At 38.1% G+C, this 144,179-nt stretch overlaps 2 protein-coding genes, 1 long non-coding RNA gene and 1 pseudogene across 6 annotated transcripts in view; 3 read left to right on the top strand and 1 right to left on the bottom strand.

Moving 5' to 3' along the window:
• The first annotated feature begins 10,640 nt into the window (after positions 1-10,640).
• On the top strand, positions 10,641-29,701 carry LOC308682863 (myosin-7-like; annotated as a pseudogene). The gene is made up of 38 exons (XR_014032272.1): positions 10,641-10,853; positions 10,930-11,073; positions 11,153-11,309; positions 11,387-11,414; positions 11,508-11,616; positions 11,989-12,081; positions 12,189-12,252; positions 12,342-12,440; positions 12,522-12,625; positions 13,091-13,229; positions 13,318-13,436; positions 13,581-13,730; positions 13,831-14,001; positions 14,115-14,629; positions 14,709-14,914; positions 15,024-15,147; positions 15,232-15,368; positions 15,457-15,712; positions 15,805-16,047; positions 16,129-16,305; positions 16,399-16,544; positions 16,945-17,035; positions 17,119-17,508; positions 17,617-17,743; positions 17,835-17,953; positions 18,043-18,239; positions 18,394-18,577; positions 18,697-18,862; positions 18,943-19,067; positions 19,407-19,715; positions 19,810-20,013; positions 20,127-20,423; positions 20,517-20,621; positions 20,774-20,869; positions 20,966-21,100; positions 26,531-26,659; positions 26,753-26,868; positions 29,497-29,701. The product of XR_014032272.1 is annotated as a myosin-7-like (transcript).
• Positions 29,702-32,620: 2,919 nt separating this feature from the next.
• Positions 32,621-45,529, top strand: LOC308682444 (myosin-7-like). The gene is made up of 39 exons (XM_081352164.1): positions 32,621-32,644; positions 32,719-32,751; positions 32,968-33,177; positions 33,256-33,399; positions 33,477-33,633; positions 33,721-33,748; positions 33,831-33,939; positions 34,292-34,384; positions 35,236-35,299; positions 35,389-35,487; positions 35,571-35,674; positions 36,088-36,226; positions 36,316-36,434; positions 36,592-36,741; positions 36,842-37,012; positions 37,099-37,408; positions 37,494-37,573; positions 37,653-37,858; positions 37,969-38,092; positions 38,177-38,313; positions 38,400-38,655; positions 38,745-38,987; positions 39,069-39,245; positions 39,337-39,482; positions 39,945-40,035; positions 40,129-40,518; positions 40,607-40,733; positions 40,824-40,942; positions 41,032-41,228; positions 41,384-41,567; positions 41,785-41,950; positions 42,031-42,155; positions 42,345-42,653; positions 42,752-42,955; positions 43,046-43,342; positions 43,439-43,543; positions 43,675-43,770; positions 43,867-44,004; positions 45,406-45,529. Exons 3-39 carry the CDS (start codon positions 32,980-32,982, stop codon positions 45,424-45,426), a joined length of 5,823 nt encoding a protein of 1,940 aa, XP_081208290.1. The 5' UTR covers positions 32,621-32,644; positions 32,719-32,751; positions 32,968-32,979; the 3' UTR covers positions 45,427-45,529.
• Positions 37,722-49,024, bottom strand: LOC308682453. 2 transcript variants are annotated; one of them, XR_014029144.1, is made up of 3 exons: positions 48,977-49,024; positions 48,743-48,806; positions 37,722-37,835 (listed from the first exon to the last, which is right to left on the bottom strand). It is a non-coding gene; the product is annotated as an uncharacterized lncRNA (long non-coding RNA). The 2 variants fall into 2 exon arrangements; XR_014029145.1 differs by lacking the exon at positions 37,722-37,835 and adding an exon at positions 46,762-47,246 and having other exon boundaries at positions 48,977-49,019.
• Positions 49,025-86,247: 37,223 nt separating this feature from the next.
• The window catches only part of LOC308682445 (myosin-7-like), a gene marked incomplete at its 5' end in the record, with an annotated part of 83,323 nt that continues 25,391 nt past the window's right edge, over positions 86,248-144,179 (top strand). The window contains 39 exons of one of the 2 annotated variants that reach the window (XM_081352166.1): positions 86,248-86,270; positions 86,345-86,377; positions 86,596-86,805; positions 86,885-87,028; positions 87,108-87,264; positions 87,346-87,373; positions 87,475-87,583; positions 87,931-88,023; positions 88,123-88,186; positions 88,280-88,378; positions 88,895-88,998; positions 89,413-89,551; positions 89,649-89,767; positions 89,917-90,066; positions 90,167-90,337; positions 90,427-90,736; positions 90,822-90,898; positions 90,978-91,183; positions 92,016-92,139; positions 92,222-92,358; positions 92,445-92,700; positions 92,789-93,031; positions 93,112-93,288; positions 93,381-93,526; positions 93,993-94,083; positions 94,162-94,551; positions 94,636-94,762; positions 94,854-94,972; positions 95,081-95,277; positions 95,432-95,615; positions 95,735-95,900; positions 95,981-96,105; positions 96,277-96,585; positions 96,678-96,881; positions 96,975-97,271; positions 97,366-97,470; positions 97,608-97,703; positions 97,800-97,937; positions 100,008-100,113. In XM_081352166.1, coding sequence (XP_081208292.1) covers positions 86,608-86,805; positions 86,885-87,028; positions 87,108-87,264; positions 87,346-87,373; positions 87,475-87,583; positions 87,931-88,023; positions 88,123-88,186; positions 88,280-88,378; positions 88,895-88,998; positions 89,413-89,551; positions 89,649-89,767; positions 89,917-90,066; positions 90,167-90,337; positions 90,427-90,736; positions 90,822-90,898; positions 90,978-91,183; positions 92,016-92,139; positions 92,222-92,358; positions 92,445-92,700; positions 92,789-93,031; positions 93,112-93,288; positions 93,381-93,526; positions 93,993-94,083; positions 94,162-94,551; positions 94,636-94,762; positions 94,854-94,972; positions 95,081-95,277; positions 95,432-95,615; positions 95,735-95,900; positions 95,981-96,105; positions 96,277-96,585; positions 96,678-96,881; positions 96,975-97,271; positions 97,366-97,470; positions 97,608-97,703; positions 97,800-97,937; positions 100,008-100,028 — 5,820 coding nt within the window. In that variant the 3' untranslated portion in view covers positions 100,029-100,113. Of the gene's footprint in view, positions 86,271-86,344; positions 86,378-86,595; positions 86,806-86,884; positions 87,029-87,107; positions 87,265-87,345; positions 87,374-87,474; positions 87,584-87,930; positions 88,024-88,122; positions 88,187-88,279; positions 88,379-88,894; positions 88,999-89,412; positions 89,552-89,648; positions 89,768-89,916; positions 90,067-90,166; positions 90,338-90,426; positions 90,737-90,821; positions 90,899-90,977; positions 91,184-92,015; positions 92,140-92,221; positions 92,359-92,444; positions 92,701-92,788; positions 93,032-93,111; positions 93,289-93,380; positions 93,527-93,992; positions 94,084-94,161; positions 94,552-94,635; positions 94,763-94,853; positions 94,973-95,080; positions 95,278-95,431; positions 95,616-95,734; positions 95,901-95,980; positions 96,106-96,276; positions 96,586-96,677; positions 96,882-96,974; positions 97,272-97,365; positions 97,471-97,607; positions 97,704-97,799; positions 97,938-100,007; positions 118,146-120,750; positions 120,961-121,039; positions 121,184-121,262; positions 121,420-121,500; positions 121,529-121,629; positions 121,739-122,086; positions 122,180-122,278; positions 122,343-122,431; positions 122,531-122,613; positions 122,718-123,130; positions 123,270-123,364; positions 123,484-123,640; positions 123,791-123,889; positions 124,061-124,146; positions 124,457-124,523; positions 124,604-124,682; positions 124,889-127,353; positions 127,478-127,568; positions 127,706-127,791; positions 128,048-128,135; positions 128,379-128,458; positions 128,636-128,727; positions 128,874-129,333; positions 129,425-129,502; positions 129,893-129,980; positions 130,108-130,199; positions 130,319-130,407; positions 130,605-130,683; positions 130,868-130,986; positions 131,153-131,232; positions 131,358-131,546; positions 131,856-131,947; positions 132,152-132,247; positions 132,545-132,639; positions 132,745-132,849; positions 132,946-133,041; positions 133,180-133,443 lie in introns of those variants that run through there. The other variant, XM_081352165.1, reaches the window with a different exon arrangement.

A 144,179-nucleotide genomic window follows, 5' to 3' on the forward strand; every position in this document is an offset into this window, starting at 1 on the left:
TATCCCGTTACAGTTTAGTAGTAATGATTTCATGAACTTCTTCACTGAGAAAATAGAAAACATCAGAACCACAATTGTAAACGTTCAATCTTCAATCGCGCCTTATTATTCAGCCTCAATTATCACCCCGCAAGAACAATTACAGTGCTTTACAACTATAGAACAAAAAGAGTTAAATAAACTTATCATTTCATCTAAAACAACAACATGTTTATTAGATCCTATACCAACTAAACTATTGAAAGAAGTGTTACCTGTAGTGGAAGAGCCTCTCCTCAATATTATTAACTCGTCTTTATCTTTAGGTCATGTTCCAAGAACATTTAAATTGGCAGTTATAAAACCTCTCATTAAGAAACCACAATTAGATTAAATAATCTAGCAAATTATAGACCCATTTCAAATCTTCCATTTATGTCTAAAATACTAGAAAAAGTTGTGTCCGCTCAACTTGCAAGAAAATGACATCTATGAAAAGTTTCAGACTGGATTCAGGCCGCACCATAGCACTGAAACTGCGCTCGTTAAAATCACAAATGATTTACTTTTAGCTTCTGACCAAGGCTGTATCTCAATACTAGTTTTACTTGATCTTAGTGCTGCGTTCGATACTATAGATCATAAAATACTCTTAGATCGACTACAAAATTATACTGGTGTTCAAGGACAAGCATTAAGCTGGATCAGATCATACTTATCAGACAGCTACCATTTTGTCTATTTGAATGGAGAAAAATCAATCATAACTTGAGTAAACTATGGAGTACCGCAGGGATCTGTGTTGGGCCCTCTATTATTCTCAATATATATGCTGCCACTTGGAAATATTATAAGGAAACATGGAATTAGTTTCCATTGTTATGCTGATGACACTCAAATCTATATTTCATCACGGCCGGATGAAAACGCTAAATTATCCAAATTGACAGAGTGTGTTAAAGATATAAAAGATTGGATGACGCGCAATTTTCTTTTATTAAATCCAGACAAGACAGAGGTAATACTTATCGGTTCAAAAAACCGCCCACAAAACCTCTTACAATACAACTTTAACATCGTAGGATGTCCTGTTACTTTATCCTCTACAGTAAAAGACCTGGGTGTTATACTCGACTGTAACCTGTCTTTTGAAAATCATATTTCATATGTTACAAAAACAGCCTTTTTCCACCTTAGAAACATTGCTAAGCTACGTAATATCCGATCAAGAAAATATGATCATATAACACCGATTTTATCATCACTGCATTGGTTACCTATAAAGTTCCGTATTAATTACAAGGTATTGCTACTGACTTATAAAGCCCTAAACGGCTTAGCTCCAATCTATTTAACGGATCTTCTATCGCCCTATAGTCCATCGCGCTCTTTAAGATCAATAAATTCGAGGCTTTTGGTCATACCTAGGATATCCAGATCAACCAAAGGAGGGAGATCAGTTTCACATTTAGCTCCAAAACTCTGGAATAGCCTTCCTGATACTGTTAGTTGCTCAGACTCGCTCTCCCAGTTTAAAACTAGATTAAAGACGCATCTTTTCGGCCAGGCATTCATATAATATTTTTAATCTTACAGTTCAAACTACAATCCGGCCTCTAGTTCATAAATGCCAGAGGAGAACTGGCCCCCGACTGAGCCTGGGTTCTCCCAAGGTTTTTTTTTCTCCATTAGGTCACCTGATGGAGTTTTAGGACACCATTAGGTCACTTGATGGAGTTTTTCGGTTCCTTTCCACTGTTGCCTTTGGCTTGCTCAGTTGGGAATATTTTGGGGATATTTTATTTTATTTTATCAATCAATAAATTCCACTAGAAACAAACCTGTATTATTTTAATTTAATACTGTGAAGCTGCTTTGATACAATCTGTATTGTGAAAAGCGCTATACAAATATACTTGACTTGACTTATTGACTTTCCCTAGTAAAATTTTACCCACTGATAAAATCTGTATCTAGAAAACTCAGTGTGATACACAAGAGCATTCAGCTAGACAAACTGACATTCTTATATAGTGTAGAAAACAGATGGTGTCAACTAAAAAGTAGAAAACGCATACAATTTGTCTATAACAAATCTTTTCCATGGAGAAAATACATTTAAACATTTTGACCAGTGTGGCTCACACAATGGCAAAAACACTTTTTATTTAGGTGGCATTGGCCAAAGTACTGACACATTAACTGGGTTTTAAAGCATGAATTAAATGTTTTAGGTGAGTAACTACATTTTGCAGACATGTGATAGTTTATCTGATGCTCAAGCAAACAGTTGTGGAAGTTGCACTTACAGTTTAGAATTAAAAAAAAAAAATGTGCCTAAGCAATTGAGACAAACTGTAATGGTTCTCACATATTATGATTATGTGATTGTTTTTATTATATTAAACAATATTAATTCAGTATTTATTAAATATGATATTTAAAAAAAGAATCCTGTCAATCACAACACTGAGCAACTAAAAATAAAAAATAAAATCATTGCTTTGCATTACCTCCATCTGTGCTTCAGATATGTGTTGGATGTTCTCCTGCAGGGAGCACAGTGTTTGTGTGTGGCTGAGGGGGAATAGAAAAAACAGGGAAAGAGAGTGAGGGAAAAATAAACATTTGTAAAGCAGAGGTCAAAAGTCATGCCAATTTCCCTAAAGGAAGCATAATGTATTCTAGTGCAGAACAATCAAATTCAGATAGATATATAGATAGATATAGATAGATAGACAAAGATAGGAGTACATTGTGAAAATATTAATACCTGTATTCTCTGTCTACATCATACAGCTGGCTCGAACAAGGGATAATGAAGAAATGACTAAGCAATTCAGTCAAAATCATCATGGGACCTCTAGTGGACAAATCAAACAAACAGACCCCCTCATTCTCCAATAATAGCCTGCTCAATGGTCATGATGCACAATGGGTCAAGTCATTGACCTTTTGGTGAGCTGAGGCAACAAAGGGTTGAGAATGAACTGCCTCCGTCTCAGGGAAGAGTGTGGATCGGAATGTTCCACCTCGTCATAGCAAGAGATGGACCTGGCAGCTAAAAGAAAAGAGACAGGATGTTAAGGTTCTCCAGATCTCCTGTTAATCCAGAGTGAAGGAATTATATGCTCATGCTAAACACTAAAATCCTGTAAGTAACATGGCACAAAAAAATTCAATTTTTTTGTAAACTCAAAACCTTGAAAGAACATCCATTTGACCCAACACTCTGAGACGCTAACCAGAAATGATCACAGACCCCCTGACATACCTGGTCGGACATCTCTTGAGATCCAGGCTCTGGGGCGATGGATGGCTCATTTTGCTCCTTCTAGCATTGGCTCTTCCATTGTGGCAGGCATTGGCTCTCTGTCAGAGGTGGGCCAGGCAATCATGTCCACACAGCAGGGTGGTGGTGTTGGGGTTGGGAGTGTGTCTGGTGATGTCCTCCATGGGGCCGTTGTAACAGGTGTAGAAGCCATGGGGGAATTCCCTTGGCAACAAGCAGACTGGGTGCCAACCCGGTGGCGGTGGTGTCACACCAGGGCAAGATGTTTGATGGCCTCCGTCTGCTTTTGGACTGCCGAGTACTGCCGGGCAAAGTCCTGTAAGTGTCATCTAAGACGATGCCTTGCGAGATGGGGGCGTCGAGAAAGTGCACTTTGTCGGCATCCCGCATCTCTGCAAGGTTCAGCCAGAGGTGCCATTCCTGGGCTACCAAGGTTGACATTGTCTAGCCGAGGGCCCGCGCCATGACCTTGGTTGTCTGGAGAGCGAAGTCGGTAGCTGTGCGCAGTTAATGTATCAACTCCGGCTTGGAACTACCCTTGTGAGTGCTAACCCTTTGAGTGATAACAACTGTCTCCATGGTAAGCCCCGACCATTCCATCCCGTCAGGCATGGAGGACTTTTTGGCTTACATGGGGCGCTCGGTAGGTTACGACTTAGCGAGGGCAGTTGCCAACAGGCACGCTACAGCTTGCCAGCATCTGCATTGCCAACACTCTTAACACAGTTCAGTGGTTGTGGCGCTTTCCATAGGGACCCCTGATGTCAGTCGACATAACACTGAACGTGACTGACAGAAAGGGAACGTCTTGGTTACTATAGTATCCCTCGTTATGTCCTTCCTGCCACAACCTTGAACTACCCCGGTAAATGACCAGGACACCGTCTTGGCTCTTCAGCACAAACCTAATGAGATGATGCATGCCACCATCTTTTATACCCATATGTACGGGCGAGTGGCAAGGCATGCAAGTTCCACTAGCCAATTTCATTGCCCATTTTCCTAAAACTCAGAGGTAATTTGGGTAACCATATCACCCTGTAGCCCAAGACTGGTTGTCCACTGAAGCTAAGCAGGGTTGAGCATGGTTTGTACCTGGATGGGAGACCTCCTAGAAAAACTAGGTTGCTGCTGGGAGAGGTGTTAGTGAGGCAACCAGGGGGGTCCTAACGCCCCAGTATCTTCTATGTAAAGTGATTTGAGTGCAGAGAAAAGCGCTATATAAATGTAACAAATTATTATAAAGCGAGACCACAATGTCAGTCGACATAACGTCTCCATTCTCTCCATCAGGGAGTTAGAGTTTCGACACTTGATTGCGAATTTGCAGATCAGAGTTCACCAAACTTGAACTTCGGAATGCAGCGAAATGCGAAACTTTTCAGACGAGCTTGCGCTTGCGGTCTGACGCATTCCCATGTGTATGAATGAAAGTCAATGGAACGAAAAGTTTAGTGTGACAGTCCCTTTAGTCTGAACAAAAATGAGATGCTCTGAAAATGCAATTTTCGACATTAGCAAAAACCTAATGGAACAGCAGAAATATATTGGTTTCCCCATAAACCTCTGTAAACAAAGCACCGCTGTGCTTTTAAACACTGGTTTACTAAGTGCTATTCGTTGGAACTTTGATAAACCAATTTTCATATGGCTCAATACTGAGACAAGCATCACTGAATGTGCACTTACCTGTCACTGAGCTAGTTAACCCTCTGGGGTCTGAGCTGTTTTCTGGGCCCTGGAGGTGTTCTGACATGCTCTGACATTTGTGGTTATTTCTGTTACATGTGACATTTTCATGGCTAAAGTCTAATTACACTGTATTCAGCACAAACTCTGCTACAATAATATATCAGCAGCATGTATGTAAAAGTTTGTAGTTTTGAGATAATGACATTTATGCGTGGTTTGTGAAAATACAAAAATAAATTCTCACTGAAATAAGGTCATGAAACCCCTACTGATTATTTCTTCACAAGACTTTTGAAAATTGTATCACGTAGCCTAGAATATTTGCTCTAAAACTATGTGAGAATCACCCTGACTGCTCATTCAGAGAAGACAATATATTGATTTAAAAAATTTACGAAGTGTTTTGTGTTAGAAAGCAATATGCGAAGGGACGGATCATCTCATTAATATGAAAGCTTTCCACACCTGATAAAGACAAAGAACATCCCTAATGGCCCTATTAGGAGCTTATCAGGGCCCATCATTCTGAGCACCCCTGCACAAAGAATGAGGAGATTTAAAAAAGAATGGCTTTTAAAATTGTTTGGATTTATTTACAACACAACATAATCCAAAGATACACAACAAAAAAGCACTTATTGAAGAAAGAGACTTTTGTGCCATTCCTAAAAACATTGTACATACCTTTCATTTTCTAAGGTGTTTGATTTTCACTTTACCATGTTCATGTACAGACTCAAGTCAGCAGGACTCAGTGGCATCTGGGCCCTGAAAAAAAAAAAAAAAAAAAAAAAAAAAAAAAAAAAGTGACCATACTGATATCAAGAGAAAGGCCTGCACGATTTTGGGAATACATTTTAGATTTTTCTTGTTAAAATTGCTTTTTAAAATTCACAGAATACACACACACTCACACAAATGTTTCCAACAATATATTATATAATGAACACCAGGTTTGTTGTGCCTTGTAGGTATAGGCTATGCGCAGTGCTGCATAAAATAATAACAATATAGCAGCCTATATATATTTTCAAAAAGATTTCAGTTACAACTAAGCTAGAGAAAAATATATTGATTATCAGGTAGGGATGGGAACCGAGAACCGGTTCTTCTTCAGAACCGGTGCCCAGTGAATCGATTCCTTGGAACCGTTAGCATGCCTGCTTAACGATTCCGCTTATCGGTTCCGCTCGTTCAAATGTGACACGACGTCACACACGTGCTGCGTTGTTTTGGTTCAGAACGTAGCAAACACTATGAGCAAACATGGCATCGAGGCAGAAGCGCTCTGACCGCGTCCTAACTACATATGGCGCGACACGCGATAAAAAGTATCATTTTCCATGTTAATTTCCATGTTAATGAAGTTTAACCAGCCGCGACACGCGACGATCCTATTTGAAACGGATCCTATTTTACAGCGACGTCGCGCTGGAACAACAATCTCAAAGTGTGACAATGATAATATCAGGTACTATTTAATAGTGTATAATGTGACTGAATATCATTTAGTGCTCCCAGCTTTGTAGCTGTAAAAACAACAATGGATTAGTCACATCACATCAGATCTTGAAATTAAACAAATGGAAACTAAAACGTTCAAAATGTGATGAAAACCTGTGTATTATTTGACAAAGATTGTTTTAGTAACTCAATAGCCTAATCCACATGAGCACTGTTAATATTCCAAAAGGCACAAGCTCTTCCTAAACTGTTTTCAGTCTGTGTTTTTAGTTTTTATGGCACATAAATGGCAGTTTTATTAATTTTTTTTGTCCGGACCAATGAATGTGAAAATGATCAATTTCCTAATCCTAAGGCACTCTTCTTGATAATCTTTCAAGGCACACACTAGCGTGGCATGGCATACTGGTTGAGAAACACTGCCCTAGGCTATAGGTCCCTGGACTTTACTTTGAGAAGTAGCTCACCTACTTTTAGGTTTGTTCTGAGGTTGCTACACATAATTTGTGTATACTCTGTGCTGTGTCTTCTGATCAGATATTAAAGCGAAAATTAAACAAATTTGTACTTATTCCCTCACCCAATAAGAATCGATAAGAGAATCGATAAGGAATCGGATCGATAAGCAATATCGATAATGGAATCGGAATCGTTAAATTCTTATCAATTCCCATCCCTATTATCAGGTTACTTCAAATGTTTCCATTCGTTATGATGATATGAAATGAGATAATAGTAAAAACATGAAGCCGTTTGGAGCGTTTTGCTTTTCCAAAATATGATACATTCAAACGCGATCGCGATCAAAAATATGATACATTCAAACGCGATCGTGCTCAAATATAAAACATTATGGTTAGGCCTACCATATACATATCTATGTTTGAGCAGATATCCACAAACACAGTAACAGTAAACACGGGTCTAAATATTATAATATTCACCATATATATAGCAACAGTTCAACTGCATTGTGAAATTTATGCAACAATAGCAAACTAATATGTAAGAATTTCTTACCTTATCTTTCTTGTCTTCAAATATCGTTCTTCTTCTTCTGATGTAAATCCAATCTAAGCTCAGGCACGTCTTTCAGACTCGACGAAAAGTGAAGTGAAGTGTTTTGTTGTTGAGGTAATGAGGGCGATCGCGTTCCATGTGGAGATTTGCATGTGAATATCTTTTGCGCGAGTGGGCGTGGTAAATTAAAAAATAATTAGGAAGCGTTTGAGAAGCTGGACATCTTGTTGGTTTTATACAAATTACTTAAACAGAGAATATTTGTTTTCGTTTTGAATCCGATCATTTAAAAGTACACACTTAAATGTTTATAAAGGTGTATGGCTCATAAATGTGTGACAAGTATTCGCTGAGTTTTGTTTCAGTTTATAGACGTGCTCAAGAAAAAAAAGTTCACCGCGACGGAGAGGCAGAACGCACACCCTGTTTATTTTCTTTATTTTACAAAAGCACAATGTTTTGATTTGATTGGAAGTGGACACATACAAAAGTAGAAATACCACAGATTCTTTTTTTATATTTCTTTTTTCTGTATGACCATAAATTACGGAGAAATTTAAGTTTATAATGCTACAATGTGGAGAAAATACAGCAAAACGCGCCGGCGCGTTTGTCGACCTCAGAGGGTTAAACAGCTCCATGCTTTTTAAGGGTTCATCATGCAGGGCTGACTGCATGTGATCACGATCTATATGCTCACGCTGCCTTTTTTCAGGTTTTTCCCGCTTCCTCCCGAATCAGTAGTGCTGTTTTGTTCTGGGTTTGGCATTGCATAAAGGCCAATTTTTGTGATAGCACCATGCTACTCTAACAAAATGTAGCTCATGTTTAAATCAAGCATTTTCAAGGACCTATGTTTGTTTTCACATACTTTCCAGTCCTTGAATCCATGTGTTTGAAATTCAAGAACTTAAAGTAGTGTGTTACTTAAAGTAAAGTGTTAGTTAAAGTTTTAAATAAATAAAAAATATTCATTTTTATTTTAGTACATCACTAAACTAAATGAACTAAATTTAAGAGACATGTTGCCTTGGCTGCCAACTAGCTGAAATAAAGTTAACATTTTTTTCAGTTAATGTTCATTTCAAGTAATGAAAATCTTTCATTAAGGTTTTAGTTATAATTAACTATAATAGCTTGTGTTTAACCCCACTGTGTATCTCAATTAAACTACAACAAGAATGTCACTGTTGCGTTTAATCAGTGACATTGTTTAATGCCTAAGAATAACACCTACTCCAGCTTTTAAATAAAAAATTTAGTAGCAAAATTAATAAATGATCTTAAGCAGAAGAGTAGAAAGTAGAGACACAATGGAATCCTATTTAGCCCAACAGATGCAAGACCATTCTAGTGCACCCAGTGACAAAAAAAAGCTCAAGGATTACAAAAGGATTACAAACTTTATTAGAAGTACGGTTGCTCCCATTTCTTCCATTCTTGCTCCTGAGTTTTAATAAACAAGGGTAAAAAGACAGCTGAGAATGAGGCTCTGTAAAGGATGAGGGGCCTAGAATAGATTGCCCAATTGCTAAGACTAAGTAAGGTGCTTGTTGAGAGGGTGCAGAATGACTGAGGGACGAGAGGTCATGGCAGGTTAGAAACCTCACAAAAGGTCTTGAGTGATGGCTCACACGGCTCAACAACAAATAAACGCTGTAAAGCTGTTTAGATCTGGGGCTAAGACGGTTAGTTTGACCTGCTTGCCATGTTCTATCTTAAGTAATAATTATAAGCACCATCCTGTTAACTGATGCACAGAAAAAGTAACACTGATGTAATTTATTCAGAATATATTAACTTCTCTAAACATAAAAATGATGTATCCTACAGAATACTTTTCACACATTTGTTTTGGGAATCTTTGTAAACCTGGAAAACCTTTTTCAAGAAAGAATGGGATGAACATGAATGAACATGAATGAAGCTATACATTTGATGAACATTTAATGACTGCAAATGAACTTAACACAACCTGTACAACACATATGATGGATATAGCATTAGGAAATCAAGAAAGGTCATAGGAACAAACAATAACAAGCAAGAGTTGCAGCTGTCTCTGAATTAGGCGAGAACAAAAGGTCACAATTGCAGATATTCAAAGTTGCCATTACAGCTGTCTACTGACAATTTTAATCTTCCGTGACAGCCGTCTTGCTTGTGAGGCATTGTTACCTTGTTTTCATCCTTTAACACAAAGATAAACCTGTGGAATATCCAGTGCATGCCTGTCTCTCTTTGAGGACAGAAAATGACACAGAGTTCTAGAAAAGTTGGAATCTAACTGTCAATTAAGCAATTTTTAAAAAGGATTGTGTGAATGTTCAACTATGGTTGAGATACATTATATATAGAAGAGTCTCTATGATGCTTTACATACATAAAAAAAACAGACATGTTGTGAATCTGGCCTATGAAACTAACTAAAAAATACAAAAGTGAAGGTGTAAATTTCAGTATGAAAAATTTATCTCATATCTTTAAAAAGAAGATATAAATATGGGACAAAAATAGCACCATTGTATTCTTAAATCCTTTCTGATCTTTTGCACTACCGCCACACACCACATGCTTAACTATTGTAACTCATCTAATCTTTAGCGCTACCATCACACACCACATGATAAACTACTATGACTCACACAAAAACATTTTCAGGCACCCAAAAAGAGCTACACACACACACACACACACACACACACACACACACACACACACACACACACACACACACACAAGTGATCAAATACAGATGGTCAACGTCACAGTCATTGTGCCTCTATATAAAGAGATACGTTACAGCACAATATTGCAAGCTCACATCATTGTGAAATCTAAAGGTAAGAGCATACATCATTTAGATAAAATTGTTTATGAGGACTGAACAATAGAATAAGATGACTTCTCATTAATGACGTTTCTTTTTTTATTGAAAGGACTTGGACATTTTGGGTTTGGATTTCATCTGGTAAGACATGCTTTTATAAAGGTCAACACGTGCATGTGTGTGTGTGTGTGTGTATGCATTTAGGTTTATGCAATATTTTCATTTTGAATGCAATAATTAATGAGAAATATTTTATATTTTTACAATCATAAATAATTATATTTAATTTATATTTTTTACAAATTATTTTTTAATTGTAAACTAGTTTTAAAAGTTCAGATAATTTTGTCATCTATTTCTCAGTCTGATTGAAAGATGGGGGATGCTGTGATGTCAGAGTTCGGGGCAGCTGCTCCGTTCTTACGAAAGTCAGACAGGGAGCGTCTGGAGGCCCAAACTCGCCCCTTCGACATGAAGAAAGAATGCTTTGTGACCGACCCTGAGGTTGAGTTCGTCAAAGCCACCATCACCAGTAGAGACGGTGACAAAGTCACTGTTGACACTGAATTCGGAAAGGTAAGATCTAATCTCTGCATTGTTGTTGACAGAAATACAGTGTGACTGTCAAAACATTTGTGTATGTTATCCACAGACAGTAACTGTGAAGGAGGATGATGTTCACCCCCAGAACCCGCCAAAGTTTGATAAAATTGAGGACATGGCGATGTTCACTTTCCTGCACGAGCCCGCTGTGCTGTTTAACCTCAAAGAGCGTTACGCAGCCTGGATGATCTACGTGAGTCGAGTCTTAAAACACTCACACGTTCTCTTTATCGTGGATGAGTAGATCTAAACCTTCTGTGAATCTCTTACAGACCTACTCTGGGCTCTTCTGTGTCACTGTGAATCCCTACAAGTGGCTGCCAGTGTACAACCAGGAAGTCGTCAATGCCTATAGAGGAAAGAAACGAACTGAGGCCCCTCCACACATCTTCTCCATCTCAGACAATGCCTACCAGTACATGCTGTCAGGTGATGATCTGTCTTGTAGTAATTTTTTAGAGATCTAATTTCAAATGCTAAGTTTCTTATATTTTGTTCCCTCACAGACAGAGAAAACCAGTCTGTCCTGATCACGTATGTAATACATATGATGACATAGCATGATATTCCTCCTTTCACCAATAGTTTCTTTCTATGCTGTATTTTAATAACCGTTTTTGTCCTAAGTGGAGAATCCGGTGCTGGAAAGACTGTGAACACTAAAAGAGTGATCCAGTACTTTGCGAGCATTGCAGCAGCAACAACCGGCAAGAAGGATCCATCAATGGAGAAAAAGGTGCTTAATTCCCAAAAAAGGCTCATTATGGAAGAATAAATATACCTACTATATAGCATAGAATACAAAAATAATTACTAAATTAAAGATGTCTTCAAAATTGGAGTTAAATATTATTAAATATTGGAGTCACAAATTGTCCAAAAAGTTATATTTCCTTACTTGTACCATATTGCAATGCATTTACACGTAACAAACAACATTTTTGTTTTCCCAATTATATTTCTACATAATTTGATATAGATGACTTAGATTCTCTAAGGATTATTATTATTATTACAAGGCTACATAGTGTCAGAAAATATGCATGTCTGTTAACCGAAAAGTAGGTACATCAAATTTACACACTTATTGTTAAAATGTGATTCTTAGGGTACTCTGGAGGATCAAATCATCCAGTGTAATCCTGCTCTGGAGGCTTTCGGTAACGCCAAGACCATCAGAAATGACAACTCCTCCAGATTTGTAAGTTGGATTTTTTCATTGGTGTTGTTATTCTATATTGGTTTTCATGATATGTTATATGATGTTGTATTATGTATTATACATGTTATGTATTGCTTTATTTACAGGGTAAATTTATCCGTATCCATTTTGGCCACAGTGGAAAGTTATCTTCTGCTGACATTGAGACTTGTAAGTACTGCCTAACATTATTCCAACAAATCACACACTGATGAAATGTGTAACTGTTTTGATATTTATCTATTCATCAATCAATTTAGATCTGCTGGAGAAGTCTCGTGTCACTTTTCAGCTCAAGGCTGAGAGAGACTACCACATCTTCTATCAGATTCTGTCCCAGAGAAGACCAGAACTACTTGGTAACTTACCCATCATATCAAATAACACTTCCATCTCTAATTAGAAGAGTTTTTTTCTGAAATGTTCCCATTTCTCCTTAGAGATGCTGCTCATCACCAACAACCCCTATGACTACGCCTTTATCTCCCAAGGAGAAACACAAGTGGCTTCTATTAATGACGGTGACGAGCTGATGGCCACTGATGTGGGTGTTTGCTAAAACATAGGCATACAATATACCACAATATAAAATATTATAAGAAATAGTCCACCCAGCATTTTCAATTTGGTTACCATTAGCACTTTTGACAACCTATATGAATGCATTTTTGGTGGAGAACATATATTGATAATGTATTGGCTGATTTCCGTACAATAAAAGCATATAATGATCAGGGGCTGTCAATACGTATTAAAAAGCACCATAAAAGATCCACAAAACTTGTTTTTTGGAAGCCATCTGATTTGTGTTAGGAAAAGATCATGAACATGCTCTTCTTTTGTGTTCCACAGAAGAAATTAAGTCATACAGGTATAGAAAGACTTGAAAGATAATTGATCATCTTGGCCAGTCTATTCTTTAAAAAGAAAGACGTCTAATGTACTTGCCAAAAAGAAGAATATGAAACATTTGCCATGAAATTTTACATGCTCTGTACATTTGCTGTAGGAAGCGTTCGATGTGTTGGGCTTCACCCATGAGGAGAAGAACAGCATCTACAAGCTGACTGGTTCCGTCATGCACTTTGGCAACATGAAGTTCAAACAGAAGCAAAGAGAGGAACAGGCCGAGGCTGATGGGACTGAGGGTCAGTATAACTCGGAAAATTGGAATAAGTAGAACTTGGAAAGATGTTGTATACAGACTCATAGCTCTGTATTCTTTTTAACATGTAGATGCTGACAAAATCTCATATCTGATGGGCCTAAATTCAGCTGACTTGATCAAGGGTTTGCTCCACCCAAGAGTCAAAGTAGGAAATGAGTGGGTCACCAAGGGACAGAATGTCCAGCAGGTAATGAATGAAAATAATAATCTAATGGACATTTAGAATTTTCAGTATCATAAGTTCACTTTCAAAGACATACAAACAAAATATTTCATGTCTCTGAAAAATCGCTCTCTAGTTTGCAATGTGTCAAATTGTTTTCTTTATTAGGTGTACTACTCTATTGGTGCTCTGGGAAAGTCAGTGTACGAGAAAATGTTTCTTTGGATGGTTGTGAGAATCAACCAATCCCTGGCCACCAAACAGCCTCGCCAGTACTTCATTGGTGTGCTGGACATTGCTGGATTCGAGATCTTTGATGTGAGCTGAAATCAACTGATTTTTTTTGTTCATAGAACAAATTCAACAAGAAGTGCAACCTTTTTGACCATTGTGATTATACAATATATTCCACCTGCAGTCCAACACCTTTGAGCAGCTGTGCATCAACTTCACTAATGAGAAGTTGCAGCAGTTCTTCAACCACCACATGTTTGTGCTGGAGCAAGAGGAATACAAGAAGGAGGGCATTGAGTGGGTGTTTATTGACTTCGGCATGGACTTGCAGGCTTGTATTGAGCTTATTGAGAAGGTGGGTGAATATCATGTTGATAATTATACTTTGAGGGTAAAAATCATATTTTTCAATCTTAACTCTTGTGGCAAACTAATATATGGACTTCCACGATCTACAATTCATTGTAGCCCATGGGTATCATGTCCATCCTTGAAGAGGAGTGCATGTTCCCCAAAGCCAGTGATGCAACATTTAAAGCTAAGCTTTATGACAACCATTTGGGGAAAACTCCAAACTTCCAGAAGCCTAGGATAGTGAAGGGAAAACCAGAGGCCCATTTTGCCCTTGTTCACTATGCTGGCACTGTGGACTACAACATTTCAAACTGGCTGGTGAAGAACAAGGACCCTCTCAATGAGACGGTTGTAGGGTTTTTCCAGAAGTCAACTCTTAAGCTGTTGTCCATTCTGTTTGCTAATTACGCTACTGATGACTCAGGTAAGTACATACTGAAGTGTGACATGAAAATATAATAAGCACTGCTCTTTCATTTATTTATTTATTTATTTTATTTATTTATTTATTTATTTCGGTTTAATAATAACAAAAAAATTATTTCACAGCTACAGATTCTGGAGGAAAGGCTGCCAAAGGTAGCAAAAAGAAGGGTTCTTCCTTCCAGACGGTGTCAGCCCTTCATAGGGTAAGGAATATTATAACACTATATTGTCTCACAAGGTTTTATTGAATATAAATCTGAATCCTCTGTTATCTACCAACAGGAGAACTTGAACAAGCTGATGACCAACTTGAGGTCAACTCACCCTCACTTTGTGCGCTGCATCATCCCCAATGAGACTAAGACTCCTGGGGCGATGGAGAATCCTCTGGTCATGCACCAGCTGCGCTGTAACGGTGTGCTGGAGGGCATCAGGATCTGCAGAAAGGGATTCCCCAACAGGGTCCTATATGGAGATTTCAAACAACGGTTAGTATGAAACCAAGTGGCTTTCATGTCTTACAAAATTATTTAATGTATGACTCCAAATTTCAGTTCTTAATTCTCCAATTTCTGTTAATGTGTGTGTTTTTGGTAGATACCGCATCCTAAATCCTGCTGCTATCCCCGAGGGACAGTTTATTGATAACAAGAAGGGTTCAGAAAAACTTCTGGGCTCTCTGGACATCGATCACAACCAGTACAAATTAGGACATACTAAGGTATGATTTTATTAACATTAACTTTTTCCAAAGCCACGTTTCCATTGTCCTATCCTATTTGACACAAAATTCTTTACTATCCAGGTATTTTTTAAGGCTGGTCTTCTGGGACTTCTTGAAGAGATGAGAGATGACCGTCTTGCACTTATTATAACTGGAATTCAGTCCATGTCTCGTGGTTTTCTATCAAGACAAGAGTTCCAGAAAATTGTGGAAAGAAGGTTAGATTTAAGCTCTTCGATCTTTAACATATTCTCCAAGTTACATTTTTTAATTTAAGACTTAAATTTCTTAATTTAATATCCACAGAGATGCTCTGTTGGTGATCCAGTGGAATGTACGTGCTTTCATGAGTGTCAAGAATTGGCCCTGGATGAAGCTCTACTTCAAGATCAAGCCTCTGCTGAAAAGTGCAGAGACTGAGAAAGAAATGGCCAACATGAAGGAGGAATTCACCAAGTTGAAGGAGGCTTATGCCAAATCTGAAGCCCGCAGAAAGGAGCTTGAGGAAAAGATGGTTTCTCTTCTCCAAGAGAAGAACGACCTGCAGCTTTTAGCACAGACTGTAAGTTAACGTGAATAGAAACTCTGCACTTTTCACATTTTCACAAGTCAGAAAACAAAACAAGTTTTCAATTATTTTTTTCATGTTGATAGGAGCAAGATAATCTTGCAGATGCTGAGGAGAGATGTGAGGGTCTGATCAAGAACAAGATCCAGCTTGAGGCCAAAGTCAAAGAAATGACTGAGAGACTGGAGGATGAAGATGAAATGAATTCTGAGCTGACTGCAAAGAAACGAAAGCTGGAGGATGAATGCTCTGAACTCAAGAAGGACATTGATGATCTTGAGCTCACTCTGGCCAAAGTGGAGAAAGAGAAACATGCCACTGAGAACAAGGTCAGTTTTCAACACTGAACCTGTTACTGATGTTAGACTGGTGAGATAACAGTCACTTGATACAATGACACATTTCTACAGGTTAAAAACATGATAGAAGAGATGGCAGCTTTGGATGAGATCATCGCTAAGCTGACCAAGGAGAAGAAAGCTCTTCAGGAGGCCCATCAGCAAACGCTGGATGACCTCCAGAGTGAGGAAGACAAAGTCAACACACTCACCAAAGCCAAAGCCAAGTTGGAGCAACAAGTGGATGATGTAAGAGTCAGAAAAAACAACACTATAATTAAAATAAGAAACATTTAAAGTAATTACGCAATTATTTTTATATTATTTTTACATGAAATTTAGCTTGAAGGTTCTTTGGAACAAGAAAAGAAAATTCGCATGGATCTTGAGAGAGCTAAAAGAAAGCTTGAGGGTGACTTGAAGTTAACTCAAGAGAATGTGATGGATTTGGAAAATGATAAGCAGCAGACGGAGGAGCGGCTAAAGAAGTAATATATTTTATAAAATATAAAATCCACTTTTAATATTAAACGATATTTGGTAACACTTTACAATAAGGTTCCAGTTTACTTTAGTTAACTATATTTAACATGAACTAATAATGAAAAATACTTCTGAGCATTTATTAATCCTAGTTCATGTAAATTTAAACATTCACTAACACATTATTAAGCTTCATTGTTAGCTGACACAAGCTAACAATGAAAAGTTTTCTTTCTATCAATTAATGTCAACAAAGTTTAATAAATACTGTAACAAATGTTTTTTTATTGTTAAGTTAATGTTGTTTAGTTATCTAATGTTAACTAATGGAGCCTTAATGTAAAGTGATACCAGATATTTTTAATGTGAAATTGTATGTAATCATTCATCCTGTTTACTTGACAGAAAAGACTTTGAAATAAGCCACCTCAATAGCAAGATTGAAGATGGACAAGTTTTGGAGTCCCAACTCCAGAAAAAACTGAAAGAGTTGCAGGTAAACTTTATATGTTTTAATAAGATAGACAGTTGGATCGTTAGAAATTGTAACCTTAATTTTGAATTTATCCACATTACTAGGCCAGAATTGAAGAGCTTGAGGAAGAGCTGGAGGCTGAGAGAGCAGCTCGCGCTAAAGTTGAGAAACAGAGAGCTGATCTGTCCAGAGAACTGGAGGAGATCAGTGAGAGGTTGGAGGAGGCTGGTGGAGCCACTGCTTCCCAGATTGAGATGAACAAGAAACGTGAAGCTGAGTTCCAGAAACTGCGCAGAGACCTTGAAGAGTCCACTCTGCATCATGAGGCCACTGCTGCTACACTGAGGAAGAAACATGCAGACAGTGTGGCTGATCTGGGAGAGCAGATTGACAACCTCCAGAGAGTGAAGCAGAAGCTGGAGAAAGAGAAGAGTGAACTCAGACTGGAACTGGATGATGTGGTCTCCAACATGGAGCAGCTTGCAAAGGCAAAGGTGAGTAAGGAAAATTATGCTTAGAGTCTATAACTTATGTGTTGTCAGTCAAAGAAAGCAATCAATAATCAAAGAAAGCAATCAAATATGATATAATTTATCCTCAAGACAAACCTGGAGAAAATGTGCAGAACTCTGGAAGACCAGATGAGTGAGTACAGAACCAAGTCTGAGGAAGGTCAGCGCACTATCAATGATTTCACCATGCAAAAATCCAAGCTGCAAACTGAAAATGGTAAGAACACAAAATATTGTCTTATGTTACACCAACTGTACCATAATGATACTTGGAAAAAAAGTCAATATTTTTTAATATTGCATGTTAGGTGAACTTGCCAGACAGCTTGAGGAGAAAAACTCCCTGGTGTCTCAGTTAACGAGAGGCAAACAGTCCAACACTCAGAAAATTGAAGACCTCAAGAGACAGCTCGAAGAAGAAATCAAGGTTTTCAAAATCTCCTTCTAAATCAACATTTTTTGCTAAAATACACTATTGTAATAAACAACTGGCCCCAAATATTTGTTTGTCTTTAGGCTAAGAATGCCCTGGCCCATGCAGTTCAGTCTGCTCGTCATGATGCTGATCTGCTGAGGGAGCAATATGAAGAGGAGCAAGAAGCCAAGGCTGAGCTACAGCGTAGTATGTCCAAGGCAAACTCTGAAGTGGCTCAGTGGAGAACCAAGTATGAAACTGATGCCATCCAGAGGACTGAGGAGCTGGAGGAAGCAAAGTAAGAAACAAACAATATTTACAAGTTTCGTCTTTAGTGATTAGACACTTTTCTAAGTTTTCTGCTATAGTTGTGGCCTTTTAAATACATTTAAATACCGTTTAATGAATGATGCTTCAGATGTTCAATATATTTTGTATTTTGATTATTACAGGAAGAAACTGACTCAGCGTCTGCAAGATGCAGAAGAAGCTGTGGAAGCTGTTAATGCTAAATGCTCCTCTTTGGAGAAGACCAAGCACAGGCTGCAGAATGAGATTGAAGATCTCATGGTGGATGTGGAGAGATCCAATGCTGCTGCTGCTGCTCTGGACAAGAAGCAAAGAAACTTTGATAAAGTAAGGAGAGAAAGTACATTTTGTCATTAGCTGGAAAAATTTGCCATTTATTTAAAAAACAAAATACCAGCAAACTGCACTGCTCTCATTGACCATTTGGCCTTGTTAAATTTAACCAGGTCCTGGCTGAGTGGAAGCAGAAGTATGAGGAGACCCAAACTGAACTGGAAAGTGCCCAAAAAGAAGCTAGATCTCTGAGCACTGAACTCTTTAAATTGAAAAACTCGTATGAGGAGTCATTGGACCACCTGGAGAGCATGAAGAGGGAGAACAAGAATCTCCAAGGTAAGAGTGTTTTTTACAACTCCAAATCATTACTTTAATTGCTTGTATTTGTGAGCTTATATGTTATTTCTTTTGCACAGAGGAAATTTCTGACCTCACTGAGCAACTTGGTGAGAGTGGGAAGAATATTCATGAGCTGGAGAAACTACGAAAAAACCTGGAGCAGGAGAAACAAGAGATACAAACTGCTCTTGAGGAGGCTGAGGTAAAAGAACAACCATTTCCCCCAAAGTTCTTATTCATTTGACAACTCTTTGATTTAAATCAAGCTGTTGTTTAAAGCAATTGATCATTCCAGATTATTTTAAGGGAGGTCAAATACCAAATATCAAATAGCATCGAAAATGTCTGATGTTAAATTGATAGTAAAAGTAAGTTTCTAACTTTGGATAGGGTCTTCTACTTTAGGGTCTATTCTTTACTACTAAACCATTTGACCAAAACGGCACTGTCTCATTGGCCATTTTGCCCTTGTTAAATTTGGTCCTGGCTGAGTGGAATCAACTCTTTGTTTTAAATCAAGCTATTGTTTAACTCTTTTTAGGGTTCCCTTGAACACGAGGAAGGCAAGATACTTAGAGCTCAGCTGGAGTTCAATCAGGTCAAAGCTGATATTGAACGTAAGCTGACAGAGAAAGATGAAGAGATGGAGCAGACCAAGAGGAACTTGCAGAGAATGGTGGATACCCTGCAAAGCTCACTGGAATCAGAGACACGTAGCAGGAATGAAGCTCTCAGACTGAAGAAGAAGATGGAGGGAGACCTCAATGAGATGGAGATTCAGCTCAGTCAGGCTAACAGACAGGCATCAGAAGCCCAGAAGCAACTCAAGGGTCTTCATGGACATCTCAAAGTATGAAGAATCTTTAAATCAAGATTCTATGATGCTTAGGTGAAATCCAACATAGTTCTTCAGTCTTTTCATTTGTAAAACTTGTACTTTACAGGATACCCAACTGCAACTAGACGACGCTCTTCGTTGTAATGATGATCTCAAAGAGAACTTCGCCATTGTGGAGAGACGCAACAATCTGCTGCAGGCTGAACTGGATGAGCTGAGATCCATGGTGGAACAAACTGAGAGAGGAAGGAAACTGGCTGAGCAGGAACTGCTGGATGTCAGTGAGAGAGTTCAGCTCCTGCATTCTCAGGTATCACTAATTAGGACTCTGTAATTATACTATGAAAAAACAATGCCTAAATCCCCTCTTAGTACACAATATAAACTAGAGACTACATGGTTGTCAACATTGTCTATGTTCAGAATACCAGCCTGCTGAATCAGAAGAAGAAGCTGGAGGGAGATAATACTCAGCTTCAAACTGAGGTTGAGGAGGCAGTGCAGGAGTGCAGGAATGCTGAGGAAAAAGCCAAGAAGGCCATCACTGATGCTGCCATGATGGCAGAGGAGCTGAAGAAGGAGCAGGACACCAGTGCTCATCTGGAGCGCATGAAGAAGAACATGGACCAGACCATCAAGGACCTGCAGCACCGTCTGGATGAGGCTGAGCAGATCGCCATGAAGGGAGGCAAGAAGCAGGTCCAGAAACTGGAAGCCAGAGTAAGTTTTTAGAAACAAGTATACAGTGTTTTCTGTAAAATGCTTATTCTAAAATGTAACATTTTTATACTAAAATTGTTACACATCTGTTAGGTGAGAGAGCTGGAAAGTGAGGTGGAGATAGAACAGAGAAAGTCCAGTGATTCAGTCAAGGGGATTCGTAAATATGAGAGACGCATCAAGGAGCTCACCTATCAGGTAGGAAAAATGTTGCCTACTAACAATTTTGCCCCTGGTTAATTTGATCATGTAATTTATTGGAAAAAAAAACAACAACAAAAAAACAAAGTGCTGTCTTACAGTATTTAAATGTATATTGTATATACTAAAAACATTTTTGCTGTGCATAGACTGAGGAAGACCGTAAGAATCTGGCTCGCCTGCAGGATCTGGTGGACAAACTCCAGCTGAAGGTCAAATCCTACAAGAGATCTGTTGAGGATGCGGTGAGAATTTTCCCCCACTGGTGCCATCATATTATATGACTTCTGTTGCAATTGTATCTTTTGATTTTTACAAATGCTGTTGTGTGTAATCTTTAGGAAGAACAAGCCAATTCCAATCTGGGCAAGTTCCGTAAGATACAGCATGAGCTGGATGAGGCAGAGGAGAGGGCTGATATTGCTGAATCTCAGGTCAACAAGCTGAGAGCCAAGAGCCGCGATACAGGATCCAAGGCAAGAGTAGGCACAAGTGATTTTGGTCACAAAAATAAAAATCTCAGAAAAGCCACATATAAATAGTCACAGTTAATTCAACTTGATAGTTCAACTCTATATCTGCACTTTTTAGGTTGTGTTCACATTTGGCATGTTTGGTTTGATTAAAACGAACCCTGGTGTGATTGCTCTGTTAGTGCGGTTAATTTGAATAAGTGTGAACGCTGCCTTCCGAACCCTGGTGTGCACCAAACAAGTGGACCGAGACCGCTGAAGAGATGGGTCTTGGTCCAATTCCAAACAAACTCTGGTAGGGTTCGAACAAATATGAATGCAACACAGACCAAAGACATGTAAACAAACCAAAAACAGGAACATGATACCCTAAAAGGAACAGAATACTGATGCATACCTGTTTTTTCTCGTTATAGTCTGATGCTGCCATCACAGTTCGTTTGTGAAGCAGATCTTCCGCTGTTTTGACTCCTTTTGACACACATTTTATAAGCTCCTCATGAGTTGTCAGCTGGTCAAAATACCATCATATGTAGGATACGCATATACAACGAGCGCATTTAGCCCAGCACACATCATTGTTTTGAAAGTTTGGTACGTTCCGTCACAAAATAGGCAATACGTCATAAAAGCCGACCAATCAGGTTGTGAACGTATCCCTATGCCTTTAGGTTCTGTATCTTTAGGTTTGGTGTTAAAAATGCCAATCTGAATGCTAAGCGGACCAGAACTAAATGGTTTTTTTTTTTAGGTTTTTAATGGCTGGACCAAACGAACCAAGCGAACTGAACTACAAGTGTGAACACACCCTTAGTGACTTTAAGATATGAATAGCAAGTAGTTTCAAGAACTACACTTGTTTAAATTAATTTTGCTATTTAACAAGTGTGGCTATTAAAAAAGCAAACAAACATCAATATTGATTAGCGGTGTAGAGTTTAGGCCATTTTGAACTGGATCAGCTTACCTTTAACATTTTTTTCCTTTTTCTTCCTAACAGAAGGGGGCTGATGAAGAGTGAAAATATTAGGTGGATCTCTCTAAACATTGATTGCTGTGACAATCTCTTCTGTAGTTCTGTAGAATAAACCAAACATGAAAATGAATACTTCATCCTTTTTTTTTTTTAACAATGTAGACATTGCAATATCTCAACATGATCCTAAACAAAAGGTAAATCAGTTGCCTGAATGTACGCTGTGCCACAGACTAGGCTGTCTAGTCTAAGTACTAATTCAAACTTGAAATGTTCTTAAATTGTCATTTGAAGTAGGGTCAACCATACAAAGATACAGGGAGTTTACCAGTTTTACCAAACTAATACAAACCACATAATGCATCTTAAGCTGTAAGCCACTGACCATTACACTGTGTGTTTTTTCACAGCTCATCCTCAGGGAATAAAATGAAATTAAGGCATTATGATTTAAAGTACACATGGATCTATTATAAAGCCTCCATCAAAGCCATTAAATTAGATTTATTCAGTTTTTGCAGAGCAGTAAAATGCAAAAAAAATAAAAAAAATACAAGTACCATATAATAATAGCCAACATAGACCATTACATCTCTATGGTGAATGTGAATTATCATTCGAATTACAGACAATATAAATTATTTTTGTGAGCTGCAATCATTGATAGTCTAAGAATTTAGGTATAGAGTTCAGCTCTATTCAGCAGAATCTCTTTATCATCAAATGGGCAATTCCACGCAAAACTGTCACATCCATAACGCCAACTACATACAATGACATTGTGCTGGCGTTATGGATGTGACAGTTTTGCGTGGAATTGCCCAATTATGTTGGCAATATATTAATTCTAAACCTAAAGTAACCTCCACAATTCTGTGAATGTGAGAGCTGCAATAGTCAGTCACCACCACTTGAGAGCAGCACCACTATTAAATATCTTATGATGCATTGTTTCTAGGAGTCCATGTAAAGCAGGGTGGGGCAAGTTGTCACAACTTTTTATTCCTTTAATTTTTCAGTCTAGATTTATTTTTGAACATCAATTCATGAATGCACAATTTACATTTAAAGGCTTCAAAAATCTTTTAACATTAAAAAAAAAATACCACTGGTATTGCTCAGGGAAAAATGTTTTTACTACCTTTGCTACAACTTTGCAATAAGGTTCAGTTTGTTGTTGTTAATGCATTATGTACCATGTACAACAATGTATCAATTTACATAAATGTTTATGCTATATTTAAATACACAAATTTTCATTAACTTATTAAAAGTTTGAAAAAATGTATATGCAGAAATTAACATTAACCTATATTCCTATGCTGTAAAACCATTGTTCATTGTTAGTTCCTGTTACCGAATGCATAAACAAATGCATAAATGAACTAAACCTTACTGTAAAGTGTTAGTAATTACACTAACAGTAACAAATGAGAAAAGACTGTATGTGAGAGTATAACATGCAATAACTCTCTCAATATCCTGATGTTTATGACAATACTCCTGAGAACACAGTACAGCTTTTGGGTAGCACTTTATTTTACAGTCGCTTTCTGCATGTACATACTATGTACTTATTGTAGCAATTACAATAACTGGGTTATAACTAGGTACTAACCTTGAACCTACGCCTTAACAATGAATTCAGTAATTGAAAAAGCATTAATTTAATTTACAGATAAAACAATCACATTAGTAACCTTCCACACCCAATGTGTCAGAGAAAAGAACAGAATCAGATATAATTTTTTAATAGAAAATTGTACTTTGCATATTATACTGTAAGAAACACATAATTAGTTGATTTTAGTTGATCATAGTTGATCATAACTAGAGATGAAATGGCAAAGTTCAAAGTTCAAATAAAGTTTTGACAAAAAAGTTTTTTATAAAAAGATAAACCTCACATATTTCAGACTTTAAATAATTTTTTTAATAAAAAGAATGAGTAAAAAAATATATATTACTGACATTTACAATGCACTTTAGCTTATCTTTTATTATTAATAGTAAAATATATTCCAATTTTCCCGCGGCGTCTGTCGTTGCTATGCAACCATGCACTGCGCTCTCCACAACGACAAAGAAGTTTTAGTGGCTAATGGATTTCCACCGCCGAAAAACGCTTGCTGTAGCTCTGCTACAAGATTGATTTACGGAGAAGAGAAAAACACTCGTAGTGTTTGGGTGCACCCGTAGTGTTTGGGTTTTCAATTGATCAAGTGTTTACATGTTCTCTCGATAAACCACCCGATCGAAATGATTTGTAATAGAACTAACACTTTGAGTTTGTAATGGGTTATGTTATAGCCCTATTTGTTTTTAATGTTTTTATGAAATATCTGTAGTGACTGCATGATCATATCACCATACTTTTTACCGCCATGCGAGACACAAATTAAAGTTTGGCGAGCCGCATGAGGCTTCCGAGCCGCACAATGATTAACACTGAACTATATTATCAAACAGCTAATAATTTGTTGCTAATGTTACACAAACCATGTTCCCGTTTGTCATCTGCCTTCTTAAACTCAGCATCCTTAAACACTTTGAACAACTTTGAATGTCAGTAAAGAAAGGCATATAGTTCATCATAACATCGTAATATACATTATATTAGGGCTGTTTTCGACTAAGGAATTTCATAGTCGAATCTGATTCGTTAGATTTTGCCGTAGTCGACTGATAGTCGAACCTTTTTTTTTTTCTTTTTTTTAGATAGCAGCTAGATTTTTTCCATTTCAAACAAAAGAGCTAAAAAAACTAAAAGAAAAACATGGTGTGTAACAAATACCTTTTATTCATTTAAAGTCAGATGAACAAAACATATCACACATGTATCATAACATTTCATAAACATGAGGAGCAATATGAGAGAGAAATTTTGTGATCGTTGTTTAGGTACATTAAACCACGTAAAGCTTTTTCACGCCCATGAGAACCGTGTGGAGTCAACTCACAGCCGCTCCGCTGCCCTGCTGAAAATGTGAAGCAAAAACGCTCAATGTCAGATAACGTCCATAATAATTGGACTCTGGGTTTGATTTTTTGACCATTTTCAGTGGTTATGAGGAGCAATATGAGAGGGAAATTTGGTGATTGTTGTTTAGCATTAAACCACGTAAAGCTTTTTCAAGCCCATGAGAACCGCGTGGAGTCAACTCACAGCCGCTCCGCTGCCCTGCTGAAAATGTGAAGCAGAAACGCTTAATATCAGATAACGTCCATAATAATTGGACTCTGGGTTTGATTTTTTGACCATTTTCAGTGGTTATGAGGAGCAATATGAGAGGGAAATTCGGTAATCATTGTTTAGGTAGAACCACATAAAGCTTTTTTCACGTTAGGACTTATAAAGCCCATGAGAACCGTGTGGAGTCAACCCACAGCCGCTCCGCAGCCCTGCTGAAAATGTGAAGCAGATTTTTGAATACATTTTTATTTATTTACATTAGTAAGCTACAGGACATCGTCTTTCAAAACATAACCTGCGCGAAAGCGAATTTTTTTTTTTTTTGTACCCAGCCCTTCTGAAAATGCGAATGCGTCTCTGTCCCCAGCACATTTCAAACCAAACTGACGCCCATGTATTCGACTATGAGGTTCATAGTCGAATCAGACCTCTCCGAATCGAATCGTCGAATCCTCGACTATTAGAAGTCAGCCCTACATTATATACATAATTCACCCGCTATATTGCTAAATGTACACAATTTTTCATATCAACAGAAAAATATATGGAGATGGCATGGCTTCTCTTGAGACCCCCTGCTTCGCAGTTAATGATATACTAAAGCCCGCCCTGCATGTTGATCTGTTTTTGAGACTGACTGTCTTTTTTGACAGTTTTAAGGAGAAAATACTCAGCAATGGTGCTGACTCATGAATTTACACATAGCTAGTCTTAAAGCAAATTAAAAACACCAGATAAACATATAAACATTAAAAACTTGATTTTCACCACAGGAGGACTTTAAATGTTTTGGGTGAGTAACTACATTTCGCAGACGTGATAGTTGATAGACTTTGAAAAATGTGCCAAAGCGATAGAGAAAAACTGTAATGGTTCTCATATATTATGACCATACGACCATGAGTTTAATTCAATATTTATGAAATATGGTATTTAAAACATTTTTCCTGTCAATTACAACACTGAGCAACTAAAAATCAAAAAGAAAAAGCATTGCTTTGCATTACCTTCATCTGTGCTTCAGAGATGTGTTGGATCTTCTCCTGCAGGGAGCACAGTGTTTGTGTGTGGCTGAGGGGGGGCAGAAAAAACAGAGACAAAAGAGTGAGGGAAAAAGAAACATTTGTAGAGCAGAGGTCAAAGTCATGCTAATTTGCCTAATGGAAGCACATAATGTGTTCTTGTGGAGAACAGTCAAATTCAGATAGATAGATAGAAAAAGGTACATCATGCAAATATTAATACCTGTATTCTCTGATTCCAGCTGACTCGAACAAGGGACAAAGAAGAAATGACAAGCAACTCAAAGGAGCAAAAGAATCATGTGACGTCCATTGGACACCCTCAGTCTCCATTAATAGCCTGCACAATGGGTCAAGTCATTGACCTTCTGGTGAGCTGAGACGACAAAGGGCCTAAACAGTTGAGAATGAACCGCCTCCGTCTCAGGGAAGAGTGTGGATAGGAATGTTTCACCTCGTCATAGCAAGAGATGGACCTGGCAGCTAAAGGAAAAGAGACAGGATGTGAAGGTTCTCCAGATCTACTGTTAATCCAGTGTAAAGGACTTAATAAGGCACTCGTGCAAACCACTAAAATCATGTAAGCAACATGCCACAAATAATTTCTTATTAATAAGAAAAACAAACAGGCAGAATTAACATATATCCCTAAATATAAGTATACAAATATTTATTGATTATAAGATTATATGATAGGATGTTGTTTGATTTATACACAAAAATGTTTGCCACAGTTTATGCAGGTTAAGAACATTTACTTTTAGCTGCATGACATAAAACCGAAATTGAGATATGGCTTAGTGCAATTATCAAATTGCAAAGGCTGTTATTGAATTGTTCTCACACACAACCAGCTCGTTATGCATTTGTGTTAGTGTTGTATTATACAGCTGTAATGTAAAAAAACAAACAAATAATTATATTTTTATATACTAAATTTTTTTTTCACAGTGAAATATTACAATAGTAATACTTCTTAGTTTTTATTCAGTAATTTTTAAACTTTTATTTAGTAATAATAATATTAATTATTATTTTATAGCCATATTGATATATAATCACAACATTTTACCTACAGCTCAACAAACAAGAACAGCAAACCTGATTATTTGTATCGTATTTTAAATCACAATTACAATTTTTGACAGAAAAATCGCAATTGGATTTTTTTCCCTACATTGTGCAGCTCTATTTTATTTGTCATCTTGATCTGTCCGTTACAGAACTACTCAATAGGTAGGAGAGATGTGACAAGTGCCTGCTGTTTCTCGAGATGCAGTGGCTTCAACAGATGTGTTAAATAAAGGAGGGTAAGGAGGGAGTTAATTAACACATGATGAAGAAAGTGTGGCATCTTAAACACTCGTCACTTGTGCTATACTAAGAGCTTCATAAAGCTTGGCACATACAGTATTATATGTAAAAGGAGCCTCTGACACATAAAAAGCTTAAAAATGGTTATAAACTTGACAATGACCATTTTTCTTAGACATACAGGTAATGTGATGCATTTGAGCCAATTTGTGCATTAACATAGTTCAATGAGAGGTAGCCATAGCTTTTGAAAGTTCAAGGTGGTTCAACAATATCTCAAGCATGGCAGAGAGGAGGCATTAGGTCATGTAATAGGTCATGTAACTGATGGATGTCTACAGATGAGACATGGCCAACATACTATCTGATCTCTTCTATCACAGAGGCACTCAAATGGATTTATCAGGTTATCTTTGTCCTCAGGGCAAAAGTAAAAGAAACAATGCCATGTAAACAAGACAACTTGAAGGGTATGGCCCCTCGGTCAGCTCTCTGAGGGACAGCAACAGACTTCAAGCACTTCAACACTCATTCAGTGCTTCGAAGCGTATCGAGGCTATACGTCAAGCTTTTGTACCTGGGCACATGATGCAGCAGATGCACAATGTATTTAGAAAACCCATACTGGTCAGAGTACATTTTTATAGGTTTTTTTTTTTAACAATGTATAGAATTGTACTGTTTGAAATATTTGATATCATTTGAATACATGCAAAATATTTATATTTTTATTTATATTTAAAATATATATACATGCAAATATTATATATTTGAGTTTGAATGAGAGATGCAGTTTACAGCTTTCTTATTCCTTTTAACATTTATTTCACACTGGTTTTATTTTTTATGAATCATCACTTAATTAAAACATTAAAACATAGAGATAATATTATATACATATATTTCGCAATTAAATAAAAAGATATGGACAAGGTGTAATCATTTCATGGCGTGGAATGGAACTCACCCGACAGTGGTTACACAAACAATACTTGACAAAGAAACATGGCAAACATGAGGGCTTAAATACACAAGATCAATGACTGAACAAGACACACATGTGCACAATGAAACAATGACAACACAGAACACATGGCAGAATCACATGAGGGCCAGGGAATCACATGACAAGACAGGAAACATGACTGACATGAAACATGAACCAAAACCCAAAACAACCTGTGACACAATGTAAAATATTCAAAATAATTTGTTAATAACTTGTACATGGTACCTGCACGTTTTTTTACAAATACATTTTAAGGCTTTTAAGACCTTTTTTTAAGACCTGCACAAATAAAATGTGCTTATGGAAACATCCTAAACCATAAAATGACTATAAAAATTACGACTTGCACAGCGTAAAAGAGCAGATTTCCCTAAAAGAGCAAGCACAGTGTCATGATTCATGTCTGTGTTCCCCTGTTTTGTACCATGTTGGCAGTTCTGTTTATTAGTCTCCCCAGGTGTTTCTTATTTACCACGCCCCCTTGTTATCTTGTTTAGCTTGTTTGCCTTTGTATTTAAACCTCTGTGCTTCAGTTGTTGTTTGTCGGTCGTTGTAGCTGTTTCTTGTTCCTGTCCTGAGTTCCATTGTTCTGTTATTTGCCCTGGATTACCTGATTGTTTTATTAAAGTGTTGCACGTGGATTCTCTCTCCGCCTTGTTCCTACCTCATCGTTACACACAGGTGGCCAGCATCTTTTTAAAGATGCCTTCCCGCCCATGTGTTTCAGGATGCGGTCATTTCCAGGCCTCGTCTGACTGTTATGATCTCTGTCTCGCAAGTTTGGACCACGAGCATGCTTAGACGGCGTTTGTGGATGGTTCATGTCCTCATTGCGAGAAACTGACCATAATGACGCTGAGATCGCGACTCTCCTTCCTCGTGAAGGGTAGAGGTCTCTCTGTTGTTACCCAGCCCGGTTCCTCTGCACAGCTTTCCGCAGGGCCAGTCCCCACGGACCTCCAACTCCGGCGTTTTGCGTGCCGTCGAGCTCCTGGATGATGGCCCAGGTGCCCCTCATGGCGGACCCACCGTGTCATTCGGGGCTCCGGGCTGGGACAAGATGTCGATAGCTGAATCAGAGGGCTGTTGATGAAGACTCTGCAGAGCTTCCCCCCTCTAGGATGGTAGCTCAGGAGGAGTCGGATTCAGAGTTGACGGCCATGCTTTTTCCGCCTTGCCCTGAGCGCTGGCGGTTCGATGATTGGTTCCTGTGTGTGGTTCACTGTGTTGGACCTGAGTCGGAACACAACCTCTCTGCAAGTTTCAGCCAGAGATGTCATTCCTGGGCCACCAAGGTGGACATCGTCTGGCCGAGGGCCCGCGCTGTGATCTTGGTCGCCTGGAGGACAAAGTCAGTCGCCAAGCGCAGTTCCTGCACCAACTCTCATGCAGTTCTTTGAATGCTAACGACAATCTCCATGGTAAACCCTGTCTATTCCGTTCCGTCAGGTATGGAGGATTTTTTGGCTTACATGGGACGTTCGGTAGATTACAGCTTAACGAGAGCAGTTGCCAACAGGCATGCTACAGCTTGCTATTATCTGCATCGCCAACACTCGTACCACAGTTCAGTGGTTGTGGCGCTTTCCATAGGGAACCCAAATGTAAGTGGACATAATGTCGAACGTGACTGACAGAAAGGGAATGTCTAGGCTACTGTTGTACCCTTGTTCCCTGATGGAGGGAACCGAGATGTTATGTCCCTCCTGCAACAACCTTGAACTATCCCGTTAAATGGCCAGGACAATGTCTGGGCTCCTCAGCACAAACCTTATGAGTGGATGCATGTCGTCATCTTATAAACCCATATGTACGGGGAGTGGCTAGGCATGTGAATTCCACTAGCCAGTTTCCTTGTGATGTTTTGATCTTCTACTGGTGACACCTCTTTATGTGATTGCGAATTCGCAGATTAGAGTTCACCAAACTTGAACTCTGGAACGCAGCAAAATGCGAAGCTTTTTGCATGAGCTTGCGGTCTGATGATTTGCATGCATATAAATGAAAAGTCAAAGGAATGACCGCCCCTTTAGTCTGAACAAAAATGACAGATTCGCTGAAAATGCAGTTTCACTATCTATACGCTCACACCGCTTTTTCCCCTCCCCAATCAGTAGAGCTGTTTTGTTCTGGTTTTGGCAGAGAATAAAGGCCTTTTTTTTTTGTAATAGCCCCATGCTACTCTAACAAAACATAGTTCATGTTTAAATCAAGCACTCTCAAGGACCTATGTTTGTTTTCACATACTTTCCAGTCCTTGAATCCAAGTACTTTCAAGAAGAAAGAAAAAATATTCATTTTTATTTTCATACATCAATTTAAACTAAATTATAATAAGACATGTTGCCTTGGCTGACAACTAGCTGAAAAGCTTTTTTTTTATTACTTTTATTTCAGTTATTGTTCATTTCAAGTAATGAAAATGTTTATGGTTTTAGTTATAGTTAACTATAATAAGCTTGTTTTTAACCCCACTGTTTATCTTATTTCCTTGCCACTGTTGCATTTAATCAATGTGCCATTGTTTAATGCTTAAGAATTACACCTACTCCAGCTTTTAAATCCAATTTTTAGTAGCAAAACTAGCTGCATGGTCTGAAGAAGAAGACAGGAAGTAGAGACACAATGGATTCCTATTTAACCCAACAGATGCAAGACCATTCTAGTGCACCCAGTGACAAAAGGAAGCTCCGATTACAAACTTTATTAGACATAAGGTTGACCCCATTTCTTCCATTCTTGCTCCTGAGTTTTAATAAACAAGGGTAAATAGACAGGTCAGAATGAGGCTCTGTAAAGGATGGGGGGCCTAGAATAGATTGACTAAGTAAGGTGCTTGTTGAGAGGGTGCAGAATAACTGAGGGACGAGAGGTCATGGCAGGTTAGAAACCTCACAAAAGGTCTTGAGTGATGGCTCACACGGCTCAACAACAAATAAACGCTGTACAGCTGTTTAGAAACAGATCTGGGGCTAAGACGGTTAGTTTGACCTGCTTGCCTTGTTCTATCTGTTAAGAAGGAATAATTATAAGCATCTTCGTGTTAACTGATGCACAGAAAAAGTAATACTGATGTAATGTATTCGGAATATGTTAACTTCTGTAAACATACAAATTAGATTTTGTATCTTACAGAATACTATTCTATATAAGAATATATCTTTTTGAAGGAAGAATGGGTTTGAACATGCTGTTCTCCATTTGAATTACTGCTAATGAACTTGTAAAACACATATGATGGATATAGCTTTGGGAAATCAAGAAAGGTCATAGGAACAAACAAGAACAAGCAAGAGTTGCAGCTGTCTCTGCATTAGGCAAGAACAAAAGGTCGCAAGTGCAGATATTCATTGTTGCCATTACAGCTGTCTACTGACAATTTTTTCTGTTCTGTGACAGCCGTTTTGTTCGTGAAGCATTGTTACGTTGTCTTGATCCTTAAGCACAAAGATAAACCTGTGAAATTCCCAGTGCATGCCTGTTTCTCTTTGAGGACAGAAAATGTCATAGTTTAAGAAAAGCATCATAGTGCATTATTGCTGGAATCTAACAGTCAATTAAGCAATTTTATTAAAAAAGGATTGTGTGTTCATCTATGGTTCATAAACATTATATATACAAGAGTCTCTACATCTATAATGCTTTACACACACACACACACAAATATATAAAATATATATAAAAACAGACATGTTGTGAATTTGGTCTATGACTATAAAATATGAAAGTAGAAGTGTACATTTCAGTATAAAAACACTTTAGTAAAGATCTGATATCTTTTAAAAAGAAGATATACACATGGGACAAAAATAGCACCATTGTGATTTAAATCCTTTCTGATCGTGTTGCTTTACCATTTCCACTTGCCAAACTACTGTGACTCACAAAGATTTTTTCAGGCACCCAAAAAGAGCTACACACACAAGTGAGCCAGACCATATACAGATGGTCAACGTCACACTCATTGTGCCTCTATATAAAGAGATAAGTTACAGCACAATATTGCAAGCTCACATCATTGTGCCATCTAAAGGTAAGAGCACACATAATTTAGATTAAATTGTTCATGAGGACTTCTCATTAATTATGTTTCTTTTTTATTGAAAGGACTTGGACTTTCTTGGGTTTGGATTTAATCTGGTAAGGCATGCTTTTATAAAGGTCAACACAATGTGTATATAGTATATTGTATGTTATAGTATATGTGTGTTTATGCAATATTTTCTTTTTGAATGCAATAATTTCTGCTGAAAGACTAATAAATAATTAGAAATATTGTATATTTATAAATAATTACATTTTATTTTTACAATAGAAGTTTTACAAGATATGAGAATTTTGTCATCTATTTTTCAGTCTGATTGAAAGATGGTGGATGTGATGGCAGAGTTCGGGGCAGCTGCCTCGTTCTTACGAAAGTCAGACAAGGAGCGTCTGGAGGCCCAAACTCGCCCCTTCGATATGAAGAAAGAATGCTTTGTGACCGACCCTGCGGTTGAGTTCGTCAAAGCCACCATCACCAGTAGAGACGGTGACAAAGTCACTGTTGACACAGAATTCGGGAAGGTAAGATCTAATCTCTGCATTGTTGTATATTGTAGACAGAAGCAGAGAGTGACTGTCAAACATTTTTGTTATCCACAGACAGTAACTGTGAAGGAGGCTGATGTTCACCCCCAGAACCCGCCAAAGTTTGATAAAATTGAGGACATGGTGATGTTCACCTTCCTGCACGAGCCCGCTGTGCTGTTTAACCTCAAAGAGCGTTACGCAGCCTGGATGATCTATGTGAGTCGAGTCTTAAAACACTCACACGCTCTTTATCTTGCATGAGCAGATCTAAACCTTCTGTGAATATTTTACAGACATACTCTGGGCTCTTCTGTGTCACTGTGAATCCCTACAAGTTTTTGCCAGTGTACAACCAGGACGTCGTCAATGCCTATAGAGGAAAGAAACGAAATGAGGCCCCTCCACACATCTTCTCCATCTCAGACAATGCCTACCAGTACATGCTGTCAGGTGATGATCTGAAAAAAAATCATTTTTTTTTGTTGAGTTCTAATGCAATTTCAAAAGTTAAGTTTCTTATGTTTTATTTTCTCACAGACAGAGAAAACCAGTCTGTCCTGATCACGTATGTAATAGATATTATGACGTACCAAATACTCTTTCTATGCTGCATTTTATCAGCCATTTAATTCTGTTTTTATCCTAAGTGGAGAATCCGGTGCTGGAAAGACTGTGAACACTAAAAAAGTAATCCAGTACTTTGCGAGCATTGCAGCAGCATCGCCTGGCAAGAAGGATCCATCAATGGAGAAAAAGGTGCTTAATTCCCCAAAAATTGCTTATTATGGATGGATGATTGAATATACCTTCTATATAACCTTCTATATAACCGACCATATAATGAATGGTCTTCGTTTCTTAAACATTGAAGTCACAAATTGTCATAATTTAATACTCCCTTACTTACCATATTGCAATGCATTAACACGTAAACAAAAAACCTTTTTGTTTTCCCAATTAATTTTCTACTGTGACTTAGGTTCTCTATGGATTATTATTATCATTACAAGACTACATAGCGTCGGAATATGCAAATATGCATAGCTGTTAACTGAAAAGAAGGTACATCAAACGTTTTACACACCTATTGATAAAATATGATTCTTAGGGTACTCTGGAGGATCAAATCATCCAGTGTAATCCTGCTCTTGAGGCTTTTGGTAACGCCAAGACCATCAGAAATGACAACTCCTCCAGATTTGTAAGTGGGGCATACATTGGTGTGATTATTCTTTTTGATTATGGTTTCCATGATATATTAAATGAGCATGTTACAGTTGGTACTCAACCAGAATAATACTGTTGCCGCCCCCGTTACCGCGGCAGTAAATTTGGGGATGTGTAGTTGCTGCATTTTACCGCTAAGAGGTGCTACAATCACAGACTTTGAAGTGTGTCAGTTTATTCTCTCTATTGCGTAATCTGACGCAGCTCTTTGAGAACTGGCCAGCAGATAAATTCAAGTGAAACATTGTAGTTAAACAAATTCATAATCCCAATACTGAAATTACACTACAAATTTAGAACTGAAACAAATGTAGGCATCTATTATTGCATCCAATTTAAGCAAAGTAGGCTAAACATTAACATTGTGTGCCCAGTTTTTCTATAGCTAGAAAGTCAAGGCATGTAAAGGTTATGTGTCTTATACTTCGTGTTATTTTAATTTGTTAGTAGGCCTAGATTTATGAACTGAAACAAAAGAGTGAAATAAATTAAACTAAATGATCATAAAATTAAAACATTGTCACGACTTGCTAACTGATGTTAGTCGGCAGCATTTGTGTTTTAGGATTAAGAATTAAATAGGCTTACAGTAGGTTGTTATGATTAGCATTATTTTCTTTAATAAATAATGAAAACATTTCAACAAAAACATTGCAATAGAAAAATGTCACATCAATGAGGTTTTGCATAAAGCATAAGACTTTAAGCTCAAGCTCATAAGACAGCGTTTAGACAATAGCTCTGTGGTCAACGCTACAAGGCGGTGATAGGCATTCTGGTTGACTACAACTGTATGTATCATATTATGTATTGCTTTATTTACAGGGTAAATTTATCCGAATCCATTTTGGCCACAGTGGAAAGTTAGCTTCTGCTGACATTGAGACTTGTAAGTATTGCCCAACATAATTCCAACAAATCACACATTGATTAAATGTGCAACTGTTTTGATATTCATCTATTTATCAATTCATTTAGATCTGCTGGAGAAGTCTCGTGTCACTTTTCAGCTCAAGGCTGAGAGAGACTACCACATCTTCTATCAGATTCTGTCCCAGAGAAGACCAGAACTGTTGGGTAAAATTACCCATCATATCTATTAACATTGCCATCTCTAATTAGAAGAGTCTTTTCTGATCTAGGTTCCCATTTCTCCTTAGAAATGCTGCTCATCACCAACAACCCCTATGACTACGCTTTCATCTCCCAAGGAGAAACAACAGTGGCATCTATTGATGACGGTGACGAGCTGTTAGCCACTGATGTGGGTGTTTGTCAAAACATAGGCAGTTCACAGTACAAGAACAACACTTCTGACAACCCGTATGACTGCGTTTCTGCTGTGGAACACCAATTGATAATGTCTTGACTGGTTTCCATTCAATAAAATCATATAATGATCAGGGGCTGTCAATAAGTATGAAAAAGCACCATCAAAGATCCACACAACTTGTTTTTCTGAAGCCATGTGATTGTGTGAGGAAAAGAACCTTTGTTTTTCATTTTGTCTTCCACAGAAGAAATTAAGTCATACAGGTATAGAACGACTTGAAAGAGAATGACTGATTCTCTTGGTCAGTCTATTCTTTAAAAAGAAAGACGTCTAATGTGCTTGCCAAAAAGAAGAATATGAAACATTTGCCATAAAATGTTACATGCTCTGTACATTTGCTGTAGGAAGCGTTCGATGTGTTGGGCTTCACCCAAGAAGAGCAGAACAGCATCTACAAGCTGACTGGTTCCGTCATGCACTTTGGCAACATGAAGTTCAAACAGAAGCAAAGAGAGGAACAGGCCGAGGCTGATGGGACTGAGGGTCAGAATAACTTGGAATTTCAGTTTCATAAAGGAAAAAAGTCATGCTGTATATAGACTCATAGCTCTGTATTCTTTTTTGACATGTAGAAGCTGACAAAATCTCATATCTGATGGGCCTAAATTCAGCTGACTTGATCAAGGGTTTGCTCCACCCAAGAGTCAAAGTAGGAAATGAGTGGGTCACCAAGGGACAGAATGTCCAGCAGGTAATGAATGAAAATAATAATCTAATGTGCATTAGAGTTTTCAGCATCATAGGTTCACTTTCCAAGACATACAAACAAAATCTTTCAAGTATCTGAAAAATCGCTTTCTAGTTTGCAATGTGTCAAATTCAGCAAAATTCAATCTTTTCTTTATTAGGTGTACTACTCTATTGGTGCTCTGGGAAAGTCAGTGTACGAGAAGATGTTCCTCTGGATGGTTGTGAGAATCAACCAATCCCTGGAAACCAAACAGCCTCGTCAGTACTTCATTGGTGTGCTGGACATTGCTGGATTTGAGATCTTTGATGTAAGCTGAAATCAACTGGTTATTTTTATTCATATAACAAATTCAACAAGAAGTGCAACCTGTTTGACCATTGTGATTATACAATATATTCCACCTGCAGTCCAACACCTTTGAGCAGCTGTGCATCAACTTCACTAATGAGAAGTTGCAGCAGTTCTTCAACCACCACATGTTTGTGCTGGAGCAAGAGGAATACAAGAAGGAGGGCATTGAGTGGGTGTTTATTGACTTCGGCATGGACTTGCAGGCTTGTATTGAGCTTATTGAGAAGGTGGGTGAATACTATGTTGATAATTATACTGTGAGGGTAAAAATCATATTTTTCAGTCTTAACTCTTGTTAACTCTGTCATTGTAGCCCATGGGTATCATGTCCATCCTTGAAGAGGAGTGCATGTTCCCCAAAGCCAGTGATGCAACATTTAAAGCTAAACTTTATGACAACCATTTGGGGAAAAATCCAAACTTCCAGAAGCCTAGGATTGTGAAGGGTAAACCAGAGGCCCATTTTGCCCTTGTTCACTATGCTGGTACTGTGGACTACAACATTTCAAACTGGCTAGTGAAGAACAAAGACCCTCTCAATGAGACGGTTGTAGGGTATTTCCAGAAGTCAACTCTTAAGTTGTTGTCTGTTCTGTTTGCTAATTTCGCAACTGATGACTCAGGTAAGCACACACTGACGTGTGACATGAAAATATAATAAGCACTATTTTTACTGTTTAACAGTAACAAAAATAATTTATTTCACAGCTGCGGATTCTGGAGGAAAGGCTGCCAAAGGTAGCAAAAAGAAGGGTTCTTCCTTCCAGACGGTGTCAGCCCTTCATAGGGTAAGGAATATTATAACACTATATTGTCTCACAAGGTTTTATTGCATATTAATCTAAATCCTCTGTGATCTACCAACAGGAGAACTTGAACAAGCTGATGACCAACTTGAGGTCAACTCACCCTCACTTTGTGCGCTGCATCATCCCCAATGAGAGCAAGACTCCTGGGGCGATGGAGAATCCTCTGGTCATGCACCAGCTGCGCTGTAACGGTGTGCTGGAGGGCATCAGGATCTGCAGAAAGGGATTCCCCAACAGGATCCTGTATGGGGATTTCAAACAACGGTTAGTATGAAACCAAATGGCTTTCATGGCTTACAAAATTATTTAATGTATGACTCCAAATTTCAGTTCTTAATTCTTCAATTTCTGTTAATGTGTGTGTTTTTTGGTAGATACCGCATCCTAAATCCTGCTGCTATCCCCGAGGGACAGTTCATTGATAACAAGAAGGGTTCAGAAAAACTTCTGGGCTCTCTGGACATCGATCACAACCAGTACAAATTAGGACATACTAAGGTATGATTTTATTAACATTAACTTTTTCCAAAGCCACATTTCCATTGTCCTATCCTATTTGACACAAATTTCTTTACTATTCAGGTATTTTTTAAGGCTGGTCTTCTGGGACTTCTTGAAGAGATGAGAGATGACCGTCTTGCACTTATTATAACTGGAATTCAATCCATGTCTCGTGGTTTTCTATCAAGACAAGAGTTCCAGAAAATTGTGGAAAGAAGGTTAGATTTTAGCTCTTCAATCTTTAACATATTCTCCAAGTTACATTTAAAATGCAAGACTGAACATTCTTATTTAATATCTACAGAGATGCTCTGTTGGTGATCCAGTGGAATGTACGTGCTTTCATGGGTGTCAAGAATTGGCCCTGGATGAAGCTCTACTTCAAGATCAAGCCTCTGCTGAAAAGTGCAGAGTCCGAGAAAGAAATGGCCAACATGAAGGAGGAATTCACCAAGTTGAAGGAGGCTTATGCCAAATCTGAAGCCCGCAGAAAGGAGCTTGAGGAAAAGATGGTTTCTCTTCTCCAAGAAAAGAATGACTTGCAGCTTTTAGCACAGTCTGTAAGTTCACATGGGACTACAACTCTGGACATTTCACATTTCAAACAAGTCAGAAAACAAAACAAGTTTTACATTTTTTTTGTTGATAGGAGCAAGATAATCTTGCAGATGCTGAGGAGAGATGTGAGGGTTTGATCAAGAGCAAGATCCAACTTGAGGCCAAAGTCAAAGAAATGACTGAGAGACTGGAGGATGAAGATGAAATGAATGCTGAGCTGACTGCAAAGAAACGAAAGCTGGAGGATGAATGCTCTGAGCTCAAGAAGGACATTGATGATCTTGAGCTCACTCTGGCCAAAGTAGAGAAAGAGAAACATGCCACTGAGAACAAGGTCAGTTTTCAACACTAAACCTGTTACTGATGTTAGACTGGTGAGTTAAGAGTCCCTTAATACAATGACACCTTTCTACAGGTTAAAAACATGATAGAAGAGATGGCAGCTTTGGATGAGATCATCGCTAAGCTGACCAAGGAAAAGAAAGCTCTTCAGGAGGCCCATCAGCAAACGCTGGATGACCTCCAGAGTGAGGAAGACAAAGTCAACACACTCACCAAAGCCAAAGCCAAGTTGGAGCAACAAGTGGATGATGTAAGAGTCAGGAAACACAACACTATAATTAAAATGAGAAATATTTAAAGTAATCACGCAATTATTTTTATATTCTTTGGATGAAATTTAGCTTGAAGGTTCTCTGGAACAAGAAAAGAAAATTCGAATGGATCTTGAGAGAGCTAAAAGAAAGCTTGAGGGTGACTTGAAGTTGACTCAAGAGAGTGTGATGGATTTGGAAAATGATAAGCAGCAGATGGATGAGCGGCTAAAGAAGTAATATATTTTATATTTAAAAAATAATATTAATATTAAAAGTTATTTGTTAACACTTTACAATAAGGATACATTTTACTTTAGTTAACTACAAAATTTAACGAACTAATACTGAAAAACACCTTTTTATTTATTTATTTATAAAAAGCATTTACTAATTTTAGTTAATGTAAATTTAAACATGTAGTAACACTATTAAAATCAAATGTAATATTGTTAATACTGTTAGTTTGATTAAATATGCCTGAGCTAATAACAAATTAACAATGACAAGTTCATTTTTAATCAATTATTGTTAACAAAGTTTAATAAATACTGTAACACATGTATTGTTCATTGTTAGTTAATGTTGTTCATTCATTATCTAACGTTAACTAATGGAATCCTGTTGTAAAGTGTTACCTGATATTTTAATTTGATTATGCATGTAACCATTCATGTGTCATCCTGTTTACTTGGCAGAAAAGACTTTGAAATAAGCCAGCTCAATAGCAAGATTGAAGATGCACAAGCTTTGGAGTCCCAACTCCAGAAAAAACTGAAAGAGTTGCAGGTAAACTTTATATATGTCTTAATAAAATAGATTAGTTAGGAATTTTAATCTTAACTAAATGTTTCTTAATTTTGAATTTATGGACATTACCAGGCCCGAATTGAAGAGCTTGAGGAAGAGCTGGAGGCTGAGAGAGCAGCTCGTGCTAAAGTTGAGAAACAGAGAGCTGATCTGTCCAGAGAACTGGAGGACATCAGTGAGAGGTTGGAGGAGGCTGGTGGAGCCACTGCTGCCCAGATTGAGATGAACAAGAAACGTGAAGCTGAGTTCCAGAAACTGCGCAGAGACCTTGAAGAGTCCACTCTGCAACATGAGGCCACTGCTGCTACACTGAGGAAGAAACATGCAGACAGTGTGGCTGATCTGGGAGAGCAGATTGACAACCTCCAGAGAGTGAAGCAGAAGCTGGAGAAAGAGAAGAGTGAACTCAGACTGGAACTGGACGATGTAGTCTCCAATATGGAGCAGCTTGCAAAGGCAAAGGTGAGTGAGAGAAATGATGGTGAGAGTCTATAATGTATGTGTTGTCAGTCAAAGAAAGCAATCAACTACGATATAATTTATCTTCAAGACAAACCTTGAGAAAATGTGCAGAACTCTGGAAGACCAGATGAGTGAGTATAGAACCAAGGCTGAGGAAGGTCAGCGCACTATCAATGATTTCACCATGCAAAAAGCCAAGCTGCAAACTGAAAATGGTAAGAACACAAAATATTGTCTTATGTTACACCAACTGTACCATAATGATAATTGGAAAAAAGTCAATGTATTTTTATATTGTATTTTAGGTGAACTTGCCAGACAGTTTGAGGAGAAAGACTCCCTGGTGACTCAGTTAACCAGAGGCAAACAATCCAACACTCAGCAAATTGAAGACCTCAAGAGACAGCTCGAAGAAGAAATCAAGGTTTTCAAAATCTCCTTCTATATCTAAATTTTTTGCTAAAATACACTATTGTAATAAACAACTGGCCCCAAATATTTGTTTGTCTTTAGGCTAAGAATGCCCTGGCCCATGCAGTTCAGTCTGCTCGTCATGATGCTGATCTGCTGAGGGAGCAATATGAGGAGGAGCAAGAAGCCAAGGCTGAGCTACAGCGTAGTATGTCCAAGGCAAACTCTGAAGTGGCTCAGTGGAGAACCAAGTATGAAACTGATGCCATCCAGAGGACTGAGGAGCTGGAGGAAGCAAAGTAAGAAACAAACAATATTTACAAGTTTCGTCTTTAGTGATTAGACACTTCTCTAAATTTTCTGCTATAGTTTGTGGCCTTTTTAATACATTTAAATACCATTTAATGAATAATGCTTCAAATGTTCAATATATTTTGTATTTTGATTATTATAGGAAGAAACTGACTCAGCGTCTGCAAGATGCAGAAGAAGCTGTGGAAGCTGTTAATGCTAAATGCTCCTCTCTGGAGAAAACCAAGCACAGGCTGCAGAATGAGATTGAAGATCTCATGGTGGATGTGGAGAGATCCAATGCTGCTGCTGCTGCTCTGGACAAGAAGCAAAGAAACTTTGATAAAGTAAGAAAAGAAAGTACATTTTGTCATTAGCTGGAAAAATCGGCCATGTAAATTTTTACTATATAAAATATCAAGTAGCATTGAAAATGTTCAATGTTAAAATGATAGTAAATGTAAGTTTCTAATTATGGATAGGGTCTAGTACTTTAGGGTCTATTCTTTACTACAAAAACTGCATCGCTCTCAATGGCCATTTGGTCTTATTAAATTTAACCAGGTCCTGGCTGAGTGGAAGCAGAAGTATGAGGAGACCCAAACTGAACTGGAAAGTGCCCAAAAAGAAGCTAGATCTCTGAGCACTGAACTCTTTAAATTGAAAAACTCATATGAGGAGTCATTGGACCACCTGGAGAGCATGAAGAGGGAGAACAAGAATCTCCAAGGTAAGAGTGGTTTTTACAACTCCAAATCATTACTTTAATTGCTTGTATTTGTGAGCTCACATGTTATTTCTATTGCACAGAGGAAATTTCTGACCTCACTGAGCAACTTGGTGAGAGTGGGAAGAATATTCATGAGCTGGAGAAACTACGAAAACAACTGGAGCAGGAGAAACAAGAGATACAAACTGCTCTTGAAGAGGCTGAGGTAAAAGAACAACCATTTTCCCCAAAGTTCTTATTCATTTGACAACTCTTTAATTTAAATCAAGCTGTTGTTTAAAGCAATTGATCAATCCAGATTATTTTAAGGGAAGTCACTTCCCACCCCACAACACAGGGCAAAACAAAAACTTTAAATCTCCATTATAACAAACACCCATTTTACTCTTCATAGGGTTCCCTTGAACATGAGGAAGGCAAGATACTTAGAGCTCAGCTGGAGTTCAATCAGGTCAAAGCTGATATTGAACGTAAGCTGACAGAGAAAGATGAAGAGATGGAGCAGACCAAGAGGAACCAGCAGAGAATGGTGGATACCCTGCAAAGCTCACTGGAATCAGAGTCTCGTAGCAGGAATGAAGCTCTCAGACTGAAGAAGAAGATGGAGGGAGACCTCAATGAGATGGAGATTCAGCTCAGTCAGGCTAACAGACAGGCATCAGAAGCCCAGAAGCAACTCAAGGGTCTTCATGGACATCTCAAAGTATGACGAATCTTCAAATCAAGATTCCATGATGCTTAGGTGAAATCCAACATAGTTCTTCAGTCTTTTTAAGTATTTGTAAAATTTGTACTTTACAGGATGCCCAACTGCAACTAGATGATGCTCTTCGTTGTAATGATGATCTCAAAGAGAACATCGCCATTGTGGAGAGACGCAACAATCTGCTGCAGGCTGAACTGGATGAGCTGAGATCCATGGTGGAACAAACTGAGAGAGGAAGGAAACTGGCTGAGCAGGAACTGCTGGATGTCAGTGAGAGAGTTCAGCTCCTGCATTCTCAGGTATGACACATCTGTACTAATACTATGCAAAATAAAGCCTCTTAGTACACAATATAATCAAAAGACTATTTGAACATTGTCCATGTTCAGAACACCAGCCTGCTGAATCAGAAGAAGAAGCTGGAGGGAGATAATACTCAGCTTCAGACTGAGGTTGAGGAGGCAGTGCAGGAGTGCAGGAATGCTGAGGAAAAAGCCAAGAAGGCCATCACTGATGCTGCCATGATGGCAGAGGAGCTGAAGAAGGAGCAGGACACCAGTGCTCATCTGGAGCGCATGAAGAAGAACATGGACCAGACCATCAAGGACCTGCAGCACCGTCTGGATGAGGCTGAGCAGATCGCCATGAAGGGTGGCAAGAAGCAGGTCCAAAAACTGGAAGCCAGAGTAAGTTTTTAGAAACAAGTATACAGTGTTTTCTGTAAAAATATTTGTTCTAAGATTTGAAAAATGTTTATACTAAAATTGTTACACATCTGTTAGGTGAGAGAGCTGGAAAGTGAGGTGGAGATAGAACAGAGAAAGTCCAGTGACTCGGTCAAGGGGATTCGTAAATATGAGAGACGCATCAAGGAGCTCACCTACCAGGTAGGAAAAATGTTGCCTACTAACAATTTTGCCCCTGGTTGATTTGATCATGTTATTTTTTAATAAAGTGCTGTCTTACAGTATTTAAATGTATTTTGCATATACTAAATATTTTTTTTTACTTTGCATAGACTGAGGAAGACCGAAAGAATCTGGCTCGCCTGCAGGATCTGGTGGACAAACTCCAGCTGAAGGTCAAATCCTACAAGAGAGCTTCTGAGGTTGCGGTGAGTATTTTCCCCCACTGGTGCCATCATATTATATGACTTTTGTAGTAATTGCATCTTTTGATTTTCACAAATGCTGTTGTGTGTAATCTTTAGGAAGAACAATCCAATTCCAATCTGGGCAAGTTCCGTAAGATACAGCATGAGCTGGATGAGGCAGAGGAGAGGGCTGATATTGCTGAATCTCAGGTCAACAAGCTGAGAGCCAAGACTCGTGATACAGGATCCAATAAAGTAAGAGTAAGCACTTAAAACAAGTGATTTTGGTCACACACACAAAAAAAAAACTCAGAAAAACCACAAGTAAATAGTCACAGTTGAGTCAACTTGATAGGTGTCAACTCTAGATCGGCACTTTTTAGTGACTTTACATTTACATTTAGTTATTTAGCAGATGCCTTTGTCCAAAGCGACTTACAAATGAGGAATAAAGCAAGCAAGTCATCATGAGGAAAAAACAACGCAAGAAGTTCTCAAAATACAAAGCTCAGGCATTGCTCAGAGTAGCATAAACCAGACAAGGGAGGATTAAAGGAAAGGAAAGATTTTTTTTTAAAAGAGGTTAAGTGCTCACGGAAGAGATGAGTTTTCAGCTGTCTTTTAAATGTTGTCAGGGATTCTGCATTCCGGATGAAGGCGGGGAGATCATTCCACCAGCAAGGAACCGTGAATGAGAATGTTCTGGAGAGTGATTTTTAGGCTCTCTGTGATGGTACCACGAGCCGTCGCTCATTGATCGATCGTACGCTTTTGGTAGGGATGTAGACTCGTAGGAGCTAGTGAAAGTAGGAGGGAGCTGAGCCTGTGGTAGATCTGTAAGCAAGCATCAATGCCTTGAACTTGATGTGAGCAGCGAGTGGTAGCCAGTGCAGAGATGAAGAGATGAGTGACGTGGGCCCTTTTGTGCTCTTTGAAGACAAGATGAGCTGCAGCATTCTGAATCATTTGTAGAGGTTTAGTTGCACATGATGGAAGTCCTGCCAGAAGAGCATTTCAGCAATCAAGCCTAGAAATGACCAGGGCCTGTGCGAGAAGTTGTGTTGCATGCTCAGTTAGGAAAGGCCTGATCTTCCTGATGTTGTGCAGTGCACACCTGCATGATCGCGCTGTCTTTGTTCAAGAACTGAACCCTGAGGAACCCTTGTGGTCAGTTAATGTGCTTTGGATACCTCGCCTCCCAATGTGACCCTGAAGGACCTACCCGTGAGACAGGATTTAAACCAGTGGAGAGGAGTTCCTGTGATGCCCAGTGATGAGAGGGTGGACAGAAGGATCTGATGATTCAGTGTCGCAACAGACAGAGGAGAGAGTTGAATGTCTTGAAAAGTGTTTGTGTGTTAAAAGTGCTGTTGATCTTGTTGTGGAAATATGAAGATTTCGCGGCATGAATATCAACAGAAAAGGAAGACAGCAGAGATTGATACATAGGATCAATCAGGATAGGATCATACACTTTAGGATATGAATAGCAAGTAGTTTAGACAACTACACTTAATAAAATGCATTTTGATATTTAACAAGTGTGGCTATTGAAAAAAAATTATACCATCAATATTGATTAGCGGTGTAGAGTTTAGGCCATTTTGAACTGGATCAGCTTACCGTTAACATTTTTTTCCTTTTTCTTCCTAACAGAAGGGGGCTGATGAAGAGTGAAAATATTAGATGGATCTCTCTAAACATTGATTGCTGTGACAATCTCTTCTGTAGTTCTATAGAATAAACCAGACATGAAAATGAATACCTCATCCTCTTTTTTTTAACAATGTAGACATTGCAATATCCCAACATGATCCTGAACACAACAGTAAATCAGTAAATCAGTTGCCTGAATGTACTATGTGCCACAGACTAGGCTGTCTAGTCTAAGTACTCATTCAAACTTGAAATGTTCTTAAATTGTCATTTGAAGTAGGGTCAACCATACAAAGATACAGGGAGTTTACCAGTTTTACCAAACTAATACAAACCACATAATGCGGCTTAAGCTGTAAGCCACTGACCATTACACTGTGTGTTTTGACACAGCTCATCCTCAGGGAATAAAATAAAATGAAGGCATTATGATTTAAAGTACACATGAATCTATTATAATGCCTCCAATCAAAGCCATTAAATTAGATTTATTCAGTTTTTGCAGAGCAGTAAAATGCAGAAAAAAATTCAATTACCATATAATAATAGCCAACATAGACCATTACATCTCTATGGTGAATGTGAATTATCATTCGAATTACAGGCAATATAAATTATTGTTGTGAGCAGCAATCATCGATAGTCTAAGAATTTAGGTATAGAGTTCAGCTCTATTCAGCAGAATCTCTTTCTCATCAATTATGTTGGCAATATATTAATTCTAAACCTAAAGTAACCTCCACAATTCTGTGAATGTGAGAGCTGCAATAGTCAGTCACCACCACTTGAGAGCAGCACCACCATTAAATCTCATATGATGCATTATTTCTAGGAGTCCATGTAAAGCAAGGTGGGGCAAGTTGTCACAACTTTTTATTCCTTTAATTTTTCAGTGTAGGTTTATTTCTGAACATCAATTCATGAATGCACAATTTACATATAAAGGCTTCAAAAATATTTTAACATTTCCACTGGTATTGGAAATGTTTTTACTACCTTTGCTACAACTTTGCAATAAGGTTCAATTTGTTGTACTATGTACAACAATGTATCAATTTACGTAAATGTTTATGCTATATTTAAATACACAAATTTCCATTAACTCATTAAAAGTTTGAAAAAATGTATATGCAGAAATTAACATTAGCCTATATTCCTATGCTGTAAAACCATTGTTCATAATTAGTTTGTGTTACACTAAAAACGGCAATTAATAAAATGTTGGAAGAGCAAAAATAGTTAAGTTGAACTAATATTCATGCTTGGGATTAGTTAAGAAGACATATTATATTAAGACTGCAAAAATATTATGATAAAAAATATCCCTTCATTTATAAAAAATTAAATGAAGGGATATTTTCAAATCCAGTCAACATTTAGGATGGCTAACGTTGACTGAACAGAACGTAGGCTCACTATTGGCCAGCATCACACGCATCACACACATGACCAGCGTCTGCCAAGATTTCACTCGCAAAAAAGTTTTTTTTTGTATTCAGTTGTTCGATTTGTGAGTTCAGTGACATCTGTGAGGAAAATACATATTCTAGCCACCTTGCAAACTATCATAAGCAACATGAGACTGTAACATGCCCTTTTACAAACTGTACATTCAAAACCAATGTATTATCAACTTTTAAGATCAGACCCTTCTTATCAGAGCAGAACTCCTTGTCCAAGCTCTTGTTCTCTCCAGACTGGACTATTGTAATGCTCTCTTAGCGGGCCTTCCGGCATGTACTATCAAGCCTTTGCAACTGAGCCAGAATGCAGCAGCGAGGGTGGTCTTCAACGAGCCAAAGAAAGCCCACGTCACTCCTCTCTTCATCAGTTTGCACTGGCTGCCAATAGAAATCAAATTCAGACTTATGCACCCTCCAGAAGCTTGCGTTCTGTAAGTGAATGACGCCTTGTGGTGCCATCATCCCAAAGAGGCACGAAATCACTCTCACAGACCTTTTCCTGGACTGTTCCCAGCTGGTGGAATGCCTATCTCAATTCGAGCAGCTGAGTCTTTAGCCATTTTCAAAAAATGTCTAAAGACACATCTTTTTCGTCAGCACCTGACCAATTAATAGCACTTACCTTTTCTATTCTTTACTCTTCTATTTGTTTTGTTTTTCAAAAAAAAAAAAAAAAAACCCTTGCTATGTGAAGAAAAAAATGACTTGCTATGACTAAGAAAAGCACTCAAGTATGGTCAAATTTTGTTTACCACAGAGCTTATTTCACTAATAAACTGAAAATCTTAGAAACCATTGTCGAATTAGACTTTCCATTATACAAATGACTTTGATCTTAATGTATGTATGTCAGTGTCTATTATATTCACTTATAATTACACTATTGACCCTTCCTTTACCCCTTAAACCACCCTTAAAAATACCCATACCACCAAATCTGTCCCTAACTTTACCCGTATCCACCTAAATAACAGCAAAAGTGTTTTGGGTAGCACTTTATATTACAGTCTTTTTCTGCATGTACATACTATGTACTTATTATAGCAATTACAATAACTGGGTTATAACTAGGTACTAACCTTGAACCTACGCCTTAACCTAACCTTAACCCATGTAGTTACCATATATTACCAGCATTTTCAGACAAAGTCGGACACGTAATGGTAATTAACATGATTAGCCATTTGATTAACTACATTATCAAACAGCTAATAATTTGTTGCTAATGTTACACAAACCATGTTCCCGTTTGCCATCTGCCTTCTAAAACTCAGCATCCTTAGAAACACTTTGAACAACTTAGAATGTCAGTAAAGAAAGGCATATAGTTCATCATAACATCGTAATATACATGATATACGTAATTCACCCGCTATATTGCTAAATGTACACAATATTTCATATCAACAGAAAAATATATGGAGATGACATGGCTTCTCTTGAGACCCCCTGCTTCGCAGTTAATGATATACTAAAGCCCGCCCTGCACGTTGATCTGATTTTGAGACTGTCTTAGATTTTTTGACAGTTTTAAGGAGAAAATACTCAGCAATGGTGTTGACTCATGAATTTACACATGGCACTTACACATGAATTTAAAAACACCAGATAAACACATAAACATTAAAAACTTTATTTTCACCACAGGGGGTCTTTAAACATTTTGGGTGAGTAACTACATTTTGCAGACGTGTGATAGTTGATAGACAAACAGTTGTGGAAGTTGCACTTGGTTCTCACATATTATGACCATGTGACCATAAGTTTAATTCAATATTTATGAAATGTTATTTAAAAAAAAATAATAATAAATCCTGTCAATTACAACACTGAGCAACTAAAGATCAAAAAGAAAAAGAATTGCTTTGCATTACCTTCATCTGTGCTTCAGAGATGTGTTGGATCTTCTGCTGCAGGGAGCACAGTGTTTGTGTGTGGCTGAGATAGAAAAACCAGAGGGAAAAGAGTGAGGGAAAAAGAAACATTTGTAGAGCAGAGGTCAAAAGTCATGCTAATTTGCCTAATGGAAGCGCATAATGTCTTCTTATGGAGAACAATCAAATTCAGATAGATAGATAGAAAGAGTTACATCATGCAAATATTAATACCTGCTTTCTCTGATTCTCTGTCTCCATGATCCAGCTGGCTCGAACAAGGGATAAAGAAGAAATGACAAGCAACTCAATCAAAGGAGCAAAAGCATCATGTGACATCCATTGGACACTTGTCCAAGTAAATCAAACAGACCCCCCTTAGTCTCCATTAATAGCCTGCTCAATGGTCATGAAGTACAATGGGTCAAGTTACTTTTTTTAACCTTCAAGACCTGTTAATAAGAAAAACAAACAGGCAGAATAAACTTATATATCCCTAAATATAAGTATACAAATATTTATTGATTATAAGAATATATGACAGGATGTTGTATGATTTATACACAAAGTTGCTTGCAACAGTTTTAGCACGTTAAGAACATTTACTTTTAGCTGCATGGCATAAAACCGAAATTGAGATATGGCTTAGTGCAATTATCAAATTGCAAAGGCTGTGATTTAATTGTTCTTACACACAACCAGCTCATTATGCACCAGTGTTTGTATTTGTGTTAGCGTTGTAATTATACAGTTGTAATGTAAAAGACAACTATATATATATGAAATTTAAAGTCATTTAAAAAATGTAATTAGTAATAATATTAATTATTATTTTATAGCCATGTTGATATATAATCACAAAATTTTACCTACAGCCCTAAAACAGGCACAGCAAACCTGATTATTTTAAAGGGATGGTTCGGAGTAAAATCAACCTAGGGTCCTTTGCACCACGACCTCAAGCCAAACACCCCCCCCCCCCCCAGAAGCCTTTTTTCCCTTGGTTGAACATTATTAAAGTTAGAGCTTATTTAGAGATATCAGCCGGATGGCTCAGTGCAGGCGCTAATGGAACCTAGGTTGTATCTCGTAAATTACCCCACTAATAATGCCCAGAATGATACCAAACTTCTACAGTAGTACAAATAGGTTCTGTACTCATAACATTATTAAATTAGAGGTAGCTATAGCTTTTGAAAGTTCAAGGTGGTTAAACAATATCTCAAGCATGGCAGAGAGGAGGCATTAGAGGTCATGTAATAGGTCATGTAACTTAAGTAGCAAGAGTTCATGCAAGTGATGGACGTCTACAGATGAGATATGTGTTACATACTATCTGATCTCTTCTATCACAGAGGCACTCAAAGGAATTTAACAGGTTATCTTTGTCCTCAGGGCTAAAGTAAAAGGAACAATGCCACGTAAACAAGACAACTTGAAGGGTATGGCCCCTCGGTCAGCTCTCTGAGGGACAGCAACAGACTTCAAGCACTTCAACACTCATTCAGTGCTTCGAAGCGTATCGAGGCTATACGTCAAGCTTTTAGCCTGGGCACATGATGCAGCAGATGCACAATGTATTTAGAAAACCCATACTGGTCAGAGTACATTTTAGATATAATGTAGATTTTTAATTTTATTCATTTTTTTAACAATTTAACAATTTAGAATTGTACTGTTTGAAATATTTTACATCATTTTGATACATGCAAAATTTTATTTTTTAAGTTATAAAATGTTGGTAATTAAAATGTCAACTGCACACTGAACTAAAATCAGATTTAACCCTCTGGGGACCAAGGTGTTTTTGGGGCCCTTGAGATGTTCTGACATGCCTTGACATTTGTGCTTTTTTCAGTTATTTATAAACATTCACTCTAAATAGCACAAACAGGGCTACCATAATATGCGAGCAACGTGTATGTAGATGTTTGTATTTTTAAGAGAATAATGTTTATGCGTGGTTATTGGAAAAAATAAAAATGAAAGTTGCTGAATTAAGACCACAAAACACATATTAAATATGTGTCCACAAGACTTTTGACTAATGGATGTTGTCCCTTTGAGTTCTAGCTTCAAAATTATGTGAAAATAGTCTTGCTTTATCATTCACAAAAAAAAATACATTGATTTAAATGGTGTAAAACAGGTTTTGCTTGGAAAGCCATTATGCGAGGGGGGCGTGGAGGAGGAGTAGTTTACACCTTAGATTACAGTGTCCCACCTACTCTGCATAATGACTCTGCCTAATGCCCATTCATTCATAATGCAAGGACAAAAGATGTATTTAGAAGAAGACTTATATTGACCATTTAAGATTTCGCTTACATCTCTCTTGTAAATATGTTTTGCTATTTTATTAAAAATGTTACAATTACAACAATAATTACAATTTCAACAATATTTCAAGTGTACTCTTTCTTTGTAAAAAAAAAAAAAAAAAAAGATTACAGGCCGACATTTTATCATATGTATTCATTAGTTTGAATATAGCCAACATTTGAACATCTAACATCTTAGTCTATGACTTTATTTTTGACAAAAACTGTATTATATATATATATATATATATATATATATATATATATATATATATATATATATATATATATATATATATATTAGAGATGCACCGATTACAATTTTCTGGGTCGATTCCGATTTCCGATTTTTCATTAAGTTTGACCTGCCGATACCGATTTTAGCCGATTCCGATTTCATTTTTTCTAACCACTTTACAGCACACACAAATATTTATTTTATATCTTTTCTGTAATAGAACATTTTACAATTTGCATAGTACATTTTTTTTTTAACAGATAAACGCTATAAAATAGAACTATATAAATTACTCCAGGTGTGGGTAATTCACACACATCTAAAGTGCAGTGTTATGGAAGAACCATTTCCTTTTCACATTCAATATCCAATATTTTTTTATATATATATATGCAAACTAACCGTCTGTATGAAAACAGGGAATGGCAATAAAATAATATATGAATAAAATAAATATAGCCTTGCAGTATAACGATATTTCTCAAAGCAAACACACACAGGCCTATTGCAATCACACACTGAATAATGAAACAAGTTTAAATGGGTACATTAGTCTTCGTTTTCTTTTCTGGCATAGCCTACTTCAGTTCTTGTTAAAACACGCAAATTCTGTGCATTTTGGGCACTTTTTTTGTGAAACCCTATTTAGGCTATTTTGTCCATCAAAAGTGTGCTTTCCCTTTAATTGAGCGTGAGCAGTGCAGGAAATAGACTCGGCGCTGAAACACGCGCTTCACTGCTCGCGACGCTCCTGCTTGACGCGCACGCGCTGCTCCTGCTCCCGTTGTGAAAGCACTCATTGATTAACATGCACGCCGAAAAAAAATACGCGCTTGCGGCCTGAACGGACGTAATTCACGAGGTTTTGTACATGTGTGTTCCATGTGCATGTGTGATGCTGATGTTGCGCAATGTTATTCATGCGGTGCCCGAGTGCATTTGACCTGCATAAAATCGGCATTTGTCAGACTGACCGGCCGGTCGCCGGTCACGGCCGATCACGTGAAAATCGGCCAATTCCGGTCACCAGCCGATCAATCGGTGCATCTCTAATATATATATATATATATATATATATATATATATATATATATATATATATATATATATAACGTTAGATATGAGCAGAAATTGCTAAACAAAAGCTTTTTTGATGTGGCGGTATATTCTACAGTAGCCTAAAAACTGTACCCTAATCTAGTCAACAAAATGTTGTCTTTCATACTTCGCCTGACTGTAACATTGTTTTTATGAAATATTAGGGCATATAAATGCTAATTTGCAGTTTAATACGTTGCTTATACAAATACATTTTATTTCAACATATTTCAGTCGATTTTTACTCATCTCAGTAGGCTATAGCAAAGCAGTTTATTCTTTCACACACAGACGCGCGATTCATATTTAGGCTAAACAGTCTTTACAAATATGTACCCTTCATTCATCTCACAGAAAGGTGAGTCATATTATAGAAATGCGATTCATCTTTTTGCGGTTTACATAGGCCTACACTAACGTTATTCCACAACGTTATTCCACACGTGAGAAAAGAAAACAGCCTACCTCACTCCTCAGCGCGATCTGCTCCTCATTTCAGGAGATATTGCTCCTCATCAGCACTGTTCTGAGGAATATTTTCTCCATAAGGTAGGCTATAATGTCTCACTCGCGAGGAGTCGCGACGCGCTTTGTTTACAGCTGATGTGGGCGTTTCACAGATCTGAAATAGTTCTCAGAATTTGCGTTTGAATAGCACGCGCTCTTCGGGGAGTGGTCACATTACTGTGAATTAGCTCGTAATGAGATCGACAGGAGTCGCTCTCTTTTTATACAGATTACAGAAGCTGAGAATATTTGTTTTTTATATAAATGACTTCATTTAAAAGATGCGATCTCAAGCTTTATGCCCGTGGGTCTGTTTGCCTGTTTGACTGAATTTTCGCGGAGTTATAGATCATTTTCGAACGCGTTTCAAATGGGAGTTTACTGACAGAGAGGAGGCAGAAATCGCATCGTCAATTTTTCTTTATTTGTCAAAAAGCAAAACACTTTATTTTTATTGTGAGTATACAGAACAAAAAAGACACTGAACAGAATCGATTGATCTATTACACGAAAATGAAAGATCAAAATTAACAGAGCATTTAGTGTTTATTTTCATTGCTAAAAAAAAAAAACGAGCAAAACGCGCGGGCGCGTTTTTGGTCCCCAGAGGGTTAAGAAGCATTTTACTTTTTAATAACCCAGTGAGGAAAGAGGCTGGTAGAATGTACGAGTGAGAGTGAGTTTGAATGAGAGATGCAGTTTGCAGCTTTCTTATTCCTTTTAATCCTCTGGGGTCGACAAAAGCACCGGCGTGTTTTGCTGGGGTTTTTTTTACATAGCAGCAAAATAGACTTAAAATACTGTAAACTATAAAATGTCAAATTCTTTATGTGTCCGCTGTAAGACTGAAATAACTCTAAAGGCCCGTTCACACCAAGCACGATAACTATAAAGATAACGATAAAGATAACTATATATGCGTCCACACCAACGACCGTTAACGGTCTTTTTATTCTAAGCACGCGCGCGCCCGGATGATCCAGATCCATTTTAAATGCGCGAGACCTTTAAATTAGAATGGATTCTGATTGGCTGTCAGTGTTTTATCGTTCGACAGCTGGAAAAAAATCGTTCTGAAAGTGATCCCAACGATATCGTTCCTCATATCTTTATCGTTATAGTTGTGGTGTGAACTCTGTTATTCTTTAATATGGAGAACGATTTTTAGAATTATATCTTTATAGTTATCGTCCTTGGTGTGAACGGGCCTTAAGACTTGAGAAATTAGATAAATGCCAGGCAGTCTACTTGAGGCCCTGAGAGGACAAATGACCTCTCTGGAAATTAACATTTGAACTCACCCTTGTGCACTATCGAGATGAAAGTCTCAACTCCGAAGCATCCTAATCTACATTTCATTCCCTCATCCCCCACTCCTTCTCCCCCATGCGAAGATCAAAAACTCACCCAAGAATCTAAATGGTTTAATGTGAATGATTACCATCAAGTATTATACATCTTTGGTATCATTTGAAATGTCTCAGTGCGACTGGTACAAATGTCTCATTTCTGAATAAGTAAAACAACAGGGTAGGGCTGTGACGGTATGGGATTTTTTCTTACCGCGGTGAAGAAGCAACAAATATCGCGGTTTGGCGGTTAACCGACATCCCCCCCCCCCCCAAAAAAAAAAATCACCCGCGGCCGCATCACACATTGCAGACGCGATCAAGACCGCATGTAGCTTGTAAATGACAATGGAAATGAATAGTCATAAAGCAGTATTCTTTATTAAAAAAATAAACAAATTAACATTTATATTAAATTGTAAATATTAATAATTAACTATTAATTAGGTAGTCTTAAGGCCGGCGACACACTGGCTGTGTGGTGTGATTGTGGAGTTTCTGTTGCGTGTCAGTTGCGTCTCTTTTTCTCTGTCTTTGCACACCAGAAACAGCGCTGCTGCTGCTAGGTGACATACGCCTCATTGGTGATATATTCGACATATGGGGAGAGAGTTGTGGAAGGCCTAGGCTACTTAATGTTAAACATAATTATATAGCAGCAAAGACAGCGTCGGCACTCGGCAGTAGGCTATTGACGGCAAAATAGGCTACAGAATATTTCGTTCTGTATTGACAGGTGCAATATTTGAAAATCGATAATTTTTTTTAAATTATATGTCAAAACCTTAACTTTCAAACATCTAAATGTAATTTATTAATATTTATTCATGTAAAAATGACATACAAACATCTTTTCCTATTATATTTTGCCAGGAAACGCTTCCAACAGGCTTGCGTGTCGCATGAAAAATAGGCGTTGGTTCTATTTCTGGCATGCACGCGTTTTCAGCGCGGCTCGTGCCGCAACTGAGAAGCGCGTCTCACGCTCTCAAGCTCTAACCTGTTAACATGGGAGCCGAAATAAAAACGGACACGCCACGCAGCCAGTGTGTTGCCGACCTAAGGTAGGTGTGCTGCACTTAAGTCCTGCAAACGCCACAGGACGGTTCATTTTTCTAAGATGTGGTCTAGTTATTGGTTAGTGGTATTTCCTCACGAGACGGATACTTTTGTGCGCCTTGTCCAAATTCACCGGCTTCCCCTTAATTGTCACCTGCCTCAAAGGCGACACAGTATTTGGCTTAGACACTAGATTCGTGGCTATTTTTTGAATCATTCGGCTAGCGCCGTCAACTGTTATTTCCTATACCAGATAAGAGAGATCGCTACTTGCAATTAAAATCTAACTCCAACTGTTTACGTTATGCTTGTCTTTTATTCCTGTGTTTGTTTGTATTTAATTGAACATTATCTGTAAACATCACAAAACCTAGCAGTTAATTAATAATAATCAGACACACACAAAAAAAATCCCCCTTAGGCTATGTTTAACGGACAGTCCCTCGACTCCCTCCCTTGCACAGGAAGCGTTTTTTTTTCTCCAGAAACCCTTGAACATGGGACTCGCAGAATACAGTAAATTATAAGCAAAATATTAATGTGTTTATAGTTCATATCACACACCATATGCACTCCTGTAACTTTCAGCAAAAAAAAAAAAAAAAAAAAAACGTGCGGTGATGACCTCACACCGCGGTAGGCATCTCATCAACGCGATATTGCGGTGATGCGGTTATCGTCACACCCCTACAACAGGGTACCCCCAGGATCCTCCAACTTAAATTCAAGGCTTTTTAAGACCTTTTTAATACCATTTCAAATGAAATTCAATGCCAACTTCTTACCAATTCCAACAGAAGTATGAGGGAAAAATGTCAAATCTGTATACATTTTAAACCCTAAAAAATTGAAATTTGTAAATTGTAAATTGTAACCCTAATTATGTACAAGTAGACTACTTGAATTAAATAATAAATTTTATGTAAATTATCAGTCATATAAAATACATACGCAGCAGCGTTGTAGCGCGCACGTGTGTAGGCCAATGTTAATTTTGGCAGCCATTTTTGATTTAGTCTTACTCTTCATCTTCAGACGAAAATGCTTATTGGTCTTAGTCACATTTGAGTCATTCTGCCTTTCATAGTTTTAGTTGACGAAATGTGTTTGCATTTTTGTCAACTTTTAGTCATTACTTTTAGTCAAACTGCAGTTACTTTAATTTTGGTAGCTATTTTATATGTAGTCTTTAGACAGAAAATGTCATAATTATTCTCTCTAGGCCAATTCGATTAAGCTTATGAGAAATTAAAATTAAGCTAACAGGCTGTATTGACATTGCACTCGTTAGCAGTAGCACTTGTGCAATTCTACATATCCATTTTCCTTAGTTCTCCAATTTTTTTTTTTTTTTTTTACTTTCTTTTTATTATAAGGTCTTTCACATTTCACAGTTTACATTGGAGGCAAAAAAAAAAAAAAAAAAATGAATTATACTTATATTATTAGTTATGCACTTTTCCAAATGAGACATTTGGTTCGAAAACAAAAGATTATAATTGCCTCACATATATATATTGACCTTTTTGTGATTACATTGTAACACACAGCAGATGGTCAGATCACCAGCTCTATCTCTCTATATGTTAATGTACTGAAATTAGCCTGTCTTCTGCTCTGAGACCTAATTAAATCACTGGTGTCCTAATCCACAAACACCTCTATTGCCTCAAGATTCTGCCTTCCTGGATACCAGACCCAACGGCGCCGATAAATGGCGCAAATCATTAACTGCCTAATCTGAAAACAGAGATTCCTTACTGCTGACCTCGGAATTATGGCTTGGCGAACATCCGCTGACCAATAAGAGCAATCTCGAGAGAACCCCAAGGATCCTCTCTCTGACATTTATTTACATTTAGACACTCATTTAACACGTTCAGAAAACAAAGAGCTCTGTCTAACCAGATGTGCTAAACTGATAATCTCATCAAGACCAGAAAAGCGCACACACACATAACCTCTCACCCCTCCCTCAAGGACAAAAGTTCAGCGCCAAGCCTGAACTCTCGAACCGTGTCAACACACACACACACACAGAAACACACACAGATCCTACCACGTGTGAATCAAAATCATCTTGTGAAATGTTTAAAATGTATTCTCTTGATGTATGCATGATCCCTTGTCCCAAATATTATGCCTATATAGTTTATTGATTTGTAATCCATTTGATGTGACTATAATCGCGAAAAATCATGTATCCATGGGTGACTATGTCATAGAGATACCATTCGTGGTATCATTGTGTTCCATAAATCCCAACGGTGTGGAATCTTTAACCCAAAATCTCCGAAGACGCATTATTTTATTAAATCCAGTGTTATTAACGATAGGAACAAATTTAGCTTCTCCTTAACTATTAGGAAGGGGCGTGAGCCTCCACAAAACGTCAGGAGGTAGTCACAATCGCCCTTCCAGGCGATTGGGTCACGCACCTAAAGAGGCTGGGCTTAACCCCTTCAAAATGCCGCGCTTCTCTGATCTCAGGGCACATCGCCAGAGAGAGAGAGACGACACGCCTTCTTCCATCCTTGGAAGCTTCGTTCGCGTTTATTTTCATTTTTCTTCCAAGTTTTATTTTCTTCAAACTACCTTACTTCAGTTTTGATAGTCTCCTTCAACCAACCCAAGATACCAACTTAAAGCTAAAGATCCTTTTGCTGAGTTCCGCTCGCTTCAAGTCGCTATAGCAACTAGACGCTGTAATCACGTGACTCTGCTTCCGTCCAACACAGACGAGACCACACAAAGAGGGCCGATCTACAACTCAGACGTAACGTAGACCTTAATTTCCAATCTGAAGTGCTGTTTAAAGTGTCTAATATTACTGTGTCTGTTGGGGTTTCAGGTGAATGACTGAACTGTTCTACCTATCTCTCATTTCTCTTCACTCACACTTACACACTCTTTGACGCACACATCTGCACCTACACACACCCATACACGTCCACCTCTTCACGTGTTTCCTAGACATAAACACACGGCCACGTGCTGCTAAAGGCGTGCTCCTACACACACACACACACACACACACACCTCTCCTTACCACACTCTCAGTGTACACACACAAAACCTTTTCTTAAAATTCTCTCTCTCTCTCTCTCTCTCTCTCTCTCTCTCTCTCTCTCTCTTATATTCTCCCTTTTCTTCCCCTACTCTAACCTTTGATCTTACGTTTATTTTGTTATATTCCTTATTTGCGATCGTATATTGTTTTGTTTATGCATATTTACTCCTGTGTGATTTAAAATTAGTATATGTAACCAGTAGCTCGTTTGAATAAACTTTGTTAAATCATTTGAATTAAGTTTGCCTGTTTGTTTCAATACTGAGTCCCTGAGTAGTGCAGATCTTTACCTCTTAACGCTCTACGATAAATTTTGCTATTGAAAGAAATCTCAAATGGTCTAAAACACTAAGATAAGTTATTTTCTTGTGGCCACAGAAAAGAAATTGTCTATCAGTGTTAAAGACGTGAGATTTCCGTTCAGATATTGTACCTTTTGTGTGCTGGACATACAGTTCGTACAATAAATGAACATTCTTCAACTTATACCTACAATATCCCCAAATTGAACATATTCTACCCGTCTATATCAGGGAGTACCACAAGTAATTGTGTAACCGCTGATATAAGCCGAGGTTTTGACCAATTCCCTATTTGGTAATTCTTTAATTCATGTAAGCAACATATGCATATTCACATTAAGGCTAATTTGAGCTAATTAATTCCCTAACATAAGTCATTGTTGTTACAACATGTAAACCAAAACGTAAACAAAAAAACAAAACAAAAAAACTATATAGAAAAGGTGCAAGTGGATAAGGTTTTGTTTCATTTACACAAAACTACAAACAGACTACCTAACAGAACTACAGTTTATTTCAATCCTCTCTCTCCTGTTGACCACCCCCTTCCCAACCCTGTGTCGTCTGCCCTCGCTGCTCAGACCTCAGACAAGATCCAGTCTTATTGCACTTATATATGCAATCCACTTAGACCATAAACCTATAAATTTCTCCTTTTCTAATCTCAAGGTCATAGTGAGTCTCTCCATTATATATATTTGGTTTATAATGTTGTACCATTCATCAGAACCTGGTAGGTCTGGTTGAAGCCATTTTTTTTTCTTGTCACTGCCTTCCTGGCTGACAGTAAAAGAATCCTAAGCAGGTACTTATCTGCAGCCAAAGTCAGATTTGGGGTTTCCATACCTAGGTACATATGTAAGAAATCAAAAGGAATATTAATTTGAAAAATATTCTCCAAGCATCTATGTACCTCTTGCCAAAAGGGTACAGCCTTTGGGCAGGCCCAGAATATATGATAATGATTAGCGTCATTGACGCCACACAGTCTCCAGCATCCTGTTCCTATGTTTTGGTGAGATTTCTGGGCGGGGGTAATAAAAAATCTCATTATGTTTTTCCATCCAAATTCTCTCCAAGTAAACGAACAAGTTGTCTTCCACTGTATTTTACACATTACTTCCCAGTCATTCTCATCTATTGCTGTGCCAATTTCCTTTTCCCATTTCCTTTTGACGTATTGCGTGTTTATTGGTTTGCTTGCTTGGAGACCTTGGTACAGCCTTGATATGATTTTTGTAATGGTATTCACATTATAAGCTAACCGAAATATATTCAGAATGATGTTGTCCCTTCTGTCTGTGATTCTCCTTGTAATTTCCTCATATCTATTTCTCATTTGCAAATACCGATAGAAGTCCCGATTTACTAGGCCATGTTTTCCCTTGAGAGTTTGAAAGTCTATTAGTTGTCCTTTATGTGTAAATGTGAAGTAAGAGGTGAGGCCTTTCTCTGTCCATTCTCTGAATCTTTTATCATGTTTATTGGGTGTAAAATCTGTGTCATAGGCACACCATCTTAACATCGCAACTCCCTTGGTTAGTTTATTATTTTTACAAACTTGATGCCAGATCTTAAAAGTTAGTTTTATCCATGGATTATCTTTATTTATCAGGTGAGGGAGTAATCTCTTATCTGCTACCATGGCTTGTATTGGGGGGCCATTTGTGGTAGCCTCCTCTATGTCTTTCCACCTTGCTGTAAAAGTTGGGTTACATAGGCATACAAGGGGTCTTAACTGAGCAGCGTAATAATAATCTCTTAGACATGGCAGTGCCAGGCCTCCCCCATCTTTTGTGATTTGTAACGTGTTGTATTTTATCCTTGGCTTTTTCCCCTGCCATATAAAGCGAGATATTATTTTATCCCATTCAGCAAATTGTTGTTTAGTAACTTCAATAGGGAGGGTTTGGAAAAGGTACAAGAGACGTGGCAAAATGCCAATCTTTACTGATTCAATTCTGTTTGTTAGCCCTAGAGAAGGGATAAGACTCTTGATCTTGATAGATCTGACTTAATTTTTGAATTTAATGGCTCATAGTTAAGTTTGAATAGTGTTGTAGTGTCTCTACATAAAATTACCCCAAGATATTTAATAGAATTCTGGCCCCATTTAAGATTATATTTGTTTTGTAATTCTCTAGGAGGTTCAAAGTTGAAAGTCAAAACCTGAGTTTTTTGAATATTTAATTTATATCCTGAGAATAGCCCAAATTCTTCAAGTGTTGACATCAGCCTCTGTATCGATTCCTTTGGATGGCCTAAATAAATCAAGATATCATCTGCAAATAGAGATAGTTTTTGGTCCCCTCCTTGCATATTTATTCCTTTAATTAGATCATCTTGTCTTATACACTGGGCGAGAGGTTCTATAAACAGAGCAAATAAGGTTGGGGAGAGAGGACACCCCTGTCTGCAGGATCTTTCTAATGTAAATGGCTTTGACAAGCTGCCATTTATTTTAATCCTAGCTGTTGGTTTATTGTAAATTGATTGGGTTGCCTTGATAATGGTTTCATGAAAACCAAACTTAGCTAAAACTTGATAAAGAAATGACCCCCTCACGGAGTCAAAAGCTTTCTCTGCGTCCAATCCTATCAACATTGCTTCTATGTTATTATTTTGGATGTGTTGTATGACATGCAGAGTCCGTCTAATACTGTCCTGGGTCTGCCTCTGTCGAATAAACCCTGTCTGGTCTGTTTTTATAAGATTGGGCATAATGTTGCCGAGTCGTTTAGCTATTATTGAAGTGTAAATTTTGTAGTCTAAATTTAGGACAGAGATCGGTCTGTATTGACCACAATCTGTTTTGTCTTTGCCTTCTTTTGGTATGACCGTAATTGTTGCTTCTTTCCATGAGGGGGGGGGTCTCTCCCCCTTTGAGGGCCCAGTCACAGACCGCTCGTAGCCTTGGAGTTAGTTGTTCTCTAAACGTCTTATAATATTCGGATGTAAAGCCGTCTGTGCCTGGGCTCTTATGAGCTTTTAGCCTACTTATTGCTGCGTTAATTTCACTATCTGTAATTTCCTTTAATAAATTGCTATTTTCCTGTTCAGTCACTTTTGGTAGGTTCAGTGAGTCTAAGAATTTTCCCACCAAATTGTCATTATCCAACTTTGGCTGGGAGTATAGGTCTTTATAATAAGTTTCAAAGCTCTGTTGTATTTTTTCCACATCATGGTGTATTAATCCGGTTTTTGGATGTTTAATCTTATAAACTGCGCTATCAGCTTGTTGTTTTCTTAATTTATATGCCAGCCATTTTGTAGATCTACCCCCTATCTCATAATATCCTTGCTTTATATATAACAACTTTTTCTGAGTTTCTTCAGTATAAATTATGTCAATTTCGTTTTGTAATCTTTTTATTTCCAATTTTGTATTATTGTCTGATGAGCTTTTGTGCTGCCTTTGTAACTCCTTAAGATTGGTTTGTAACTTTTCAAGTTTCTCTTTTCTTTGTTTTTTTAACAAGGTGGAGTAGGCAATTATCTTCCCCCTTATTACTGCTTTATATGCATCCCACAGAATGGATGGAGTAACTTCTCCATTGTCATTTTCCTTAAAATATAAATCAATTTCAGTTCTTAGTTGTTCTTTAATTTTAGGATCATTTAATATACTTGAATTGAGTCTCCAGATTGTTGATTTAGGTTTATTATTAGTGTAGATGGATAAAAGTACAGGAGAGTGGTCCGATAAATCAATTGTGCCAATGTTGCATGTTTTAATTCTGTGTCTATCTTTACTAAAGGTAAAAAAGTAATCTATCCTAGAATACGTAGAGTGGGGTGCAGAATAATGCGTGTAGTCTCGTCCAGAGGGGTAAGTCTCTCTCCAGATATCAATAATTCCAGTTTCGGTCATGATACAGTTTATCTTTCTGGTGAGTAATTTTTGTTGTGGTAAGTTTGTATATGAACTATCTAGTTTAGATAGTCTTATATTCATATCACCTCCACATATCAACATTCCCTGAGTTTCTGATATCATCATTTCAAATAGATGTTTATAAAATAGCCAGTCACTCCCAGGTGGTGCATATATGTTAAGAATAGTGACCAGTAAGCCATCAATTCTCCCCTTGACCAAAATGTATCGACCTTCTTTATCTTTCTTTTCAGATAAATGCTCATAACGGGTTTGTTGGGAAATTAGGATTGCCACCCCCCTTCGATGTCCTGACTTGTAAGATGATGAGAAAACATGCTTATATGGGCCTCTCTTTAATTTTTTGTGCTCCTCGTCCGATAAGTGTGTCTCCTGGAGCAAGGCTACAAGAGCCTTTTCTTTTTTTAATTTAGCCAATATTTTGGTTCTCTTTTGTGGATTTACCACCCCATTTACATTGAAGGAGAGGATATTCAATAATTGATTAGTATCTGTCATTATTATTTAGGTAAGACATATTTTCAGAGCCAGTATTTCCACTTGTCCCAAAAACAGATTTCAAGCTGCATAGAACGGCAGCGAACCAAAAACATATAGATGAAAAACTAAAATAACATATACTTGAAAACATCCAAAATGAAAAAGCTCCCATTAGTGGGGTTATCATTATACAACCCTGTAATAAGACCTGATGTAAAGTCTCTCGGAGGGTAAGCCCCCCAGTTAGGGGTGGGCCCTCTGCTGAAGCGTCCTTGTTGCTCAGTTCCCACATTCTTTGTGTGGAGAAACAAACAAATGAAATAATAATACAATAAAATAAAAATAAAAACTGTCGTTTCCCGGCGTCAAATCAAAATACGCAGGCATTATTTGTATGCAAAAATCGTCTGCTCTTTGATAATTTCGTGTCTAACCGACATACTAGAACAAAATTGCACTAAAGCACTTAAGAGTACCTGAAGCTTTTAGTATATTTCCTTCATACTCCACTGTCACTTTAGACTGGCTCCCTTCGAAACTGCTCCAGTCTTTCTTTAGTCGACGGTCTTGCTCGTGTTGTGCGCTCTCCATCTCGTTGCTGCTTTCTCCGGTTCCCGTCACTCACGGACCACGTCAGTCTCTTTAACTGCTCCATCATCGTCGCAGGTGGTTTTATGACTGTGACGGGTAGACCCTTCTCAGACATGTCTTTCGTTGCTTCCTCGACTGTGGTATAAACTCGTGTTCCATCCGAGTAAAACACCCGCAGTTTCGCTGGGAATGGCGTCTGAAACCGTATCCCTCTTTCTTTCAGTATCTTCTTAGCCTCCGCGTATGACTGTCTTTGTCTAAGTACGTTGGGTGCGTAGTCATTATCCAGGTTTATTTGTTTACCTTTCCAAATAAACCCTTTCTTCTGCCACGCTTTTCTAAGGACCTCTTCTTTAGTCCTGTAGCTCAGAAAGCGGGCAACGATGGACCGTGGCGGGGCTCCGTCGGGTGGGGCTGGGGCGAGCGCGCGGTGTGCCCGTTCTATCTGGAGGTTCAAGGTCGTGGGGAGCTGCAGATTTTCTTTTAGCAGGTTTTCGATAAAGTCTATCATTGAGGAGGCATTTTTTTCCTCACCTTCAGGAATGGAGTAGATCCTTATGTTATTTCGCCTCGATCTCCCTTCTTGGTCAGTTAGTTGCGTCTCGAGTCTGGACTGAATTTTAAACAGCTCTGTCACGATATCTTCCACCGATTGCACTCGCTCCTCAGCGTCGAGTATACGGCTTTCCACATCCACGAGTCTTGCATTGGTAGCATTTATTTCCCCCTTTATTTCCTGGAGTTGTTGGGTATTGTCTTTTCTAAAGTCTTTAATTTCCATGAGAATCGCTCGTAGGTCAATATTGCCCTCGTTTTCCACTCCAGTACTAGCGCTAACTAGGTCGCTGTCTTCGTTAGCTTCAGTTACCTCGTTCATTATTTCGGTCTGTTTCTTTGATTTCGATTTAGTCTGCCTGTCTCTTACCATCGCCCCGTCTTATACCTCCTTGTTTAGCAAAATTATATGAAGATTTTCGAGTTTTCAGGGCTTTTTAGCTAAAAATGCCGAGAGCCGCAGTTTTTATACAGCCATCACGTTGCGTGCTCGACCGGAAGCCGTTCTCCAATTTTTTTTAGAGTGCCGTACCCCCCTCACTTCCACGACTGCAGTCACATCTTTCCATTAAGGGACAATATTTGCCCCATTTAATAGATTTTTCCATTTAATTTTTCACCTTTATAATACCTTGAAAAAATAAATAATGCTTTAAATAAAACAATGTTCAATAAATATTCAATGTTAAAAAACGTTTAATATTAATAAAAATATGATATTAAAATCGCCAGTAGGTGGCGGTAACTCATTGTCTTTGTCAAAGCCACAGATTTTGTTGCAAAATAGAGCAATAAGCCTGACAATACTGTTTAAAATGTAGTACATCACTTAATGTTACCCTTTTTTTTTTTTTACTGTTGTATAAAATCAATGTCACATTTGAAATCGTGTGGATAGTCGGGAAACATTGCATTCTTGCTCGCATAATGATCAACATTAAAAACACTGCTGTATATCAGCCTGCATTTTGATCGCAGATTTAGTCGCACAAACAGCGCAAGCGGCTCGTGACAGATCTTCTCAAATGAAGATCTCTGAACTCCAGCTTGTCTGTGTTTTCAGATCATCCGCGCTTCTTCAACAATGTATAGAGAGCGCGCGTGGATGGCTGTGGCCAGATACTACTGAAAAGACCGGGTAGAAAACATGTTCTTTTAACAGAAAAGCTCTGATTAGTAACCATCGTAACGGGTGCGCACGCTTTCGCGCTTTATTCTATAACGTGAAGCGCGAAGTGCACTCAACGTTACGCGACTAATTTTTAATTAGTCTACATTAGTAACAGTTAATTTTGTTACGGTATGAATTTAATCATAGAAAAAGCAAAAACAATTTAAGACCTTTGTAACGAAATCCAAGACTTTGTATACCAAATTCAAGGCTTTTAAGGCCTTAATTTGAGATTATCAAATAGGTAATACAATAAACAATAGGTAATAAGGTTTTTAAGAGTTTAGAGATAACTGGCACACAAAGGAAGGTGATCTCTAGACAAATGGTCTCTTACCCCCAAAAGGTGTCAACTCTGAATGTAAATTCCCATTGTTAGCAGATGTTTCCATGTGAAAGAAGTTACTGTCTATATAATGAAACGCAACGAGAAGATTGGGGCCTTTTCTGTATTTCAGATTAGCCCGTGAAGCTGAGAGTGAGACTCTCAGCTTTATGTATTTCTAAATCAGGGCTCCAGACTAACTCTTTGCCTTGGTTGCACTGGTGCGCCTAACTTTTTTATTTAGGTGCACAATTTTTCATCGGCTCGCATCACCTTTAACACCACAATTTCAAGGTCACCTTTTTATCACGCTCTATATCAGACCTGCAAACTCCTCAGACTAAAAAAGGTGACAGTGTCGCCGGGGGAGGGGTTTGCTACATGCCATGGGATTAATCAATGCATGCTGATGAATAATGTATAACAATAATAATTAATCTGCATACCCTAGTTTTGCTCTGATGTAAAAAGACTGACAGTGACACAATAAGTCATGTTAGCAAAATGTTTTAATCTTTTAACTCTTAAAAAAAAACACTATTAAAAAAACATGTATGTTCTTTAATGTTTTCGTATGTTCTTTAATGTTATTAATGACAAAAATTCATTTTGACAAAACAAGTTCAATGCAGGAAAATTCGTGCGTGAGTTTCCATTAGACTCGCATGGTAGCCAGGCGTCTCATCTAATGGCGAGCTCAGTTGACGCTGTGTGCTTCAAGATTCTGACGCAAGTGCTAAGATTCCAATTGGCCAAGAGAAAAAGTGTTAAGATTCCGATTGGCCCAGAGAAATGTCAATTATAAGAATTATCCAATAATGTTTCGCAATTCTAGCCTGCATGGCAGTTACTGTGAGAAACAATAAAAAAAAAAAAAAAACCAAAAAAAACTCTCCGGTTCTACGCGATTCACGTAAATGACCAAATTGACCAAGAAAACGGCGATTGTCGCCGAAAAGCAACAAAAATACATTCCATGATAAGAAGAACAGGAGTAGGATGAAGAAAAAAAAAAAATCTTATAAACTCCTACCCCATTCTTATATTAAGAAAGTTACAAATTAGATGGCCTCACCGACATGTCAAAAAATAACAAAGCCAAAAAATAACAAAATAGCCCAGACCAGATGTAATCTACTTTCAATTTTAACAATTTTTTTTTATTATTATTATTAATTCTGCTTACACAACACCAAACAAACAAAAACAACAATGATGCAATGATGACAACTCTGGCAACGAAAACAACGACGAGACCATCATTGTTGTTATAGTTTTAACAATTTTCACATTCATCTTTGTACAAGTTAACCCCCTGGGGTCGGCGGTATCGCCGGCGATACCAGCTCGCTTTTTTTCTTATCAGTTAAAAAGAAATTCATTTTGCTCTGTTGACTTTGATATTACAAACAAGTTTCATACATCAATTGAGTTTTTTTTTCCTTCTCAAGTGAATCGCGTTTCTGTGAATGAACGGCAGCCGCAGAGATGCGCGCTGTTTACCACAGCTCGCAAAAAGACAGTTTAAATCGCGTGTGTGAATGAATGATGATGTTTTAGCAAACTGTATTGCTATACTGAGATGAGTAAAAATCGACTGAAATATGTTGAAATAAAATGTAGGCTATTTGTATAAGCAATGTATTAAACTGCAAATTAACATTTATATGCCCTAATATTTCATAAAAACAACGTTACAGTCAGGCGAAATATGTCAGGCAAGACTCTAGGCGACGACATCAATTAGTCAAAAGTCTTATTTACACATATTTAGTATATGTTTTGTGGCCTTATTTCAGAAACTTTCATTTTTATTTTTTTCAATAACCATGCATAAACATTATTCTCTCAAAAATGAAAACATGTACATACATGTGGCTCACATATTATGGTAGTCCTGTTTGTGCTATATAGAGTGAATTTACACCTTTGCCATTAATATGTTTATAAGCAACTGAAAAAAGCACAAATGTCAGGGCATGTCAGAACATCTCAAGGACCCCAAAAACACCCCAGACCCCAGAGGGTTAAGTATCTTCTGTTTATACTTATATTTAACCCTCTGGGGTCTAAGGTGTTTTGGGGGTCCTTGAGATGTTGTGACATGCCCTGACATTTGTGCTTTTTTCAGTTGCTTATAAACATATTAATGGCAAAGGTGTAAATTCACTCTATATAGCACAAACAGGACTACCATAATATGTGAGCCACATGTATGTACATGTTTTCATTTTTGAGAGAATAATGTTTACAAGCATATAAGATAAAAATTTATATTTTTATTTTATTATTTTTTTGCACTCATACGGAAAAAAACGAGCCTATCGCGCCGACCTCAGGGGGTTAAATTGAAGAATATTTGAACAACATTTTAGATCATTTTCTAAAAAATTCTATCTTTTCACACCAGAAACTGGGGCTCTGTGGATAATCTGTGGATCGGGCGGGACAAGTATGTTAATAAAAATAACATTCTGATTAATTTCGGGTGGGTCGCGGGTGGATATGATAAATCATTATTAACGAAAATATTAACTAGCCTACATTCTCTAAAATATGAGTATGTTCCATTCCAGTTTAAGTTTCAAGGGAGTAAAGCCTGTTTATGCCATTAAGAAAATGAAATTCTGTCAAATAAATTTTGTTTTAAAGAAATGTTCATTTAAAAGCAGCGCTCATTCATCAGTGTATTATGTTACCATTAGAGATGTGCGCATCAACCGTCGCCTCGAGTCCGCTGTTGAAGGTAATGATCATCCATTTATCCTCACGCGTAACAACACATACGAATACATAATTTGACCATCGGGTATGGATACTTAAATCAGACAAAAATATTAGTGCGGGAAGATGATTTGTTTTTGGCTACGGATTCGGGTGAAGTTGGAGCTCATCTGCGCATCTCTAATTATCCAGTGTTTTGCTTTACACACTATTTTCAAAAATCAGCAAAACATTGCTCTCGTAAGGCGGAGAAAAAAATACTCCACTGTTGAGCCTTCGTCCTCCATCGCACCATTAACCCTCTGAGGTCGGCAAACGCGCCGGCGCGTTTTGCTGGATTTTCTTCACATTGTAGAACTTAAATTACTCCGTCATTTATGGTCATACAGAAAAAAAGAAATATAAAAAAAAGAATCTGTGATATTTCTACTTTTGTATGTGTCCACTTACAATCAAATCAAAACATTGTGCTTTTGTAAAATAAAGAAAATAAACAGGGTGTGCGTTCTGCCTCTCCGTCGCGGTGAACTTTTTTTTCTTGAGCACGTCTATAAACTGAAACAAAACTCAGCGAATACTTGTCACACATTTATGAGCCATATACCTTTATAAACATTTAAGTGTGTACTTTTAAATGATCGGATTCAAACTGAAAACAAATATTCTCTGTTTAAGTAATTTGTATAAAACCAACAAGATGTCCAGCTTCTCAAACGCTTCCTAATTATTTTTAATTTGAACACGCCCACTCGCGCAAAAGAGATTGACATGCAAATCTCCACATGGAACGCGAACGCGCTCGTTACCTCAAAAACAAAACACTTCACAAGTCTCTGCTTTTCGTCGAGTTTGAAAGACGCGCCGTGAGCTTACATTGGATTTAGGCTACCTCAGAAGAAGAATGCGATTTGAAGACAAGAAAGATGTAAGGTAAGAAATTCTTACATATTAGTTTGTTATTGTTGCATAAATTTCACATTGCAGTTGAACTGTTGCTAGATATATGGTGAATATTATAATATTTAGACCCGTGGTTACTGTTACTGTGTTTGTGGATATCTGCTCAAACGTAGATATGTATATGGTAACCATAATGTTTTATATTTGAGCGCGATCGCGTTTGAATGTATCATATTTGATACATTCGAAAAGCAAAACGCACCAAACGGCTTCATGTTTTTACCATTATCTCATTTCATATCATCATAACGAATGGAAACATTTGAAGTAACATGATAATTAATATATTTTTCTCTAGCTTAGTTGTTACTGAAATATTTTGGAAGATTTATAAGCTGCTATGGTTATTGTTATTATTATTTTATGCAGCACTGCGCATAGCCAATGCCTACAATGTACAGCAAACCTGGTGTTCATTATATTATATATTGTTGGAAACATTTGTGTGTGTGTTTGTGTGTGTGTGTGTGTGTGTGTGTGTGTGTGTGTGTGTGTGTGTGTGTGTGTGTGTGTGTGTGTGTGTGTGTGTGTGTGTGTGTGTGTGTGTGTGTGTGTGTGTGTGTGTGTGTGTATTCTGTGAATTTTAAAAAGCAATTTTAACCAGAAAAATCTAAAATGTATTCCCAAAATCGTGCAGGCCTTTCTCTTGATATCAGTATGTTCACTTTTTTTTTTCAGGACCCAGATGCTGAGTCCTGCTGACTTCAACATTCACATGAGTCTCTGTACATGAACCTGGTAAAGTGAAAATCAAACACCTTGGAAATGAAAGGTATGTACAATGTTTTTAGGAATGGCACAAAGGTCTCTGTCTTGGGATCATGTTTTCAATGAGTGCTTTTTTGTCATTTGTTGTGTATCTTTGGATTATGTTGTGTTGTAAATAAATCAAACAATCTAAAAGCCATTCTTTTTTAAATCTCCTCATTCTTTGTGCAAGGTTGCTCAGAATGATAGGGCCTGATAGCTCCTAATAGGGCCATTAGGGGAGGGTCTTTGTCTTTCTCAGGTGTGAAAAGCTTACATATTAATGAGCTTTAAATGAGATAAAGCTTTGTCGCACAAAACACGTCGTAAAAATTTTAAATCAATATATTGTCTTATCTGAATGAGCAGTCAGGGTGATTTTCACATAGTTTTAGAGCAAATATTCTAGGCTACGTGATACAATTTTCAAAAGTCTTGTGAAGAAATAATCAGTATGGGTTTCATGACCTTATTTCAGTGAGAATTTTTTTTTGTATTTTCACAAACCACGCATAAATGTCATTATCTCAAAACAACAAACTTTTACACACATGCTGCTGATATATTATTGTAGCAGAGTTTGTGCTAAATACAGTGTAATTAGACTTTAGCCATGAAAATGTCACAAGTAACAGAAATAAGCACAAATGTCAGAGCATGTCAGAACACCTTCAGGGCCCAGAAAACAGCTCAGACCCCAGAGGGTTAATAAGTCATGTAAGATCGCAGTTGTTGTCCACCTGAGTTGACATCCCTTTTCTAATGATGTATGACTCGCATTTACTGGGGAATATCCGATTTGTCTGCTTACATGGCAGACGCAAATGCACGTATCCGATTCATATCCGATTTATTACCACATATGAGTGAGGCCTGAATCCGATCTGAGAAAATCGGAATCCATGCGTTTTTTTACTGCTTACACGTTCACCGGTCATATCCAATCTGTGCCACATGAGAGGAAAAAATCGGAATTGGGTCACTTGAACCATGCAGTGTAAATGGGGCCTTAGACTGCGGCCCCTTTAAGACCGAGTGCAGATCTAATAGGCTACTGATGCACCATATTCTCCCAACTATTTCCATAACTACGTCCATTTAAGACAAACTGTTTTATGTTTATATTTTACCGGCCATTTTGACATACTTTTGTGTACATTTGATCGTTTAGACGCGCACATGAAACTCAAAGTATAATTTGCTTGTCTCGGTCTGTTTCGGAGCACGCGCCGCCTTGCGAACAGCATCTCTTGGACAGATTTTTGTGCTACCTAGGAAAAATTTTAGTCGCACCCTTACAAACTCTGGTCGCACTCTAGAGCCCTGTAAATGTTGGGTTCACATCTCTTCTCTTTATTCCAGAGCATTTGATGTTTTGTATTATCAATTCGATTATCTTTGAATTGATTATGAAATTGGCATGATACATTTACCTGACATAAATTGTTACATTTGATTATTCTAACTGACTTTGACATTATTTTCATTAAAGATTCAAAAGGAATGGTCAAACATTCGCTCACATTTAATGATGCACAGATATCATTAAAACCTTTTCATTTATGGAGTCAGATGAAATAACGAGAGAATACATATTCAAATGTATTGCATTTAATCAAAAAATACTTTGCCTCGAGAAAAAGACAGTAACACGTAAAGACCCTCCGCACTGGTCGGATGCCTGACTTTGGGCCAATCGGGTGCGAGTTTACAGGTGGTGACCTCGGCTCCATGATCTCGCAACACAGGAGAGTAACGTCCTTTCCAGCAAAGTATTGGGATTTTAAAATTAACAAGAGGTTTGAACATCTTCTCTTTCTTCCACCGTTGTGGTAAGTCAATTCTTTTTGCCTTTTTAGAAGTGTTGAGGGAAAAATCAGACACATCCTATATAAACATTTATAGAATGGGTCGGAATACCCAGTCAGACGGACACCGAAAAAGTCCAATAAAACTTGAGAATTAGACACAAACACACGGCAGGGACATGATAGCGGCAGGGCAGATGATGAATGAAAAACCCTTGTTATTTTTAAAGATCCCCTTGTTTGTCTACGCAACAAGAAATGAAACCTAAATTGGAATAACATCTTCCAAATTATTTTCTGGTACTCGATGAAGAGCTGTAAATTAGAGACTAAAGTTTTAAAATCAGCATGTTTTCTCCATTGTTGTATTGGCTTTGTTGCAACAAACTAGCAACAAGTGATGAGAATGAACAAAGGACAGAATGAAAATTCTAAGCGTGTAAACAATTGGAAAGCATGTGATTTTATAAACGAAAAGGCAAGTCGATGCATTTGTTTATGAAAAGCAAGGTTGGGAAAAACAGGATGATGTGATGCACAGGTTAAAAATCACAAGGAAACCATTGCAGATCTTAAAGGAGAACTCCGGTCAATTTTAACATTGAGCTCTTTTTTTTGTAAATTTGGAGTGCTGTCAATACAGAGAACAACGACAAAAATCGGTGTTGCCTACACCATGTTATCCTCTTTTTAAAATTTGCACCCTGTTGACTTCAATGGGGCAAGTTTTAAACCAACTTTTAGCCTCTTAACATCCTTGATGTGTCATTACAAGTGCACAGCCATTGTGAGTGATTCCTTCGGAGTGATCACGGGTGAATCTGACTGCAGTAGATGCGAAAGATTTTAATAAAAATGATGTTATTTCAGCCAGCGCACATACCTGTATTTTCTTCCTGTTTTCGGGTCGAAGTCCATAGTAATCGATTGTCGAGTTCACGCGCGTGATCATAGGTAACTAAACCTATTCGTGTGAACTCGACAATCGATTACTATACTATGGACTTCAAACGAAAACAGGATGTAAACACAGGTATGTGCGCTGGCTGAAATAACATCATTTTTATTAATATCTTTCACATCTACTGCAGTCAGATTCACCCGTGTTCACTCTGAAGGAATCACTCACATGACCTGTGTACTTGTAATGACACATCAAGGATGTTAAGAGGCTAAAAGCAGGTTTAAAACTTGCCCCATTGAAGTCAACAGGGTGCAAATTTTAAAAAGAGGATAACACGGTGTAGGCAACACCTATTTTTGTCGTTGTTCTCTGTATTGACAGCACTCCAAATTTACAAAAAAATGAGCTCAATGTTAAAATTGACCAGAGTTCTCCTTTAAGGCTGAGCTAAATACTAAGTCCATGTCTCCCAAAACGCTTAACAGCAATGGGACTAAAAAGCATGTTTGCAATGATTCTGTTTGTATTTTCAAATTTGTAGTTGTGCTTAACACATTGTGCTCATAGAACACACTTTATAGTTGTTTGTGCTATTAAAATGTGCACATAGGATAGTTAAGTTTATTCTTTAAAACACATGATTGCTTTACTGTAAGTGTTGTATGAAACACTTAGGTTAAAGGTTGTAGATGCCATGCATTCTAGGCCACGTGTCTTGTGTAAACTGGATTAAATATCACGTGTGTTTATGTTGAATTTGTTTGTCTCCTTGGTGGAAAACTCTGCTATTTTTGATATAGCTGCAGTAAAACCATAACAGGAGCATAGGATTGCCATGTGGCTACAATGTGATTCACAAGACATTTGAAATCTAAAAAGAGAAACAGCGAACGTGCATCTCATCAATCCTGAAACAAAAACCTTTTCATATTCAACGTTCCAGAGACTCTTCAGAGAAAGTTGCAGTAACTCTGAACTTTGAATTTTTTTTTATAAATTGTTATGTTTGAATTCATTCTGAATGACTTTACAATTATTTTTCCCAAGTAGATTATCGGATTCGTATATTTCCACAAGTTTTGCCTCAGATTAGCGACGGCTAATATCTGGCATCAACTCAATGTAGAGACGAGTTATTTCCGTTTAGAATCAGCGAATGCTATTTAATCAACCTAAATCTGTGTGCGTCTATACTTCTGTTTTTAGTTTAATGTTACTTTAGATAAGTGTACGTGAGCGATCACGGGGTTGGCAAATCCAAAGCTATTATAAGAGAAGTAAAGTTGATCGACTTACATCTATAATAGTGGCCAAAACCTCTACTGAAGTAAAACGATTGAATTAAATTCCAGAAGGTGCATTCTAAGGGGGTTATTAAAGTATCTTTGATTGTGTACGTGTGAATACGGCAAATCCCAGGTATGTAACCAATTACCTCTGTTTTGATGACTGGAACTGGTGAAATTGTGCCGTGAGAACTTGCGAGAGACTCAAGGACCTGAGAGTGATATAGTTTCCTGATCTGAGTGGGTAAATATAAGTTAAGAGTAAATAGAATAATCAAACGTTAAAATTGACACTTTGCCTTCATTAAGTCTTCAAAAAGACTAAATGAAACAAAAAGACATTTGAAATCTAAAAAGAAAAAGAGAAACAGCAGATGTGCATCTCATCAGCCCTGAGCCAAAAAAACTTTTCATATTCAAATGTATTGACATGAGAACGAACAGAGACTCTTCAAAGACCAGAAACAATATTATTTAATTTATATTCTTAAATATAGCATAATTGTATTATAACTCTACATTATAGTATACATTATAGTATAATCGCCAAACAGGGCATTAATTGGAGAAGTGTGACATTAATCCTTAAAATTCAATTTCATGGTGTGCTACCCAGTGCCAAAAGGGGAGGGGGTGTGCTTTTATTTTTATTTTTTGCCTTTAAAAAACACGACTAGGAGTGTCTAGAAGTGTGGCACAGGTAATAGCAAACCAAATCATCCTTGACTGGGGTGCACCAACTAAAACTGAATCTGATCAGAGAAGTAAATTTACACTGAGTGTGTGAAATGATAAACATCAGACAGAAGTACCACAGCCTTTTGCAGGTCACAAGAGATCTGCACTGACTGTAATGAGAGCAACTTGAAGTAAAGCCATGAGCATTGACCCATTGGAACTCATAACACTACAAGTGATAAAAACTCTGATTAATCCAGAAAATTTCCCCAGCAGAACTGGGGTCTCTAATGCTCATATGAGACAGCAGACTGTGAAGGCTCAACTGCAAGAGCAGCTTCAGGTGTCACACAATACACTGAAACAACAGCAATAATTCAGACTTGGTCAATGAAACTTGGTTTCATGTGACAACTGGAATTAAAATTGCAAAGGACATGATAATGGATCAAGTAAAAGAATTCCACATGTCTGAATTTGAAGTTGTTGAAAATATCAGAATTAACTGTGGTTCTCTCTGCATTTGTTTCTGTCTCAGGTTTACTACTGCAATTCCTCGGAGGACGGATGCCAGGATGGGCCGGACCCCACCTGGATCAAAGCCAGGACAGCAGAATTGTTAGAACATAACCTGAGACTCGGGAGATGGGTGAAAAGACACTTCAAGAGGCCGTTCACACCTCACAGTAGTACATCACTGCGTAAATATAGCCTCTCAGTATAGAACTGGAACTACATTTGCAACACAATTGACCCTTCGCTAAGCCCCGCCCTCCTTAGTTACTGTTGCTATGCCTGTCAAGCTTTTGCACCTGGCACGTCTATTACAGTATGTATGCACTGGTTTCAGACATTCCTAAGGAGATTATTAGTCATTTTTGGCGAACAGGTGAAAATATGAGAGAGCAAGACTGCAGTATGCATTCGAGGGCTATATCCACGACATAATATGCAAACGATTAGAGAATAATTTCATCAAAATTGAAGCTAAAGTCTATAACGTTAGGTCCCAGCGCAAGCAGCAGCCGCCTCATACACTGACCATTCAAATGGGAAACACAAATTGAGCCAGCAGGGTAACTGAAATGTGAAAATATTCTAATATTTATAAATCAAACAGCTTATCCATATGTATTGTGGAATAAACACAAGACATTAGCCTGACCACTTTGCAATGATAACATTCTCCCGCTTATATTTGTAGTGCGCCAGGCTAACGTTACTGCTCACACGTCGTGGGTCACATTAGTGACTACTGTTATGAACTGATTAAGTTTGCATGCCAACCTTTTCCTTGGAGATCTCCGGCAAGCCCCGATGTTCCCTCCTTTTACAAACTAGGCTACCTTTTACTTTTACTGTCTAGAACTAACACCGGGAGAGTCGCGATCGGATTGGGGTAAAGTTACTAGTTTGGCCGTCGATTAACAAATTACAAAATGCTGAAATATATTTTTAAGTAATGTTAAATTATGTCAGTGAGCCTCCGTCTTGCCTTTAATCACACTGCTTGATCCACGAGCTGGACAATAACTTTATTCTAGAGCGATTATAAAGCCAAAACACTTTACTTTAAATTTCCTATTATCAATGTAAAGCTGCTTTGGAACAATCTACGTTGTTAAAAGCGCTATATAAATGAAGATGACGCCCGGCATTTCTCCCCTTGAGTTTTAGGTTTCGGGAAGGGAACAAAATCCACCACCCCGTCCAAACTTTTAGGATACCGGGTATCAGATTTGCACAATCCATACGCACAACGCTTCAGCATGTTTCCCTCGCTCGAAAGCTTGCCAGACCTCCCGCGCCTAGTTATGGTTGCTAAGCCACGATTGGCCTATGGCGGTTTTCGGGCGTGGCTTAGCGAAGGGTCAATTGTTATAGATTATATTCCACCCATCTCCTGATGAACACATGAACACTGAACACACACCTCCATTACTATACCCTCACAGCATCATCACCTGGAATAGATCAAATCTATCCAGGCTAAACACTACACATCATAAGAAGATAAAGATGACAGAGTCCAAAAGTGTCACTTCACTAAAGATCTATTGTCCATCTTCACACTTACAGATCAAGATAGCTTCACACACATAGGATGGTAAAGCTGATCCCATGATGACAGTCTAACAGAGACACACATAGCATACGCTATTCACAACACACTGCCAACTCATGGGAAAACACTGTAATATACATATGAATGGCTATAGTCACAAATCAATGATGCAAATTATAAAGCAGAGACAGACCTGCTATTAAATTTCAAAATGTTCAAACTTTCTGATTGTTATGAGGGTGGTTGGAAAATCAGAGGGCCCCTAATTTCTCAACATACCACTAATAACAGAAACATAAAAACAGAAACATACCGTATATACCCGACTATAAGACGACCCTGAATATAAGACGACCCCCCCATTTTCCAGACTTATTTTTGGGACAAAAAGAGATTTTTGTGGAAAAAATTTGGTTTTCAACAGAAAATAATTTTATTTGAAAATTGCAGTGATAATTCATTCTCTTTCTGCGTCTTGCACGCGCACCTCTCTCTCTCTCTCTCTCTCTCTCTCTCTCTCTCTCTCTCTCTCTCTCTCTCTCTGCGTCTAGCGCACCTCTCTCTCGCTCTGCATCTCGCGCGCGCGCGCACCTCTCTCTCTCTCTCTCTCTCTCTCTCTCTCTCTCTCTCTCTCTCTCTCTCTCTCTCTCTCTGCGTCTAGCGCACCTCTCTCTCGCTCTGCATCTCGCGCGCGCGCGCACCTCTCGCTCTCTCTCGCTCGCTCTCTCTGCGTCTCGCTCGGCAGAGAGGAGCAGCGTTTTAATTCAGTTAAACACAGAATGTTGCTTTTCTAATTTTACATGCAAGTATAGCCGAAATCATTTGTCTTAATGGGTCATGTTTCAGTCACTATTTCATATTTATTCAGTTGTTCTTTCTCTCTTTCCCCCCGTGATTTTGTCTATATCGCGAATATAAGACGACCCCCCATTTTTCAGCCTATTTTTAGGACAAAAACCTCGTCTTATATTCGGGTATATACGGTAATAAAAATGGATAGATCTGAAGTGAGTGCTTAAATCAATTACAAAATGTACAGTTTAACCCTGTCATCTACTGTGACTTAGCCAGCACAAAACACACACACACACACACACACACACACACACACACACACACTTCACACCAATTCACTTCTTAGATCTGCATAGGTGGCTTACATTGGAAGATTGAACTGAACAAACAAAGTGATTATATATTATATATATATATATATATATATATATATATATATATATATATATATATATATATACCATTGATTTGATTATTTAGATTACACCGACCTCTTGCTGCATTTCCTTTGAGTAATTCAGACCAAGAATATTTAAATTCCACTACCATTTAACATCAACACAGTGGTAGTGAAGAATTGGACATTTAAAATGGGACCACCCAACCACACATGACCTTGAGAAACACTTGAGACCAGATGTACCCTTCGCACTTCCTGACATGAACATGATATTTTATATTGAACATGACATGATTTTGTTTTGTTGCATTATGTGTTACTATGCATTTCCCTACGACTTTAAGTTCATAAGTGCTCAATCATGAAGTGGACATTTAACCCTCAGAGGTCGGAGATCACGCCGGCGTGATCTGCTCGCTTTTTTCCTTATGAGTTGAATTGAGACCCAAAATACTCTTTTGACTTTGATTTTACAAAACAAGTTTCATACATCAATCGATTCTGTTAAATGTGTATTATTTTTGTGTATACTCACAATAAAAACAAAGTGTTGTGCTTTTTGCCAAATAAAGAAAAATAAACGTGATGCGAGTTCTGCCTTCTATCTGCCAGTGTCGTCCATTCTGAAACGCGTCCGAAAATGAACAATAACTCAGCGAATACTCAGTCAAACAGGCAAACAGACATACAGGCATGAAGCTTGAATTCTCTTCTCTTAAATGAAGTAATTTATATAAAAAACAAATATTCTCATGTTGTGAAATCTGTATTAAAAGAGAGCGATTCCAGTCGACCTCATTAGAGCTAATTCAAATGTAATGTGACTCCGCCTACGGAGAGCGCGCACTATTCAAACGCAAATGAATGAGGCAATCCAAGCAAACCTGTGAACGCCCACATATCAGTTTATTCAGATCATTACTTTAACACCGTCTCAGCAGCGCTGTGAGCAATAACAATAATGAAAAAAGTACCTCAGAAGTGCGGGTATATCGAGGAGCGAGCTGAGGAATACTGTAAGTTTTTTTTCCCTCTCACGTGAATCGGGTTTCTGTTTTTGATGAATGAACGGCAGAGATGCGCGCTGTTTACCACAGCTCGCAAAAAGACAGTTTAAATTTAAATCGCGTGTGTGAATGAATGATGATGTTTTAGCAAACTGTATTACTATAGCCTACTGAGATGAGTAAAAATCGACTGAAATATGTTGAAATAAAATGTAGGCTATTTGTATAAGCAATACGTATTAAACTGCAAATTAACATTTATATGCCCTAATATTTCATAAAAACAACGTTACAGTCAGGCGAAATATGAAAGACAACATTTTGTTGAATAGATTTGAGTACAGTTTTTACTGTAGAATATACTGAATATATCAAATAAGCTTTTGTTTAGCAATTTTTTTATATATATATATATATATATATATATATATATATATATATATATATATATATATATATATATATAAAATAGTCATCAACTAAGATGTTAGCTGTTCCAATTTTGGCTATATTCAAACTAATGAATACATAGATAGGCCTAAAATGTAGGCCTATAATCTTTTTTTTTTTTTACAAAGAAAGAGTACACTTGAAATATTGTTGAAATTTTAATTATTGTTGTAATTGTAACCTTTTTAATAAAATAGCAAAACATATTTACAAGATAGATGTAAGCAAAATCTTAAATGGTCAATATAAGTCTTCTTCTAATTTTTTGTCCTTGCATTGTGGCTCAGTCAGTCAGAGTCACACCTGAATGAATGGCTAATTATGCAGAGTCATTATGCATAATGGGTGGGACATTTTGTATTCCAAGGTGTAAACCACTCCTCGTTCACGCCCACTCGCATAATGGCTTTCCAAGCAAAACCTGTTTTACATCAATTTAAATCAATGTATTGTTTTATCTGAACGATAAAGCAAGACTATTTTCACATAATTTTGAAGCCAGAACTCGAAGGAAGAACATCCATTTCTCAAAAGTCTTATTCATGCATATTTATTATGAGTTTTGAGGTCTTCTTTCAGCAACTTTCATTTTTAATTTTTTCAATAACCACGCATAAGCATTATTCTCTTAAAAATAAAAAAATATACATGCATGGTGATCACATATTTTGGTAGCCCTGTTTGTGCTATATAGAGTGAATTTACACCTTTGCCATTAACATGTTTATAAATAACTGAAAAAAGCACAAATGTCAGAGCATGTCAGAACAGTGCCAAGAAAACACCTCAGACTCCAGAGGGTTAAGATGCTTTTCAGGTGTCTCACACAAAGCAGTGTGGAACCAAGGAGAACCCCTTCATCCATTGAGGTCTGACCAGACAACCGCACCGTTGAAGGTGACAGGATTGGTCAAGAAGGGTCAGATTATCATCATGGGAAAGGTGCCAGAGAAGCAGAAGTTTCTCCATGAAGGAATGACACGTCAAATGAACAGTCACAAAGGTCCAGTTTGACTCTATGAACTTTTCTCACAGGATCACAGGATGAAAACCTGAACGCATTCATCCACCGGCTGGACTCAGGCTACATACACCTGGTGAGACCAGGTGTTCTGCAGGTGAAAACAGCCCTCTGAGCTTCTACAGATGCTAACATTGCAAAGACAATTTTTGAGTAACACCTGAAGGATTACAACAAACGTCTTACTGTGACCCCGTAAGTGTTCATCCAAATTTGACCCAAGGGATCAAGGAGGACAAAGGACCTCTCTGGAAATTAACATTTGAACTCACCCTTGTGCACTATCGAGATGAAAGTCTCACCTCCAAAGCATCCTAATCTACATTTCATTCCCTCATCCCCCACTCCTTCTCCCCCATGCGAAGATCACCAAAAACTCACCCAAGAATCTAAATGGTTTAATGTGAATGATTATCATCGAGTACTATACATCTTTGGTATCATTTGAAATGTCTCATTTTCAAATAAGTAAAACAAAAGGTAATAAGGTTTTTAAGAGTTTAGAGATAACTGCCACACAAAGGAGGTTGGTCTCTAAACAAATGGTCTCTTACCCCCAAAAGGTGTCAACTCTGAATGTAAATTCCCATTGTTAGCAGATGTTTCCATGTGAAAGAAGTTTCTGTCTATATAATGAAATGCAACGAGAAGATCTGGGCCTTTTCTGTATTTCAGATTAGCCCGTGAAGCTGAGAGTGAGACTCTCAGCTTTATGTATTTCTAAATCAGGGCTCCAGACTAACTCTTTGCCTTGGTTGCACTGATGCGCCTAACTTTTTTATTTAGGTGCACCAGCACAAAATTTGGGTGCACCCAGATTTTTCCTCGGCTCGCATCACCTTTAACGCCACAATTTCAAGGTCACCTTTTTATCACGCTCTATATACATTCATATATTTTTCATTTAATTATATATTCTCTTTTCATGGTAATGCAACACGAAATGCCACAACAACAATCCAACAAACACAACAAAAATACATTCCATGACAAGAAGAACAGGAGTAGGATGAAGAAAAAAAAAAATCTTGGCTATGGTATGGAAAAACTGGTACTCGGTGTGTGCAGTGTTGCCATGCCCACCTCGGGACTCGATCACGAAGCCAGAGCTGAAGCAGTCTCATATGAAGCAGTCCGAGCGGCGTTACTGCGGCTGCGGATGCCATATGCCCCAGGAGCCTCTGAAATAACTTGCCCTTGAACTGTCTCAGGCAAGTCAGCAGTGACTCCGCGCGCTCGCTCGTAAGCTGAGCGCACTGACCAAGTCGATTTCTATACCGAGAAAAGAGATCTTCTGCACGGGGCAAAGTTTGCTCTTCTCCCGGTTGACCCGAAGGCCCAGACGGGCTAGGTGCCGGAGCACTAGGTCCCTGTGTTCGCAAATCTGGTCTCGAGAGTGAGCTAGGATCAGCCAGTCGTTGAGATAATTCAGGATGCGAACCCCGTGTTGCTGTAGCGGAACAAGGGCTGCCTCAACGACCTTCGTGAAGATGCGAGGAGACAGGGCTAGACCGAATGGGAGAACCACGTACTGATATGCCCGCCCCTCAAAAGCAAATCGTAGGAACGGTCTGTTTCGGGGAGAAAGGAGATATGAAAGTAGGCGTCCTTCAGGTCGATCGCTACAAACCAATCCTGTGGCCGCACACATTCAAGAATGCATTTGGCCGTGAGCATCTTGAACGGAAGCCTGTGGAGGGATCAGTTCAAGACGCGCAGGTCCAGGATTGGCCGTAACCCACCGGATTTCTTTGGTACAATGAAGTAGGGGCTGTAGAACCCGGACTTCATTTCGGCTGGAGGGACAATCTCGACCGCACCTTTCGCCAGTAAGGTAGCGACCTCCGTACGCATGACAGGGGCATTGTCATGCGTATGTGTAACCCACGATAGTGTAACGATAGTGTAACGTACCCACCATAGTGTAACGGACTCCTCGGAAATGGGGAGGAGATTGTGCTAACTGAATAGCATAGCCGAGCCTGATGGTTCTCTCAACCCAGCGGGAAAGGTTGGGAGCTCTAGCCAGGCTCCCAAGAACTGAACCAGCGGGGTCATGGGAACCACAGACGTACCCTCGGTGGGGCAGCAAAGCGGAATGACCGGCCCGGACGTGGGGGCACGGTCATTGCCGCGTCCTGACAGAGCGGGCCAGGGAAGGACCAACGTTCCACGGGGTCTGCTCTGACAAGGGTCTGGCGACAGAGGGGGACGAGAGTGGCGAGGTTTGTGAGCAGCGCACACTGTCATCCGGCACCTCTGGGGGCTCGGAGGAAAGGGCATCAGTTCTTAAAAACAAAAAATTCAAAAAAGAAGGAGTGGCCCTGCTACCAGCTCCTGAGAAAAACTGAGCCCTAACTCCAAGCTGCCCGTCTCGTCATGTTCACGCAATGGAAACATGAGTCATCCTGGAGCGCTGCCGAGCGTGATTAAGCCCAACACGCGAAACCGCGCTCGTGACCGTTAGGCAGATGGATTACGCGCCCACATCCAGAAAATACACGGGCAAACCATCTTGAAACAGACGTGCCGCGTGCAGCTCTTTTAGAGAGAGGAAAAGCTCAGCAGAGTGCTAAAGCGCCCAGGGAGAAACGCAGATCACTGCACAGATCAGCAGCAGGCAATGCGATCTCGCTGGAACACACCGTCGCACCAACACACTGAAGAGCCGCTTGTCTCGTAGAGTGAAGATGATTCAGAATGGCTTGTGGGAGTAAAGAGAACTCTTGGCTCAGAAGCGAAAAACATATCTGCATGTTGCCAGCGTACTTCCTTATATACCCATGAGGTAAGGTGGAGTTACACAATGCAAATTCCGCAGACCCATGGCAGTTCTTTGCCATTGGCTCGTTTTATTTCTCGAAGATGAGAGGCTTTCTAAGCGAAACCCCATTCGTCGTCACAACGTAACTCGTAGTGACCACGAAAGGGAACTCTAGGCGACAAAATCCATTAGTTAAGTCTTGTGGACACATATTTAGTATGTGTTTTGTGACCTTATTTTCAGAAACTTTAATATTTTGTTTTTTCAATAACCATGCATAAACATTATTGTTGCAACATTATTGAGCAACATTATACACATGTTGCTCATATATTATGGTAGCCCTGTTTGTGCTAAATAGAGTGTAATTACACCTTTGCCATTAATATGTTTATAAGCAACTGAAAAAAGCACAAATGTCAGGGCATGTCAAAACATCTCAAGGACCCCAAAAACACCTTAGACCCCAGAGGGTTAATCCACGGTCACGCTAGATTTTGAGCATGCGAAATTTTGTTGGACAAGGCAACAGTCGTGATATAATGTTACGCTCTGCAGCATCGTTTTTATAAACATGAATTCAACATATAAAAAATTGTCAGACATTATACAGCAAAAATATTTTAATTAAGCCAAGAGGTAACGCTGTGATGTATCGATCTTCTATTGGTCACACCTCTTCACGTGATTGTGAATTCGCAGATCAGAGTTCACCAAACTTGAACTTTGGAACGCAGCGGAATGCGAAGCTTTTTGCATGAGCTTGCGGTCTGACAATTTGCATGTGTATAAATGGAAGTCAAAGGAATGACCGGCCCTTTGGTCTGAACAAAAATGATAAATCAGCTGAAAATGCAATTTCACTATCTACACGCTCACACTGCATTTTCACCTCCCCAATCAATAGAGCTGTTTTGTTCTGGTTTTGGCAGATACATAAAGCATAAAGGACATTCTTTTTTTTGTAATAGCACCTTGCTACTCTAACAAAACATAGTTCATGTTTAAATCAAGCACTTTCAAGGACCTATGTTTGTTTTCACATACTTTCCAGTCCTTGAATCCAAGTTCTTTCAAGAAGCGTGGAAAACCTGTTAGTTAAAGTTTTAGTCTTTTTTTAAAAGTTTTTATTCATTTTTATTTTATTAAATCAAGTTAAACTACATTAAAATAAGACATGTTGCCTTGACTGGCAACTAGCTGAAATAAAGTTTTTTTTTTTTTTTACTTTTATTTCAGTTAATGTTCATTTCAAGTAATGAAAATGTTTATTGTTTTAGTTATAGTTAACTATAATAAGCTTGTTTTTAACCACACTGTTTATCTCAATGAAACTATATAAAAAAATATATATATCTGCTTGGTCATTCTGTCAAGAAATATTTCCTTGCCACTGTTGCGTTTAATCAGTGTGCCATTGTTTAATGCTTAAGAATTACACCTACTCCAGCTTTTAAGTAAAAAAAAAATTGTAGCAAAACTAGCTGCATGGTCTGAAGTGGAAGACAGGAAGTAGACACAATGGATTCCTATTTAACCCAACAGATGCAAGACCATTCAAGTGCACCCAGTGACAAAAGGAAGCTCCGATTACAAACTTTATTAGACATAAGGTTGCCCCCATTTCTTCCATTCTTCCTCCTGAGTTTTAATAAACAAGGGTAAAAAGACAGCTGAGAATGAGGCTCTGTAAAGGATGAGGGGGCTAGAATAGATTGCCCAAGTGCTAAGACTAAGTAAGGTGCTTGTTGAGAGGGTGCAGAATAAATGAGGGACGAGAGGTCAAGGCAGGCCAGAAACCTCACAAAAGGTCTTGAGTGATGGCTCACACAGCTCAACAACAAATAAACACTGTAGAGCTGTTTAGAAACAGATCTGGGGCTAAGGCGATTAGTTTGACCTGCTTGCCATGTTCTATCTGTTAAGAAGGAATAATTATAAGAATTTTCGTGTTAACTGATGCACAGAAAAGGTAACACTGCTGTAATGTATTCGAAATATATTAACTTCTGTAAACATACAAATTAAATTTTGTATCTTACAGAATCCTATTCATGCATTTGTTTTGGAAATCTTTGTAAAGCTGGAAAATATTTTTGAAGAAAGAATGGGTTCGAACATGGATGAACATGAATGAAGCTGTTTTTTGAATTACTGCTAATGAACTTGTAAAACACATGATGGATATAACTTTGGGAAGTCAAGAAAGGTCATAGGAACAAACAAGAGTTGCAGCTATCTCTGCATTAGGCGAGAACAAAAGGTCGCAAGTGCAGATATTCATTGTTGCCATTACAGCTGTCTACTGACAATTTTATTGTTCCATGACAGCCGTTTTGTTCGTGAAGCATTGTTACCTTGTCTTGATCCTTGAGCACAAAGATAAACCTGTGAAATTCCCAGTGCATGCCGGTGTCTCTTTAAGGACAGAAAATGACACAGTTTAAGAAAAGCATCATAGTGCATTATTGCTGGAATCTAACTGTCAATTAAGCAATTTTATTAAAAAAGGATTGTGTGAATGTTCAACTATGGTTCAGATACATACAAGAGTCTCTAACTCTATAATGCTTTACGTACATAAAAAACTAAAAAACTGTGTTGTGAAAATGTTGTGAATTTGGCCTATAAAACTAACTATAAAATATGAAAGTAGAAGTGTACATTTCAGTATAAAAAACTTTAGTAAAGATCTGATATCTTTAAAAAGGAGATATACATATGGGACAAAAATAGCATCATTGTGATTTAGATCCTTTCTGATCGTGTTGCATTACCATTTCCACTTGCCAAACTACTGTGACTCACACAAAGATTTTTTCAGGCACCCAAAAAGAGCTACACACACAAGTGAGCCAGACCATATACAGATGGTCAACGTCACACTCATTGTGCCTCTATATAAAGAGATAAGTTACAGCACAATATTGCAAGCTCACATCATTGTGACATCTAAAGGTAAGAGCACACATAATTTAGATTAAATTGTTCATGAGGACTTCTCATTAATTATGTTTCTTTTTTATTGAAAGGACTTGGACTTTCTTGGGTTTGGATTTAATCTGGTAAGGCATGCTTTTATAAAGGTCAACACAATGTGTATATAGTATATTGTATGTTATAGTATATGTATGTTTTATGCAATATTTTCTTTTTGAATGCAATCATTTCTGTTGAAAGAACAATAAATAATTAAAAATACTGTATATTTATAAATAATTAAATTTTATTTAATTGTAAACAAGTTTTACAAGTTCTAAGAATTTTGTCATCTATGCCTCAGTCTGATTGAAAGATGGTGGATGTGATGTCAGAGTTCGGGGCAGCTGCCCCGTTCTTACGAAAGTCAGACAAGGAGCGTCTGGAGGCCCAAACTCGCCCCTTCGACATGAAGAAAGAATGCTTTGTGACCGACCCTGTGGTTGAGTTCGTCAAAGCCACCATCACCAGTAGAGACGGTGGCAAAGTCACTGCTGACACTGAATTCGGGAAGGTAAGATCTAATCTCTGCATTGTTGTAGATTGTATACAGAAGTAGAGAGTGACTGTCAAAACATTTTTGTTATCCACAGACAGTAACTGTGAAGGAGATTGATGTTCACCCCCAGAACCCACCGAAGTTCGATAAAATTGAGGACATGGTGATGTTCACCTTCCTACACGAGCCCGCTGTGCTGTTTAACCTCAAAGAGCGTTACGCAGCCTGGATGATCTATGTGAGTCGAGTCTTAAAACACTCACGCATTCTGTTTATCTTGCATGAGCAGATCTAAACCTTCTGTGAATCTCTTACAGACCTACTCTGGGCTCTTCTGTGTCACTGTGAACCCCTACAAGTTTTTGCCAGTGTACAACCAGGAAGTCGTCAATGCCTATAGAGGAAAGAAACGAAATGAGGCCCCTCCACACATCTTCTCCATCTCAGACAATGCCTACCAGTACATGCTGTCAGGTGATGATCTGACTTGTCATTTTGTGCTGATTTCTAATGCAATTTCAAATGCTAAGTTTCTTATGTTTTATTTTCTCACAGACAGAGAAAACCAGTCTGTCCTGATCACGTATGTAATACATTTTATGATGTACCAAAGTACTCCTCCTTATACCAATATTTTCTATGCTGCATTTTATCAGCCATTTAATTAACTGTTTTTATTTTAAGTGGAGAATCCGGTGCTGGAAAGACTGTGAACACTAAAAAAGTAATCCAGTACTTTGCAAGCATTGCAGCAGCATCGCCTGGCAAGAAGGATCCATCAATGGAGAAAAAGGTGCTTCATTTCCAAAAAATGGGTTATTATGGATGAATGAACACACCTTCCATATAATATAGCATACAAAAATAATTACTAAATTAATGGTCTTCGTTTATTAGATATTAAAGCCACAAATTGTCATTATTTGATACTCCCTTACTTGCCATATTGCAATGCATTAACACGTGAACAAAAAACATTTTTGTTTTCCCAATTAGTTTTCTACAGTGACTTAGGTCCTCTATGGATCATTATTATTATTATTACAAGACTACATAACATCTGAAAATATGCATGGCTGTTAACTGAAAAGAAGGTACATCAAACGTTTTTCAAACCTATTGTTAAAATATGATTCTCAGGGTACTCTGGAGGATCAAATCATCCAGTGTAATCCTGCTCTCGAGGCTTTTGGTAACGCCAAAACCATAAGAAATGACAACTCCTCCAGATTTGTAAGTGGGGCTTACATTGGTGTTATTATTCTATATTGGTTTCCATGATATATTATATGAGCATGTTATGTATTATATCATACATTGCTTTATTTACAGGGTAAATTTATCCGTATCCATTTTGGCCACAGTGGAAAGTTAGCTTCTGCTGACATTGAGACTTGTAAGTACTTCCCAACATCATTCCAACAAATCACACATAGATCAAATGTGTAACTGTTTTGATATTCATCTATTCATTTATCAATTAATTTAGATCTGCTGGAGAAGTCTCGTGTAACTTTTCAGCTCAAGGCTGAGAGAGACTACCACATCTTCTATCAGATTCTGTCCCAGAAAAGACCAGAACTGCTGGGTAAAATTACCCATCATATCTATTAAAGGCACACTATGCAAGATTTGTACCTTAATATAACAGCTTCGAAATCATTTTGATAGTAAACAAACTCGTAGTAGGGCGAATCATCCCGATAGCAAAGGGGGAGTGGGCGGGTTTATGCCGCTGGAAAAACCAGTAATGCAAGTTTGAGAGGTGGCGCCCCGCCAAATCTCACGAGAATCACGATTTGCTTTACGGCACGACTACACTTACATCAAGAACATATGAAGAAGTCTCTATGGAAAACACTAGCACACATTTCAGACGTGAATCATGGCAGAGTCGACGAAGAAAACGAAGAAAGCGCAGTCGGAAGAGTGCAGAGACGGCTCTGTCTGAGTGGTATTTACGACAGTAACGTTAAATACAAGTACTCCACAGCAACTCTAGTGGTCACTGTTTGAGAAAAACGGAAACTGCATAGTGTGCCTTTAACATTGTCATCTCTAATTAGAAGAGTCTTTTCTGATCTATGTTCCCATTTCTCCTTAGAAATGCTGCTCATCACCAACAACCCCTATGACTACGCTTTCATCTCCCAAGGAGAAACAACAGTGGCATCTATTGATGACGGTGACGAGCTGGTAGCCACTGATGTGGGTGTTTGTTAAAACATAGGCAGTTACACAATACAAGAAAAACACTTTTGACAACCCGTATGACTGCGTTTCTGCTGTGGAACACCAACTGATAATGTCTTGAATAGTTTCCATACAATAAAAGCATATAATGATCAGGTGCTGTCAATAAGTATGAAAAAGCACCATCAAAGATCCACACAACTTGTTTTTCTGAAGCCATGTGATTGTGTGAGGAAAAGAACCTTTGTTTTTCATTTTGCGTTCCACAGAAGAAATTAAGTCATACAGGTATAGAACGACTTGAAAGAGAATAACTGATTCTCTTGGCCAGTCTATTCTTTAAAAAGAAAGACTTCTAATGTACTTGCCAAAAAGAAGAATATGAAACATTTGCCATAAAATGTTACATGCTCTGTACATTTGCTGTAGGAAGCGTTCGATGTGTTGGGCTTCACCCAAGAAGAGCAGAACAGCATCTACAAGCTGACTGGTTCCGTCATGCACTTTGGCAACATGAAGTTCAAACAGAAGCAAAGAGAGGAACAGGCCGAGGCTGATGGGACTGAGGGTCAGAATAACTTGGAATCTTAGTTTCATAAGGGAAAAAAAAGTCTAAGACATGTTGTATATATATACTTAGCTCTGTATTCTTATTTAACATGTAGATGCTGACAAAATTTCATATCTGATGGGCCTAAATTCAGCTGACTTGATCAAGGGTTTGTGCCACCCAAGAGTCAAAGTAGGAAATGAGTGGGTCACCAAGGGACAGAATGTCCAGCAGGTAATGAATGAAAATAATAATCTAATGAGTTTTCAGCATCATAGGTTCACTTTCGAAGACATACAAACAAAAACTTTAATATCTCTGAAAAATCGCTTTCTAGTTTGCAATGTGTCGAATTCTGCAAAATTCAATCTTTTCTTTATTAGGTGTACTACTCTATTGGTGCTCTGGCAAAGTCAGTGTACGAGAAGATGTTCCTATGGATGGTTGTGAGAATCAACCAATCCCTGGCCACCAAACAGCCTCGCCAGTACTTCATTGGTGTGCTGGACATTGCTGGATTTGAGATCTTTGATGTAAGCTGAAATCAACTGATTTTTTTTTATTCTAGAACAAATTCAACAAGAAGTGCAACCTGTTTGACCATTGTGATTATATAATATATTCCACCTGCAGTCCAACACCTTTGAGCAGCTCTGCATCAACTTCACTAATGAGAAGTTGCAACAGTTCTTCAACCACCACATGTTTGTGCTGGAGCAAGAGGAATACAAGAAGGAGGGCATTGAGTGGGTGTTTATTGACTTCGGCATGGACTTGGCAGCATGTATTGAGCTTATTGAAAAGGTGGGTGAATAATATGTTGATATTAATTATACTGTGAGGGTAAAAATCATATTTTTCAGTCTTTACTCTTGTTAACTCTGTCATTGTAGCCCATGGGTATCATGTCCATCCTTGAAGAGGAGTGCATGTTCCCCAAAGCCAGTGATGCAACATTTAAAGCTAAGCTTTATGACAACCATATGGGGAAAAATCCAAACTTCCAGAAGCCTAGGATGATCAAAGGTGGACCAGAGGCCCATTTTGGCCTTGTTCACTATGCTGGCACTGTGGACTACAACATTTCAAACTGGCTGGTGAAGAACAAGGACCCTCTCAATGAGACGGTTGTAGGGTTTTTCCAGAAGTCAACTCTTAAGTTGTTGCCTGTTCTGTTTGCTAATTTCGCTACTGATGACTCAGGTAAGCACACACTGACTTGTGATATGAAAATATAATAAGCACTATTTTTACTGTTTAATAGTAACAAAAATATTTTTTTTCACAGCTGCGGAAGGAGGAAAGGCTGCCAAAGGTAGCAAAAAGAAGGGTTCTTCCTTCCAGACGGTGTCAGCCCTTCATAGGGTAAGGAATATTATAACACTATATTGTCTCACAAGGTTTTATTGCATATTAATCTAAATCCTCTGTGATCTACCAACAGGAGAACTTGAATAAGCTGATGACCAACTTGAGGTCAACTCACCCTCACTTTGTGCGCTGCATCATCCCCAATGAGAGCAAGACTCCTGGGGCGATGGAGAATCCTCTGGTCATGCACCAGCTGCGCTGTAACGGTGTGCTGGAGGGCATCAGGATCTGCAGAAAGGGATTCCCCAACAGGATCCTGTATGGAGATTTCAAACAACGGTTAGTATGAAGGCAAGGCAAGGCAAGTTTATTTATATAGGACATTTCATACACAATGGTAATTCAAAGTGCTTTACATAGAAAAGGAATTAAAATAATCAGAAAATATCATGCCTGAATCACAAAATTTTGGGCTCCCCTGTCTAAATGGAAGAGTCAGAGATCTTCGGTTCGCGAGACACACTAATAGCAACTCCCTGCTTCCTAGTGACCCTCCTACCCATCAATAGGGTGGAGTATTCTAACACGTTCTGCCTCTAATGGGTTCCAGTGTACCTCCGACCCCTTAACGGAGTGGAGTTATCACCAACCATCTGATTTCGGTAATACACCAGCCTGCATCCAAGAACCTGGTCTCCCACACTCACGTCTGAGTGCGTGCATAAACTCACTGTCTCTCTTCCCAATTTTCTCAACACTTCAAACCAGACAGCCCTAACCAAAAATAAAAATCTTAACCAAAAATAAAAACAAGGATAATTAAAAGTTTACAGTTATAAAAAAGAATTATAAGAATAAAAAGATGATACATATATAACATAAAATGCATCAGTCGGACGTACAGTGGCACAGTGCTCATTCACTAAATGCAGAGCTAAACAGATGTGTTTTGAGTCCAGATTTGAATATGACTACTGTTGGAACACATCTGATCTCTTCTGGAAGCTGGTATGAAACAAAATGGCTTTAATGCCTTACAAAATAACATAATGTATACATTTTATTGTATGCAAGTTATTGCAAGTTTCAACACTCTGTTTGCACAATTAAGTATTTGCTAAAAAATAAATACATATAAAACAATAGTTAATGTGTGTTGTTTTCTGTGTAGATACCGCATCCTAAATCCTGCTGCTATCCCCGAGGGACAGTTCATTGATAACAAGAAGGGTGCAGAAAAACTTCTGGGCTCTCTGGACATCGATCACGAACAGTACAAGTTAGGACATACTAAGGTATTTTTATATTAACATTAACTTTTTCCAAGGCCACTTTTCCACTGTCATCCTTTTTGACCCAGAATTCTTTACTATTCAGGTCTTTTTTAAGGCTGGTCTTCTGGGTGGTCTTGAAGAGATGAGAGATGACCGCCTTGCACTTATTATAACTGGAATTCAGTCCATGTCTCGTGGTTTTCTATCAAGAGATGAGTTCCAGAAAATTGTGGAAAGAAGGTTAGATTTTAGCTCTTCAATCTTTAACATATTCTCCAAGTTACATTTAAAATGCAAGACTGAACAATCTTATTTAATATCCACAGAGATGCACTGTTGGTGATCCAGTGGAATGTACGTGCTTTCATGGGTGTCAAGAATTGGCCCTGGATGAAGCTCTACTTCAAGATCAAGCCACTGCTGAAAAGTGCAGAGTCCGAGAAAGAAATGGCCAACATGAAGGAGGAATTCACTAAGTTGAAGGAGGCTTATGCCAAATCTGAAGCCCGCAGAAAGGAGCTTGAGGAAAAGATGGTTTCTCTTCTCCAAGAAAAGAATGACCTGCAGCTTTTAGCACAGTCTGTAAGTTCACATGGGACTACAACTCTGCACTTTTCACATTTCAAACAAGTCAGAAAACAAAACAAGTTTTAAATTTTTTTGTTGATAGGAGCAAGATAATCTTGCAGATGCTGAGGAGAGATGTGAGGGTCTGATCAAGAGCAAGATCCAGCTTGAGGCCAAAGTCAAAGAAATGACTGAGAGGCTGGAGGATGAAGATGAAATGAATGCTGAGCTGACCGCAAAGAAACGAAAGCTGGAGGATGAATGCTCTGAGCTCAAGAAGGACATTGATGATCTTGAGCTCACTCTGGCCAAAGTGGAGAAAGAGAAACATGCCACTGAGAATAAGGTCAGTTTCAACACTGAACCTGTTAGTGATGTTAGAATTGTGTGTTAAGAGTCCCTTGATACAATGACACATTTCTACAGGTTAAAAACCTGACAGAAGAGATGGCAGCTTTGGATGAGATCATCGCTAAGCTGACCAAGGAGAAGAAAGCTCTTCAGGAGGCCCATCAGCAAACGCTGGATGACCTCCAGAGTGAGGAAGACAAAGTCAACACACTCACCAAAGCCAAAACCAAACTGGAGCAACAAGTGGATGATGTAAGAGTCATAAAAAATAACACTAGAATTAAAATGAGAAGCTTTCTTAAAAAATTGCACAATTATTTTTAAATTCCTTGGATGAAATTTAGCTTGAAGGTTCTCTGGAACAAGAAAAGAAAATTCGCATGGATCTTGAGAGAGCTAAAAGAAAGCTTGAGGGTGACTTGAAGTTGACTCAAGAGAGTGTGATGGATTTGGAAAATGATAAGCAGCAGGCGGAAGAGCGGCTAAAGAAGTAATATATTTTATATTTAAAAAATAAATAACATTTTAATATTAAAAGATATTTGGAAACACTTTACATTAAGGTTCCATTTGACTTTAGATAACTACACAATTTAACAAATTGATAATGAAAAATATTTCTAAGCATTTATTAATTTTAGTTTATGTAAATATAAACATGTAGTAACATTATTAAAATAAATGTTTATACTGTTTATTACTGTTAATTTTATTAAATGGGCCTGAGCTAATAACAAACCAACAATGACAAGTTTATTTTTTATTAAGAATTATTATAATAATTATTGTTAACAAAGTTTAATAAATACTGTAACACATGTATTGTTCATTGTTAGTTAATGTTGTTCAATTCATTATTTAACGTTAACTAATGGAATCCTATTGTAAAGTGTTACCTGATATTTTAATTCGATTATGCATGTAACCATTCATGTGTCATCCTGTTTACTTGGCAGAAAAGACTTTGAAATAAGCCAGCTCAATAGCAAGATTGAAGATGGACAAGCTTTGGAGTCCCAACTCCAGAAAAAACTGAAAGAGTTGCAGGTAAACTTTATATATGTCTTAATAAGATAGATTAGTTAGGAATTTTAATCTTAATTTGGAATTTATGCACATTACCAGGCCCGAATTGAAGAGCTTGAGGAAGAGCTGGAGGCTGAGAGAGCTGCCCGTGCTAAAGTTGAGAAACAGAGAGCTGATCTGTCCAGAGAACTGGAGGACATCAGTGAGAGGTTGGAGGAGGCTGGTGGAGCCACTGCTGCCCAGATTGAGATGAACAAGAAACGTGAAGCTGAGTTCCAGAAACTACGCCGAGACCTTGAAGAGTCCACTCTGCAACATGAGGCCACTGCTGCTTCACTGAGGAAGAAACATGCAGACAGTGTGGCTGATCTGGGAGAGCAGATTGACAACCTCCAGAGAGTGAAGCAGAAGTTGGAGAAAGAGAAGAGTGAACTCAGACTGGAACTGGACGATGTGGTCTCCAACATGGAGCAGCTTGCAAAGGCAAAGGTAAGTGAGAGAAATTATGCTTAGAGTCTATAAATGATGTGTTGTCAAATAAAGCAATCAACTACGATATAATTTATCCTCAAGACAAACCTGGAGAAAATGTGCAGAACTCTGGAAGACCAGATGAGTGAGTACAGAACCAAGGCTGAGGAAGGTCAGCGCACTATCAATGATTTCACCATGCAAAAAGCCAAGCTGCAAACTGAAAATGGTAAGAACACTAAATATTGTTACGTTACCAACTGTACCATAATGATAATTGGAAAAAACTCATTGGAAAAAAATTTTATATTATATTTTAGGTGAACTTGCCAGACAGTTTGAGGAGAAAGACTCCCTGGTGACTCAGTTAACCAGAGGCAAACAATCCAACACTCAGCAAATTGAAGACCTCAAGAGACAGCTCGAAGAAGAAATCAAGGTTTTCAAAATCCCCTTCAATGTCTAAAATGTTTGCTAAAGACATACAAATTCACTATTGTAATAAACAACTGGCCGCAAATATTTGTTTGTTTTTGTTTGTCTTTAGGCTAAGAATGCCCTGGCCCATGCAGTTCAGTCTGCTCGTCATGATGCTGATCTGCTGAGGGAGCAATATGAAGAGGAGCAAGAAGCCAAGGCTGAGCTACAGCGTAGTATGTCCAAGGCAAACTCTGAAGTGGCTCAGTGGAGAACCAAGTATGAAACTGATGCCATCCAGAGGACTGAGGAGCTGGAGGAAGCAAAGTAAGAAACAAACAACATTTAAAAGTTTTGTCTTTAGTAATTAGACACTTTTCAAAATTTTCTGCTATAGTTTGTGGCCTATAAACACATTTAAATACTGTTTAATGAATAATGCTTCAAATGTTCAATATATTTTGTATTTTGATTATTACAGGAAGAAACTGACTCAGCGTCTGCAAGATGCAGAAGAAGCTGTGGAAGCTGTTAATGCTAAATGCTCCTCTTTGGAGAAGACCAAGCACAGGCTGCAGAATGAGATTGAAGATCTCATGGTGGATGTGGAGAGATCCAATGCTGCTGCTGCTGCTCTGGACAAGAAGCAAAGAAACTTTGATAAAGTAAGGAGAGAAAGTACATTTTGTCATTAGCTGAAAAAATTTGCCATTTATTTACTAAACGAAATACCAGCAAACTGCACTGCTCTCATTGACCATTTGGCCTTGTTAAATTTAACCAGGTCCTGGCTGAGTGGAAGCAGAAGTATGAGGAGACCCAAACTGAACTGGAAAGTGCCCAAAAAGAAGCTAGATCTCTGAGCACTGAACTCTTTAAATTGAAAAACTCATATGAGGAGTCATTGGACCACCTGGAGAGCATGAAGAGGGAGAACAAGAATCTCCAAGGTAAGAGTGGTTTTCACAAATCCAAACCATTACTTTAATTGCTTGTATTTGTGAGCTTATATGTTATTTCTATTGCACAGAGGAAATTTCTGACCTCACTGAGCAACTTGGTGAGAGTGGGAAGAATATTCATGAGCTGGAGAAACTACGAAAACAACTGGAGCAGGAGAAACAAGAGACACAAACTGCTCTTGAAGAGGCTGAGGTATAAGAACAACCATTTTCCCCAAATTTCTTTGATTTAAATCAAGCTGTTGTTTAAAGCAATTGATCATTCCAGATTATTTTAAGGGAGGTCACTTCCCACCCCACAACACAGGGCAAAACAAAAACTTTAAATCTCAATAATAACAAACACCCATTTTACTCTTTATAGGGTTCCCTTGAACACGAGGAAGGCAAGATACTTAGAGCTCAGCTGGAGTTCAATCAGGTCAAAGCTGATATTGAACGTAAGCTGACAGAGAAAGATGAAGAGATGGAGCAGACCAAGAGGAACCAGCAGAGAATGGTGGATACCCTGCAAAGCTCACTGGAATCAGAGTCTCGCAGCAGGAATGAAGCTCTCAGGCTGAAGAAGAAGATGGAGGGAGACCTCAATGAGATGGAGATTCAGCTCAGTCAGGCTAACAGACAGGCATCAGAAGCCCAGAAGCAACTCAAGGGTCTTCATGGACATCTCAAAGTATGACGAATCTTCAAATCAAGATTCTATGATGCTTAGGTGAAATGCAACATAGTTCTTCAGTCTTATTATTTGTAATTTGTACTTTATAGGATGCCCAACTGCAACTAGATGATGCTCTTCGTGGTAATGATGATCTCAAAGAGAACTTCGCCATTGTGGAGAGACGCAACAATCTGCTGCAGGCTGAACTGGATGAGCTGAGATCCATGGTGGAACAAACTGAGAGAGGAAGGAAACTGGCTGAGCAGGAACTGCTGGATGTCAGTGAGAGAGTTCAGCTCCTGCATTCTCAGGTATGACACATCTATATTAGATGAATGAAACCTTTAAACCCATTCTTAGTATCATTATTAACTAGAGACTACATGAATGTCAACATTGTTCAGAACACCAGCCTGCTGAATCAGAAGAAGAAGCTGGAGGGAGATAATACTCAGCTTCAGACTGAGGTTGAGGAGGCAGTGCAGGAGTGCAGGAATGCTGAGGAAAAAGCCAAGAAGGCCATCACTGATGCTGCCATGATGGCAGAGGAGCTGAAGAAGGAGCAGGACACCAGTGCTCATCTGGAGCGCATGAAGAAGAACATGGAGCAGACCATCAAGGACCTGCAGCACCGTCTGGATGAGGCTGAGCAGATCGCCATGAAGGGAGGCAAGAAGCAGGTCCAGAAACTGGAATCCAGAGTAAGTTTTTAGAAACAAGTATACAGTGTTTTCTGTAAAAATATTTGTTCTAAGATTTGAAAATTTTATACTAAAATTGTTACACATCTGTTAGGTGAGAGAGCTGGAAAGTGAAGTGGAGATAGAACAGAGAAAGTCCAGTGACTCGGTCAAGGGGATTCGTAAATATGAGAGACGCATCAAGGAGCTCACCTACCAGGTAGGAAAAATGTTGCCTACTAACAATTTTGCCCCTGGTTAATTTGATCATGTTATTTTTTGAAAATACATAAAGTGCTGTCTTACAGTATTTAAATGTATATTGCATATACTAAAAACATTTTTTGCTTTGTATAGACTGAGGAAGACCGAAAGAATCTGGCTCGCCTGCAGGATCTGGTGGACAAACTCCAGCTGAAGGTCAAATCCTACAAGAGAGCTTCTGAGGTTGCGGTGAGTATTTTCCCCCACTGGTGCCATCATATTATACGATTTTTGTAGTAATTGCATCTTTTGATTTTCACAAATGCTGTTGTGTGTAATCTTTAGGAAGAACAATCCAATTCCAATCTGGGCAAGTTCCGTAAGATACAGCATGAGCTGGATGAGGCAGAGGAGAGGGCTGATATTGCTGAATCTCAGGTCAACAAGCTGAGAGCCAAGACTCGTGATACAGGATCCAATAAAGTAAGAGTAGGCACTTAAAACAAGTGATTTTGGTCACTCACAAAAAAAAAAAAAAAAAATTAAAAAAGCCACAATAGTCACAGTTGAGGCAACTTGATAGGTCAACTCTAGATCTGCACTTTTTAGTGACTTTACATTTACATTACATTTAGTCATTTAGCAGATGCCTTTGTCCAAAGCGACTTACAAATGAGGACTAAAGCAAGCGAGTCATCATGAAGAGGAAAAAACAATGCAAGAAGTTCTCAAAATACAAAGCTCAGGCATTGCTTAGAGTAGCATAAACCAGACAAGGGAGGATTAAAGGAAAGTTTTTTTTTTTAAAGAGGTTAAGTGCTCACGGAAGAGATGAGTTTTCAGCTGTCTTTTAAATGTGTTCAGGGATTCTGCATTCCGGATGAAGGCGGGGAGATCATTCCACCAGCAAGGAACCGTGAATGAGATTGTTCTGGAGACTGATTTTTAGGTTCTCTGTGATGGTACCACGAGCCGTCGCTCTTCGACCAATCGTAGGCTTTTGGTAGGGATGTAGACTCGTAGGAGCTAGTGAAAGTAGGAGGGAGCTGAGCCTGTGGTAGATCTGTAAGCAAGCGTCAATGCCTTGAACTTGATGTGAGCAGCGAGTGGTAGCCAGTGCAGAGATGAAGAGATGAGTGACGTGGGCCCTTTTGTGCTCTTTGAAGACAAGATGCGCAGCAGCATTCTGAATCATTTGTAGAGGTTTAGTTGCACATGATGGAAGTCCTGCCAGAAGAGCATTGCAGCAATCAAGCCTAGAAATTACCAGGGCCTGTACGAGAAGTTGTGTTGCATGCTCAGTTAGGAAAGGCCTGATCTTCCTGATGTTGTGCAGTGCACACCTGCATGATCGTGCTGTCTTTGTCCAAGAACTGAACCCTAAGAAACCCTTGTGGTCAGTTGATGTGCTTTGGATACCTCGCCTCTCCATGCGACCCTGAAGGACCTACCCGTGAGATAGGATTTAAACCAGTGGAGAGGAGTTCCTGTGATGCCCAGTAGGGCTGTCACTTTTGTGAAAAAATCCTGTTCGATTTTTGAGACATAAGTGTTCATTGAATCGATTGTAAAATTTCCATGTCTAAAGACGTTTCCATTTTAAATGCCAAATATGGGCAAATCCACGGACAACTAACAGGCATTGACGAACGTAAAGAGGGCGCTTGAGACGCGCACAAGTCAGCAAATATTCCTGATGATTTATTGGCGTGAAGTTTCGTGCACAATGACAAACAGGAGTGCAACATTCTCGAAAACTATAAGCAGAGTGGACTGCCATAACATAAATGAAAAACATTACTGCAGTCTTCAACGTGGCTGTGTTTACGATTAGAAATGTCAAACAAATTTCACCTATGTAGGCGATTGTAGACCGAATCTGTGTATCTGTATGCATGAGATTGTCTGCATACCGGCAGAATTCACAGTTTTGTTGTAAAAAGAGAAACATTATACAGAAGAATAATTTGCTGTTATGTGTATTTGTCAGAACCTGCAGCTGCTGTGTGACGCGCGTTCGCTGCGGGCATATCGTGAAGAGCTGGATGCGCTCCGAGAAAAGACATTAAAATCGATTCCTTATTTTCGTTTTCGAAACTTGCGTTGGTTGGTCTGATCGATTATGCAATCGATTTTCGAACGTAAAGTGACAGCCCTAATGCCCAGTGATGAGAGGGTGGACAGAAGGATCTGATGATTCAGTGTCGAAACAGACAGAGGAGAAAGTTGAATGTCTTGAAAAGTGTTCATGTGTTAGAAGCGCTGTTGATCTTGTTGTGGAAATATGAAGATTTTGCGGCATGAGCATCAACAGAAAAGGAAGAGGGCAGAGATTGATACATAGGATCAATCAGGATAGGATCATACACCTTAGGATATGAATAGCAAGTAGTTTAGACAACTACACTTAATGAAATGTATTTTGATATTTAACAAGTGTGGCTATTGAAAAAATATATGCACCATCAATATTGATTAGCGGTGTAGAGTTTAGGCCATTTTGAACTGGATCAGCTTACCGTTAACATTTTTTTTCCTTTTTCTTCCTAACAGAAGGGGGCTGATGAAGAGTGAAAATATTAGATGGATCTCTCTAAACATTGATTGCTGTGACAATCTCTTCTGTAGTTCTGTAGAATAAACCAAACATGAAAATGAATACCTCATCCTCTTTTTTTTAACAATGTAGACATTGCAATATCCCAACATGATCCTGAGGCTGTCTAGTCTAAGTACTAATTCAAACTTGAAATGTTCTTAAATTGTCATTTGAAGTAGGGTCAACCATACAAAGATACAGGGAGTTTACCAGTTTTACCAAACTAATACAAACTACATAATGCAGCTTAAGCTGTAAGCCACTGACCATTACACTGTGTGTTTTTTCACAGCTCATCCTCAGGGAATAAAATAAAATGAAGGCATTATGATTTAAAGTACACGTGGATCTATTATAATGCCTCCATCAAAGCCATTAAATTAAATTTATTCAGTTTTTGCAGAGCAGTAAAATGCAGAAAAAAATTCAAGTACCATATAATAATAGCCAACATAGACCATTACATCTCTATGGTGGATTATCATTCGAATTACAGGCAATATAAATTATTGCTGTGAGCAGCAATCATCGATAGTCTAAGAATTTAGGTATAGAGTTCAGCTCTATTCAGCAGAATCTCTTTCTCATCAATTATGTTGGCAATATATTAATTCTAAACCTAAAGTAACCTCCACAATTCTGTGAATGTGAGAGCTGCAATAGTCAGTCACCACCACTTGAGAGCAGCACCACTATTAAATCTCATATGATGCATTATTTCTAGGAGTCCATGTAAAGCAGGGTGGGGCAAGTTGTCACAACTTTTTATTCCTTTAATTTTTCAGTGTAGGTTTATTTCTGAACATCAATTCATGAATGCACAATTTACATATAAAGGCTTCAAAAATCTTTTAACATTTCCACTGGTATTGGAAATGTTTTTACTACCTTTGCTACAACTTTGCAATAAGGTTCAATTTGTTGTACTATGTACAACAATGTATCAATTTACATAAATGTTTATGCTATATTTAAATACACAAATTTTCATTAACTCATTAAAAGTTTGAAAAAATGTATATGCAGAAATTAACATTAGCCTATATTCCTATGCTGTAAAACCATTGTTCATAATTAGTTTGTGTTACACAGTAAAAACGGCAATTAATAAAATGTTGGAAGAGCAAAAATATTTAAGTTGAACTAATATTCATGCTTGGGATTAGTTAAGACGACATATTATATTAAGACTGCAAACATTTATTTGAAAAAAATTAAATGAAGGGATATTTTCAAATCCAGTCAACATTTAGGATGGCTATTGTTGACTGAACTAATAAACACAAATCTAGCCATTATTTTGTAAAAGACAAAGTATTAAAGGGTTAGTTCAACCAAAAATGAAAATTCTGCCAGTAATTACTCATCCTCATGTTGTTCCAACCCTGTAAGACTTTCGTTCATCTTCGGAACACAAATTAAGATATTTTTGATGAAATCTGAGTGCTGTCTCACTCCTTCATAGGCTGCTAGGTAATCGATATGCCATCCCAGAAAAGTTAGTAAAGACAGTGGCTCAGCCTTAAGTTTATCAAGCTACGAGAATACTTTTTGTGCGCAAAAACAAACAAACATAACGACTTTATTCCACTATTCATTTTCTTCTGTGTGGGCCTCTGAGTGAGCTCACATAATGTAACAGCGCAGCGCTTCTGGGTTATACATCAGAACGTAGGCTCACTATTGGCCAGCATCACACACATCACACACATGACCAGCGTCGGCCAAGATTTCACTCCCAAAAAAGTTTTTTTTTTTGTATTCAGTTGTTCGATTTGTGAGTTCAGTGACATCTGTGAGGAAAAGACATATTCTAGCCACCTTTCAAACTATCTTAAGCAACATGAGACTGTAACATGCCCTTTTACAAACTGTCCATTCAAAACCAATGTATTATCAACTTTTAAGATCAGACCCTTCTTATTAGAGCAGAACTCCTTGTCCAAGCTCTTGTTCTCTCCAGACTGGACTATTGTAATGCTCTCTTAGCGGGCCTTCCGGCATGTACTATCAAGCCTTTGCAACTGATCCAGAATGCAGCAGCGAGGGTGGTCTTCAACGAGCCAAAGAAAGCCCACGTCACTCCTCTCTTCATCAGTTTGCACTGGCATTCTCGTACAAATTCGGACACATAACGGTAATTAACATGATTAGCCATTTGATTGACTATATTATCAAACAGCTAATAATGTGTTGCTAATGTAACACAAACCATGTTCCCATTTGCCATCTGCCTTATAAAACTCAGCATCCTTAGAAACACTAGAAACATCCTTAGAACAACTTAGAATGTCAGTAAAGAAAGGCATATAGTTCATCATAACATCGTAATATACATGATATACATAATTCACCCGCTATATTGCTAAATGTACACAATTTTTCATATCAACAGAAAAATATGCCGAGATGACATGGCTTCTCTTGAGACCCCCTGCTTCGCAGTTAATGATATACTAAAGCCCGCCCTGCATGTTGATCTGTTTTTAAACGACTATCTTAGATTTTTTGACAGTTTTAAGGAGAAAATACTCAGCAATGGTGTTGACTCATGAATTTACACATGGCTAGTCTTAAAGCAAATTAAAAACACCAGATAAACACAAACATTAAAAACTTTATTTTCATCACAGGGGGACTTTAAATGATTTGGGTGAGTAACAACATTTTGCAGACGTGTGATAGTTGATAGACAAACAGTTGTGGACGTTGCACTTACAGTTTAAAAAATGTTAAGACTTTGAAAAATGTGTCAAAGCGATAGAGAAAAACTGTAATGGTTCTCACATATTATGAGCACGTGACCATAAGTTTAATTCAATATTTATGAAATATGTTATTTAAAAAAAAAAAATCCTGTCAATTATAACACTGAGCAACTAAAGATCAAAAAGAAAAAGCATTGCTTTGAATTACCTTCATCTGTGCTTCAGAGATGTGTTGGATCTTCTGCTGCAGGGAGCACAGTGTTTGTGTTGCTGAGATAGAAAAACCAGAGACAAAAGAGTGAGGCAAAAAGAAACATTTGTAGAGCAGAGGTCAAAAGTCATGCTAATTTGCCTAATGGAAGCACATAATGTCTTCTTATAGAAAACAATCAAATTCAGATAGATAGATAGATAGATAGAAAGAGGTACATCATGCAAATATGAATACCTGTATTCTCTGATTCTCTGTCTCCATGATCCAGCTGGCTCGAACAATGGATAAAGAAGAAATGACAAGCAACTCAAACAAAGGGGCAAAAGCATCATGTGACATCCATTGGACACTTGTCCAAGTAAATCAAACATACCCCCCCCCCCCTTTAGTCTCCATTAATAGCCTGCTCAATGGTCATGAAGTACAATGGGTCAAGTTATTGACCCTTTGGTGAGCTGAGACGACAAAGGGCCTAAACAGCTGAGAATGAACCGCCTCCGTCTCAGGGAAGAGTGTGGATAGGAATGTTCCACCTCGTCATAGCAAGAGATGGACCTGGCAGCTAAAGGAAAAGAGACAGGATGTGAAGGTTCTCCAGATCTCCTGTTAATCCAGTGTTAAGGAATTAATTAGGCACTCGTGCTAAACATTAAAATCATGTTAGCAACATGCCACAAATAATTTCACTTTTTTAACCTTCAAGACCTGTTAATAAGAAAAACAAACAGGCAGAATAAACTTATATATCCCTAAATATAAGTATACAAATATTTATTGATTATAAGAATATATGACAGGATGTTGTATGATTTAAGGCCCTTTCACACCGGATGTGTAACGAAAAAACGAAACGAAAAAGCGAATAGTTCGTGTGCGAATAGTTCGCGTCAAAACCATTCACATCAGCCGCGACGCAAATTTGCGATGTCTGTGACGTTCAGAGAGCTTCAACATTCCAAAACTTTCCCGCCGACAGTTGAGAAAACATGGACACTTCATCATCATCATCCAGTGAGTGAAGACGAGCTTTTCATTTTCTTTAAAAGACAGAAAATAAGGTTTTGGGTGCACCCAATCTCAAAGAACAGAGAGTCTGAAGGGGAGTATGCTAATGTGCACAGATTTTTTTTGCATCTTCAACTAAACAAAGTGCGTTTTGTTTGAAGTAAGACACGAAGTAAGTCAGTTAAAATCATTCGACTAGAAACTGTAGATATCACACAAAGAATATATAGTATACTAAAAGCAGCCCTAAATAGTCTCACTACATTTTGTTACGTGTTGTTACGTAAAAAAATAAAAGTCGTTTTTTCGCCGCAGCACATTCGCGTTCGGTGTGGAAGCACTCATTACACAAACAGCTGATCAAAAAAATAAAACCATTGCACGAATTATTCGTGCATCAAAACAGTTTAAGCAGGTTAAGAACATTTACTTTTAGCTGCATGGCATAAAACCGAAATTGAGATATGGCTTAGTGCAATTATCAAATTGCAAAAGCTGTGATTTAATTGTTCTTACACACAAAACCAGCTCATTATGCACCAGTGTTTGTATTTGTGTTCGCGTTGTAATTATACTATAATATTGTAATTATAGTATAATATTTCTTCTTAGTTTTTATTCAGTCATTTTAAAAATTTTATTAGTAATAATATTAATTATTATTTTATAGCCATGTTGATATATAATCACAAAATTTTACCTACAGCCCTACAAACAAGCACAGCAAACCTGATTATTTTAAAGGGATGGTTCGGAGTAAATTCAACCTAGGGTCCTTTGCACCATGACCTCGAGCCAAACCCCCCCCCAGAAGCCTTTTTTCCCTTGGTTGAACATTATTAAAGTTAGAGCTTATTTAGAGATATCAGCCGGATGGCTCAGTGCAGGCGCTAATGGAACCTAGGTTGTATCTCGTAAATTACCCCACTAATAATGCCCAGAATGATACCAAACTTCTACAGTAGTACAAATAGGTTCTGTACTCATAACATTATTAAATTAGAGGTAGCTATAGCTTTTGAAAGTTCAAGGTGGTTAAACAATATCTCAAGCATGGCAGAGAGGAGGCATTAGAGGCCATGTAATAGGTCATGTAACTTCAGTAGTAAGAGTTCATGCAAGTGATGGACGACTACAGATGAGACATGTCCTACATACTATCTGATCTCTTCTATCACAGAGGCACTCAAAGGAATTTAACAGGTTATCTTTGTCCTCAGGGCTAAAGTAAAAGAAACAATGCCACGTAAACAAGACAACTTTAAGGGTATGGCCCCTCGGTCAGCTCTCTGAGGGACAGCAACAGACTTCAAGCACTTCAACACTCATTCAGTGCTTCGAAGCGTATCGGGGCTATACGTCAAGCTTTTAGCCTGGGCACATGATGCAGCAGATGCACAATGTATTTAGAAAAGCCATACTGGTCAGAGTACATTTAGATATTATATAGATTTTTTATTTTATTTATTTTTTAACAATGTTTAAAATTGTACTGTTTGAAATATTTTATATCATTTTGATACATGCAAAATTTTATTTTTTAAGTTATAAAATGTTGGTAATTAAAATGACAACTGCACACTGAACTAAAATCAAATTTAAGGAGCATTTTACTTTTTAATAATCCAGTGAGGAAATAAGTGTACGAAGTGCATGAAGTGTACGAGTTCTTATTCCTTTTAACCCTCTGGGGTCGACAAAATAACCGACGTGTTTTGCTGGGGTTTTTTTTACATAGCGGCAAAATAGACTTAAAATACTGTAAACTGTAAAATGGCTAATTTTTTAAGTGTCCACTGTAAGACTGAAATGACTGTAAGACTTGAGAAATTAGATAAATGCCAGGCAGTCTACTTGAGGCCCTGAGAGGACAAAGGACCTCTCTGGAAATTAACATTTGAACTCACCCTTGTGCACTATCGAGATGAAAGTCTCACCTCCGAAGCATCCTAATCTACATTTCATTCCCTCATCCCCCACTCCTTCTCCCCCATGCGAAGATCACCAAAAACTCACCCAAGAATCTAAATGGTTTAATGTGAATGATTATCATCGAGTATTATACATGATTGGTATCATTTGAAATGTCTCAGTGCGACTGGTACAAATGTCTCATTTCCGAATAAGTAAAACAATAGGTAATAAGGTTTTTAAGAGTTTAGAGATAACTGGCACACAAAGGAAGGTGGTCTCTAGACAAATGGTCTCTTACCCCCAAAAGGTGTCAACTCTGAATGTAAATTCCCATAGTTAGCAGATGTTTCCACATGAAAGAAGCTTCTGTCTATATAATAAAATGCAACGAAAAGATAGGGGCCTTTTCTGTATTTCAGATAAGCCCGTGTCCTGTCAGGGCCTCAAGTAGACTGCCTGGCATTTATCTAATTTCTCAAGTCTTACAGTTATTTCAGTGTTACACCACTTACAATCGAAACAAAACATTGTGCTTTTGCAAAATAAAACAGGATGTAGCCTTTTTCAGGGTGTTTGCGCCGCCATACTTGCGCCACCTAACACATTCTCCAGGTTCTATAACCTCCGAGTGGAGCCAGTGTCTTCTCACGTACTCGCTTCAACCAGCCGGTACTAGGACCCGCTCAGGTGTCTTCGCTTGCTCGCCATTCCACTCCACTGACTGGATAAGTGCAATTATTCTCCTCAGGTGAGCCTCCCCAAGAGGCCCTGAGTTCCTCCAGCACTGTTGACGTCAACGCCAGAGTTATGCCAGCGGAAGCTTTCGCGATTGGCTACAGATGGTGCCCAACCAGAATGCGACTTTTACCGCCGCCGTTCCCGCGGCGGCAAAATTGGGATGTGTATTTGCTGCCTTTTACCGCTGAGTGGCGCTGTAATCACAGACTTTGAAAAGTGTCAGTTTATTCTCTTTAATGCCGTAATCTGCCGCGGCAGTAATCTGAGCTGAGGTCACAGATAAATTTAAGATAAATATTGTGGTTAAACGAATTCAAATTCATTTAATTTAAACAAAGTAGACACACGTTAACATTGTGTGCCCAGTTTTTCTATAATTTAGAAAGGCTATGTCAATAGGTTACTTGTCATTTACTTCGTGTTATTTTAATGTGTTTGTAGATTTATTAACTGAAACATAACAGTGAAATAAATTAAAATAATTTACCGTAAAATTAAAACATTTTCAGGACTTGCAGTTACTAACCGATGTTAGTCGGTTTAAGCATTATTTCTTATATTCAGAATTAGGCTTACATGTTGTTATGATTATCAGTTGAATTCTTTAATAAATAATCAACCACAATGCCTATTACTACTGCCGCAGCAAAAATAAACCAGTCGAATTTCAAAGTTGTTCGCGAAATTACTATAGGCTATACCGGGCAAGTGACAGGGCAAAACAGCAGCAACTGCGGCATTTTAAAGGGGCACTATGCAGCTTTCTGTTTTTGTCAAACAGCGACCCCTAGAGTCGCTGTGGAGTACTTGTATTTAACGTTACTGTCGTAAATAGCACTCGCGCAGAGCCGTCTCTGTACTCACGTCCTGATCCCTTCCGCCCTCTATACCGGTACCTGTTCAGTAGGATGGAAGCTGTAATGAGTGGAAATAAGGTGTGGCCCCTTTAAGAGCTGCGCGCGCCCTGTTGAACTGTCGTCGGCAGTCTGTGTTGTATCATGTGCACCTCGAACACCCGTATGTGGGTTATTTCAGTTTGATGCTCATTCTTATCCTACTTTTGTTTATCAAGTAAAGATGTGGATGGTAGAACAGGTGACAGACAGTTACACGAGTTCGACTGGGGAATAAAGTGCAAGTTGTGAGATGCCAATCGCCTCTGGCTGTCTGGCTCTCGGTAATAACCATCTGTGAGCTATCCCTATTTCTCCTCCTGACAGAACGCGTTACAAAGCGTCGGACATCGAACAAGCACAGATAACCTCTGAAGATGTCTACTAGTCCATCAACAAGAACGATATTTACTCGAGTCTGACTCCTTGCTCGGTCAGTCTGCCGTTTCCTTTCTTTTCTTTCGTCCTCTGACAAAGCTTCCCTAGCTTTGTGTGCAGTGCCGTAAAGCAATTTGTTACATCGCGAGACCTGATATCACGCGATACTTCCTGACACGACCCGCCGTCTCAAAGTTGCAAGGGTGTTTTTTCCGCTCACAGGCGCTCGGGGAATGCGCGACGACCACCATTCAACCCGAAACAAGTCATATAACTATTCCAATGACTCCGAAGCTGTTCGGTTAAGGTAAAAAAGTGACTTAGTGCACCTTTAAAAGGTAAGCTTCCTATCTGTTTATTTAAAAAAAAAAAAAAAAAAAATTCATTATTTGAACAAAAATGAGACTGATTGAATATGTTAAAATATAAACAAACAAAGCAGAGAATAAAACAAACTTTTAGGGAAAAAATATAGGCCTATTATGCTCAGAATTGGTTAACATTAACGAAAGCAAAATATGTAAAAATACATTTCAAACAAAATAAAACAAAACAAATTCATGGCCGAGTGGTAGGCTATAACTTACGTTTCAAATTCCGAACAAACATGGGCTACTTTTTTATTATTAATTTGATTTGATAGTTCTAAAATATTGCTACACCATATTGTTTTTTTCTCCTATAGCCTATAGGCTATTAAATATTTTATATTTTTAAAATAAAATTACCATTCATTTCCATTTTACATTAGGGACAATCTTTTTCCAACAGAATGGCTGAATTAACATCTGCATAATAATAATAATAATAATAATAAATAAATAAACAGCACAAGGTCTTGTAAAAACACTTTTTTTATTTTTTGACATAATTTTTTTTTTTTTTTTTACTTTTAAAACAGAGAAAATAGTAGACCGAGGCTATTCAGACGATATCTGTGGTCAATGCATTAACAATAGACTCTCTGAGCTTCAAACGATCTCAGTATAGCCGACAGTGTTTATGTTTTTCCGTTCTTGATGCTTAAATATGCATCTGTTTATTAAAGTCAATCATCTTGTTTAATTATCAATTGTACATTAACATAAATTTGCTACATTCCAGTTGAGCCGCTGCACGCTATGACATATCTGATGAAGGAAGACTGTTAGCCGATTGCACCAGAAAATGAAGATGATGAAGCTCGTCTTTAATCTGCTAAATTATGTTTTTTTGTGTGTGCGAATCATTCACGAGATTGAGATGACTGACAGTTATACCCGGCCATAGCAACGGTAGACATTTTCCAAAACAGATCGAACAAATCAGAAAAATACTTTCAATACAGTATTGCTTTCAATTAAAAAATAAACAATGAAAATGTAAAAGAAAAAGAAAATTAATTAAGTTTGAAAACCCATCGCACATTTCAAGGTATGAATAAAGTGTCGGGACAGTTTATTTATTTAAACAGGGTTGCATCGATTCGATAGAGTTTATTCCCTTTGCGATGTAAAATAAGAAACATTTTAAATTTATTGTCAAAGAAATTGCAGCTAAATTAAAAAATGAAAACGGTACAAAACGAAAAAAAGTTCAAAGCAACATAAATTAAGAACAGGCGTTTTTCTTTGCCTCTCTCGCGCTGGATATTTTTTTAGTAAGTTTGGTCTCCCTCACTGCGCGCGGCGGGTCTTTCTCGAAATTAAGCATTTCAGCGTAAAAAAACACCATACAGCTGATAATACTGTATATGTCGCTGTGTGTCATCCACACAAATCACGAAAGAAAAAACTGTAACAAATAGCTTTTGTTCCTTCAAAGATACAACATGCCTTGCTGAATTCACCTACAATAAAACGAGGTGGGTCGCGAATTAAATAGCTCTGTATCTGCTAAATTGAAATTGTGTGTGGAAAACCTTTAAATACAATCAATAAAACTACAATATATAATTTAATAAGATATAGGGCCTACTGTACATAGGCTATGGACTTTTGGAGATTTTGAGATTAAACCTTAAAATAACTTTGCCTTTGCCTGCTCATCAGGCTGGCTCCGACACTCTCCATATGAAAGACGGAACATTAACACCTCTGTCCTGCACCCCCACGATAAAGCAACTATTGCCTTCTCCAAATCCCCCACAGGCTAGCTGAGTTTGCAAAACAAAACAAAGAGTTTGCCACTCGTTGTGGTGTGCCAAAACACTTCATTATAAACTTCAATATTTCATTCAAAACAATCTCAAAACGCTTTGTGACATTTTGAAAAGCCGTGGATGCATTACTGCCACTGGAACCATGAACGCAAATACTGGTTCTGATTTTATTGTTTGTCGTTTAAACGTCATATATATATATATATATATATATATATATATTAGGGCTTGCATAGACTAGTCGAGTAGTCGATAGATCGACTACTTCAACCACTAGTCGACGCTGTCGGAAACAATCGACTACTCGAGCGTCCATTAAACAAAATTAATTAAAAATGGCGAACGTCACCAACAGACACCACGCGTCAGATGTGTGGAAGAATTTCATCAAGGATGACAAAAATATTGTAATTTGGCCAACTCTGCAAGAGGCCGTTCACATATTGCTTCTAAAAACGTGTGGAAAGCGCGCGCGGCCGTTCCGCTGTCTCCTACAAGCGCTTGCGCTCCCGTGGCGTCTGTCGTTGCTATGCAACCAAACTGCGCTCTACATGATGACGACGAAGAAGTATCATTCAGCAAAGGATAAATTTATTTCTAGCCCTTGCATTAGCTTTACTACTAGATATATTTCTGGAGATGAGAAGGAAAAACCCGCCTGGACAAACTAGCGCACCACGTCCGTTGCTTTCATTATGAGCGCGCTCGCCGCGCTCCTACATTTGAAATAACGACCTTGAGCGCGGAAAAGACGCGATGTGTGAACGGCCCCTAGAAGCAGACGTCTGAAATGAAAGGCAAGAACGGCTATTTATTTGGCTTTAGACTGTTACATGAAAATTTAAAAATGAAATGTCATAATTATAAAGTTTTGAGTTTACTTATGTAATTGTTGCATTAGGCTATGAATTAATAAATGTTTATTGATAAGATCTAACTTAGCTATTTCATGTCTTTTCATATACAGTAGCATAAACGACGAGTAGTCGAGTAACTCGAGTATTGTTTTGATAAGAAATCGACTAGCAGAAATCAGTAGTCGTGCAACCCCTAATATATATATATATACAGAACTGCTTTTGAAATTACGATTGGAATTATTATAGGCTACAGAAGTAAAGTCATTGTATAATATTTGTTCCTTAGTGTAAAATGGAAATGCATGGTGATTTTATTTTGTAAATAGGCTATAAGCAAATAACTATGTTTTAGAACTAGACAAATCTCTCTGCATCAACAATAGACTATAAAATGCATTAATAGGCTAATATAAAAATATCAATAGTCTAAGTTAGTTCGGGATTCGATCCCGTGTCATCTAAATGATCGTAACGTAAGTTCAACCACTCGGCCACGATTCACTCGTTGCGACATGGCCTAATGTTCCAGTGTGTGTTTGCTCACACGAGCGAGAAGCGCTCTTCATTGAAATGAACGCGCCGCCGCGTTTGTCGAACACTAATTCAACATGCCAGAATAAAACCTGGCTTTGGAACAATGCATAGCGCCACTCGTCGTGGTCTGTGCCAAAAAAATTATAATAATTTAGTTTCATTTATTTCAGTGTTAGTGTTTGAGTTAAAAAAAATCCTCTACAAATTATATTAACACAAAGTCGGCTGTAAGAGTCCTTTATAGGCTAAGTAAAAAGCAAAGGGCTTACAGTCTTAACATTTAGGCTACTTTGCTTAAATTCGATACATTTATTTTCAGTAGGGCCTAATAAATTTGTAGGGATGTAATTTCAGTATGCTTTACCAACGCTATGTATTCAATTAAAGTTCCAAGAGGTCTGGTATATATTTCCTTCCCAGCTGACACTAATATGCAAGTGCACAGCAAAAATCACAACTTGTGCTTGCTGCGAACGCAACTTATTTAAGGTGTCTCAACTGTACACAGTCTACCCTACAGTGTGAATTCGTTACAAGGTTTCATTTAATTATTTTTTTTCCATCTATGTTGAATATGAAAAGTGAACAGCACGAGTAAGATAGGATGCATTAGGCTATATCGAGAGATGGATATGGAGTGGGTCAGACATGATTTTGACCACTTCATTAAGTTTTGTTCAGTAGAAAACCTTTCTTTAAAGTGAATTTCGTTTTCTATAAATTGTATCTAAATTTTAACCAATTTTTCATCAACCAATTGCCTGTATTTAATAAGTAAGAGAAGCAAATATAACAGACACTAATCATGGAGGCGCCCGCGCGGTCACTTGCGTTGCACGTCAGCTGGAGCGCATCTCATCCTAACTTAACGAAACTCAGCGTATGCCTCACACAGACATGATAAATACATCAAATACACAAAGCTTGAAATGCCTTCAAACGAAATAATTCAAAACGAAAAGAAAAGGCTACTCTCTGATAATCAGATTATGTCTTTATGTGCATTTATCTCTAGGTGCGTTCACTACAAATATGGCGATCGTCAAGAAAACACTAGTTTATTGATAAAAATCAATGCACGCATCACCGGATTTACAAATACACATCTTGCTTGTTGCACGCACACATATTATGTCGACAAAACGATATTATGATATAACGAAATATTATGTTGAAATAACATTATTATTACTTATACATCTTTTAGAATATTTGATTAAATGCTGATTGTTGCGCTTGTTCAATTTAATAAAATTAAAACTTTAATTGTGATAATTCAAATAATTGAAAATTAAATATTTAGTGGCCAAGTTTTGCTAATTTATTATATAGGCTATTATATGCCTATTGCCTATATTAAGTAGGTCATATTAAGACAAGGCATATATTAAGTTATTTTAGCTGTTATGAGAAAAAATAAATCTAACGAAATCTAAAATCTAAATCTAATAAATCAAAAAAAAAAATTCTAACGCCAATTCAACATGCCAGAATAAAACCTGATTTTTGAACAATGCGTAACGCCACTCGGCCTGGTGTGCCAAAACACTACATTTTAAACTTCAATGTTTAATTCAAAACAATCTCAAAACGCGTTGTGTCATTTTTTTAAAGCAGTAGCCAAGCCAATATAGATTAAGGGCATTGAAACCAGAATCTCTCAAAATTTATGCCATACTACTCCATGTATTTTTTTTTTAAGGACTGCTTTTGAAATCACTATAAATTACTATGCAATTGTATCGCTCACGAGAGCTCTTCATTTATCTAATTCCTCAATAGAATAGTAAAAATATTCAGCGTCATTGCTCCTAATATCGTCTCTATTTTTAACTTTTGATTCTATTTTTTCAGTTCTAAAATTGATTCTATCTTTAGTTCTATTCTGTTGTAGCCTTATAGGCCTATTTATATATATGAAAAATATGCCTATTAGGCTTAGGGTTTTATATTTAACCCACTTACATTTTAAAATACGGCAATTGCTGCTGATTTGCACAATGTCCTTTTGCGCCACCTGGCGGTCATTTCGGGAACGACTTTGAAATGCGGCTGGCTTATTTTCGCCGCGGTGATTTCGCCGCGGCGGCTGGCGCGGCGGTAATAGGCATTCTGGTTGGGCACCATCTGTAGGTGCCGCCATAGGCGGCCTCGGCGGGAAGCAGACTAAGGAAACCGCACGGACGGATGGCCGTCAGTGCAGAGGGGCCTCAGTCTACTTCTGGGTGGTTGAAAACTGTTGAAAACCGCCGAAGAGCAGGTTTGATAGTACTCCCTGGACAGCACTGCCTCGAAGGCAAAGATGACACACAGCACTGCATGCCTGTGCCACAATAGTGGCAGAGAACATACAGACCATGATCGCCGCGGCAACGAGTGCAGTGAAGGCGGAGGACGCCCGCGGGCCGCGATAAGTCACGGGAACTCTCGTAACCAGGAGGCATCCTGATGCACATCTGGGAGGAAAGGCACTGAGGGCGAGTGCTGGTATTGCAGCACGCGCTGCGCCCAGGAACCAATCGCCCAGCCTACAGCGCTCGGGGGACGTCGGCGCCACTCCAACCGACACTTTCAGCTGCCCGGGAAAGCATGGCCGTCAGCTCTGGATCTGACTCGACTAATGCTGGTACTCCCGAGGGAGGCAACGCAGTCGAATCCTCAATCCAGAGAAATCAAGCCCGCCTTGTGATGCTGTGAGTGACATGACATCATCTGCCGGAGCCCCGAATGAAAAACTGGGTCCCCGAGAGGAACCAGCCACACACGGAAGCCCCACGATTTGCGATGTGGTGGGGGGGCGTGGCCCGAGGAATGACTCGTCAGTTATATACCACACCATAACCATCAGATCACCCTGGCCACCAGCCAAAGTATCCCCTCTCGAGGAAGAGATAAATTGGGGTGTGGCAGAGGGGACTCTACCCACACAGAGATCATTGAGTCTCGATCTATAAACATTAGGGGTGTCCCCGACTATGGATTTTCATAGTCGAATCAGAATCGTCAAGTCTTGCCTATAGTCGACTAATAGTCGAATCATGTGTATGGGGGTGGGGCTGGGGCTGGGGGTGGGGCTTTAACATTTCAAAGCCGCGATGTACAGAAAATCACACAAAGATATAGAAAAAAAATTATAAAAACATTTTGGATCAATAAATCTAAGAAATAACATAAATAACTTCAGAAAGGCCACACTGTAGACAGGATTTGCATATCACGTGCAAATCAAATTAAATCGGCTAAATTACCGGCTGTGCGAGCAGGCTCTAAGTACAGCACAACATCGATGCGCCGGAAAAATAAACAGTTAATTTACTAAATTAAATTAGAACAGAATATACCTTTCTAATAAATAAAAATACAAAACGAAATAAATCAGAATCAAGTCACAAGATGAGGAGAAAATGTGTGCAAAATGCCTAAAGTGCAGGGGAACATATATTCAAAACACAAGCCACAAATAGTTAGATTAGATAACCCTGACAGATCAATAAATAAAATAAAAATAAAGAAATTATTAAAATTACAATAGTAGCCAGAATTTTGTATTTTTAACAGCAGAAACAACAATAAATGCTAAACTGTCTTTTTAGCTAAAAATGTTCACAGCATCCAAAAATCAAATTAGAACCGGCTGAAAAGTTTTGAAATCATTTGTACCCTACCTGATCGCGAGAAAAAATCCAGTCTTTCACTCTGTCTGTGTCCGCTTATATACCCATGAGGTAAGGCGGAGTTACGCAATGCAAATTCCGCAGACCCATGGCAGTTCATGGCAGCCATTGGCTCGTTTTATTTCTCAAAGATGAGAGGCTTTCTAAGCGAAACCCCATTCGTCGTCACGACGTAACTCGTAGTGATCATGAAAGAGAACTCTAGACGACAACATCCATTAGTCAAAAGTCTTGAGGACACATATTTAGTATGTGTTTTGTGGCCTTATTTATATATTATGGTAGCCCTGTTTGTGCTAAATAGAGTGTAATTACACCTTTGCCATTAATATGTTTAAGCAACTGAAAAAAGCAAAAATATCAGGACATGTCAAAACATCTCAAGGACCCCACAAACACCTTAGACCCCAGAGGGTTAATCATGAAATTTAGCTAGAAATCTAGAAATCTTTCAAAATCTAGCGTGACCGTGCTAGATTTTGAAAGATTTCTAGATTTCTAGCTAGATTTCATGAGAAATTTTGTTGGACAAGGCAACAGTCGTGATATAATTTTAAGCTCTGCAACATCGTTTTTATAAACATGAATTCAACATATAAAAAATAGTCAGACATTATACTGCAAAAATATTGTTCTTTTGATTAAGCCAAGAGGTCACACTGTGATGTATCGATCTTCTACTGGTCACACCTCTTCACGTGATTGTGAATTCGCAGATCAGAGGTCACCAAACTTGAACTTTGGAACGCAGCGGAATGCGAAGCTTTTTGCATGAGCTTGCGGTCTGACGATTTGCATGCGTATACATGGAAATCAAAGGCATGACCGCCCCTTTGGTCTGAAAAAAAATTATAAATCAGCTGAAAATGCAATTTCACTATCTATACGCTCACACTGCATTTTCCCCTCCCCAATCAGTAGAGCTGTTTTTTTTTTTTTTGGTAATAGCACCATGCTACTCTAACAAAACATAGTTCATGTTTAAATCAAGCACTTTCAAGGACCTATGTTTGTTTTCACGTACTTTCCAGTCCTTGAATCCAAGTACTTTCAAGAAGCGTGGAAAACCTGTTAGTTAAAGTTTTAGTCTTTTTTAAAGTTTTTATTCATTTTTATTTTAATAAATCAAGTTAAACTAAATTAAAATAAGACATGTTGCCTTGACTGGCAACTAGCTGAAATAAAGTTGTTGTTTTTTTTAACTTATATTTCAGTTAATGTTCATTTCAAGTAATGAAAATGTTTACTGTTTTAATTATAGTTAACTATAATAAGCTTGTTTTTAACCACACTGTTTATCTCAATGAAACTATAAAAAATATATATATCTGCTGGGTCATTCTGTCAAGAAATGTTTCCTTGCCACTGTTGTGTTTAATCAGTGTGCCATTGTTCTTCTTAATGCTTAAGAATTACACCTACTCCAGCTTTTAAATCCAATTTTTAGTAGCAAAACTAGCTGCATGGTCTGAAGAAGAAGACAGGAAGCAGACACAATGGATTCCTATTTAACCCAACAGATGCAAGACCATTCTAGTGCACAAAGTGACAAAAGGAAGCTCCGATTACAAACTTTATTAGACATAAGGTTGCCCCCATTTCTTCCATTCATCCTCCTGAGTTTTAATAAACAAGGGTAAAAAGACAGCCGGGAATGAGGCTCTGTAAAGGATGAGGGGGCTAGAATAGATTGCCCAAGTGCTAAGACTAAGTAAGGTGCTTGTTGAGAGGGTGCAGAATAACTGAGGGACGAGAGGTCAAGGCAGGCCAGAAACCTCACAAAAGGTCTTGAGTGATGGCTCACACGGCTCAACAACAAATAAACGCTGTAAAGCTGTTTAGAAACAGATCTGGGGCTAAGGCGATTAGTTTGACCAGCTTGCCATCTTCTATCTGTTAAGAAGGAATAATTATAAGAATTTTCGTGTTAACTGATGCACAGAAAAAGTAACACTGCTGTAATGTATTCGGAATATATTAACTTCTGTAAACATACAAATTAGATTTTGTATCTTACAGAATCCTATTCATGCATTTGTTTTGGAAATCTTTGTAAAGCTGGAAAATATTTTTGAAGAAAGAATGGGTTTGAACATGGATGAACATGAATGAAGCTGTTTTTTGAATTACTGCTAATGAACTTGTAAAACACATGATGGATATAGCTTTGGGAAATCAAGAAAGGTCATAGGAACAAACAAGAACAAGCAAGAGTTGCAGCTATCTTTGCATTAAGCGAGAACAAAAGGTCGCAAGTGCAGATATTCATTGTTGCCATTACAGCTGTCTACTGACAATTTTATTGTTCCATGACAGCCGTCTTGTTCGTGAAGCATTGTTACCTTGTCTTGATCCTTGAGCACAAAGATAAACCTGTGAAATTCCTAGTGCATGCCTGTGTCTCTTTAAGGACAGAAAATGACACAGTTTAAGAAAAGCATCATAGTGCATTATTGCTGGAATCTAACTGTCAATTAAGCAATTTATTAAAAAAGGATTGTGTGAATGTACAACTATGGTTCAGATACATACAAGAGTCTCTAACTCTATAATGCTTTACGTACATAAAAAAATAAAAATAAAAAATAAAAACAGACATGTTGTGAATTTGGCCTATGAAACTAACTATAAAATATGTAAGTGGAAGTGTACATTTCAGTATAAAAAAACTTTAGTAAAGATCTGATATCTTTCAAAAAGGAGATATACATATGGGACAAAAATAGCATCATTGTGATTTAGATCCTTTAGATCGTGTTGCATTACCATTTCCACTTGCCAAACTACTGTGACTCACACAAAGATTTTTTCAGGCACCAAAAAGCCGGACCATATACAGATGGTCAACGTCACACTCATTGTGCCTCTATATAAAGAGATAAGTTACAGCACAATATTGCAAGCTCACATCATTGTGCCATCTAAAGGTAAGAGCACAGATAATTTAGATTAAATTGTTCATGAGGACTTCTCATTAATTATGTTTCCTTGTTACTGAAAGGACTTGGACTTTCTTGGGCTTGGATTCCATCTGGTAAGGCATGCTTTTATAAAGGTCAACACAATGTGTATATAGTATATTGTATGTTATAGTATATGTATGTTTTATGCAATATTTTCTTTTTGAATGCAATCATTTCTGTTGAAAGACCAATAAACATCTAGATGAAAAAGTTTGTAGACAAACTTTGAACTTTCAAAGCTTGAAGTTTGAAGATTTTTAGTTTTAATTAGTTTAAGTTTAAGTTTTAGTTTAGTAGTTTTAAAAGTTTGAATGTTTTCAGTTTCAATTAGTTTAAGTTTTAGTTTAGTAGTTTTAAAAGTTTGTAGAAGTTTGAAGGTTTTCAGTTTAGAAATATTAGATAGAATGGAAAATGAGTCCGATGGATTAGAAATAGTACATAGAATGGCAGCTGATGGAGTCTAATGAACATCTCCAACTGTCAAATTTTGATTTTAGTTTGGAGTTAGAAAGAAAGAAAGAAAGAAAGATTAGTTAGGAAGGAAGAAAGAAAAAAGATAGATAGATAGATAGATAGATAGATAGATAGATAGATAGATAGATAGATAGATAGATAGATAGATAGATAGATAGATAGATAGATAGATAGATAGATAGATAGATAGATAGATAGATAGATAGATAGATAGATAGATAGATAGATAGATAGATAGATAGATAGATAGATAGATATTAGGGATGCACCGATTGGGAAATTCTGGGCCGATACCGATACCGATGTTTAACATAACAACTTGGCCGATGGCCGATGCCGATGCCGATGTTTTTTCTTTTTGTTATTTATTCCTTCTTTTGTGCCACTGAAACATACAAGTCTTTCGGCTCTTGATCACACTATCCTAGAATGAGCACAAATTCAATCAGACCAAGCAATTTATGAAACAAAAAAAACCTTTAATGTCACTTTCTGGTTGACAGTTATAACCTTATTTATAAGTTCTTTTTCAGTTGTTATGAGGAGCAATATGAGAGAGAAATTTGGTAATCATTGTCTGACCCAACAAAAAAAACATTATAATATTCATTTTATTTTTCGTGTTCGCATTTATGAGGGAAAAAACACGGGTGAATGTTCATATTAAATTTTAAACGCGCACGCGCTCTTCTGCGAGAGAGAGAGAGAGCCCCGACCGCGCGCGCGCTCTCACTCACTATTCAGAGCGGTCAAGCTTCCCCGTACTTTTTGACAAGCGTCCTTGACAGGGAGGCCAGAGCTTCTTTGCAGCTCAAGTCGGCGGCGGTGTGTACAGTTAACGCTCTATCTGTTGACGGCGCTGAGGGAAAAGCTCCCGCCACTGGAAGAAGCGGTCGCCGCCCATTTGTGTCCTCCTGCGCACCCATCAAAGCCGTGCAGAACGTCTTCAGCACTCGCGGATCGTGCATACTCCGCCGCTTCTTCTGCTACACACCATGGTCGTTCTTTTCTCGAGAAAAGGAGTTTTCTCATAGAAAAATAAATAAATAAATGCGTCATTGTACCCAGCACTTCTGAAAATGCACTTCCGAATGCGTCTCTGTCCCCAGCATATCAAACCAAACTGACGCCCATGTGACATCGGCGAATGTCATTTTTATTTCCCGATGGCCGATGGCAGTTAACGAGGCAAATATCGGCCGTTACCGATGTTCAGCCGATGCATCGGTGCATCCCTAATAGATATTGTAAGAAGATAGATAGATAGATAGATAGATAGATAGATAGATAGATAGATAGATAGATAGATAGATAGATAGATAGATAGATAGATAGATAGATAGATAGATAGATAGATAGATAGATAGATAGATAGATAGATAGATAGATAGATAGATAGATAGATAGATAGATAGATAGATTAGTTAGGAAGGAAGGAAGAAAGAAAGAAAGAAAGAAAGAAAGAAAGAAAGAAAGAAAGAAAGAAAGAAAGAAAGAAAGAAAGAAAGAAAGAAAGAAAGAAAGAAAGAAAGAAAGAAAGAAAGAAAGAAAGAAAGAAAGAAAGAAAGAAAGAAAGAAAGAAAGAAAGAAAGAAAGAAAGAAAGAAAGAAAGGAAGGAAGGAAGGAAGGAAGGAAGGAAGGAAGGAAGGAAGGAAGGAAGGAAGGAAGGAAGGAAGGAAGGAAGGAAAGAAAGAAAGAAAGAAAGAAAGAAAGAAAGAAAGAAAGAAAGAAAGAAAGAAAGAAAGAAAGAAAGAAAGAAAGAAAGCTTAAATGAGTCTCAATGAATTAGAAATAGTACATAGAATGGCAGTTGATTGAGTCTAATGAGCCTCTTCAAATGTCAAAATTTGAATTTAGGAAGTTGAAGTTTAAATAGTCTTGGCTCAATTTGAACATTCCGCAATGAAAGTCTATGGGATTTTTCCAAGTTGTTATCAGCAATTTTAGGAAAACAGCAAGTCTGATCAGTCTATAGATAAAGCAACTCGAGTCAGAACAGTTTGAATGTCTAGTCTACGTGGAGAAATTTAGTCTAAGAATAATAATAATAAAAATAATAATAATAATCTTAAGTACAATATCAGTAAGTTGGCTTTTCCAAGCCAACTTAATTAGAAATATAGTATATTTATAAATAATTACATTTTATTTAATTGTAAACAAGTTTTACAAGTTCTAAGAATTTTGTCATCTATGCCTCAGTCTGATTGAAAAATGGTGGATGTGATGTCAGAGTTCGGGGCAGCTGCCCCGTTCTTACGAAAGTCAGACAAGGAGCGTCTGGAGGCCCAAACTCGCCCCTTCGACATGAAGAAAGAATGCTTTGTGCCTGACCCTGAGGTTGAGTACGTCAAGGCCTCCGTCACAAGTAGAGACGGTGGCAAAGTCACTGTTGACACTGAATTCGGGAAGGTAAGATCTAATCTCTGCATTGTTGTAGATTGTATACAGAAGTAGAGAGTGACTGTCAAAACATTTTTGTTATCCACAGACAGTAACTGTGAAGGAGATTGATGTTCACCCCCAGAACCCACCGAAGTTCGATAAAATTGAGGACATGGTGATGTTCACCTTCCTACATGAGCCCGCTGTGCTGTTTAACCTCAAAGAGCGTTACGCAGCCTGGATGATCTATGTGAGTCGAGTCTTAAAACACTCACGCATTCTGTTTATCTTGCATGAGCAGATCTAAACCTTCTATGAATCTCTTACAGACCTACTCTGGGCTCTTCTGTGTCACTGTGAATCCCTACAAGTTTTTGCCAGTGTACAACCAGGACGTCGTCAATGCCTATAGAGGAAAGAAACGAAATGAGGCCCCTCCACACATCTTCTCCATCTCAGACAATGCCTACCAGTACATGCTGTCAGGTGATGATCTGACTTGTCATTTTTTGCTGATTTCTAATGCAATTTCAAATGCTAAGTTTCTTATGTTTTATTTTCTCACAGACAGAGAAAACCAGTCTGTTCTGATCACGTATGTAATACATTTTATGATGTACCAAAGTACTCCTCCTTTTACCAATATTTTCTATGCTGCATTTTATCAGCCATTTAATTAACTGTTTTTATTTTAAGTGGAGAATCCGGTGCTGGAAAGACTGTGAACACTAAAAAAGTAATCCAGTACTTTGCAAGCATTGCAGCAGCATCGACTGGCAAGAAGGATCCATCAATGGAGAAAAAGGTGCTTCATTTCCAAAAAATGGGTTATTATGGATGAATGAACATTCCTTCCATATAATATAGCATACAAAAATAATTACTAAATTAATGGTCTTCGTTTATTTGATATTAAAGCCACAAATTGTCATAATTTGATACTCCCTTACTTGCCATATTGCAATGCATTAACACGTGAACAAAAAAACATTTTTGTTTTCCCAATTAGTTTTCTAGAGTGACTTAGGTCCTCTATGGATTATAATTATTATTATTACAAGACTACATAACGTCTGAAAATATGCATGGCTGTTAACTGAAAAGAAGGTACATCAAACGTTTTTCAAACCTATTGTTAAAATATGATTGTCAGGGTACTCTGGAGGATCAAATCATCCAGTGTAATCCTGCTCTCGAGGCTTTTGGTAACGCCAAAACCATAAGAAATGACAACTCCTCCAGATTTGTAAGTGGGGCATACATTGGTGTTATTATTCTATATTGGTTTCCATGATATATTATATGAGCATGTTATGTATTATATCATATATTGTTTTATTTACAGGGTAAATTTATTCGTATCCATTTTGGCCACAGTGGAAAGTTAGCTTCTGCTGACATTGAGACTTGTAAGTACTGCCCAACATCATTCCAACAAATCACAAATTGATTAAATGTGTAACTGTTTTGATATTCATCTATTTATCAATTAATTTAGATCTGCTGGAGAAGTCTCGTGTCACTTTTCAGCTCAAGGCTGAGAGAGACTACCACATCTTCTATCAGATTCTGTCCCAGAAAAGACCAGAACTGTTGGGTAAAATTACCCATCATATCTATTAACATTGTCATTTCTAATTAAAAGAGACTTTTCTGATCTATGTTCCCATTTCTCCTTAGAAATGCTGCTCATCACCAACAACCCCTATGACTACGCTTTCATCTCCCAAGGAGAAACAACAGTGGCATCTATTGATGATGGTGACGAACTGGTAGCCACTGATGTGGGTGTTTGTTAAAACATAGGCCGCTTACAATACAAGAACAACACTTTTGACAACCCGTATGACTGCGTTTCTGCTGTGGAACACCAATTGATAATGTCTTGACTGGTTTACATACAATAAAAGCATATAATGATCAGGGGCTGTCAATAAGTATGAAAAAGCACCATCAAAGATCCACACAACTTGTTTTTCTGAAGCCATGTGATTGTGTGAGGAAAAGAACCTTTGTTTTTCATTTTGCGTTCCACAGAAGAAATTAAGTCATACAGGTATAGAACGACTTGAAAGAGAATAACTGATTCTCTTGGCCAGTCTATTCTTTAAAAAGAAAGACTTCTAATGTACTTGCCAAAAAGAAGAATATGAAACATTTGCCATAAAATGTTACATGCTCTGTACAATTGCTGTAGGAAGCGTTCGATGTGTTGGGCTTCACCCAAGAAGAGCAGAACAGCATCTACAAGTTGACTGGTTCCGTCATGCACTTTGGCAACATGAAGTTCAAACAGAAGCAAAGAGAGGAACAGGCTGAGGCTGATGGGACTGAGGGTCAGTATAACTTGGAATCTTAGCTTCATAAAGGAAAAAAGTCTAAGACATGTTGTATATATATTCTTAGCTCTGTATTCTTATTTAACATGTAGATGCTGATAAAATATCATATCTGATGGGCCTAAATTCAGCTGACTTGATCAAGGGTTTGTGTCACCCAAGAGTCAAAGTAGGAAATGAGTGGGTCACCAAGGGACAGAGTGTCCAGCAGGTAATGAATGAAAATAATAATCTAAATGAGTTTTCAGCATCATAGGTTCACTTTCGAAGACATACAAACAAAATGTTTAATGTTTAATGTATCTGAAAAATCGCTTTCTAGTTTGCAATGTGTCAAATTCTGCAAAATTCAATAATTTCTTTATTAGGTGTACTACTCTATTGGTGCTCTGGCAAAGTCAGTGTACGAGAAGATGTTCCTATGGATGGTTGTGAGAATCAACCAATCCCTGGCCACCAAACAGCCTCGCCAGTACTTCATTGGTGTGCTGGACATTGCTGGATTTGAGATCTTTGATGTAAGCTGAAATCAACTGATTTTTTTTAATCAAGAACAAATCCAAGAAGCAGTGCAACCTGTTTGACCACTGTGATTATATAATATATTCCACCTGCAGTCCAACACCTTTGAGCAGCTCTGCATCAACTTCACTAATGAGAAGTTGCAGCAGTTCTTCAACCACCACATGTTTGTGCTGGAGCAAGAGGAATACAAGAAGGAGGGCATTGATTGGGTGTTTATTGACTTCGGCATGGACTTGGCAGCATGTATTGAGCTTATTGAAAAGGTCGGTGAATAATATGTTGATAAATATACTGTGAGGATAAAAATCATATTTTTCAGTCTTAACTTTTGTTAACTCTGTTATTGTAGCCCATGGGTATCATGTCCATCCTTGAAGAGGAGTGCATGTTCCCCAAAGCCAGTGATGCAACATTTAAAGCTAAGCTTTATGACAACCATATGGGGAAAAATCCAAACTTCCAGAAGCCTAGGATAATCAAAGGTAAACCAGAGGCCCATTTTGGCCTCGTTCACTATGCTGGCACTGTGGACTACAACATTTCAAACTGGCTGGTGAAGAACAAGGACCCTCTCAATGAGACGGTTGTAGGGTTTTTCCAGAAGTCAACTCTTAAGTTGTTGCCTGTTCTGTTTGCTAATTTCGCTACTGATGACTCAGGTAAGCACACACTGATATAAGCACTGTTTTTACTGTTTAATAGTAACAAAAATAATTTATTTCACAGCTGCGGATTCTGGAGGAAAGGCTGCCAAAGGTAGCAAAAAGAAGGGTTCTTCCTTCCAGACGGTGTCAGCCCTTCATAGGGTAAGGAATATTATAACACTATATTGTCTCACAAGGTTTTATTGCATATTAATCTAAATCCTCTGTGATCTACCAACAGGAGAACTTGAACAAGCTGATGACCAACTTGAGGTCAACTCACCCTCACTTTGTGCGCTGCCTCATCCCCAATGAGAGTAAGACTCCTGGGGCAATGGAGAATCCTCTGGTCATGCACCAGCTGCGCTGTAACGGTGTGCTAGAGGGCATCAGGATCTGCAGAAAGGGATTCCCCAACAGGATCCTGTATGGAGATTTCAAACAACGGTTAGTATGAAGGCAAGGCAAGGCAAGGCAAGTTTATTTATATAGGACATTTCATACACAATGGTAATTCAAAGTGCTTTACATAGAAAAGGAATTAAAATAATCAGAAAATATCATGCCTGAATCACTAAATTTTGGCCTCCCCTGTCTAAATGGTCAGAGATCTTCGGTTCGCGAGACACACTAATAGCAACTCCCTGCTTTCTAGTTACCCTCCTACCCATCAATAGGGTGGAGTATTCTAACACCTTCTGCCTCTGATGGCTTATACCTCCGACCCCTTAATGGAGCGGAGTTATCACCAACCGTCTGCTTTAGGTAATACACAAGTCTGCATCCAAGAACCTGGTCTCCCACACTCACGTCTGAGTGCAGGGCTCTACAGTGCGAGTAATTCACTCGCATTTGCGCCTAAAAGAGTTATGTGCGAACTTGAAAAATAATTTACGAGCACAGTGCGCGAGTGAACAACAGCGCGATGAAGCGAAGCATACCATTGATTTCACATGGAAAGCAAGCAAAATGACGGGGTCGCAATGTTTCACATGGAAAACAAGGATGGGGTCGCAACTGCGTGATGTGAACTTAACATGATGACGCGCTTAACTTTATTCAAATGAGAGCGACGATTCACTACCAATGAGCCAATCACTGAAATAGTGTGGGAATGTGCGGGAACTGCTGGATTTTAAGTGAGAGAGTCAAGTGACTCCCGACTATGTCATGTTATAGCCAGATATGATGACGCTACTGCAACACGCATCACGACAGATGAGCGATCTATTCATCAAGCCAACGCGCAAACTGCCGCAAATGAAAGTGAAAGTAAGTCGTAGACGCTCAACACACAATCATATTCATTAATAGTAAAGAAACAAAATGATATTAGGCTACCAGTGCTGCTGTCGTTCTCTCCTATCGCTGATTTTGAAATGAGCTTATGATCAATAAAATGTAGCTCATATCTGGTGCTTTAGGTGACGTGAACTCTGCATAGGCCTACATTAAATCTGCATATAGCGCGGGAATTGAAGATCCGATTTATATCAGTTTTGCGAAAACACACTTATGTGACTAGGTGTAAATGGAATCGTTTTGATCAGTAAAAACGCATGAAGTGACCAGATGTAAACAGGCCCCTACACCATAAAAAAAGTCAAGTAAACACTTAAAAAGGCGGATTTCGCCTCAGATGCGCCTCAATTTCGCTTCAAACTTCTGCTTTTTACGCGTGTAAATTTCGCTCTGGACGCACGAATGGATTCAAAATGATCAAACGCCCAACTAGACACGGTAGACGCGAATTTGACGCGCCATTCGCGTTTGGTGTGAACGCACAGTTAGTGAGCTAGATACGCAACACAGTATAAAGCCTAGTCATTATCTCAAAAGACTAAGTGCAAAAAAAAAAAAAAAAATAAAAAAAAACAAGGAACTCATGGACACTATCAATACTTGCAAATGAGCATAAAAAAATTATTAGCAACGTTTCTCACCAAAAGACCAAGTGCAGAAACTGAAGTTACGACCAAAACGGTCGACACGGAGGACAGGAAGACGACAAAAACATTTTTGAGGACAACTTAATGTAGCCCCCTGCAAGTACTGCAAAGGAAAAAAGCAAGTGGGCATTTGTTTTGTTTTTAGCACTTTATACTTTATTGAGGTGTTCATTCTTTTAAAATATTTTGAAGTAGGCTAACAATAATAATTGCATAATTATTAAACAAAATAGAAAATTCTGTCATTTATTACTCTCCATCATGTTGTTCCAAACCCGTAAGACTTTCACTCATCTTCAGAACACAAATGAAGAACTTTTTGATGAAATTGAGAGATTTCTTTCCCTCCATTGACAGCCTACACAACTACCACTTTGATGCTTCGAAAAAAGTGAATAAAAAGATCATAAAACTAATCCATATGAATTGAGCAGTTTAATCAACTTTTTTCACTGTGCTCCTATATTTCTTTGTGTGCTCCTAAATGTTTTCATTTAGGAGCACATGGAGCGCGTGCGTAAACTCACTGTCTCTATTCCCAATTTTCTCAACACTTCAAACCAGACAGCCCTAACCAAAAATAAAAATCTTAACCAAAAATAAAAACAAGGATAATTAAAAGTTTACAGTTATAAAAAAGAATTATAAGAATAAAAAGATGATACATAGATAACATAAAATGCATCAGTCGGACGTACAGTGGCACAGTGCTCATTCAGTAAATGCAGAGCTAAACAGATGTGTTTTGAGTCCAGATTTGAATATGACTACTGTTGGAACACATCTGATCTCTTCTGGAAGCTGGTATGAAACAAAATGGCTTTAATGCCTTACAAAATAACATTATGTATACATTTTATTGCATTCAAGTTATTGCAAGTTTCAACACTCTGTTTGCACAATTAAGTATTTGCTAAAAATAAATACATATAAAACAATAGTTCATGTGTGTTTTTTGTGTAGATACCGTATCCTAAATCCTGCTGCTATCCCCGAGGGACAGTTCATTGATAACAAGAAGGGTGCAGAAAAACTTCTGGGCTCTCTGGACATCGATCACGAACAGTACAAGTTAGGACATACTAAGGTATTTTTATATTAACATTATTAACATTAACTTTTTCCAAGGCCACTTTTCCACTGTCATCCTTTTTGACCCAAAATTCTTTACTATTCAGGTATTTTTTAAGGCTGGTCTTCTGGGTGGTCTTGAAGAGATGCGAGATGACCGTCTTGCACTTATTATAACTGGAATTCAGTCCATGTCTCGTGGTTTTCTATCAAGAGATGAGTTCCAGAAAATTGTGGAAAGAAGGTTAGATTTTAGCTCTTCAATCTTTAACATATTCTCCAAGTTACATTTATAATACAAGACTGAATATTCGTTTTTAATATCTACAGAGATTCTTTGTTGGTGATCCAGTGGAATGTACGTGCTTTCATGGGTGTCAAGAATTGGCCCTGGATGAAGCTCTACTTCAAGATCAAGCCTCTGCTGAAAAGTGCAGAGTCCGAGAAAGAAATGGCCAACATGAAGGAGGAATTCACCAAGTTGAAGGAGGCTTATGCCAAATCTGAAGCCCGCAGAAAGGAGCTTGAGGAAAAGATGGTTTCTCTTCTCCAAGAGAAGAACGACCTGCAGCTTTTAGCACAGTCTGTAAGTTCACATGGGAATACAACTCTGGACATTTCACATTTCAAATAAGTCAAAAAACAAAACAAGTTTTACATTTTTTTGTTGATAGGAGCAAGATAATCTAACAGATGCTGAGGAGAGATGTGAGGGTCTGATCAAGAGCAAGATCCAGCTTGAGGCCAAAGTCAAAGAGCTGACTGAGAGACTGGAGGATGAAGATGAAATGAATGCTGAGCTGACCGCAAAGAAACGAAAGCTGGAGGATGAATGCTCTGAACTCAAGAAGGACATTGATGATCTTGAGCTCACTCTGGCCAAAGTGGAGAAAGAGAAACATGCCACTGAGAACAAGGTCAGTTTCAACACTGAACCTGTTAGTGATGTTAGAATTGTGTGTTAAGAGTCCCTTGATACAATGACACATTTTTACAGGTTAAAAACCTGACAGAAGAGATGGCAGCTTTGGATGAAATCATCGCTAAGCTGACCAAGGAGAAGAAAGCTCTTCAGGAGGCCCATCAGCAAACGCTGGATGACCTCCAGAGTGAGGAAGACAAAGTCAACACACTCACCAAAGCCAAAGCCAAGCTGGAGCAACAAGTGGATGATGTAAGAGTCATAAAAAATAACACTAGAATTAAAATGAGAAGCTTTCTTTAAAAAATGCATAATTATTTTTATATTCTTTGGATGAAATTTAGCTTGAAGGTTCTCTGGAACAAGAAAAGAAAATTCGAATGGATCTTGAGAGAGCTAAAAGAAAGCTTGAGGGTGACTTGAAGTTGACTCAAGAGAGTGTGATGGATTTGGAAAATGATAAGCAGCAGATGGATGAGCGGCTAAAGAAGTAATATATTTTATATTTAAAAAATAAATAAAATTTTAATATTAAAAGATATTTGGTAACACTTTACGATAAGGTTCCATTTGACTTTAGTTAACTACACAATTTAACAAACTAATAATGAAAAATATTTCTAAGCATTTATTAATCTTAGTTTATGTAAATTTAAACATGTAGTAACATTATTAAAATAAATGTTTATATTGTTATTACTGTTAATTTTATTAAATGGGCCTGAGCTAATAACAAGCCAACAATGACAAGTTTGTTTTTTATTAATAATTATTATAATAATTATTGTTAAAAAAGTTTAATAAATACTGTAACAAATGTATTGTTCATTGTTAGTTAATGTTGCTCAATTCATTATCTAACGTTAACTAATGGAATCATATTGTAAAGTGTTACCTGATAGTTCGATTATGCATGTAACCATTCATGTGTCATCCTGTTTACTTGGCAGAAAAGACTTTGAAATAAGCCAGCTCAATAGTAAGATTGAAGATGGACAAGCTTTGGAGTCCCAACTCCAGAAAAAACTGAAAGAGTTGCAGGTAAACTTTATATATGTCTTAATAAGATAGATTAGTTAGGAATTTTAATCTTAATTTGGAATTTATGCACATTACCAGGCCCGAATTGAAGAGCTTGAGGAAGAGCTGGAGGCTGAGAGAGCTGCTCGTGCTAAAGTTGAGAAACAGAGAGCTGATCTGTCCAGAGAACTGGAGGACATCAGTGAGAGGTTGGAGGAGGCTGGTGGAGCCACTGCTGCCCAGATTGAGATGAACAAGAAACGTGAAGCTGAGTTCCAGAAACTACGCAGAGACCTTGAAGAGTCCACTCTGCAACATGAGGCCACTGCTGCTACACTGAGGAAGAAACATGCAGACAGTGTGGCTGATCTGGGAGAGCAGATTGACAACCTCCAGAGAGTGAAGCAGAAGCTGGAGAAAGAGAAGAGTGAATTCAAACTGGAACTGGACGATGTGGTCTCCAACATGGAGCAGCTTGCAAAGGCAAAGGTGAGTGAGAGAAATGATGGTGAGAGTCTATAATGTATGTGTTGTCAGTCAAAGAAAGCAATCAACTACGATATAATTTATCCCCAAGGCAAACCTGGAGAAAATGTGCAGGACTCTGGAAGACCAGATGAGTGAGTACAGAACCAAGGCTGAGGAAGGTCAGCGCACTATCAATGATTTCACCATGCAAAAAGCCAAGCTGCAAACTGAAAATGGTGAGAACACAAAATTATCATTATGTTACATTACCAACTGTACCATAATGATAATTGGAAAAAAGTCAATATTATTTTATATTATATTTTAGGTGAACTTGCCAGACAGTTTGAGGAGAAAGACTCCCTGGTGACTCAGTTAACCAGAGGCAAACAATCCAACACTCAGCAAATTGAAGACCTCAAGAGACAGCTCGAAGAAGAAATCAAGGTTTTCAAAATCTCCTTCTATATCTAAATTTTTTGCTAAAATACACTATTGTAATAAACAACTGGCCCCAAATATTTGTTTGTCTTTAGGCTAAGAATGCCCTGGCCCATGCAGTTCAGTCTGCTCGTCATGATGCTGATCTGCTGAGGGAGCAATATGAAGAGGAGCAAGAAGCCAAGGCTGAGCTACAGCGTAGTATGTCCAAGGCAAACTCTGAAGTGGCTCAGTGGAGAACCAAGTATGAAACTGATGCCATCCAGAGGACTGAGGAGCTGGAGGAAGCAAAGTAAGAAACAAACAACATTTAAAAGTTTTGTCTTTAGTAATTAGACACTTTTCTAAATTTTCTGCTATAATTATTACAGGAAGAAACTGACTCAGCGTCTGCAAGATGCAGAAGAAGCTGTGGAAGCTGTTAATGCTAAATGCTCCTCTTTGGAGAAGACCAAGCACAGGCTGCAGAATGAGATTGAAGATCTCATGGTGGATGTGGAGAGATCCAATGCTGCTGCTGCTGCTCTGGACAAGAAGCAAAGAAACTTTGATAAAGTAAGGAGAGAAAGTAAATTTTGTCATTAGCTGGAAAAATTTGCCATTTATTTACAAAACGAAATACCAGCAAACTGCACTGCTCTCATTGACCATTTGGCCTTGTTAAATTTAACCAGGTCCTGGCTGAGTGGAAGCAGAAGTATGAGGAGACCCAAACTGAACTGGAAAGTGCCCAAAAAGAAGCTAGATCTCTGAGCACTGAACTCTTTAAATTGAAAAACTCATATGAGGAGTCATTGGACCACCTGGAGAGCATGAAGAGGGAGAACAAGAATCTCCAAGGTAAGAGTGGTTTTCACAACTCCAAACCATTACTTTAATTGCTTGTATTTGTGAGCTTATATGTTATTTCTATTGCACAGAGGAAATTTCTGACCTCACTGAGCAACTTGGTGAGAGTGGGAAGAATATTCATGAGCTGGAGAAACTACGAAAACAACTGGAGCAGGAGAAACAAGAGACACAAACTGCTCTTGAAGAGGCTGAGGTAAAAGAACAACCATTTTCCCCAAAGTTCTTATTCATTTGACAACTCTTTGATTTAAATCAAGCTGTTGTTTAAAGCAATTGATCATTCCAGATTATTTTAAGGGAGGTCACTTCCCACCCCACAACACAGGGCAAAACAAAAACTTTAAATCTCAATTATAACAAACACCCATTTTACTCTTCATAGGGTTCCCTTGAACACGAGGAAGGCAAGATACTTAGAGCTCAGCTGGAGTTCAATCAGGTCAAAGCTGATATTGAACGTAAGCTGACAGAGAAAGATGAAGAGATGGAGCAGACCAAGAGGAACCAGCAGAGAATGGTGGATACCCTGCAAAGCTCACTGGAATCAGAGTCTCGTAGCAGGAATGAAGCTCTCAGGCTGAAGAAGAAGATGGAGGGAGACCTCAATGAGATGGAGATTCAGCTCAGTCAGGCTAACAGACAGGCATCAGAAGCCCAGAAGCAACTCAAGGGTCTTCATGGACATATCAAAGTATGACGAATCTTCAAATCAAGATTCTATGATGCTTAGGTGAAATGCAACATAGTTCTTCAGTCTTATTATTTGTAATTTGTACTTTATAGGATGCCCAACTGCAACTAGATGATGCTCTTCGTGGTAATGATGATCTCAAAGAGAACTTCGCCATTGTGGAGAGACGCAACAATCTGCTGCAGGCTGAACTGGATGAGCTGAGATCCATGGTGGAACAAACTGAGAGAGGAAGGAAACTGGCTGAGCAGGAACTGCTGGATGTCAGTGAGAGAGTTCAGCTCCTGCATTCTCAGGTATGACACATCTGTACTAATACTATGCAAAATAAAGCCTCTTAGTAAACAATATAATCAAAAGACTATATAAATGTCAACATTGTGTATGTTCAGAACACCAGCCTGCTGAATCAGAAGAAGAAGCTGGAGGGAGATAATACTCAGCTTCAGACTGAGGTTGAGGAGGCAGTGCAGGAGTGCAGGAATGCTGAGGAAAAAGCCAAGAAGGCCATCACTGATGCTGCCATGATGGCAGAGGAGCTGAAGAAGGAGCAGGACACCAGTGCTCATCTGGAGCGCATGAAGAAGAACATGGAGCAGACCATTAAGGACCTGCAGCACCGTCTGGATGAGGCTGAGCAGATCGCCATGAAGGGAGGCAAGAAGCAGGTCCAAAAACTGGAAGTCAGAGTAAGTTTTTAGAAACAAGTATACAGTGTTTTCTGTAAAAAATGCTTATTCTAAGATTTGAAAATTTTATACTAAAATTATTACACATCTGTTAGGTGAGAGAGCTGGAAAGTGAGGTGGAGATAGAACAGAGAAAGTCCAGTGACTCGGTCAAGGGGATTCGTAAATATGAGAGACGCATCAAGGAGCTCACCTACCAGGTAGGAAAAATGTCACATACTAACGTTGCCTCCATACATAAAGTGCTGTCTTACAGTATTTAAATGTATATTGCATATACTAAAAACATTTTTTGCTGTGCATAGACTGAGGAAGACCGAAAGAATCTGGCTCGCCTGCAGGATCTGGTGGACAAACTCCAGCTGAAGGTCAAATCCTACAAGAGAGCTTCTGAGGTTGCGGTGAGTATTTTCCCCCACTGGCGCCATCATATTATACAATTTTTGTAGCAATTGCATCTTTTGATTTTCACAAATGCTGTTGTGTTTAATCTTTAGGAAGAACAATCCAATTCCAATCTGGGCAAGTTCCGTAAGATACAGCATGAGCTGGATGAGGCAGAGGAGAGGGCTGATATTGCTGAATCTCAGGTCAACAAGCTGAGAGCCAAGACTCGTGATACAGGATCCAATAAAGTAAGAGTAGGCACTTAAAACAAGAGATTTTGGTCACTCACAAAAAAAAAAAAACCTCAAGTAAATAGTCACAGTAGATCGGCTGGATTTAGGATATGAATAGCAAGTAGTTTCAACAACTACACTTAATGAAATGCATTTTGATATTTAAAAAGTGTGGCTATTGAAAAAAAAATACCATAAATATTGATTAGCGGTGTAGAGTTTAATTTTTAACTGGATCAGCTTACGTTTAACAATTATTTATTTTTTTCTTCCTAACAGAAGGGGGCTGATGAAGAGTGAAAATATAAGATGGATCTCTCCAAACATTGATTGCTGTGACAATCTCTTCTGTAGTTCTGTAGAATAAACCAAACATGAAAATGAATACCTCATCCTCTTTTGTCTTTTTTTAACAATGTAGACATTGCAATATCACAACGTGATCCTGAACACAACAGTAAATCAGTTGCCTGAATGTACTCTATGTGCCACAGACTAGTCTAGTGTAAGATCTAATTCAAACTAAACTTTAAATGTTCTTAAATTGTCATTTGAAGTACGGTCAACCATACAAAGAAACAAGGTGTTTTTACTATATACTGTATGGAATAATTTTTCTCCCCCCAATTTTGTCACTAACGAAACACAATAATAAATCATTTAATGAGAAGGCTTATATTAACCTAGATCTATAAATTTCTAATATATTTTTTGCTATTTTATTAAAAAGTTTTCACAGGCAAATCGACAACATTTACAATTTTAACAATTTTTCAAGTGTAATCTTTCTTTGTAAAAGGCATAAAGTTTATTATACTGATTTCAAAGTTAAGGATTCATTAGTTTGAATATACATTGGAACATCCTAAGATGACGTAAAGTGCATGAATCTGATTAAACGATGTGTTTAATCGAGCTGATGTGGGCGTTGACAGGTTTGCATGGGTCACCTCTAGGGGTGGAATGGATCGCAGTTGATTCGTGATCCGTACGGATCAGGCCCCACGGTTCGGCACGCATGTGATTTGCAGATTAACTGCTAAATTTAATCATCATAGAGTGAAAGTTTATAATTTGGACGTGTTTTGTCTTGCCAGTTTAATGCGATGAAACTAGGCCCTATATTTAATTTCTACAGTGACATAGTATTATTTTACATTTAGGCTTGATTATTAATGACCGTACCTGAATACTACTGTTAGACTTTGTAACTTTGTTATTTAGGGAGTTTTCACACCTGAAAGTCCGCACCAAGGTCCGAACTAAAGTTCATGTTTTGATAAATTGTATACAATCGGTTAGTTTCGGTTTGGTTTCACATTGCAATTATGCGAGCGCACTAAAGAACTTTACATGACGTACTTGCGTCCTGTTGTCATCATCTATATGGGCTGCATCTTGACATTGATTGAATGTGCGTCTGGCGTCAGCGTGTTGTCAATTCGGCGGGTAACTTTGACAAGAATGAATGAACAGACGCATATTGTTGCCACTATACTTTTATTATTATGGCATTACTACCTGCAGCACCAACTATACTCGAGTCGAGACTAGTTCAAATTCGTCAAATGAACGTCCTCGTTGTGCGAACATTTTATTGTGGCTGGCAGGACGCAGGACAAATATGTGTGTGTGTGTGTGTGTGTGTGTGTGTGTGTGTGTGTGTGTGTGTGTGTGTGTGTGTGTGTGTGTGTGTGTGTGTGTGTCGCTGTGGACAGGACTGACAGATCTGCACATAAATATTCTTCTTCAGTTGTTTAGGCTACGCGGGAACCACCAGAACTTCCTGTAAATGGTCTGAAAGTCCGAACCATACAGAAAATGCTTTCACACTAGAGACGAACCAAACCTTTGTTCAGTTTGATCTGGACCGAGACTACCTCTTTTCGTCGGACCAAATTTCGTCTGTTTGGTCCGGACCGTGGTCCGGGGGAGGTTTCACATCTGTAATTTTGATTCGGACGAAAAATCCGGACCAAACAAGGTAGGTGTGAAAGGGCCCTTAGTATTCATCTCTGCTTGTAATTTGTGTATTTGTTCTTATTTTATTACTGACCGTTCCCTTGTTTTAAATAATGTGTGAACTAGTGTTGTCACGATACTAGAATTTCTAACTTCGATACGATACCTTAAAAAATATCGATATTCGATACCATTTTCGATACCACGGAGAAAAAAACTGCCACAATATTAAGTTGGTATTTTTTTTATTTAAAGCTGAATATAACAAGTCTAGAACATGACAATGAGGTATATTTTACAAAAATGTCCAGAGTTCTATCTGTTAATATTTTTTCATTGGACCAGAGCTAACATGAGCCGTTGTATTTTTATTACCTACTGTTATCAAAGATTAAAATATACTGTAACAAATGCATTGTTTATCGGTCATAAATGCTGTTTAATACATTAACGTTATTTGATGAACAGATTTAAACACAAACGTGCGTGCATCACAAAAACAATGCTCATTAGATCGACATGAAGTCAAGTCAAGTCACCTTATTTATATAGGCTAGTGCTTGACAAGATTGTGTCAAAGCACTTAACAGTATCAAATTGGAGGATAGAGTGTCAGTAATGTATAATAATAAGATTAAACATTCAATTTTCAGTTAAAGGCATTTCATTATTGAATTCAGAGATGCATTGTCTAGCTCAGTTTAGTTTAATTATATCTGTGTAATCAAATTGATGATAATCGCTAATGAAGGCAAATTGCAGAATTAAATCATATTTATTTGAATAAAGTTAAATAGGCACAAGTTAATTTACATTTGACCACAGTTAAAATATTTACTTCTAAGATTCCTCAGTCAGATTATATTAACTTTAAGAATTACAGTGAAAAAAACGAGACAACACACTCATAACAACTATACTAGGCCATCTTGGTGAATGATTTAGAAAAGTTAAAATGAGAAGTTACAGAGGAGTTACAGTTAGTTATAGGGGAATTCAGAAAGAGGTGACCCATTGATGCTGTAAGAATTGATAAATTAGGAAATTCCAAATTTCCAGGTGACCAGGCCCTGAGAGGACAAAAGGACCTCTCTGGAGATTAGCATTTGAACTGGCTCTCATGCATCATCGAGACGAAAGTCTCACCTCCGAGTCATCTAATCTACATCCTTTTCCCTCTCCCCTCACCCCTGTCTCTCATGCTCAGATGATCAGCTAAAATCACCCAAGAAAATGTATAGTTTAAAGTGAATGATTATCACAGAGTATTTTCATGTTTGGTATCATTTAAAATATCACAGTGCGACTGGTACAGATATCTCATATCCAGATAGATAAAACAAAAGGTAATAAGGTTTTTAAGAGCTTATGGATAACTGATTTACAAAGGAAGGTGGTCTCTAAGCAAATGGTCCCACACCCCCATGAAGATGCGACCACTGCATGCAAATTTCTATTGTTACATGTTTCCAGGTAAAAGGTTTGTCTATTTAAGGAATTGCAGCAGGGAGATCAAGGCCTTTTTCTGTATTTCAGATGGGTCCTTTAGGCTGGGAGATGTAGATCTCTCAGCCTAACGTATTTCTTAAATGTTGGGTTTGCATCTTATCTCTATTCCAGAGCATTTGATGTTTTGTATCGATTATCTTTGAATTGATTATGGAATTGGCATGATACATTTACCTGACATAATAAATTGTTACATTGTTGATTATTCTAACTGACTTTGATATTATTTTCATTGAAGAGATACACGGAATAGTCAAATGTTCACTCACTTTTAGTGAGGCACAGATATTATTAAAACCTTTCATTTATGGAGTCAGATCATAGACTGTAAAAAAAGATGGACGACGCCCCTTCGCTCTCTTCCATTGATGAGAACTGAAGCCGCCAGAGTCCCGATATGGCGCTGACATATTGGAACTTGAGTCTGCGCAGTAGCGATCTCGGGACCAGACCTGCGCAGTAGTGAGCAGGAAGTAAAGCCGCGAGATCAACGCTCCGCCCTCACTCTCGCAGAACTCACTCAGGGAGAGTGGATTCTGCACACTTTTTTAAAAATTGATTGCAGTACGACAAGAGGCTTGTTAAAATAAAGTAAACACAATATCCTCAGTCTCCTGAAGATCCCGAAAAAAATGTCCGTTGGTGCTTCAGTGACTACTTCGCTCGAGAACCTGTCAATCACAGCTGTCAATCATGACGTTACACCACCGCATCACGTAACTAACGAAAAACCAACTTATTTTTGAAACAGACACTTGAACTTACATCAGCGTGATTAAAACGACAGCAAATGAAAGAAACCACCTTTGGAAAAAAAGATATTTGAAGTGTAATTTAATTGTTTAGTTGGTCTCACGTCCCGTTGAATAACATGGGGAGGCGGGTCTTATGACCTATACTAGGACCAGCCACCGGGGGGCGATCGAGACGTTTTGGCTTCACTTTTCAGGGCTTGTGCGGCACGCTTGAGTCAGATGAATTAACGAGAGAATACATAACTAAATGTATTGTAAATTTAACCAACCAATACTCTGCACGAGTAAGGACAGAACACGTGATACCTTCCCCGTGTATTGGCAAACCGGCAGATTGGACCAATTTCACGGGCCTTACAATGCTGAGTAGCATACAGGTACATGCTGCTAAATGGTCCCCCTGGAGCTTGTTCCTTTGTTTTCAGAATTAAAAAAAAATGAGTGATGGGATATTGATAGCCAAACAATCTTTTGGGTTCCCGCAGCCCGCTTGCAGTGTGAAGCGCGTGTCAGCGCTATTCTCCGACATGCCCGCTCGCGGTGTGTTTTTAACGCATGTCCGCGCTATTCTCCGAAATGCCTGCTCGCGGTGTTCTTTATCAACCAAAGCCGGTCGCGAGGGCGCCGCACTCACCATCTTTCCATACACTTCGCTTTTGCTATTTAACCAGAGCGAATGAGACGAGTGCGGTCACGTGTGGTGTTTGTCAACGCGCCTTTGGAGAGAAGTGAAAGTGACAGCTCGGCTAGTATGGGAGTATCGATACTTCGGGACATTAGTATTGGTACCGTTCAGATATTTCAGTATCGATATTTATCGAAATATCGATATTTTTGACAACACTAGTGTGAACTTTATCAGTTAGGCTAGTAGTTTTTGATGTAGTAGCTATTGAAGAACTTCAAGTGAGCTTTAAGTAATAAATGAAAAGCAAAGTTACACCACTCCCCATATACTGTATATATATATATACAGTATATACACCCATATATATATTCTATATACAGAGAACAATAGACATCTCTTTTCATACAGATTACATAAACAGAATATTTGTTTTCGTGTTGAATTAGATCATTTAAAAGTAGACACTTAAATGTTTATAAAAATATATTGCTCATGTCAATATACAGCACAATGTTTTGTTTTGATTGTAAGTGGACACATACAAAAGAAGACCTTTTACAGTTTCATTTTTAACATTTATTTTATCTGTATTTAAAGTATTTATTTTAAAGACTTTAAAGTATTTAAAGTCTGTTTTGCTACCGTGTGAAGAAAATCCAGCAAAACGTGCCGGCTGCTGTCACTACTAGCCGTTTGTCTGCTGTCTGTTATCGTCACGTCACCTCAGCTAATCCCGCCTCTTTGCCCATTTCCGTTTATCCGGGTGTGACGCGCTGCCAGGATGGGGACGACCGGCTCCACCCACTTTGGGCTTAAAAAATGCCCTTTAGAAACACTACGGATGACGTCACGGACACTATGTCCATATTTTTTTACAGTCTATCGTTTTGACACAGCTCATCCTCAGGGAATAAAATGAAATTAAGGCATTATGATTTAAAGTGCACATGGATCTATTATAATGCCTCCATTAAAGCCATTAAATAAAAAAATAAAAAATCCCCCATTTTGATACAGCAGTAAAATGCAGGGAAAAATTAAAGTACCATATAATAATAGCCTACATGTACATAGTCTATACATCTATCTATTCACATGGTCTTTTTTTACTACCTTTGCTACTTTAGGTAGGGTTCAATCTTTTAAAATGTGTTGATGCATTAAGTACCATGAACAACAATGTATCAATTTATGTAAATGTTTATGCAATATTTAAATATACTTTCATTGTTAATTCATGAAATGTTTGAAAAAATGTATATGCGGAATTAACATTAACCTATATTAACATAAATGAACTGAACCTTATTGTAAAGTGTTACTAATTACACCAACAGTAACAAATAAGAAAAGACTGTGTATGTGAGAGAGTACAACATGTAAAACTTTGTTCAGTTATGAGTCATTTAGAATTTTTTAGTTAATGATGAACTAATCATTTACAAAACATTATGTATTTACAATACATTACTATATGTTTATTAATAATTGATAAGTGACATGCCAACATTTTATGAATGTTTTGTTGATTATGCAATGATTGATAAGTGATATGCTAACATTTTATGAATGTTTTGTTAATTCTGCAGTAAGTAATTTATAAATTATTAGTTAATGATAAACTAATCCAGGGTATTTTCCTGCATTGAAAACTTTTTGCCGGTTGGCAAAATGAATTTGTGTCCGACCAAAGCCTTATTTGATCAGTTATTGTGATTCACGAGTATAGATGCAACGATGTTATTGGCCAATAATCAGTATCGGCTGATTAAAGCAATTAATTTCACTATCGCCCATCATCCGATTGTTTAAAAACAGCCAATGATCAGTGCCGATAATATCCTGTCAATCAAAAGGGTGCAGAAAATTGTTTCAGAATGCAACTCATACTGTGTGTGAAGAAAATCTCTCTTGTGTTGAATTAGGGCAAGTTAACGCGACAATAATGCAAATTTAATGAAGGCTTTATGCCTATGAATCTTACAACAAACATTTTCTACTTTTCCTCACTGAGAAGCACTACTGCTCAAACCTCATAGTTACAACGCGGACTGTTGAGCAGACGTGTCTCAAGCCTGTTAGTGATTCTACGCTGGATACTCTTATAGGTTACTCCCGGGGATCACGGCTGAACGCGTCTTCTCAACACTCACTTACAAACATTTTTCACCTATCGTGCGTCTACTCTACACCCGTACCACTTAAAAGACGGATTATATCTAAGACGCTTGTCAGAAATTAGTATTAATTGATAGCATCACTGGTAGTGTCGTTGCTAACTTACTGTCCATCTGTTAAAATGGCGAATATATCAAATGTAAGTAGTCTACCTTTTGGTGCAGGTGAGGACACATTTGAGCTGCACGCGGCACAGTCTGAGCTGGAAGCTGTTGAGAAACAGATCCACGACCTTTTAGTGAGACAGGCCGAGCTGAGAGACCGGCGTTTGGCTCTTGAAACATCACGCGCTGATGCTCACAAATCAGAGATTAATGTTACTAACCCGCTGACTCCGACCTCGTCTACTCCGTGCAAGGTCGCGATCAGCCATGGTCTCGTTCACTCCGGCTCCAACACGCCACCACGAAGCCTGGATATTTCCGCAGCGGAAGACGCGAGTCAGGTCTAGACCAAGACCCTCTCCGACCCTCCCGGTTTTCGAGTTATCCACACAAAACCGCTTCTCCCCTCTTCGCGAAACAGAACGCGATGCTGTGATCATCGGTGATTCCATTGTTCGGCACGTCCATGCTACATCAGGTAAAAATAAGGTGCACAGTCACTGCTTTCCTGGTGCTCGTGTTTCTGAAATCGCTGCTCGCGTTCCCGAGATTCTGAACGATAACGAGCGCGTCGGAACTTTGGTATTGCACGCGGGAGTGAACGACATCAGGCTGCGCCAGACGGAAGTTCTGAAGAAAGACTTCAGGAATCTGATCGATACGGTACGCAGCACATCGCCTGATATAACGATCATTGTGTCAGGACCGCTTCCCACGTGCCGTCTAGGACATGACAAGTTTAGTAGATTATTCGCGCTAAATGAATGGTTAACGTCATGGTGCAATGAGCAGAAACTGCTCTTTGTAAATAATTGGAATCTGTTTTGGGAGCGTCCTAGGCTATACCGTGCTGATGGCTTACACCCAAACAGATTCGGATCGGATCTTCTGTCAGATAACATCTCCAAAATGTTAAATACCTTTTGACTAGTAACCAAAAGTCCAAATCATAGTCTCTGCTGCACCAAATTAACTGATATAAATACTAGTGTAGAACATTGCATAGAAACTGTGTCTATTCCTCGTTTAGTGCGATCAAATAATAAATCTACTGCAGGATCTAGGAAAAATCTAATTGTTATTAAAACAGAAAATGTTGCTATTAGTAAACAAAAACAATTTCTAAAGCTAGGTCTTTTAAACATTAGATCACTCGCACCTAAGGCAGTTATTGTAAATGAAATAGTCACAGATAATAGCATAGATGTACTTTGCCTTACTGAAACCTGGCTTAAACCAAATGATTATTTCGGTCTAAATGAGTCTACTCCATCAGGATACTCCTATAAGCACGAGCCCCGTCTGATTGGTCGTGGCGGCGGTATTGCAACTATCTATAGAGATATTCTCAATGTTACTCAGAAAACGGGTTATAAGTTTATTTCATTTGAAGTACTTGTACTAAATGTTACGCTCTTAGATGATAGAAAAACATCCCTATTATCTTTAGCCTTGGCTACCGTATATAGACCACCAGGGCCTTACGCTGATTTCCTAAAAGAATTTGCAAATTTTCTCTCAGATCTATTGGTCAATGTCGATAAAATATTAATTGTTGGAGATTTTAACATACACGTAGATAATCAAAATGATACGTTAGGGGCTGCGTTTATAGACTTATTAAACTCCTTTGGGGTTAAGCAAAACGTTACCGGACCAACTCATCGTTTTAATCATACACTCGATTTAATTATATCACATGGAACCGATCCAACCGATATAGATATCATTCCGCAAAGTGATGATGTAACTGACCATTACATGGTAACTTGCATATTACGTACCCCGGTAATATATCATGCTGCGCCGCGTTATCGATTAGGCAGAACAATCCTTCCATCCACCATAGATAATTTTTCAAATTGCTTATCGGATCTGTCTCAGCTGCTGCCTGAACCTAAACAAACAGATGAACTAGACGAACTAACCAGCACTATGAGCACCGTTCTCTCTGGAAAATGGGATATTGTTGCACCTATGAGACTAAAAAAGGTCAGAGAGAAAATTAAAGCACCATGGTACAACAATACTACTCGTGTTCTAAAGAGAGAAACCCGTAATTTAGAGCGTACATGGAAACAAACTAATTTAGAGGTTTTTAGAATCGCTTGGAAAGACAGTACGTCACGCTATAAAAAGGCCCTAAAAGCGGCCAGGGCTGAGCATCTCCGCAAACTAATAGAAAATAACCAAAACAATCCTAGGTTCTTATTTAACACCGTGGCTAGACTAACAAATAAACAAGCGTCACCTGAACAAAATATTCCGTTACAGTTTAGTAGTAATGATTTCATGAATTTTTTCACTGAGAAAATAGAAAACATCAGATCCACAATTGTAAACTTTCAATCTTCAATCGCGCCTTATAATTCAGCCTCGATTATCACCCCGCAAGAACAATTACAGTGCTTTACAACTATAGAACAAAAAGAGTTAAATAAATGTATCATTTCCTCTAAAACAACAACATGTTTATTAGATCCCATACCAACTAAACTATTGAAAGAAGTGTTACCTATAGTGGAAGAGCCTCTCCTCAATATTATTAACTCGTCTTTATCTTTAGGTCATGTTCCAAGAACATTTAAATTGGCAGTTAAAAAAACTCTCATTAACCCTCTGAGGTCGACAAACGCGCCGGCGCGTTTTGCTGGATTTTCTCCACATTGTAGCACTATAAACTTAAATTTCTCCGTCATTTATGGTCATACAGAAAAAATAAATATAAAAAAAGAATCTGTGGTATTTCTACTTTTGTATGTGTCCACTTCCAATCAAATCAAAACATTGTGCTTTTGTAAAATAAAGAAAATAAACAGTGTGTGCGTTCTGCCTCTCCGTCGCGGTGAACTTTTTTTTCTTGAGCACGTCTATAAACTGAAACAAAACTCAGCGAATACTTGTCACACATTTATGAGCCATACACCTTTATAAACATTTAAGTGTGTACTTTTAAATGATCGGATTCAAAACGAAAACAAATATTCTCTGTTTAAGCAATTTGTATTAAAAACCAACAAGATTTCCAGCTTCTCAAACGCTTCCTAATTATTTTTAATTCGGCCACGCCCACTCGCGCAAAAGATATTCACATGCAAATCTCCACATGGAACGCGATCGCCCTCATTACCTCAACAACAAAACACTTCACTTCACTTTTCGTCGAGTTTGAAAGACGTGCCTGAGCTTACATTGGATTTACATCAGAAGAAGAAGAACGATATTTGAAGACAAGAAGGATAAGGTAAGTAATTCTTACATATTAGTTTGCTATTGTTGCATAAATTTCACATTGCAGTTGAACTGTTGCTAGATATATGGTGAATATTATAATATTTAGACCCGTGTTTACTGTTACTGTGTTTGTGGATATCTGCTCAAACGTAGATAGGCTATGTATATGGTAGGCCTAACCATAATGTTTTATATTTGATCGCAATCGCGTTTTAATGTATCATATTTTTGATCGCAATCGCGTTTTAATGTATCATATTTTTGATCGCGATCGCGTTTGAATGTATCATATTTTGGAAAAGCAAAACGCTCCAAACGGCTTCATGTTTTTACTATTATCTCATTTCATATCATCATAACGAATGGAAACATTTGAAGTAACATGATAATCAATATATTTTTCTCTAGCTTAGTTGTTACTGAAATCTTTTTGAAAATATATATAGGCTGCTATATTGTTATTATTTTATGCAGCACTGCGCATAGCCTATACCTACAAGGCACAACAAACCTGGTGTTCATTATATATTGTTGGAAACATTTGTGTGAGTGTGTGTGTGTATTCTGTGAATTTTAAAAAGCAATTTTAACAAGAAAAATCTAAAATGTATTCCCAAAATCGTGCAGGCCTTTCTCTTGATATCA

The sequence above is a fragment of the Scardinius erythrophthalmus genome (genome assembly GCF_964197995.2).
Source record: "Scardinius erythrophthalmus genome assembly, chromosome: 22".
NCBI lineage: Eukaryota > Metazoa > Chordata > Actinopteri > Cypriniformes > Leuciscidae > Scardinius > Scardinius erythrophthalmus.

Excerpts from the sequence above, each read along its gene's own strand:
- LOC308682444 (XM_081352164.1), top strand. The coding sequence starts at position 32,980 with ATGGTGGATGTGATGGCAGAGTTCGGGGCAGCTGCCTCGTTCTTACGA. Across the intron at positions 33,634-33,720 it reads CTACCAGTACATGCTGTCAG|ACAGAGAAAACCAGTCTGTC; the intron begins GTGATGATCTGA and ends ATTTTCTCACAG. Across the intron at positions 34,385-35,235 it reads ATGACAACTCCTCCAGATTT|GGTAAATTTATCCGAATCCA; the intron begins GTAAGTGGGGCA and ends CTTTATTTACAG.